The sequence below is a fragment of the Xylocopa sonorina genome, chromosome 11 (assembly GCF_050948175.1).
Source record: "Xylocopa sonorina isolate GNS202 chromosome 11, iyXylSono1_principal, whole genome shotgun sequence".
Lineage (NCBI taxonomy): Eukaryota > Metazoa > Arthropoda > Insecta > Hymenoptera > Apidae > Xylocopa > Xylocopa sonorina.
The window spans coordinates 2,056,380-2,166,523 of record NC_135203.1 but is presented as its reverse complement, the minus strand read 5'-3'; the positions used below and the strand labels follow the sequence as shown (position 1 = coordinate 2,166,523).

At 33.6% G+C, this 110,144-nt stretch overlaps 15 protein-coding genes across 26 annotated transcripts; 7 read left to right on the top strand and 8 right to left on the bottom strand.

The window, feature by feature from the left end:
- Positions 1 to 2,001: 2,001 nt before the first annotated feature.
- LOC143428781 (uncharacterized) lies at positions 2,002 to 11,973 on the bottom strand. The gene is given in 9 exon segments (XM_076903905.1): positions 2,002 to 2,387; positions 2,474 to 2,725; positions 2,832 to 3,101; positions 3,176 to 3,334; positions 3,417 to 3,568; positions 3,647 to 4,360; positions 5,146 to 5,250; positions 5,357 to 5,487; positions 11,737 to 11,973. Coding segments are annotated over 9 exon segments (2,256 nt in total). The 5' UTR covers positions 11,865 to 11,973; the 3' UTR covers positions 2,002 to 2,042.
- Positions 11,974 to 14,509: 2,536 nt separating this feature from the next.
- Positions 14,510 to 16,376, bottom strand: LOC143429021 (odorant receptor 4). Its single transcript, XM_076904376.1, has 5 exons — positions 16,013 to 16,376; positions 15,227 to 15,850; positions 14,931 to 15,035; positions 14,673 to 14,825; positions 14,510 to 14,569 (listed from the first exon to the last, which is right to left on the bottom strand). The coding sequence occupies exons 1-5, from the start codon at positions 16,259 to 16,261 to the stop codon at positions 14,510 to 14,512; spliced, it is 1,191 nt and encodes a 396-aa protein (XP_076760491.1). The 5' UTR covers positions 16,262 to 16,376.
- A 692-nt stretch (positions 16,377 to 17,068) lies between these two features.
- On the bottom strand, positions 17,069 to 18,479 carry Parvin (beta-parvin). Its single transcript, XM_076904377.1, is given in 7 exon segments — positions 17,069 to 17,151; positions 17,213 to 17,398; positions 17,444 to 17,671; positions 17,674 to 17,724; positions 17,727 to 17,849; positions 17,926 to 18,175; positions 18,360 to 18,479. Coding segments are annotated over 7 exon segments (1,041 nt in total).
- A 2,611-nt stretch (positions 18,480 to 21,090) lies between these two features.
- On the top strand, positions 21,091 to 21,458 carry LOC143429263 (uncharacterized). The gene has a single exon (XM_076904792.1). It carries the CDS (start codon positions 21,091 to 21,093, stop codon positions 21,445 to 21,447), a length of 357 nt encoding a protein of 118 aa, XP_076760907.1. The 3' UTR covers positions 21,448 to 21,458.
- Positions 21,459 to 23,696: 2,238 nt separating this feature from the next.
- On the top strand, positions 23,697 to 24,486 carry LOC143429262 (uncharacterized). The gene is made up of 2 exons (XM_076904791.1): positions 23,697 to 23,840; positions 23,893 to 24,486. Exons 1-2 carry the CDS (start codon positions 23,697 to 23,699, stop codon positions 24,484 to 24,486), a joined length of 738 nt encoding a protein of 245 aa, XP_076760906.1.
- A 2,648-nt stretch (positions 24,487 to 27,134) lies between these two features.
- On the bottom strand, positions 27,135 to 29,034 carry LOC143429020 (odorant receptor 4-like). Its single transcript, XM_076904375.1, has 5 exons — positions 28,661 to 29,034; positions 27,876 to 28,499; positions 27,604 to 27,708; positions 27,338 to 27,490; positions 27,135 to 27,228 (listed from the first exon to the last, which is right to left on the bottom strand). Exons 1-5 carry the CDS (start codon positions 29,003 to 29,005, stop codon positions 27,169 to 27,171), a joined length of 1,287 nt encoding a protein of 428 aa, XP_076760490.1. The 5' UTR covers positions 29,006 to 29,034; the 3' UTR covers positions 27,135 to 27,168.
- A 4,345-nt stretch (positions 29,035 to 33,379) lies between these two features.
- On the bottom strand, positions 33,380 to 41,329 carry Ap-1sigma (AP-1 complex subunit sigma-2). Of its 3 annotated transcripts, XM_076904498.1 has the most exons (6): positions 41,212 to 41,329; positions 40,936 to 41,114; positions 40,727 to 40,835; positions 40,301 to 40,438; positions 33,870 to 33,965; positions 33,380 to 33,723 (listed from the first exon to the last, which is right to left on the bottom strand). In XM_076904498.1, exons 1-5 carry the CDS (start codon positions 41,212 to 41,214, stop codon positions 33,870 to 33,872), a joined length of 525 nt encoding a protein of 174 aa, XP_076760613.1. In that variant the 5' UTR covers positions 41,215 to 41,329; the 3' UTR covers positions 33,380 to 33,723. The 3 variants fall into 3 exon arrangements, with proteins under 3 accessions (XP_076760613.1, XP_076760616.1, XP_076760614.1); XM_076904501.1 differs by lacking the exon at positions 33,870 to 33,965 and having other exon boundaries at positions 41,212 to 41,325; XM_076904499.1 differs by lacking the exons at positions 33,380 to 33,723; positions 33,870 to 33,965 and adding an exon at positions 35,403 to 35,813 and having other exon boundaries at positions 41,212 to 41,315.
- An 814-nt stretch (positions 41,330 to 42,143) lies between these two features.
- LOC143429088 (sialin) lies at positions 42,144 to 46,064 on the top strand. 6 transcript variants are annotated; one of them, XM_076904492.1, is made up of 9 exons: positions 42,144 to 42,466; positions 43,626 to 43,786; positions 43,905 to 44,126; positions 44,250 to 44,334; positions 44,499 to 44,665; positions 44,894 to 45,043; positions 45,120 to 45,252; positions 45,376 to 45,629; positions 45,730 to 46,064. In XM_076904492.1, the coding sequence occupies exons 1-9, from the start codon at positions 42,400 to 42,402 to the stop codon at positions 46,021 to 46,023; spliced, it is 1,533 nt and encodes a 510-aa protein (XP_076760607.1). In that variant the 5' UTR covers positions 42,144 to 42,399; the 3' UTR covers positions 46,024 to 46,064. The 6 variants fall into 6 exon arrangements, with proteins under 6 accessions (XP_076760607.1, XP_076760606.1, XP_076760602.1 ...); XM_076904491.1 differs by having other exon boundaries at positions 43,623 to 43,786; XM_076904487.1 differs by having other exon boundaries at positions 43,581 to 43,786.
- Positions 46,065 to 49,047: 2,983 nt separating this feature from the next.
- Positions 49,048 to 51,649, bottom strand: LOC143429261 (uncharacterized). The gene is made up of 2 exons (XM_076904789.1): positions 51,428 to 51,649; positions 49,048 to 51,030 (listed from the first exon to the last, which is right to left on the bottom strand). The coding sequence occupies exons 1-2, from the start codon at positions 51,605 to 51,607 to the stop codon at positions 49,048 to 49,050; spliced, it is 2,163 nt and encodes a 720-aa protein (XP_076760904.1). The 5' UTR covers positions 51,608 to 51,649.
- A 2,534-nt stretch (positions 51,650 to 54,183) lies between these two features.
- On the top strand, positions 54,184 to 60,357 carry Usp16-45 (ubiquitin specific protease 16/45). Of its 3 annotated transcripts, none has more exons than XM_076903931.1 (14): positions 54,184 to 54,202; positions 54,490 to 54,589; positions 55,074 to 55,207; positions 55,294 to 55,484; positions 55,635 to 55,794; positions 55,933 to 56,100; positions 56,373 to 56,594; positions 56,750 to 57,012; positions 57,574 to 57,779; positions 57,955 to 58,525; positions 58,826 to 59,063; positions 59,319 to 59,585; positions 59,786 to 59,967; positions 60,094 to 60,357. In XM_076903931.1, exons 2-14 carry the CDS (start codon positions 54,502 to 54,504, stop codon positions 60,164 to 60,166), a joined length of 2,763 nt encoding a protein of 920 aa, XP_076760046.1. In that variant the 5' UTR covers positions 54,184 to 54,202; positions 54,490 to 54,501; the 3' UTR covers positions 60,167 to 60,357. The 3 variants fall into 3 exon arrangements, with proteins under 3 accessions (XP_076760046.1, XP_076760045.1, XP_076760047.1); XM_076903930.1 differs by lacking the exon at positions 54,184 to 54,202 and adding an exon at positions 54,240 to 54,375; XM_076903932.1 differs by lacking the exon at positions 54,184 to 54,202 and adding an exon at positions 54,251 to 54,269.
- Positions 60,358 to 62,722: 2,365 nt separating this feature from the next.
- Positions 62,723 to 70,263, bottom strand: Regnase-1 (zinc finger CCCH-type containing protein regnase 1). Its single transcript, XM_076904484.1, is given in 10 exon segments — positions 62,723 to 63,095; positions 63,248 to 63,476; positions 63,578 to 63,781; positions 63,784 to 63,898; positions 63,969 to 64,254; positions 64,393 to 64,852; positions 65,959 to 66,067; positions 66,685 to 66,813; positions 69,437 to 69,543; positions 69,887 to 70,263. Coding segments are annotated over 10 exon segments (2,007 nt in total). The 5' UTR covers positions 69,903 to 70,263; the 3' UTR covers positions 62,723 to 62,743.
- Positions 70,264 to 70,625: 362 nt separating this feature from the next.
- Positions 70,626 to 73,950, bottom strand: Morgue (modifier of rpr and grim, ubiquitously expressed). The gene is made up of 5 exons (XM_076904493.1): positions 73,743 to 73,950; positions 73,316 to 73,441; positions 71,989 to 73,022; positions 70,979 to 71,150; positions 70,626 to 70,788 (listed from the first exon to the last, which is right to left on the bottom strand). The coding sequence occupies exons 1-5, from the start codon at positions 73,887 to 73,889 to the stop codon at positions 70,672 to 70,674; spliced, it is 1,596 nt and encodes a 531-aa protein (XP_076760608.1). The 5' UTR covers positions 73,890 to 73,950; the 3' UTR covers positions 70,626 to 70,671.
- A 967-nt stretch (positions 73,951 to 74,917) lies between these two features.
- On the top strand, positions 74,918 to 82,772 carry Reptor (repressed by TOR). 3 transcript variants are annotated; one of them, XR_013102459.1, is made up of 7 exons: positions 74,918 to 75,502; positions 75,606 to 76,250; positions 76,802 to 77,215; positions 77,330 to 77,827; positions 78,129 to 78,251; positions 78,953 to 79,179; positions 82,584 to 82,772. XR_013102459.1 is itself a non-coding variant. In XM_076903741.1 (7 exons), the coding sequence occupies exons 3-7, from the start codon at positions 75,614 to 75,616 to the stop codon at positions 79,045 to 79,047; spliced, it is 1,767 nt and encodes a 588-aa protein (XP_076759856.1). In that variant the 5' UTR covers positions 74,918 to 75,208; positions 75,470 to 75,502; positions 75,606 to 75,613; the 3' UTR covers positions 79,048 to 79,230. The 3 variants fall into 3 exon arrangements, 2 of the variants coding, with proteins under 2 accessions (XP_076759856.1, XP_076759854.1); XM_076903741.1 differs by lacking the exon at positions 82,584 to 82,772 and having other exon boundaries at positions 74,918 to 75,208; positions 75,470 to 75,502; positions 78,953 to 79,230; XM_076903739.1 differs by lacking the exon at positions 82,584 to 82,772 and having other exon boundaries at positions 78,953 to 79,230.
- Positions 82,773 to 85,025: 2,253 nt separating this feature from the next.
- Positions 85,026 to 86,539, top strand: Beg (malonyl-CoA-acyl carrier protein transacylase beg). The gene is made up of 2 exons (XM_076903742.1): positions 85,026 to 85,949; positions 86,042 to 86,539. The coding sequence occupies exons 1-2, from the start codon at positions 85,123 to 85,125 to the stop codon at positions 86,481 to 86,483; spliced, it is 1,269 nt and encodes a 422-aa protein (XP_076759857.1). The 5' UTR covers positions 85,026 to 85,122; the 3' UTR covers positions 86,484 to 86,539.
- Positions 86,540 to 87,406: 867 nt separating this feature from the next.
- Smd1 (small ribonucleoprotein particle protein SmD1) lies at positions 87,407 to 88,667 on the top strand. Its single transcript, XM_076904164.1, has 4 exons — positions 87,407 to 87,561; positions 87,749 to 87,825; positions 87,912 to 88,109; positions 88,545 to 88,667. Exons 1-4 carry the CDS (start codon positions 87,548 to 87,550, stop codon positions 88,625 to 88,627), a joined length of 372 nt encoding a protein of 123 aa, XP_076760279.1. The 5' UTR covers positions 87,407 to 87,547; the 3' UTR covers positions 88,628 to 88,667.
- The last annotated feature ends 21,477 nt before the right edge of the window (positions 88,668 to 110,144 follow it).

The following is a 110,144-nucleotide window of genomic DNA, read 5'->3' as shown; positions in this document are numbered from 1 at the left end:
TCTATATAAAAAATAGAATACAGATACAAAATTAATATAGATTACACATCTATTGTCTTCCTGACTTCGTTTTCAGTTCTCTTTTCTTCTTCTTGCTCTTCTCTCTCATCTCATGTACAGAATTTTAAAGTACTACTGATTAAATAAAGGAATTTCTTAATTTTCATTGAAAGAAAAGAGTAAAATAAATGCTATCTCCCGCTCTGGAGATAAGACAAAGAAACACGCTATAAGAAAGAGTGAGACAGATGATGTTGCCCTTACTCTAGCACCCCTGGCGTCATCTTTGTGAAAAGTGTTCAAACTGGTCGCACACAATTATCGACAGCGAAGTGAACTACTGAAGAACTGGTGGTGTCATCTCTGCGAGAACTGCTGAAACTGGTTGCACACCGTTACCGATGACGATGTGTGACCAGTTTAAACACTTCTAAAAGAGATGGCGCTGCAAGTCATAGAATTAGATTTTAGATAAAGAATTTGAGAAGTTATTCTTTCAATTTCTTCTACATTTTTGCGTCTGGAAATGCTGCTGACCACTACTCCAGGTATCCAAGTCCTTCTTGGAAATTTTGTACATTGTTCGCATTTCAAAAATGTTCAAAGAATTAATTTTCCACCCATTGAAGTGTATTTGCCTTATCTGTTACATGCTTGTATAAAAGGATTCACAAATCGTCTCTCGGAAAGCTCTGCCTGTCTTCCCAGTTTAAAAAATCTATATACACAATTAAACACATCAATAACTAATTATAATACATATATAATATATATATACACTTATTTAATTTCACATATCACTTAGTTTAAGCTTTAACTATCCTGTAAAGCCGCTAAGAAATCCTGTTTTCAGAGAACTTACTAATATATTGATTCAATACATAGATGTATTTTTTTATACCACAGTGTACCATGAAGATTGTAGTATCATGAACTGAAAAACTTCCCTTTTTTGTTATTTATAAGACAGACAGATAGCTAAGATACAATATTTAATAACAAATATAAAAGTAGAGATCTGTTCCTACAAACTTCTGCAACTGGATCAAATGGGATCTTGGAAAGTAATATACTCTGTTTGAAGATTTTTTGAATTCTCTGATTCAAGGAGGCAAAGCCCATGGAAAGAAGATGAAGGGATTGTTCCTTCATTTGATTTTTAACCCTGAAGATGGTTTCCTATAGAAAATTTCTAATGACATATTTTATTACCCTAATTGTCAGTTATCTTCTTGTATAAAAAAATTAGGGAGTCAACTTTTGTTTTGTCTCTGGAGAAGGAGTCTCTTCCTTAGATCGAACCCATTTGAAAATGATTTTGATTTGAATCTAATAATGAACCATTCTAATTGGTTTTCTTTGTTTCTTTCGTGCATTGTACTATTTATTGCAGTCTGCATACATATTTTATTTTTACGGAAAAGCATCCAGGATTTTTCAAGCTTACTGAAAGAAGTAAAAATATCATGAATTACCCTTTCACATTCATTTTCATTTCATGATATCACAATCGCGCTGTACAACAAGTTTGCGATTATCAAATAGATCTTCGACTTTATTAAATATCACTAAAAATCTTGTGTTCCTACTACATAATGTATAATTTGCTGTACTATATTATCTAATGAATCTGAGCCTTTCATCAATCAATTCATTTATTTACATACAATGTGTTGCCAAGAAGACATATTTACTTATAGTACTGAATGCTCTTCAATACTGACAAAATATTAAAGGTTTCATTTCAAGATCCATGTTAATTAAACATTTCAGTTTCAATTTTGAAGTATGACAGTTTGACAGTTTGTACATCGGTACAGGAAATGTGCCTGTGCAATTCGTATCATTGATATTTACACTCAAATTACGTTGATAATGATACACAAAATATATTCAGAGAGTAGGAATTAACGTGTTAAGACTTTAGAATTTTTCGCGTCTTCGTACCTTTTTTCTTGTGCAACTTATACTCGATTACCAAAAGGATCGAGCTGTGGTACGAAACGAAAACACGTTAAGGAGCAAAAAGTCGAATCTATTATCTACGAATAAATGGATTTCGATCTGTATACTTGTTGTAGCTTTACATAAAGTACAACCGCGCTGATAGTGGTGATGAGGACGGTAGTTAGTAAGAATGAGGTCACAGTATAAAAACTAGTGTATGTTATGCAAACGTTCATCGTGCTTTTTTCAATTTCTTCGACTGCGGTTGTTTCGAGCTGTTCCAAGACCTGATTGCTAGCTTTGCTTAAATCATCAACCATAACCACTCTGAAACCACGAGTGACTCGCACCGGATCAGAGAGTAGTACTGCTGAGCCGTTTGATGGCCTGTTTAATGGTGTTTGTATTACTGATCTTCGTCGCCTACCAGGTTCAATTTGCTGAAAAAAGGGAAGTAGAAGAAGACCATTTCAAACTATTATAGGTTTGCGTCATCGATTAGACAGACGCAGTTGTACAGAATTACCTGATTCGCTTCTGAGCATGGTTCGCAATCGGTTTTGCAAAGTTCCACATTGCATTCAATGAACAGATCCATCACGTCGGGGAATTTGAAGGCCTGGAAATAGGCATAAGCGATAATCGATGCCCCCGTATTTCCTGTATTGTTCGTCTTTTGAAATGCTCCGAATAATTTTGGTTTTAATATGCATCCTCTTTTATCTGTTAACTGTATCTTATTAATTGAGGATTCATCACGAGCAAGACAGTCGCGAACCTGCAAGTTTGCAATTTCATTATGAAATGATGACATTTTTTATGGTCTGAGCAAATGAATAAAAATTCAGGAACTTCATATCCATAATATGAATCCATGCGAGTACCTGAAGATCAAAAGCAGGATCTCCTTCCACGGTCACAACTAGGGTCATGGTCTCTCCAATTTTGACAAGTCCATTGGCGGCAGGTGCGAATGGTCCTCTTCCTACTTGTATGTCTAACTTAGCGACCGCCGTATCGCCACTGAACGTTACTATCTCTTGATTTAACATATCTACAGCGAAGTTAACCGTCAAAGCTTTATTAATATTTCCTTCCCAGAGGCAACGTACCCTGCGCACCGTATCCCAAATTTCTTGTATACCCGGTTCGTTCTGCGTGAAAATAAAAATGAAAACAATGCACGAAAGTTAAATAATTTGTATTTGTGTCTTTGAGTTAAGTTTACCTGCAGTACCAACACGTTTTCCAAGTACGCTTGGCCGGCTTCACCCGCGAAGTCATTGATGAATTGAGTACCACAAGAGTTCAAACTCACTGTAAACGAGTACTTTGTCTGTCCGGAATTTTGTTCGACGTACCTACATTCTGGATTCGTAAAGAAACCCTGAAAACGGTTAGATTTCGGTTAATTTCGGCACATGTATAAGTTTTACCATATAGAATTCTTGTTATTTAGATTTGTTTACTTTCGAATAAATAACTCCATCGAAGACACGATTGAATTCGATGTGGATAATCATCATAGTTTTGCTGCATTGAACATCAAGGGCATGAATATGTGGAGGGTGTTTCAAATCGTCTTCAAATATCATGGTATTAGTACCCGTTCCAGAAGAGCCTAAAATAAAATTTAAACTCGTATCAATTTATCGTGCAAATCTTTTACAGATCCGTTGTAAAGATATATCATACGTACCTTCTTCAGCTGACTCAGTAACCCCGGATGATGTTTCAATGATACTAGGTCCGCTGACTTCTTCGACGGTGCCCTGCGAAGGGGTATAGCCAGGTGTAGAAGGAAAAGGAGAGCTGGGCCTTCCAGATGAGTAATCATATGTAGCTGGAGGATATCCGGCGGAAGCGGGTCCTTTCACCGATGGAACATAAGTAGGACTTGGTCTTTCAGTCATATAACCGTAAGTAGTCGAGAATCCGCTGGGTGTAGGAATTGTGCTTACAGCGGGAGGACTACCATAACTACCATAGTTAGTCGAGACTCCGCCGGAAATCTGTCCGGTGGTGGATGGACGGAGTGTCGAGCTATATGGTGGGAAAACGGAAGAAGCAGAATTGGAATAGGACGGTGCTACAGTGGGACGAGAGTCGTAAGAAGGTGACCCATAGGGTAATTGGTTGTTTGGCGGAAGAGTTGAAAGAAATAAAGTTAGTTTCTGAGTTGAAAACGATGGTGGTTGAACGGTTGAAGACTGACCGAATTGTGAACTGCTACTCGATGATGAGAAACCCGACGATGGTCTTTGGTAGGGATAGTTTGTCACCTCGTTCTGGCTAGTGGGTGTGTAGCTTGGCTGTTGGCCGGTTGATGGAGCTTGGAAAGGCCTCGGTCTTTCCGGTGGTCTTTGAGTGCTGTACGGTGGTAGGTATCCTGGAGGGTCTGACTGCTGACGAGCTGTAAGACGAAAGTTTTATATTCTACAAGCTGCGCAATTTGAAGTTCAACGATGGTCATCGTTTGACAACGAGAACATTGCATTCGTTTGCGAAATAGGCGTCTATATCACACCTATATTAGACGTGCGTTTTGTTTTTTTCTTTTTTGTGATATTCTATCAGTAATAAATAGATAGAATTGGCAGAAAGCGTGCATTGGTGCGGATCTATATTAAAGTATTGTTAATTAGGTTCTGGAAAGAATGGTTATCGTTCGAAAAAGATAGTATCACGCCCAACAAAATTTGTGCCCTTGGAAATAGCTATCCGTTGAAAATTGGACCACTGACTCGTCGATATATCAGGGTAGGGTGTGTGTCATTTCCATTTATCTTGAACCTCTTCAGTGTTTCTGTATTTTACAGGTATTATATATGTACGCATGTTGAGTACATGTACGAGATGTGATAATCTAATTTTTGTTAATCTTGGCTTGCGACTATGTCTGGATATGCAAATATTTTAATTATTACATTAGAATTAAAATTGTCACATTTGATAAATATTGCGTTACAGAGTATTTGTCCAATACATGCATCTATTACTTCTGTTAATAAAAGTAACTAATTAAGCAGGAGGCACTAATTTGATCTACTGTTCTTTTTTTCGTAGCATATTGTACGCTGTATAGTTGAAGAGGTCGATAAAGTGTAAATATTGAAATATAATGAAAGATGTATTGCTCTAGAATTTTTATGGTCTAGGGGATAGCTCGGGACAAGAAGGTTCTCCTGGAGAACGTACGTTTACGTGCACCCTGCCGGTAGATCCCCTGAATCCACTCTAGGATATTCTGGGCCATCACGTCTGCAATCGAGACTGGAGCAGCTCGCTGGGTTCTCGAGTGGGCTAATGGATTTTAACGTCGTTATCGTATATTATCGTTCTCTCTACCTGCCGATCGATCGTAATCGGACTAGACTTGATTACTTTTCGTTAATCGGATCTTTCTTACCAGTTGCAGGTAGCGTCCTGACGAACAAGGCATGTCCACCTCCATATTCTTGGCTCGCAGCAATGCTCAGGCCAGCTACAATTAGGAACGTCACGATTTCCTTCATGTTTTCCACCTGCAATAACATTTTCCTTATTTCGTCTTTCATCGTTAGGGATGTGAATCTTTCATGCGCAAGTAGCAAACATGTTACGTCTAACTATTTTAAGAACGATGCAAAAAATTAATTACAAGCGCATCGGTCTTTAGGATTGTGAATTCAGCACAAGATTTCAAGCTTTCTTAGCCGAAAAAATTTGACTCGAAGAGTCCGCCAGTCTTGTTCTATTAGAATTTCGAGAGTTAAAAAGTACAATTGCTAAACAGTTCTCTGGTACCGAGGGAAAGGCCGTTTCCACGATTACTTTCAGCTTTTCACGTACGTCACCGTTAAAATGTTTCGACACATTATAAGATAATGTTTATAATATATATATATTATATTATATTATTATATTATATTAATATATATATATATATATATATATATATATATATATATATGAATAATATATAGGGAATACTTGATCGGAGGTGGGTCGGAATCGGTTGGTTCTCTATCAGCTTTGTAATTCGGAGTGCAGTCGAGATAAAAGCATCACAGAACTCACGGCTAATTAACATCGTGTCAGAGTACAAAAAAAGCGATAACATCCATTTAAATAGTTTTCCTGTGTTCAGCTTGCTTCTTTCGCATCTACATTGTCACGAGTCTACGATTCCTCGCACGTTGGCGTGTCTCACTGGCGTGTATCGCACGAATAAATTCACTACTCCGTAACGTTTCTTTTCTCTTTCCTTTTTCTCCTCTGGCAGAATTGCAAACTTCGCAAGGAAAGTTAAGTAAATTTATTCGACTGTGAATTCGTTTTGCATAGGATCGACATGACATCGGCAACTTTGTACGAGACAACGTTGTGGAATTGGATATCGAGTGGATGGCTAAGTGAGATTGGACCGTAACTGGTTCAGGCGGCAATTGCTGGCCAACAAGAAGCCTCCACAAGTACGCAACACTTGTGAACCGAGTTCGATAAATCTCGATGAGAAATGAAATCGATGGAAAAGTTTATCGTTAAACAGTCTTTAGTCGCGGATTAAATTGCCAGGATAGAAAGTGTTGCGGTATAGGTTCTAAAAGAGGAGACGCGGATCGTGCGAGGTACACCTCTACGGTAAGGAAACTCAGAGGAACTGTCGCTTTCGACGAAGTCGGTGTTACGAGCGGAATACTTAGTTGGATCCAAATGCTTTCGATAGACATCTCGGATTCGGTGTTTTATCGAATAGTGAAACCGTCTTCTTCCTTTGGAAACATTCGAGCGACGCGCGATGTCCCTCGCTTGGACAAAGGTTCGAGAAGGTTCAACTGTCGAATCGTGCTCGGCCGAGGTGAAAGGTGAAAGTCGCGTCGGCCTCGAAGATCGAACGCGCCGCTAGTGTCTTTGAACTCCTTGCGCAAATTGATACGGTGCACGAATTTTTTCCTATTATCATTCGAATAGAGCACGACGTACAGAGATCGAATTGCACAAAGCGTGGACTTAATACGTTCAAAAGAGTTTCCCGCGCTACTGGACTGACAAGAAAGTAATTTCGGCTTGCACAAACGTATAACGTTATGTTTGTTTATTCTTCTGCTGCTAATGGTATAATTTTTCTGTTTTGAGAGTTTTAAGTTACTATAGAAACACAATTGTTAGCTTGTCAATTTTAATATGCAAAAATAAACATTCTCGACGTATTTCACTTTTTTATTTTCATAAAGGCAAGAAAGCTGCTGAGGCTCATAAAGAGATGTGCGAAGTTTAAGATGTTGATTGCTTAACAGAAAGCACGTGTGTCAGAATTGGTTCAAAAAATTTCGTTCTGAAGATTTTTCATTTAAAGATGCACAACGTTCTGATCGAACTTCTGAAATTGATGACATAATTGAAAGACATAATTAAATCATACACAACGCATGAAAATTACGTAAGATGTCTTGGACTTGTTAAATAGCTTAATATTTGGGTTCAGCACAGATTAAAAGAAATTGATTTAACGCAACGAATCAATATTTGCAATAATACGCATTCGACCCTTTTTTTTAAACGGATTACCACTGGTGATGAAAAATGGGTCGTCTACAATAACATTAATCAAAAAAGACCATGATCCAAGTGTGATGAAGCACAAACCATATCAAAAGTTGAATTGCATCAGAAGAAAATCATGCTGTCAATTTGACGGGATTATAAAGATGTTGTGTATTTTATATCTGCTTCCAGGTAACAAAACGATCAACTCAGATGTTTACCGCTAACAACTTATGAAATTGGAAGAAGCAATCAAAGAGAAAAGGCCAGAATTGGCAAATCACAAAGGAATCGTGTTCCATCGATGCGAAGCCTCGGTACACCTTTAACAACACGCACCAAATTACGTCGCATCCCTTATATAGCTCCGACTCTACACCAACGGAGTATCATTTATTTCGAAGTTCATAAAACTTTTTGAATGGTAAAAATTTCAGATGAACAACGATGATCTCAGATCGTACTTGGTTGAGTTTTTTGCTGATAAGGACGAAAGATTCTATGAGCACGGAATAATGAAGTTAGCAGAAAGATGGCAAAAGGCCATAGAACAGAATGGAAGATATTTGACTGATTGAAATTCATTTTTTATCTAGAAAAAACTGAGTTTTGCTTCACACTGAAAAATCAAAATTACTTTCTTGCCAACCTGTATATATCGCGTTCCTTAAAATAGAACACAGGTGGGAAATGTACGATGAGTATCGAGCAACTTGTGCAAGCACAATTCGCATGCAATTAAGATCATTCGCAAGGTTGGTTGAACAATCTTCGGACCGACACAACATAAGATGATAATCATGGGATCGTGTGATAAGAACGAGCGAATACGTATATCTCCGACGAAGTACCACTATTACTGGATGCTTTTTAGAAGCAGTGGTATGTCTGGAGAAGAGGAATTGGAATCAACTGTATCGTCACATGTGTCCATAATTAGGTACGCGATAATGTCACAGTTTGCAAGTATTTATTTAAAAACATGGTTTAAACTTGAGTTTAATAAGTAAGAAAATCTGTGTAACGAGCGATGCGAGAGAAAATATGGAAGCTGACGACCGAAAATTGCCGAGATTAAAAGGAAATGGGCGCGTTGCACAAATGAGATTGCGATTAAATTAGAATGGCGGGAGCTGACTCATCGGTAATGAATACAATGGTGCATAACTGAAAGAACGCGGGCAATTCGATCGAATGTTTCGTTCTAACACAGATAGTTATCCAAGTATAAGTGTACTCGTATCACATCAGATATTTCCTCGTGCTTGGATGCCATAGAAAATTTCATTGAATAATGCAACATTCGTTTCCTGATCTTTGTATACTGATTTCCGAGTTACGAATCCGCGTTACAAGTGACATACATTTCCCCAATTCATCTGAATCGTACGAAGGAAGAAAAGTTACTAAGCAGGTATTCAATTTTGATTTTGTTTAACTAGCAGGTAGTTGATAAACAATGGAGCGTCGCAGGGGAACGTGACCGCATGATTATAATAGGAAATTCGTGGAGTTCATCAAGAAATCGTTTACGGCGGTCAGAATTGAGAAAGTGCAATGTGCACTTGAGCTGTTGCCGCATACAGCAGCCTAATAAAAAGAAACAGTAGTATTTGTTCGTAACTTGAATTTTGTAATAAGTAGCATGCCCGGAGGCTGTGCGGGACGACCTCAGCGCAACGTACTTTACGTACTAACGATCGAGTTGGCCAAGAGATTTCTAACATTCGTTGTCTCTTTCTGGAAAAGTTTATCCAACCTCTCACTTTTCACCCTCGTTTTCAATTCTCGAACCAACGAAACAGTCGGTGAAAGTGAGTTGGGACATTTTGATGACTGGACATTCTTTTTCGAAGGTATACGAGCCGTGTTAGAGGAAAAATGGTTACGACGTAACCCAATATTAATCGAGCCACCGAGAGAAGAGATGAGCGTTCGGAGGTGGTTGCGAGAGATCTGCCAGTTTTCACTGGCAGTTACGTCCGATAGGTCTGGGTTACGAGGACATCGATTGCCTTACGTATCGTGAAACGCTATTCGCGCTTGAATGCTATCTCCCGGTTTCTATTTCGCAATGTCGGTCGGAGGCAGTGTAGATGGTGGAATCTCTTCCGAAAATCAAGTCGTCAGCTGTTACGTTTGGTCATCGAAAGTTAAAAAAAGTTTCTTTAAATTACATTCAGGGATACCGGTATGGAGAGTTGCCGGATCGAATTTTTGCAAGGAAATAATAGAAAATATCCGAACTTTATTAACTATCAGAACGCTAGGATGAAGAATGCCGCATCACTGTATAGGGTGGCTCTGCTTTAAGGGAGCGCAAAGGCGTACGGTACCATGATAGATTGTGAAAAGGAACTGCTATAAAATCGCGATGCGATTGTTTCCGAAAAGATGCCTGGCATGAAAAATCGTGTCATTAAAGATTGTGTGAGTATGCAATTAGAAATTACATCATAACAGCATCTATTATCTAGGCATTTCGTTGGGAAGTTTTCAAGAGAGATTCGAGTCATCAAAAGTATTTGGTGATATTAGTTCTATCGCACTGAAACCACAAACGAAATAATATATACATATATAATTGCGAAATGTTTTCTCTTCTTCTGGTTTCCTTTGTGCATCTCCTCTCTACCTTCTACTTTAGAGTATCTCATCTTCTGTTTTATTTTTAGGAAACTTTCCCTTTCATCGTTCCCGTATTGATATACGGCTTTCTCTGTAGATGCGAACATTTGAGTACGCCATAGGCAAAAAACAATGTTAAGCAAAGATTGCGACACTCTAGTGGCTAGAATTTTTTTAACGTTGAAATTACGCCATTTTGTTGTACCGAACGCGCCAACTAATATTCCCTCGCCTACTTCGCAACGGCCTACACGTTTAACAGAAATATGTATGTCAGGAGTCTTGGCGAGCGAAGAAAAGTTTAAAGATGCGTACAGCAGAGATGTGTGTTCAACGTGTACGTATTAGCGAGTACATATTTAGCAACTTTGTACAATTTTTGCAATAGCTGGAAGCAATATGATGTTACTGCATTAATGTTCAGAATATCTAAATCTGACTGAGAAAGGCGAAAGACATCACTATATTGTACTTCGTGTCTAATAAAAGAAATATTCGGCGGCTTAAACAGTAATGAACGTGTAATATTTATTTAATTAAACTTTCCCGTGGTTTTGCTTATTCCGAGGCTACAGTGATACCACATTATTGGTTGCAATTGCAAAATTATGGACGATATGACGGATTGAAAAATGAACACAGATAGGCTATTTGTTTAACTGGAAGTGTAGGTACTTGGAGTTGGAGGTACATGCGTATCTGTACAACGTTAGTCACAATCCAAGCGTGGTTTTCCATGGCGAGCAAAGTCGAGGAGTCTTCCGTGTGAGTGTCACCGACCTAACGATTAGTGTAAAAGCGCACGTGTGTACGGATTCACTCGACGCGCTTTCTTCGGGATGCGGTCACAAAAATGAGCCACCTTCGCTTTGTTTCTTCCTCACGCTTACGCTCTCACTCTCGTTCTCGATCTCGCTCTACCGTCCTGCTATTACAGCCATTCACACGCCTGTTTACCATTGTTATCACTATCGAATTCTGCTCACCTTCATCTAATCGCATCGCGATCCAAATAGCAAATTGTTTAAGGAAGGATGGATCGAGGAATATAAATTAATCGAACCGGTCGTTCCCCCCTTTAATTTGCTTTATTTTATATGATTTGACGAGAGCTTTTTCCCTCCTCTTTTTATCGCACCAGCGTAACACGATGCTCGCAGGTTCATCGCGTGAATATTAGCTGTTAAGGAACAAAGTCAGATTTTAGCAGTTCGAGTCTTTGATGAAAGACGAAGGCTCAGCGAAGTTCAGCCCAGGTGACAACTTCTACACCGGCAATTCTTCTTTGCAGTACGATAACACACCGTAGCATATCGGTGTGTATGAATTTGTATCTCTTCAAGATCGCCGGCGTCAGTTAGAAATTGCGAGCACCAAGTTTCTATCGTTCGGAAATTCGACAAGCGTTTTCACAAGTTTACCACGATTATTAGTACGATAATGACCACAGGTTTTCGCGTCAAACAAAATTGCTCGGTTCGAACAATTCCTGTCGAGCGGAATTAGGAAATGCACAAAGTACCGTATACAATGCGCGAATGCATTTGTCGAAGCCGCTTTCTCTCAGGAATTTCGTCGCTGCCGCAGTACGTGAACGTACGAGTTCGAAATGACGATCAAAGTTGAGACACTCACCTTAGAGCGAAATCCTTCTGTCAGGAGACGAACACGAACCCGATCTTCCCTCGTGATTCGTCCGGAAGATTTGCGTTGTGCACAGTCTTGTGAGAAAGGTGAGAGTGAATAGCTGGGAGCATCTTCATTCAAGCTTTATATAGGTATTGTACCTCCTTTCCTAGCCTGCACGTAGAACGAGTATGCCATCGTCATAGCCCGTTGTAATTGTACCATCAACGGGACCAGTACAACCGACCAGAGAAACTAATCATTATAAATTGCGTTACGCAAAAATTCGTCCGATTTTGAGGGTTCCTCCTTTGAGCATTCAACGTTCCTAAGCAGGCTCACGGTAACGACGCTTTTCAGTCATCGATCCTCGAGAATACTACCTGCAATCATAAAAAAAGTTCTTATTAGATCCCTTAAATGAGTTGATTTCAAGAGGAAAACATCTTTGAAAGTGAAACGAATAATGTAACAATTAGGTAAAGAATTTGCGTACAAGCACGTGGAACGTTTGAAGCTGTTAAAAACGAGTCGAGATAAATTATCGAATGATCTATCGCAGGATCAGTATCTTGGTTCGCGTGCCTTGTGTATTGTGCAACGAACGATTAAGCCGACGATTGCTCGCGTGCAAATTGGAAAATGTTTCTCGTTTCGTTTTCATTGATTCGGCAGATAAATTAAAGTGGTCCAAGCATCACGTTTATTCATATTGAATTTTTCAAGACACGCTCGGTTTGATATGTTCATTGTTGCGACCTTGGAAAGCACGGAAGCATAGATGCACTTCCGGTGAAGTTGAAAATCGTTAAATTAATTTACAAAATGGTGACTAATTCCGTACGAGTAGAAAATTGCGACGAAATTATAGGAACATGATAATGTTTTACACTTGTTGAAAATTGAACGTGACCATTTCGTTTAAATTACTTTCTTTGCAGCTAAGAACTCGCTGCAATCGGTATTACTTTTATTGCGGCTTTTTACTCGTGTTCTTACGGTTTTAACGCGTTTGAGCGCTTCTAAGATTTATTAAGGCAGTTACGTATTACGGCTGTAATGTTTCTTCGTATTTAATGATCCAACGTAAGGAACGGTTTGACCTGTACCAAGATATAATAGCTTCGAAGAAGGTGAAATTGTTAAGCGTAACATTCCATTTGGGTACAATTTAAAAGATCGATGCGGTCGACCAATGAAATTCTCCCGTGCATTTAGAAACTAAGATGTTCATTTGAGTTTCGAAACTTGGTGGAAGCCCGACGCTTCCATCGGTACCAGCTATTGTATACATCCTCTAAGGGCCAACAGCGTCTTGCTTTACCAGGCCTGACGCTTCCACAGACACTTTCTAGTTTATATTTTCCAAGTGCCTGCGGCGTATTGCTTTACCAATAAGTTATTTTTAAATTCTATACCTGGTTCCCACTCCCAATCTCTCTTCTTTCGTTCCACGTTCAACTCCGCTTTTTTTTCGGTTTTCGGTTTCAATCCAGTCTCGTCGATACCATCGTACCATTATTAGGATAAACTTCTGATAAGCTCCCACACTCGGTTTTCTTGACCTTGACATGTTATCAAGGTCAGCCTCCTGAGTAACATTTAACAGGTTTAAGTCGTCGATTATTGTTTATTCAGTAGTTATTAACAAAGAAAGATCGATATATGCATTGCAATTTTCCCGGAAATCTGAACATTTCTATGTATATAACGCTTGTTTCGTAAAGGCCAGGGAGGGGTAAAACCATCCCAAAAATACCTCAACTTAATCCCGAGACTTATCTAACGTCATTGTCCATTTAGGAATTGTGCAATACAGTGAATTAGGTAAAAGTTAGATAAAAGTTAATGCTGTACCTCATAACGGCTGAGTGCCACAGACTTTTGGAGAAATCCAATCGAAAAATGCCATGGAGCGCGATAGCGCTTCCGAATTTCTTTCTCTTCTCTTCAAAAGTGCTAGGGAGGGTGTGATGGTGCTTCTCAATTTCTATGAGTCAAAATTTCAAGCTGTGCGTTGACGCTGTTTGCAATTATTAAATAGATCTTTGAATTTATTAATACCACTAAAGATCTTGTGTTGCTGTTATACAACGTATAACTTTACGCTATCCAATATTATTTGATGAAAGTGAGCTTTCAAATCAATACGTCTGCTTACATTTAATTTACTTAAAATTACTTAAAATACAGAATGCTCTTAAATACTGATAAAATATTGAAGGTTTTATTTCCAATCAATACCCATGCTAATTAAAACACGTTTTACTCCTTTTTGCGAGTATTGCAAGAATGCAAAGTCTAACATCTTTCTTTGTAACTCTCAAGCGTTCTCTGACGATATATAAATTTCATACTGGTACAAATCTAAGCATCTGTACGGAGATAAGATATACGCCAAGATTGATCAAATTTGTTATCGCTATAAAAAAAAAGAGAACAAGAGGAATAAACGAGGAAGGAAGAGCGAAGAGCTGAAAATATTTTTACGTAAACGTATTATACTTAACTTCGAAGCGGGTGGTATATATTATACATGCTATCGCTTTGGTTTACGCAGAATACAGGGATAGGAATATTGTTCACGGATCCTTTGTATTATTTTGCGATTTAGATAGATGTGCACAATTCGTAAGCACGTTTCGTCGCTTAAAAACCATTAAACATCATTATTTTGTATGAAAGTTATTAGACTTTTTCTCTTCAATTTTTTGCTTGGTATTACTAATATTATCGTTACCATCATCATAATCACTAACACTATCATTATTACCACTAATATCTATTTACCGCTAGTAAGAGTTTCTAATAAAAAGTAATAAGATATAGCAGTATTCAAAATCTGAAAATAAATACATGGTGTATTGATGTGCATTTAGTCAAGTTCTGTTCAACTGTGTGATCATAGAACAGCAAACAACTAGTATGCGACAAGAGCAATTTACCTTAACAAAAAGGTCCAATGAAACTTGCATTATGTCACATGCCTTAAAAATAATCGGTCTTTGTGCCAAATTTAACAAAAATTGTTTCGCAAAACTAGTATTCTTCTCCTCGTACCAGCCACTGAAATAGACATTGCGGCGAAAAAGCTCACTCTGCAAAATGAAGTGATATTAAAAAAGCCAATACGAACATTGACTGTATATTGAGCAACGATCATGTTCATAGAATGTAAGAAAAATTATGGAAATGAGTCGGACCTCGCTGAGAACTACATCGCCCGGCCAAGTGTACAAGAATGTCTGTATTAATTTCATGATAAAATAACATATCGTCACAGCTTTTTCGATACCCATTCCACTACCCTGTCAAACAAAAAATTCATATAGAGTGGACGTCATTTACTACTGAAGTATGTACACACATATACATGTATATGTGCACATCTGTAGAAGCAAGACGGAATAAAAATGAACGGAACTGAAATCTACGTAAGTATTATCAGCTGGTATGGGCCATATAAACATTTTTTAATCGTTTTGATCGTGACTCTTACCTGTACTGTCTGGAATACTAAAGTACACATGCCTATTGCGTTTGTTACCATCACCAATAGAATTGGAGCTCCATAAGCCTCTTGAACGATGTCTCGACATTGTAACAATAAAACATGTCTGTCGACGCACTTTTCGAAGATTCGTCGGCGATATTCCTCATTCTCTTTATTCTCTCCATCACTTGAAAGTTTAATTTCGAAATCGAAAGCCAATATGCGTAATATTGCTGACATACGAAACATACAATAGCCGAAAAACGCATCTGCACCAATGGATGTAGAAGCTATAAACCAACTAACATTCGTGTGGAAGAGATAATGTAACTGCCACATTAATGTTGAATCGATACTCCAAGGATAGGCTCCAGGATAGGGTAACGGATACTGAACTTTTCCTGTACTATTTTCGTGATTAAATATTATTCCAATCATCGGCTTTGTCACATAAAGCGTGGCAACGATGGTCATAAATATGGATTGAACGTAAATCGGTCGATAAAACGCCTGAAGATTCGAAAAAGCCACCGATCTGACGCGTGTATTACTCACTGCTTCTTCCAATAGGGAATCGAGTATATTGTTTGCTTGTCGGAGTTTCTTTTGATAGATGGAAAAACAGCAAACCTAAACAAGTATCTTGGTAATAATATATTGTCACAAAATACTAACGCTTAAATGCTAAATCCGTAGTAACTAATATCGATATGACACAGACACATTAATGATGCGAGTTCGGTTCTACAACAGAAAAAAACAGTATCTTCAAAATATTGGTAAACTCCGTACCTTCACGATCACATTTAATACAGTAGAAAATAAGGCAAGTGAAGCGATAAGCAAACTGATATTCCCAACGTTCTGTAGGCAAAAGTTTCCTATGGCGCAGAGGAAAAGGAAACAAGAAAGTACGGACCACAATGATATATACGTATAAATGACATTTCGGTTCTTCCTAATCGGGTTCATTCCACTGATCAGAAGGAAACGTTTTACGAAATTAGAGTACTTTCGATATATTCGTAATTCCTTCGACATTGTTGGAAATGCAAGAACGATTTACGGTTTCGAAGACAAATCGCATCTGAATAATGATGAGCGGATACTGTTCTTTTCTACTCTACAATTGTACATTGATCGATCGCTTGATAACAGTGGAAGCATGGAACCCTTGATGACAGTGGACGCAAGGATCGATCGCTTGATAACAGTGGACAGATTAATCCTATAAGTAGGTAAATTACTTGAAATCTTAAAGTATTTATGACATGCGGAGTAGAACGTATAGTTTTCAACCATTTTCGCATTTAGTTAGATATAACATTAAAAGGCAGATTAACTTCGGATATATGTAAAATTTACAATGCAATTTTAGCAGCCTTCTATCCATCTGAAAACAAAAAATAAAATCAGATTTTACAATAAACTGAAATTTATATCGCATAGTTGCTAAAAGAAAAAGTTGTGGTTACAGACAAAAGATATAAAATATATATGTTTAAATAGTTAAATCTTTTACATTTGTTATCATCTTCCTACAAAATACAAAATTTTAAGCATTCCTTAACATTAAATTTTGGCATCACAAAATTAAGCAATGTAAGAGACCTGTAATATAATAAATTTTTATCTTAGAAAGCCTTTTTATGTCACTTCTTTCCAACTGTTTCTTTTTACCGTCACCATCAACGTATTTTTCTAGCATGTTCCATTACTGTCACATGCACAAAAACACTTGGTTGTATTTCAATCATAAAAAACAATTTCTTTGTTTAATTTATTAATTGACTATTATCATTGATATGCCGGATCTTATGTCTATTTGTTTTTTACTTATTTATTATTTTAGTTCATGGTTTTATACTTTGTGAACAAATTATATAACACCTGCAGAGTTGATTTTAAGTCCAAATTTAGAATATCTGTTGAAAAAGATCAAATAAAATTTATAGTTGTTAAAGTTATAAACATTACCAACCCTTGAAACATGCCTTAGACCATGCCTTGATAGACCAATACCTTGTATAATATTGAATGCAAATAAAACATTGTGTACTTTTTGATCATGCGCCTTAGGTGTCAAGTGAAAACTACCTCATAACATGAAAAATCCCTCAAGAAGTCAGAGAAGAAACGTTATAGCAAAAAATGGATTTTAAGTGTTTGTTGACGAGACTAATCAATAACTAGAAAATATAATGTTCTACATTAATTATGTGCTACAAATTTTGAATAAGTTTGCATTATTGAAAGTGATAACATATTTTTGTAACAATAGCTGATTGATCAGCTGGATAATCAAAAAGAGCATCAAAGCATCCTGTTTGCAATGCATTCATAAATCATTGTACATTGATGTAATTTCTTCACTTTTGCATACTAATATAACTCATACAGCTACTGTTTCTGACCATCTAACAGTTGCTCAAAATTTCCATGCCAACCCACCAATAAGTGTAAAATAGCAACAATATTTTTGGAATGAACAAATTCACATTTCACTTATATGAAGAATAATGATCTAAAACTCGATTAGCAATTGACAAAACAATTACTATCTTCTGTTTCTGACCTTTATCTGACTGAGTCACTTCAGGGACATCCAATTTTTCTCCTGTCAACTTTTCTATAATTAGTAGAAAAAGATGTTTATTATTCCAGGTGCTACAACAAATTTTTCCAACTTTATTGTTGTAACTTACCTCACAGTTTCTGTAGTATTTGTCCGTCATATAAATCTTCAACAATATCTTTTACAATAATCTGCTGATCAGATAATTCATAATTGATCCAATCAATCAAAATAAGTATCAGCTCCTTGAGTTTTGGGTCTTCAAGGGATTTAAATTCTATCATTGAATGTTCCTCATTTTCATCTAATTCGAATTTCTTTGATGGCATTTCTGGATTAGCTGTATATCCTGGTGAATCAATTGCATACTTCCCTTCTTCCTATACTCCGTGCACTACACCAAATGAAGTACAAAAAAAAACGTCAAAAATCATTATTATCAATCAGTTTTGGAATGTTAAATGAAAGCTTGAAGCAACAAACGCTACTCGCACCATATAAGGTAATACATTTTAGATTTTAAAAAAAGAAGAACGAGCTAAGTTAGTCTGATGCATATTAAACGCAATCCACCTTCTTAATGCGAATTTTTCGGCCCAATGTGCTAACTTTGTCCGAAGAACTCTCCTTTTTATCCTTTCGTGCAAATATAGGTGGTCGCGGTGATTTTGAACGAGAAGCCATCGTTCAATAGTACTGAATTATCGAATAATCAACAAACGCGAAGAACGTCACCTCTTAAAATATATATATTTTAAGTTATATATAACTTCATCATATTATATTATGAATACTCTGGAATTAGACAGACACCGCTTAAGAAGTGATTCCTGACATAAATTTAACTCTTTTAGTGCCAGGCATTTTAGAGAGTATATACGAAGAATGCCACGAGCCGATATGCGCATCAGCAGTTTTCGCATAAGGACCAGGGACCGATAGATCAGTCCGCTGGTATTAAAAGGATTAACCAATCTTTTCTCTTATGAAAATGTTCGTTTCTGTTCCTTTTAAGAAGTAATTAATAAAAAATAGTAGTAAATCAATGATTGCGTATAGAACAGAAACTGTTACGTTTTCGGTGGGAAAGTTTATGAAAAAAGGGCAAGTATATAAATTGATCCCCATGGAACTATAAAATGCTTGCCACGGCCGTCTCTGATAAATGCTGAAACATGTGATATCGCTAGTAATTCCACTTGATATTGATGTAATGAGTTCTTTTTTCTTTAATTCTTTCTTTATACTTGTACAATATATAAACTTTAAGTTTAATTATCAGCCATTCTCCAGTTCATGAAGAAGATGCAAAAATCTTTGTATGGAACTATGTGCTTCACAGTTCGAGCGGTGTGATGCTTAGCTATTGTGCGCATGCGCATGTAGGAATTGACATTTTATTGGTCCTAACTCATGGTTTAATTGTTTTATTGTAATTTATTGCATATTTTCTGCTTTAGAGGTAAAAGAGAACCAGATGCTATAAGAAAGAGTGAGACAGATAATGCTGACCCTAATCTAACACCTCTGGCGCTATCTTTGTGAAAAGTGCTGAAACTGGTCGAACATAATTATCGACAGCGAAATAAACTGCTGAAGAACTACTAGCGCCATCTCTTGAAGGAGCGCTGTAACTGGTCGGGCATTAGTTTCAGTATTGTATGCAGAGATGGCGCTAGTAGTTTTTCAATAGTTTACTTGGCTGTCGGTCGAGTAGTTTACTTCGCTGTCGAAAAAATCGGCTTCGTTGTCGCGCTGTGAATTTTGAAAAAAAGAAGATTGTAGTGAGTGGTGTGATAAACAAATATATCATACCTGTTTTCCAAAGGCGAAGAAGATATTCTGTTTTATCAGCAAGCAGAGAAACAATATACAAAGCGTAGGAGCAACAACTAACCTCTCCACTGCAGACCATGTGGCCTGTAGTGTAGAAAAAGAAACCATGGAGGTGGTTTCCCCAGGGGAAATAGCATGGACCATGGTTACAAACCGAGAAAATGGCAATTCCAAGCAAGAAGGAAGCTTGGAAAGAAGAATGAGCACCGAATCTGAAAGCTCGGAATACGATAAAAAAACTGAAAAAAAGAGGCCAATGGAGGAAAAACAATCTAAGTAGATTGCAAAGACTGCAGACCTCCAATTGTATCCAATAAGCCATACCGGGTCAGCATATGTGGCAATTAAATGCCAAAACACAAAAAGTGCACAATCCAGAAATCAATTTTTGTTGGCCATGGCAAAAATTATAAGTGAAGCTAAATGTGGAGCAGAAGAATTGATACCCTGCAGCAAAAATCTTGCAGAAGTAAAATTCAAATCCGGAGAAAAAGCAAATGATTTCCTCCAGAAAGACATCCTGGGTAAGAACAATATACAGGCATTTATACTAAACTATTGAAAAGAAAGAAAAGATATCATCAAGGGATATGATACCGAATACCCTCTGAAGGATATTCTAAGATTCGGAGAATCTCCATGTCCGATTAAGTTTGCCAGAAGGTTAAATAGAAAGATCCTGAACCACAAGACTGGCAAGCTTAAATGGGTTCCAAGAAACTTGGTAGTTCTTAGTTTCAAAGGAACGATCCTACCAAATTCTATTAAAATTTATGGATTACACAACATCAGAGTTGAAGCATATGTTGAACCTATAAGGATATGCTTCAACTGCTACAGATTTGAACATATAGCCAAAAGCTGTAGAAGCCTAAAAATTTGTAGAGAATGTGGAAATAGAGAAGATACTGATAACGCAACAGGGTGCAACAAGCCTTTGCAGGGTAATTGTCTACACTGCAAAGATAGGTCATAAGACCATGGACCCTAAATGTCCGATTATTATTAGAGAAAAAGAAATTCAATCTATTATGGCTTTAAAAAATGTGAACTTGGAAAGCAAGAAGAATTTATCAACAAACACACAAGAAAACAGGCACAAGCCCGATACCAGGACATACTAGGGAAAACTATCTGGCTCTGAGAAATGTCAACTCTCAAAAAATACTAAATATGAAAAAGATAGGTGAGCAAGAAACCCCAACCATGAGCAAAGGCAAATGGGAGAATCCACTACCAAACACCTTGAGTAGAGTCAAACTAAGCAGAATACCAACTCAAACTAGAGTGAAACTACAAAAAGCCACACATGCAATATATGTTAACAAGGTAAACAGGGGAACACCCAAAAGGGCAAGCAAAACAAACAAAGAAGCTATTAACTCCCTTCAAGAAAAAAAATCCATTAGTAACAACCTCAACATCAGGCAATACAAGCCAAAATTAAAAAACAAATAATATGGATAACAAATTAAAAATTATCCTCTGGAACTGTAGAAGTATAAATAACAAAATATCAGAAGTCAAACTTCTGGCAAATACAACTGATATATTTATAATAACAGAAACCTGGCTCAAACCTGAACAACCACTACACATAAAAGGATTTCAAACAGTACGCAGTAATAGAATTTCTGCCAGAGGAGGGGGTATTGCCTTCCTGCTCAGAAACCATATAAGATACAACATACTAGACAATCATCTTCAAGACACAGAAACAAATACCATAATAGTAGAAATAACAAGTCTACCTCAGCTTCTTGTTATAGCAGGCTGCTATAGACCACCAGACCACATACTAAGATACCAAACGTAGGATGTATTTATTAAGAAGCTCTGCAAGCACACAAACGTTCTGATAGCAGGGGACTTCAACACTAAGCATATAGAATGGAACTGCAACATAACAGACTATTCAAGAGTCAACCTATATAGAATAATAGAACAGAATAACCTAATTATCCACAACACAGATACCAAAACAAAAGAAGGCACACATGCGCATTCAGATAACAACCTTGACCTTGCTTTGTCCACAATGAGCATATCACACCTCATAGACATCAAGCAACAAGTAGACCCTCTGGGCTCGAACCACCATCCATTAAACATAGCAATTCAAACTAAGAAAAATAAGCAAACAAGAGAATCCAATAAAATTTCCACTAAAAAAACAAACTGGGAGCTATACAGTACCCTGCTAGAACAAAAGTGGGAATACTTCCTCTCAGAAGAATTCTCAAAGCAATCTACTGGAGAGCAATACAACACACTGATAAAAATACTAAAAATAAAAACAACAGAGGAGAACAAGGCTCTGCACCATGGTGGGATGGCGAATGTACCAGGGCAACTCGTCTACGAAGGGCAAACCTACTTAAATGGAAACACTCACAACATTTTAAAGACTGGGAAATACTACAAAATAAGAAAAAGCAGGCATTTAGAAATTTTGTATCCACACTAAACTTACACACAAATATAAGCTACACATGGAAAAAAATCAGCATATTCAAGTCCAAATGGGTAAATAAACAAAGTGTACACATCAGTGCCAGTGAACAGGAAGCAGCGGTAAATGATTATATAAACAAACTATGCCCTCTCTTGGTGAGCAACAAATACAAAATTGAAGAAAACATCTCAACAGACAGTTTTCTGGACAATCCTTTTAGTCTCCTAGAGCTTAACTATGCCATAGATAAGATAAAACCCAAATCAGCCCCAGGATTAGATAAAATAGAATACACAATGCTAAAATATATGGATGTCAAGATTAGGCTAATTTTACTGGACATCCTAAATGAAATATATTCCATACACAGAATCCCAAATAGCTGGAAACAATCACAAGTGTTACTCATTCCAAAGAGTAATAGAAAGAACTACAGGCCGATCACATTAACTTCCTACCTATGTAAACTGTTGGAGGGGCTAATAAAACATAGACTCAATTGGTGGTGCGAACACAACGAAAAAATAAATAAATCCCAAGCAGGATTTAGAAACGGAAGATCATGCTCAGACAACATAGGGAAGATCATACTACAAACACAAAAAGCAATAGAAAACAACCAATACAATATAGTAGCATTCCTGGATATTAAAAGTGAATTTGACAACGTGAATACCTCCACCCTGATAAAGAAACTGATTAAAATAGGCGTTTCAACCAATATACTACATTTCATCTCAAACCGGATGCAGGATAGAACAGTCAAAATAATAGGACAATCCACCTCACAGAAAAGGGAATACAGAACAATACACAAAGGAGTCCCACAAGGAGGAGTTCTCAGTCCCCTCCTTTTCAACCTATATACAGCCAAGATAGAAGAAGGATTAAGAGATGCTTCTATCCTCACACAATATGCTGATGACATTACTGTATCTACTACAAAAAATAGCATTACTTCTGCCAAAGCATCATTGGAAACGTCAATAGCACACATAATGTATAATCTGTAGAAACTGAATCTGGAACTCCCACCTAAAAAAAACAGAAATTCTAGTGTTTAGTAAACATACAGCCCAACCACGATCCATACTATTCAACATTAGCAGAGAAAAAATCCCCAACAAAGAAATAGCAAAATTTTTAGGTATATATATATAATCGACTACGTTTTGAACACCACATACATCACCTCCAGACCGTCTCAAGCAAGGTCACAAACATTATCGGATTACTTCGAGGTATTTGGTGGGGGTGTGACCCAGTAACTTCATTACACCTGTACAAAACACTAATAAAATCAAGAATCGAATACTGCTGCTCATGGTACTTTCCAGTCACCAAGAAATTAACAAATGCAATAGAGCAAATCCAAAACAACGCAATAAAACTGGCACTAGGTTTGAGAAAATCAACACCAAATAATGTTGCTCTAGCAAAGCAAAAATACCTAAAATAAAGGACAGATTTGCATACTTAACAAGCAAATACACATTGAAAACCCTCAGCAATAGATCAAACCCAGTAGAAGGACAAACCAGAAAATACATGAGCAGACATCGAGACAATCCTATTGATATTCCAAGATGCAATACAAAAAAACCCTGATAATGGTCTGCTGGGACAAGCTAAGACCTTTGGTAGAAGAACTGAAGTGTCATCCCAAGCTACCAGTTTACGAACCAGAATACGTAATTCTACTTACAAGGATAATAGTGAACACGGAAATAGGAATAAAAATACAAAATTCAATGGCACCTCGAATTCAGCAATATCATCAGAACAGCACTCCAAACATACACCCAGATATATATGGATGGTTTAAAAAGCAAGCAGGCAATCTCTACTGAAGCAGCTTGCATCTGCCCTCAACTGAATACATACATAACTTCAAGCCTAAACAAGAAAGCTTCCATATACACAGCAGAAACAACAGCCATCATAATGGCCATCAATCTAGCAATCCAGAATCTGACACAACATTATATAATCTGGACAGACTCACTCAGTACAGTACAGGCTCTCAATAGCAATGACCACAAGACAAACTTCGACCATAGAATAATTAAAATCAAAACGCTTATCCACAAATACCACAGGCTCATAAATATAGGCTCTATACAAATATACTGGCTACCATCCCACTTAGGCATTGAGGGTAACGAAATGGCAGACAGTGCAGCGAGAAAGGCAGCAAAGCAGCATCCAGATCAACATGTCAAAATAAATCACTCAGATCTATATCCGCAACTTCGCAAATGTGGCAAGACTCAGGAAACACCTGGATTAAGGAATCAACAACCAAAGGAAAGGAATACTTTCAAAAATACTATGAGACTGGAAGAAGGTCTTGTACCATGGTATACATATGCCAAGACAACATATAACCTGGATATCTAGGTATCGGACTAATCATTATAACCTTGCAGAATCCTTTAGTAGAGTAAGGATTATAAAAAATAGTAAATGCTTCTACGACCACCCAAAAGAGGATCTAAACCATGTACTATGGCAATGTCCATTATACCAAAAAGAGCAAAAAGACATAATGGAAAAACTAGAAAGAAAAGGTTTCAAAGGAGTAAACAGGGTAAAGCCATTAATACTAACACAAAACATACCGGCACTTAACATCATCACAAACTTCTAAAAGAAAAACGACTTAAAAATATAAAACAAAACCACAGAACACAGACACATAGTCATGAAACTACATATCGACCAGAAATAGAAGACAATAACAAGATTAAACAATGTATAAGTAAGATAGATAAGATTAGGTAAGATAGTAGCTAAAATTAGGTAGATAGTTTAGGAAATTAAAAATACCAAAGGTACAAGAAAAAAAAACTAACTAAAAATAAGTAGAGTAGGTGCAATGGACAGTGATAAGTCTAAATATAGAAATAGGAAATAATGTAAGCTTAAAAGTGCATACAAGCAGAGAGTAAAAGAACCCTATAGGGACCAAAATGTATGGTTTTCTTTAATAAAAAAAATATTACTTCTCTGTCGATAATTGTGTGCGATCAGTTTCACCATTTTTTACAGAAATGGTGCCAGGGGTTTTAGAGTAGTCTGTATCATTTTTCTCACTCTTTCTTATAGAATCTTTCTCTCTTGCCTCTAAAGCAAAAAATATATAACAAATTACAAAAAAACTAGTGAGATACAAGAAAAAACAATAAAATTACTAAAATATACAATAAATTATAATAAAACTACTGAAGCATACAATAAATGACAATTGTGTTGTCGGGATTGTTTGTAAATTCTATACCTGGTTCTCACTCCCAATCTCTCTTCTCTTGTACCACGTTCAATTCCGCTTCTTTTTTAGTTTTCAGTTCCAATCTAGCCTCATCGATACCGTCGTACCATTATTAGGATAAATTTCTGATAAGCTCCCATACCCAGATTTCTTGACCTTGACATATGCTAGCAAGGACAGCCTCCTGAGTAACATTCAATAGGTTCAAGTGGCTGATTATTGTTTGCTCAGTAGTTATTAATCAAGAAAAATCGATATATGCATTGCAATATTACCGGAAATCTGAATATTTCTATGGATATAGTGTTTGTTTCGTAAAGACGAGAGAGGGGTAAAGCCATCCCAAAAATATCTCAACTTATTGTCGAGACTCATCTAACGTCATTGCCCTTTTAGGAATTTTATAATACAGTGAATTAGGTATAAGTTAGATATAAGCTAATACTGTTTTGAAGAAAGCCAATCGAAAAATGCCAGCCATGGAGTGCGATAGTACTTTTGAATGTCTTACTTTTTTCTTTAAAAGTGTTACGGAGTGTGATGGTGCTTCTTAATTCCTATGTTATGTGTAAAATAGATCTTTGAATTTATTAATACAAATTTGTTATGGCTGTAAAAAAGAGAACAAGAGGAAGAAACGAGCGAGGAAAAGGGAAGAAATGAATATATTTTCACGTAAATGTGTTATACTTAACTTCGAAGCGGGTGTTATACAGAGTGATCTGTAACTGGTGTAAAGTAGAAGAATAATAATTTTTCATTTGAGGCTTTCTTTTCGAGAAAATCGACTTTGCATTTTCGCTGGATATGGGTGCACTTGATCACGTCTCGTCGTAATGGGTCTCACTGTAAATCGCTAAAATATATAAATAAATAAAAACTAATATCGATATAACACAGACACATTAATGATGTAAGTTTGGTTTTACAATAGAAAAAAACAGTACCTTCAAAATATTTGTAAATTGCTGTCTCGATGGGACACGTAAATTACGAACAGGAAATGAAACAGAATGTTTCAAACAAAGTTTATTCTTACAGAAATTGCTGAAAATGTTGCCCATTTTGTTAAAAACATAATTCTACTCTTCTAATCAAATTTCTATGTGCGCTTTCTAAGATACTCAGTTGTTTTAATGTATAAAGGCTGCAATAAGCTTTTCTTTCAATTGTTCGCAATTTGTGATTTCTTCGTAATACAAAAATGATTTAATATATAGTCCATAAGTAAAAGTCAAGCGGAGTTAAGCTATTGTTCCAGCACGACCAATCCAATCTTGGTAATGTGGATTAAAAAATCTCTCACAGCTAGAAAAACATTTCCGTGATATTGGAAGTGTTTATCAACGTAACTTCAATCAAAACAATGATCTACAGTGAGATCCACTATATCGAGACATAGTCAAGTGCACCCGTATCCAGCTAAAATTCAAAGTTAATTTTCTCGAAAACAAAGCCTCAAATGAAAAATTGTTATTCTATATTTTAGAAACGTGAAACTTATTTTTTCACGTAGAATCACTTCCCTTTCGGTTGTACCAGCAGTTACGTATCACACTGTATAATATACAAGTTATCGCTTTGATTTACAGAAAATATAAGGATAGGAATATCGGATCCTGTGTATTATTTTGCGATTTAGATAGATGTACACAATTCGTAAGTATCGTTTCGCCGCGTGAAAATCATTAAATATCGTTATTTTGTAAGAAAATTATTAGACTTTTTCTCTTCAATTTTTTGCTTGGTATTACTAATATTATCGTTACCATCATCATAATTACTAACACTATCATTATTACTACTAATATCTATTTACCGCTACTAAGAGTTTCTAATAAAAAGTAATAAGATATAGTAGTATTCAAAATCTGAAAATAAATACATGTGTGTATTGGAGCACATTGAAATTTGTCAAGTTTCGATGAACTATGTAATCACAGAATAGTAATTAATTGGTACCTGACAAGAACAATTTACCTTAACAAAAAGGTCTAATGAAACTTGCATTATGTCACACGCCTTTAGAATAATCGGTCTTTGTACCAAATTTAAAGAAAATTGTTTCGCAAAACTAGTATTCTTCTCCTCGTACCAACCACTAAAGTAGACATTGCGGCGAAGAAGCTCGCTCTGCAAATAGAAGTGCTATTAAAAAGGCAAATACGAACATTGACCGTGCGTTGGGTAACGATCATGTTCATGAAATGAAAGTAAAATAATTGAAGAGAATATACGAGTCAGACCTCGCTGAGAACTACATCGCCGGGCCAAGTGTACAAGAATGTCTGTATTAATTTCATGACAAAATAACATAACGACACAGCCTTTTCGATACCCATTCCACTACCCTGTTAAACAGAAGATTCATATAGAGTGGATGACATTTACTACTGAAGTATATACACATATGTACATGTACATATGTAGAAGCAAGGCTGAATAAAAATTGGCGGAACTGAAATTTACTAAAGTATTATCAATTGGTATTGACCGTCGTTTTGATTGTGGCTCTCACCTGTACTGTTTGGAATATTAAAGTACACATGCCTATTGCGCTTGTTACCATCACCAATAGAATTGGAGCTCCATAAGCCTCTTGAACGATGTCTCGACATTGAAACAATAACACATGTCTGTCGACGCACTTTTTGAAGACTCGTCGGCGAAATTCCTCGTTCTTCTTATTCTCTCCGTCACTTGAAAGTTTCGTTTCGAAATCGAAAGCTAATATGCGTAACATTGCTGACATGCGAAACATACAATAGCCAAAAAACGCATCTGCACCAGTGGATACAGAAATTAAAAACCAACTAACATTTGTGTAGAAGAGATAATGTAATTGCCATATTAATGTTGAATCGATTCTCCAAGGATAGGCTGCAGGATAGGGTAACGGATACTGGACTTTTCCTGTACTATTTTCGTGGCGAAATATTATTCCAATCATTGGTTTTGCCATATAAAGCGTGGCAATAATGGTTGTAAATATGGCCTGAGCGTAAATCAATCGATAAAACGCCCGAAGACTAGAAAAAGCCACCGATCTTACGCGTGTATTGCTCACCGCTTCTTCCAATAGGGAATCGAGTATATTGTTTGCTCGTTGGAGTTTCTTTTGATAGATGGAAAAACAGCAAACCTAAACAAGTATCTTGGTAATAATATATTGTCACAAAATACTAACGGTTAAATGCTAATCCGTAATAACTAATATCGATATGACATAGGCACATTAATGATGCGAGTTTGGTTCTACAACAGAAAAAAACAGTATCATCAAAATATTGGTAAACTCCGTACCTTCACGACCACATTTAGTACAGTAGAAAATAAAGCAAGTGAAGCGATAAGCAAACTGATATTCCCAACGTTCTGTAGGCAAAAGTTTCCTATGGCACAGAGGAAAGCGAAACAAGAAAGTACCGACCACAATGATATGTACCTATAAATGACACTTCGATTTCTCCTAATCGGGCTTATTCCACTGACCAGAAGGAAACGTTTTACGAAATTAGAGTACTTTCGATATATTCGTAATTCCTTCGACATTGTTGAAAATGCAAGAACGATTTGCAGTTTCCAAGACAAATCGCATCTGAATAATGATCGGCGAATGCTGTTCTTCTCTGCTGTACAATTGTACATTGATCGATCGCTTGATAACAGTGGAAGCATGGATCCCTTGATGATAGTGGACGCACGGATCGATGGCTTGGTAACAGTAGATAGATTAATCCTATAAGCAGGTAAATTACTTGGAACCTTAAAGTATTTATGACGTGTGGAGTACGCGTATAGTTTTCAACATTTTCGCATCTAGTTAGACATAACATTGAAGGACTGATAACTGCGGATATATGTAAAATTTGCAATGCAAGTTTAGCAGTCTTCTATCTGTCTGAAAACAAAGTACTCTGAATACTGTAAGTATTCTGAAAATAAGTAAATTCAAATTTCATAATAAATTAAAATTTATATCGCATAGTTGCTAATAGAAAAAGTTATGGTTACAGACAAAAAATATAAAATATATGTTTAAATAGTTAAATCTTTTACATTTGTTAACATCCTCCTATAAATATACAAAATTTTAATAATTCCTTAACATTAAATTTTGGGTTCACAACAAGCAACGTAAGAGACCTGTAACACAACAAATTTTTATCTTAGAAAGCCTTTTTATGTCACTTCTTTTTCTACTGTTTTTTGTATTTGTGTATGTATGTATGTATTTTTCAACCATGTCCATTACTGTCACATACTCAAGAATGCTTGATTATATTTCAATTATAAAAATCATTTTCTTTATTTAATTTATTAATTGACCATTATCATTGATGTGCTGGATCCTGTGTTTATTTGTTTTTCACTTATTTATTATTTTAGTTTACACTTTTATACTTTGTGAACAAATTATATAACACCTGCAGAGTTAATTTTAAATCCAAATTTACAGTATCTGTGAAAAACATCAAATAAAATGTAATATAATCAATTAATTCAATTTTTTTATAATAGTTGAAGTTACAAACAATACCAACCCTCAGAACATGTCTTAGTCTTTGGTAGACTGATATCTTGCATAATGTTGAATGCAAATGAAACATTGTGCACTTTTTTATCATGCACCTTAGACGTCACCTCAGGGACATTCAATTTTTCTCCTGTCAACTTTTCTATAATTAGTAGAAAAAAATGTTCATTATTCCAAGTACTGCAACAAATTAGTATCAGCTGCGAATTTATTCTATGGTAGTAACTACATATATCAGCTCCTTGAGTTTTGGATCTTCCAATGATTTAGGTTCTATCATTGAACGTTTCTCATTTTCATTTAATTCGTACTCCTTTGATGGCATTTCTGGATTAGCTGCATATCCAGGTGAATCAACTACATAGTTCCCCTCTCCCTGTACTTCTTACACCATACCAAACGAAATACAAAAGAAATATCAAAGATCATTATTATCAATTAATTTTAGAACATTAAATGAAAGCTTGAAACAGCAAACATAATTCAAACCATACAAGGTAATACATTTTAGATTTTCAAAAAAGAACGAGCTAAGTTAGTCTGGTGTATATTAAATGCAATCCAGCTACTTAATGTGCTTTTTTCAGCTCAATGTGCCAACTTTGCCCAAAAAACTGCTCTCCTTTTTATCCTTTTGTGCAGATATAGGTGGTCGCAATGATTCTGAACAAGGAGAAGTCATTATATATTTAGTAGTACTGTACTTTTTCTTTTGTGAAAATGTTCGTTTCTGTTTTTTTTTAAGCAATAGTTACTGAAAAATAGCAGCCAATCAATGATTGCGTACAGGACAGAGGAGAGAAGCGCCGGGTTGAAACTGTTACATTTTTAATGGCAAATTTTATGAAAAAAGGGCAAGTGAATTAGTGTTCATAGAACCGCAAATGCTGAGTCTATTCCTCTTTAATTCTTTCTTTATAGTTGTACAATATATAATCCTTAAGCTTAATTAACAGCCATTCCCCAGTTTATGAATAAGATGCAAAAATCTTTGTATGGAACTATACGCTTCACAGTTCCAGCGGCGTGGTAGTTGGTTGTTGCGCGCATACGCACGGAGAATGTTGCACATAGGAAGTTGAGCGCAACGCTGCGAGGGCGAGAGAATACTATCGCTCTCGCAGTGCCGATTCTGGCGTGCTAGTCAAAGGTGGTTTTTCTTTCATTCCGCGTGCATTGTGCTTCACAATTTAAACTTCTCAAAGAAATGTCTAAAATAAATTACTAATGAAAGGAAAGATTGCACGAGTCATATCTCATCACCTTTGTTTAATTAAAAGCTCATGAAAATTGCAATTATTTTGTACAATCGAACATTCGGGATATATCCCTGTAACATAAATGTATTCGTAACTAATGTACCTGTTTAATTATCACCATAGTCACTCATAACTTAATAACTAATTAGTAGATCGATTGCTTTATTTATGTCATGGTGGCGTTATCTTTCGTAAAAGTGCTCAAAATGGATGCACATCATTATCGACAGCGAAGTAAACTGCTGATATGCTTGCTGTGCCATCTCTTGAAACACGACTGAAATTGAAGTACGAACAGTTTGAGTACTTTCTATAAAGATGGCATCACTGGTTTCTCAGCAAGTTTTTTTAATGTAAAATTCGATAGACGTGAATAATTATCAAACATTTATTGTAATAACTGTTAGTCATTTAACACAAATTTGTTATCATCATACGGCTAATAATGTAGAGGCAATATTTTTCTAATTTGTATAAAAAAGATGGTGCTTGAGTGGTTGTTATGTTGTTGATGTTATCATAACTCATTGCAAGTAATTATCATATAGCTGTGCTAGTAGAGAAGAGATGCGATCGGTAATATTATGATCGGTCGGTTAATGGTAATTCGGAATTATACACAATGTACGCCTCATCTTAACTTTATTTATACACTAAATTGAAACATGTTACATAAGTAAAAGTAATGATACATGTATGACTTGGTAAAAAGTTTCATCAAACTTTTAACAAAAATCTGTGCTTTTGTTACAAAGAAATCGAATATTTATATAATCTGTAACGTGAATAATTAAAATAAAATGCTATAAACAGCATACATATTTAAGCTAAATAGAGACACTGAGTAATTCTTATATTAGTAATAAGGTTGAACAATTAATTATGAATTATAACAAGAAAATTTTCTATCTTCTCTAATAACAACTTTTCAAAAGTTGACAACAAATAGGACATTTTGTCATCTCGTCAGACTTCAATGGTATAAAAATGTACTGTTTTTCATTAATTTTAGATATTTACTTCAACTGATGTTTCGTAAGATTTATAAATTTTCTGTATGTATTGTATCTACTTTGCAAAAAAATAATTCATCGAATAGAAAGTGTATTTCGTCTGATCACAATTAATATTTTTATATAAATAATCGTTGAGACATTTAAAATAGCAAAGTTGATGAAATGAATTTTAATTATTATTCTTGTGAAAATATTTAATATACTTTGATTTCATTGACTGCTATTTATTTGTAATACGTAACAATATCACTAATAACTGAAGATCAGTAAACCATTATGATACTATTAATATTTATGTGTACTTTAATTAAATGAATTAATAGAAATGAAATTTTGATAAGCACCTTGCGAACTATATAGTGATACATTTATAATGATAATATTATAGAATATTTATTAATCGTTTAACCATTTATGCATCAACAGCGCTTATAAACTGAATGTATAAAAAAATATATAAAATATATTTATTAAAAATATATACGTCGCTAAGAGAAAGTACAAGTAATTTTTAATTTTTAACATATGTTATCTCAATGTCACTCTCAATTATATATGCATGTTATATCAATTATTTATGCTTCACTTAAAATCTTGTGTATTTATCATATTCTATTCAATTGATACGTATTTGTTACGATATATTATCAAAGTTTAAAGATTATTTTCATATGTTTAAAATTCATTACTTGTTTCTTATATATTCCTTATATACTATAAATGCAGTTTTTATCTATCTTTCCATCACACTACAAATTAAATTTCCAGAACAGTCATTAGTTAATGAAAAGAAGACCAAACAGATTATCTAATATCGTGTAGAACCTTATCTTCTTATTAAGTTTTTCAGATAATATTAAAATAATTTTTTTTAGCAATATTTTAAAAGACAATTTGACTCTCATCAAGAAAAGGACATTAAGCATATTATATGTACTTTTTTCTAAATGAAAGTAATTCATTTCCAAATAATATTGCATCATATTTAAATATGATAAAATACTGATCATAAATGCTAACAAAGAAGAAGTAAGTCATGCGATAAGGATAAATGCAGTATTATATTAGAAAACGCACGAAACACAAATGGTTAAACAATATGTCATCTTGGAAAACATATGTGTATATATATAAGCAGTACTATATTATATATATATATGTATAATACAGTACTGCCAAGAGGATCAATCAATCCTATATCAATTATTCTAACGCGTATAGAATAACTACATTTCATTGACTTTTCAAACAGTAATTATAATCATGTGTTTATCCATGTATTATCATTTGTAACTCTCTCTCTTCTCCTTTCATATAATTATATTTTAATTTATAACAAAAAACATGATTTCATTTGAAAAGCCTAACTTCAATTCATTTTCTACAGTACCATACTCTTAATGCAATTACTTTTAATAAAGTTCATCGGTAAATAGGATTCTGGAATATTGAAGCACTGTTGTAAAAGTACACTGCTTACTTTAAGTTGGATATGTTGTTTAGAAAGTATTATCCTAGACCATGATCCTCGAAGAAACCTTGTGGAGTTTCCTCCTGAAACATACAAGCAGCATTGTTAGATTCTAAAATTTATGTAAAGTTGAATTTTACGATATGAAGAGGGATCAATTTCTTTGATGCTGCACTTTATATAATAATGCAAGATATATAATAAGGAAAATATATAAACAAACACGTACCTAGTTTGCAATTAAGTTATCTCCTTGATGCAGCTTCAAATGGTGAACTGAACCCTTTTCATATAACTGAGTATATACTTGTATGGATACACAAAGCTGCACAAAGCACATGTTCATTTATCGCTTCATTTAAAATGCTTAAGCATTGTTCAAAGAAATATCTGTATTGCATGCTGCATACAGAGTATCGCTGCATTTATGATTAAATAGTGTACATTTCGTAAACTTAATGAAGTTTAATGAGATACCTTCCTAACGAATAATGAATAAATAAGAATACTAGTAGTATATTTATTTCATGTAGAAATAATTGAAGGGAATATCTTATTGAAACCTGAAAAAGTAATATACAATAATGGTACAAATGAGTTAATTACATGGAAAAGGTAGTGTATAATTTTGTATACAATTATGTATACTTTTTCTGTATACATTTATTACAAGCATTATTATTGTGTTAGGATTAGGACATTAAAAATTGACACTGTTTATGTATATACACATGTACACATACAAAAGTGACACCTCCAAATGTTCATCTCTAATTAAATACTAAAAATAAATATTTTCAAGTAGACAAAAATAACGAATACTATACAATATCTAAGTAGAAAATTTCTTATGTAATTAAAAAAAGGTTGTAAACGTTATTTAAACATTTGTCTATGTTTGCACACAAAGAAATAGATCAGTTACTAACTATACTAATTTTATTGCCATACTACTGTACTAGCTATATTATTCGTTTAAGCTATCTGACCATGTATATATATATATATGTATGTGTTTCTGAGAGAGAGTATAGTATTGTATAATATACATAAATATACATGTTACTGTCAAAGTATAAATTTCAGACAACATACCAAGTTATTTGGAAATCTCATTTCATACTTTGCTTAGGCAGTGCTTTATACTTTGCCAGTAATACATATATTGAATGTTTCATAATATGTTAGATACAGGAGTTGATTTAGCACTGGAAAATGATGAAAAATATTACTATAAATACAATATTATACCGAAATATACACTCGACTCGGTACATAAATAACCGGAAACGTAATTTAGAGCAGACCATCTGACTTTTTTAGAAAACAAACTTTGATTTATCTGTCCCAAAATACGTTCTTGATTCGGCTCGAGGCATGTGCAAATTTCAATATAACGTAGTATATGTTGTTCCAACTTGTTTGCGAGATATAGTGAGTTTTCTGATCTATCATTCACTACTTATTTTCTTTCACAAAGTGATTATCTTTAATTTTAAATCATTATTCTTGATATTTTACGTACTTAGTGTTACTCAAATTTATTGAAAACCTTGCTCAATTTTGCAATGCAATACAACATTATTTTCAATAGATGCTGTATTTACAATACATTTGATGTGTTCTTGAGTTTGCAGAAGAATAAAATAATTATACAAAAACCATTGAAATATTATTTCAAAACAATTAATTGGAAAGGGCAGTACCAGCTTCTCTTACTGGAGAATCTATTACAATATAAAATCTGCACAAAGCATACACACACACATGTTGTACACAACTATATCTTGTAAACAAGTTCCATATGAACAGTTTCGATTGTTCTTAAGTGCTGAATCGATCCCTAAAGCGGATTTTACATGTCATGGGGAACCCTGTATGTATGCGTATAATTTATATACGTTACTATTAAATCTATTTATGTTATAGCATTCGCCTATATAAAAATATACTAATGTCCGTATAGTAAATTTGTAAGAGTTGTCAATGGTACGTAAAAAATTGATGCTCAATAACTATGGAAAAAGTAGAGATGTATGATGGCATCATGCAGCGGGTGAGCCTGCTCCAGATCTTGATTCATGAGGGCTGTTGGATTGGCCATGGAGGGCATGCAAGAACGCAGCACCTACAAAAGCCCTATCTCCCGCAAGGCACCTTCCACAGCTTCATCCTTCCACAAACAAACAAATATTCTAACTAATCTTTAGTGTATTTCTAGGCATGTCCTTAGTAATGGAACAACATTTTGACGAGCTAAATCTTACTATTAAATTTATCATATAAAATATAAACGAATATAAAAAAATATATATATATTGTAATTATTCTGAAAACAAAAATTGAATTAAAATTTTGTTTACGCAGAATAGTTTATTATCCCATTTGAATTAATCATGTGCTCTCATGGACAAAGCAACATTACCATGTTCATATATGAGAAATCAGAGAAATATTGCTATACTATTGTGTGATTATTTGAATATTAAACATTATTGTAACATGGTAATTGCAAGTGGATTTCCGAACGCAACCCAAACAATTCTAAGCATCCGTGAATGGGTTAAAATAATTAATTCAAATAAAATCAATAAAAGCGATAACAAGAAGCATGTTGGGGGATTAAACTAAACATGCATTTTGATATTATTCACTACAACTTAACTAGTATTTACTATTTTTCACTTAACTTTTTATTACATTCACTTAAATTCTAATTTCTTAAAATCCTTTATGTAACATTATGTTTTGTGACATTGTTAATTTAGAAATTTCGATTATAGGTACAGCTATAATGTTACACAATTGGCACTTAGGAAATTCTCACATCTGGGTAAACCAAACTCACTTAAATTAAAACTTTAGTCATGCTAACATAAAACCTTTTCTCTTAATGAACATGTCACAAAATATAATATTTACTTTGTGTAACAAGTATCGTTGTATTTCAAATTAAGAACTATGTCGCTATGTAAACGTAATCTAAATGCATCCTTCGGGTAATTCGGAAGCGAAGCTAAAACATACTGCAAAATATCGTCAAATATCATTGACATGGTAAATTATTTATTCGTTCAAACATACGTTTGAGATTGAAATGGAACATAATTTAAAAGTTACCTCATAGTAATTGTCAAATCAATGTACCCATTGATTCTTCAATTATTCTTATATTTCTTAATGTCTTATTAAAATGAAATAAAAATAATTGCTAGAAATATATAGGGACATTGTTTTCGTATAATTAAATTAGTCAAAAAAAATAATAAACATGTAAAAACATACTTCCGCATTACAGGAACATATTACATATACTATTTTGAGTATCATATGGATCACAATCAATAACATTACATAAAATCATACCATCGGTACAATTGGCCACGATTAATATTTATTGTAATTTAAAAATATATATACATACATTTCAATAACTACTTAAAAACAACAGCATTTCCATAGTATTATACCCCTGAAGGTAAAACGACTAACCTCATCAATGATGAACAATTAAAAATTGCATTATTATTTTTAATAAAACAAAAAGAAAGAAATTCAATATATTAGTTATATAATGTGTATTTTATTATGTCGTTTTGTAAATGCATAGTACTAAAAAATGACAATAATAAAATATTTCTTATATGCAAAAAATATGGTGGACGTTTGAAATAGATCAAAACGTAGAAATATATTTTAATTGCACTAATATTATTTGAATACAGTCTTTCTTAATCTGCAAATGTAATCAACTGTTTCTTTTTATCTAACTAAAGAGACATTATATTTTCTTTCGAGTGTTCGACAATTGTTGAAACGGAAGTCAAGAATAAGGAGATTTTAAAATATCAAAATTCCACATTGTCCTGGTCAAAAAAGAGACATTTATATCACTTTTAGAAGTGTACTTAATGGATTTTTTAAGTCATTTCTTTTAAAAAGGAATTCTTAGAAACGTAATTCTTTATTCTTAATTTCTATCTTACTTTAGATTACCAAATTATCTCCCAAAATTTTCTATAAAGAGTTGCCAAATATTATATAAAATTATAATATGAAAGTACATGTTTCTACATTACTACGTTAATTCTGGTAATTTTTGTTTTATATATTATACAATTTTTAAATTATACTAAATTGAGAGAATTTTTCTATCCTTTTATAATATTGCATCAATGAAATAACAAATAACATAATATTACACTTATAAAATACAATGAGTGAATGTACTTTTTTCCTCAATAAATTAACTTTATATATTACTAAGAAATAAAAGATATACTGAACTTTTCCCCTTAAATATGACCAGAAAGCGCTAAGTAGTAATGTGTAATATAAATATGACATTATTTTAACATATACTTTGTTACTATAATATTATGCATTAATTTTATCATAAATAATCACAAGGTACTTGTGTGTATGCTCGTGTATATGTGTGTGTATGACAGTCTTGTGATGTTTAGCTGAAAGATACAAATATATTCTCATAAAAATTGTTAATTGCTACTTTCTGATGTGATCAATTGACTTATTTCAATTTAAAAAATACTATTATAAAGGCACTTTCATATAGAAATAATATTACTTTTTCTTTAAAATATTGTGGCCTCAGATAGAATATTAAATGCACTGTTCTATTGTAACATGCAATAATAAAATAATATAGCAATAGTTTTTTTACAAGTTTGATTTTATCACTATAGATATGCTGTTGCGTACAATATAAATAAAAGTTCACAACACATGTAAGCCCACTTACATTAATGAAAGAATAAGCGTATAAGCATACTATGCACACAGCATTAGCTACAAGAAAAATAAAAGATTACAATATTTTGAGAACATAAATTATATCTATAATCAGCTATGTACTTATTATTATCACAAAAAAAAAAAGAAAAAAATGAATTGATACTTTTTTATACTTTCTAACTGTACATACATAACTATAACAATTATATGTCACATTATATTAAAAAAAAAAAAAAAAAAAAAGTGGATCACATTTGAGTTTTATAATAATGAAAAGTACTACCAATGATTGCATATATGTACATATTAATTATAATAGAATTTATAATGTTTTAAAATCAAACATATAATAATAATTATGTATTACGTACATTGTATATCGATACAAATTTTAAATACTTTTCAACAAACTACATAAAAGAACAATGCTATTATTAGAATATATAATATTTTGTATATATAGCACATGAAATTCTTACGAAAAAAATATATATAAATATCATGAAAAAAAATTAAACATCAGAAACAGAACATATTAACGTTTAAAATTAAAAGTTACATTCCATCATGCAATTTAGATATTACATTGTTAATAGACATTAAAATATCATTACAACCCATTTTCATCAGGTATTAAAACAATGCGGTGATCATTTTTACATTACAAAAAATATTGTTTGTATCATGTCACTTTATAAAATTATACTTGTATTAATACACGTGTTACAACCCAAATTTGTAATCTGTCAAAACCCAATCTAACTATTTAATACTATTTTTATTCAAGACTTTTCCTTAAAATAATACGTATTAAATCTATTTTCATTCTAATTTCGTTTAGTACAAACGAAAAGTTATATTCTGTTTTCAAATAGTCAAGCATATATTTTTATAGACTACATTATGAATATATATTTATAAAATATTATTTAACTTCGTATAAATTTATATATTAAGTACCCACGTATAATTTTAAAAATCCTGAAAACTTTGTATATAAATTATAGTTGATATATGTGTAATAATATATTATTACCTATTAACTTTTCATTAACTATGTATCACCACATCGTTTGAACCCAAAACAAACAGGCTACAAAACATGCCACACGTACACATCATCCAACAAGTTTTAATATTTTTCACGTATACCTCTTGATTGGTATAGAATTTGATTATTTTTTTATAAGGAAATTTTGTTACAACACCAACTATTGATAATATATATAAAAGGAGAATCGTTTTAACAAACTATAAAAAAATATCATTGTACTTGTTAAAATGCGACTTTCTTGATGAAATACAGTAAAACTTCACTTATATGAATCTGTTGAAAGATAAAGATAATTTAGACAACAGAAATTCAATATGGTAAACCATTTATAAATCTCAGCAATATATTTACTACTAGAACCCTGTATGCACGTATATACAGTACTTATTTCTTTCCATAAAAACAAAATCTAATTGCGATAAATTTTGTCCAAACTATACAAGTACAAACAGTACATTAATTCTATTTAATTTCCAAGTCGGTATATGTGTATGTAAAATTATCAACAAGTTTTTATTTAAATTGATAAAAAAACCAAAGATAAATTTTAAGCTTTAAAATACAGAATACAATATGTACAAATATTTATTTTGGTGTTCATATATTGAACAGGTACGAATTCATATAAGTGGTACATTCCATGGCACAGATTCAGACAATAGGAACTCAACTCGGTGATATATTCTTAGTAAATCAGTCATTATGACAAAATTAATTGGGATAAATGAAGTTCTACTATATCGCTTATGTTAAAACGATTCATTGATTTTACTAGGAAGTAATGGAGAAAAGTTATAGTATCATTAAAAAAAGACAAGTCACAACTCAATGGGTACATCCCCATAACTAACCTCCTGTAGTAAATCCTGAGCTGCAATGGCTTTTAGAACATTTTTCTTGCTGGTCTCTTGAATTTCACCACCAACTAATAATTCGTCTAGGATGAAATATGCTTTTTCAAAATTGAAAATTATGTCTAGTTCACAAACCTATAATGATACATTTAAATTAGCAAATTTATATAAATCAAATTACTCATATAATCTCTTTATGTACATAATTTTATATTAATTTTTATAGTTATAATTTCACTCCTATGATTGAAATTACTGGGTAATACCAAGACTACAGCTGCAAAGAATTAAGATATTTTCCTCATATTTTTAACAATAATTACCAATTTAACAGAAATATGTATACAGAAGATAAAATATTACATTTAAATATACTCTGATTAGATTATTCTACGATAAGCAATCAATCAAGTTTATACTTACACTTCCAAAGTATTTATCCAATAATTCAACATAACGATGTATGATTTCCAATGTCAATAATTCGTTGTCATTCTGTTCAATTGCGCAACAGAAGTATAAGCTGGCATATCTAAGAATTATAATTAATTGTGAGCTGTGTTATTGAAAAACTACATATAAATAAAAATATAGGTGTAATAATAATATAGAACAATAATTACGTGATATACCTTTTATAGACAACTTTCACATCCTTCCATTCTAAAAAACTTGACATTTTAGGCTTTCGTGCTAATATTGTAGTTATCAGTTCACGTGTAATTTTCTTCTTCAATTTATCAGGATGTGCCACGTACCATTTTTGTAAACGTAATTTTCCTTGGCGACTGAATAATAACATAAACTGCATCTAAAAAGTTTCACCATTTTTATAAATATAACACAAGTACCACTTGAAATCACGTAAACGGAATTTTGCTCAATCCTTCTCGCGTTTGATGTATTACCATTTTTTTTAAATTTCGTTCAATAAGATAGTTATGCAAGAGTATTGACACTTTTCAATAGTTAATTATACAAACAATCTGTTACAATTTTTAAACAAGTAATTTATAGATACAACATGTCTTCGAAGAGTAACTGAAAATAACGATGCCTATTAGAGATAGCCATCTATTCCTCTACGGTGGTGTCATCTCTCCAAAGAGTCCTTAAACTTATCGCACATCGTTATCGACAGCGAAGTAAATCTATGAGTGACCTATGGTACTATTTCTCCGAAGAGCCAATAAACTGGTCGTACATCATTAACGACAGTCAAGTAAATTGTTTTTACCTGTAAAATTTTAGATCAAGCACGGTATATTATATACAAACAAATATGGTTTACACAGATAAATGATGTATCATGAGCGAACGTGCTCTAAATTATTTCCTGCTTCACAGTGCAATTCTGCACTTTCGCACTTACGTACCAAAATATTTATATCTAAGTATACTTAGCGTTATACATGTATACGAAAATTGGAAAGATATAAGACTGATAAACCATATCATTACTTTTACACTCGATAATGTGTTTCCATTGCCAGCACAATTAGTAAGTAATTACGAACATTATTTATAAACAAATGAGGCAATTATCGGAAAGTATACGATTTATATACAACTTCTTAATCAGCTTAATTAATTATTATTGACATGTCTCAACGTTGGACGTTTTACAAATGACGAAATGAAAAATGGTACTGCAGCCATCTATACGCTTAATAGCTGTTATCGTGAAAAATAAAATGATCGAAGATTCCAGTGTTATTTGATGTCTTGCAGAATCCTGATAACACAGACGAAATTGGATGTTCGAAGGCGGTGCGTTATCTTACAGAATTGGTGCAGAAAATGCGTAGACGATACCATTTTCTGATGCCGATGTGAAAATATCACGAGGTAAGCCTCAAACGGTGCTTCAAGGCTGATCTGGCATAGGTACTTATTGTATCAAGGCTTGTTAACGGAGATGTTTATTCACTCGTGGTGCGAGATGACCAGTACGATTGGTGCAACTCGTTCTGGATCATCGTGCAAAGGAGGTTTTCGTGAAAAACCAGGGTGCATCGCTGTAAAATGTGTCTATATGTGTGCCAGAGCCGTGTAATGAAAACTTCGCGAACTGTGTATAGGTACTTGTGATAGAAATGGCCGCGCTGGTTCGTCTCAAACGTGGAAGTGTCCAGTTGAGACATGCAGCGCTGGAAATGAAAGGTAAAACAGTATTTATTGTTCGTCTAAACTATCTACCTTGAAAAATTATAGCCTTATTGTAAAACGAAGGTAGTTTATATCTAGTATTATATATACATACAACGTACAATGAGCGCGTCGAAATGAAAGATCTAGAGAAAGATAAAGAGACCCATCGTCAATCTCTTGTTTCAAGAACCGCTATTTGTATTACGTTTTGAGGGAATCAAAGTCAAGGTCGTTCTATGTATTCTCATTAAATCGGGGTAGGAAGGAGATGATAGTCGTAGATTCAAACGGCAGATACGATAAGAGTGGCATGCGTTCGTTGATTTTGCTTATTTCGAGTTTCGCGAAATGGCAGAGTTTGTTAAACGAGGTAGCGTGCAACTTGTGAAACAAGGCGGTGTTCAGATAAAGCATGCCGCAAAAGAAGTTCAAGGTTCGTTCAACTACACATGATACGAGCAGCGTAGTTTTAGCGGGTGCGAAATCGTACAATTGGGAGTACACTGCGCTAAATATGTGATAGATATACGTATATCATAAATATGTAAATAATTAAGTTATCCGCTAATGTCTTGGTTCACTTTGTTTCGTCTATAATAAAAATTGCTAAGCAATAGATGTGTAGTTCATTTCGCTTTCCGGATCGTTAAACTTACAGCGAATATCAATGAAATTTTAACAGAAGTAATTCGAGTGATAATTAGAATTACAAGTAATCGGAAGTTGCAACATTTACTGCGGATTGGAGATGTTAAATTACGACATCTATTGTTTAATCAACTTATCAAAATCAAACACAAAGTTCTACTAGAGTTGACGCCGATAGATATGAGTGTAACGTAACATGTATAACAAAAGTTTATCGCATCATCACTCGACGAGCGTGATGAAGCATTAAAATCAAACTGAGCGAACAATTTTTGTACGTATACTTCCACATCTTCAAAACTAATAGGAATTTTGAATTTTCTTTTTACGATATAGATAAGGGTCTGAAATGTTTAATGACTGATTGAATTGAATAGAAAATAAAATGGTACGAAGAGGGAATTACCGATACAAATCTTCCACGTAGTGGACAGTATGTTCGAATTTATTAATGTCACTGTTTAATAACTTACATTAGCGGCTGTACGAGCTCGACACATAGTTGCTGCACTTGTTGCAGTAGGATTTGCACTTTGCGGCGCAGTGGAAGTAAGTTCTTCGGTAGCGTTGCTTGCCAACCAAAAAGACAATCATGCCATCATCGATACATCGTGGCATTGCGAGTTACTGGTCAACGTCAGTAGTCGTAATCGAACTGAAGATTTCGAAGTTATACTTATGGAGGTAAATGCGAAATAAATGCGAAAAAGCTGGAAACAAATGAGATAAACTAGACGTGTTTGATTTTTTTTTTATTAGAGAGATTGATTCTTTTTTAAATAATTGGTAATAATAATTTCAGCTGCCACCAGAGGAACGCGCGGAATCCATAATGCGAGAAGCGTTTCTATGGGGTCAAGTAGCGGGGCCAATTTTAGGGGGATGTTTAGTGTGGGGAAGATCAGGTCCGTCCATGGTGTTCTCGCGTGCTGTTCTTAGCGCTTGTTTGGCATCTTTATTGGTACCAGCCGCATGGAGAGGTCCGTCGCATGTAGCACTTCGTCTGTTACAGGGATTGTGTACAGTAAGAACTAGATGCGAATATTATTCCTTTTCCTCGTTTGTTATTCGTGTTATCACAAATTCCAGCGGAAAATATTCCATCGCCAATGCCATCACTATCACTGTGCGATATCCCGTGTTTTAGGGTGCAACTATGCCTGCCGCCCATATGCTTGCTATGACTTGGTTTAAGAGCACTCACAGAAGTTGGTACTTTAGTTGTTACGCTGGTAAATATTATTTGGAAATTAAATGAAAAATTAGACTGAGAAATAAGTTTTATAATTGTTAGTCAAAGAATAGAATGTAATCGTGAATGAAACTCAAGTTAAAAATATAAATTCTCATATATAACAGAAACAATATTAATGAATATTAATGAACTGTACAATAGCTGTCAGCGTTGGATACTGCCTTACAGGATGGATAGGTACGGCTGTTGTTCGAAGTTTTGGTCGAGATTCTCTTTGTTATGGTCTCGTTATCATCGCACTATGCTGGTATTTCGCTTTTGGCCGGTTTGTCAAAGATACACCAAAGTCTTACCAACACGATACAAATGTAAGGCGACTTCTTTTTCCCAGAAATATGTATTTGCAATTGTAACACGCGCGCATTTATTTTAAATCGCCCGCTTTTAGTTTCTCATAGTTTAATTTTCTGTAACCCTCGCCGTCATAATTGTGGCACAGTTTGACATACAATCAATCTATCGTTTAATACCAGAAATAACAGAGACAACGAGAAGATAATAATAAAAACTAAAGCATAAAATCAATGACGAAATAGGCAGCTGTGATTCCATGGGGGAAGTTACTACGATCGGTTCCTGTTTGGGCATCTGCTGTAGCAACGATGGGAAATCAATGGGGGGATGCAACACTCGCCCTCGGTATGACAAAGTACCTAAAACTCATCTATGGATTCTCAACAGCTAATGTGAGTCTTCTGTTTTATTCAAAATGATATCCGATTAATGGATAGACTTTCTCCAATTCGTACGTATCTATTTTAGGATTCCGTTTTGACGACGTTACCTCACATTGGTCATTTCATGGCTGCGTTGACGTGTGGCCTACTCGTAGATCATGTTCGTGAATCAAAAATAGTTTCAACGACCACAGCCAGAAAGCTAGTTGTTTATACTGGTACGCATTTCGATTACAATTACTCAAACCCAAGAAAATAAAAGCATAGAAGACTTATATATCATAGTAAAATATAGTAGAGACACTGCGGGTATTGTAATTTTATTTTCAATTACTTTGTAGCTCATTTCATTCCTGCTGCGCTTCTGTTTGTTGCTGGTTACGCCGGTTGTCAAGCTCTAGGGGCAGCCTGGTTAGGCATCGCGGCTCTCCTTGTCTCCGGAACTGCGCCCGCGGGTGCACTAGCAGCCATAGCGGATCTTGCGCCTGTGGAATCTCCAGCCTGCGCGGCGGCTGCGTGTGCATTATGCTCTACTTTAGGCGCAGCGGGTCTGCTAGCCGCTAACTATTTTGTTACTCAGGCTCTTCACGGTTCTGTATGTCACATTTTGTATTCTTTTCCCCCGATTATAACTTGCTACGTGCGCTGACATACATTGCAATGATAATTTGTCTCGTACTAAATCTCTGATTCAGATTGCCGGCTCGTGGCGATTAGTTTTCGGTGTCGCTTCCGTCGTTTTGTTAACGACTGCTGCGGTTTTCTTAGCACTCGGAAAAGGTGTTCCACAGCCGTGGATTCCCTCCGTAGCTCGGCCGCGAAGTCATGATGCAATTTACGAACAAGACTCTATCGAACTCGATTACGAGGATGTGGGCGTACAAACGGAACCTTTCAGCCCTTACCCGGTGGAGGAGGATGTGGAGAGCGCGAGAAACGTGCCTCGTTCTGCTTCGATTCACTCGAAAATTTCGCAGTCATCCAGCTGAATAAACACTCATCGCGAGAAACATTTTTCTAAGTGTCTTGCATTAGAACACATTAATTACACTTATTCTAACGAAAGGATTAGTGTCAATTTTGATAATTATAACTGTATATAGATATTATATATTTACCGAGTTACTTGGAGTTATTGCTACATACTGTTATATTAATATTTGTAATCTTACATGTTATAGAAAATTGCATGTAGATAGAAAAGTAGTTTGCTGTTAAATGCAAAAAGAAATTATATACTTCTCGTTTAAATCGTTATTTCCCTTTATAAATGAAGAACAAACTTTTTGAGAACATTCTTTATTATTTATTAATTCGTTTAGTTTATTTCGCGTACAAATTCCACAAGTGATAGAAATAAATTACAGTTTTGGCATTCTCATTACATTATCGACTATGTAATTAATTTAGAATTCACGCCATTACATTAATTGTAACTATCATAATTGAAAACATATTTTGTTCAATTCAAATATATATGTCTATCAAATTTAGATCAAGTTGTCTAACTTTTTAATACAACTTGCAGCAGTGTACAACAGCAAGATACTTAATAACAACTAAATGTAACAATCTTCTTCTGTGCGTGAACATACTTTAAACATATCTTTAAATAGGAAATAAATAAAAACGCTTTCGCATTTCGTGGAAATAATTCCTTCTACACGTATAGTGTGCATTCGTCGGTAGAATAAGTCTCAGAATACATTTCGTGCAGCTCTATCTCTCTCTTCCTCTCTTTGAATATTTTACTACACCATTGTTAGCTCAGCTCGAGAACATGCCAAGATCCTATCCGATTCCTGCGAAATCTACTTTCTTTCCCTTTCTTCCTCACTTTTCCGCGGATCGTGCATACATCTCTCTAGTGAATGTAATATGTATATACAGGTATGAACATCAAGACGATTAATTGTCCTACTGTTTTGCAACAGTTTTCTACCAACGATGGGAAGAAAAGTAAGTGAAATGAACGGTTGGTCTATAATTAGGTAGTTCGAAGGCTTCAGCTACACCGCCGTTATAATACGTGCTAAAATGTACGCGTGGCATTCGTGCACGTTCACAGGATACCGGAAGTTACAAATTCCAGAGCAAAAAATCGCCGTCCAGTTGGGAAACACTTCTGTCTTTTAACGACAACTGTTCACGTATGCATTCACTGTCCAGAGAAAAATTCATAGGTCACCTACGGTTCTAAGAGGAAATTGTCTCGTATATTACTGCAATACTATTTCATTCTGTTCTATATAAATATCCTATTATTCTATGAATCGTAAAAATATCAATTTTATATTATCTTATCGAACGCTTATATAGTTGGGATGGATAGCACGAAATTTTATCGAATTCGTACACCAAAATATCTCTTCAACGAGGAAAGAACTCGTCGAATTCATTCTTATGAAATAACATTGCATCGTTAACGCAATAGCAAGAAAAGTAGTGTACTCGGTAACCGTATAAAACTAAAATTGAAACCTTGGAACCTTATCCTGAACAAGGGTCAAGTTTGCACGAGGAAAAAACGCTACCTAAAGGTTTAGCAAGGTACTACGCGACTTCTAAATACTTGAACAGTGTATGCGAAGTCCCATGATTTACGTTTGGGTTCTATAGCCATCGTGGAAGCCATGTGTAGTCAACAAGTATGAGTTCTCGTATGTCGCGGTTGAAATGTCGCAACCCACGATGCTAATTACCAAACGGTAAACACATTATTATTCTTTCCTGACACGGCGGCTCTCAGACACTTGTGAAATGAATTCTCACGCCTTACAGTCTACGATCTGTGTCTCATTCTGCCTAGATACCTGTACGATACTTGTACGATAACGTAGGTACATGATACTAGACTAATTTTTTTATGACATTATATTTACAATGAAAGAAAGGCTAAAGGAAGATATCGTCAAGTGACTTGACTACGATTTATATGTAGTACATGTTATAAATATCCTTGCAATGAATTTCTGTCGAATACTAACAATATAATGTAGATACAGTGACACTGTATTATATTATATTCGTAGGTATTATTGGTAGTGCAATTTACTCGTTAATAGAAAAAAAAGGCTACTGAAATCTTCCTTTGTTTTACTGTACGTATATATATTTTAAACGAATGTAAATTATAGGCAGTTTATTTATTTAAATAATGTTGTTGATCGGATTTTACTGATACGTTGCTTTATATTTAATATATTTCACCGTGCCACAAAATTGAAATGATTCGTATCGTTATTGCAATTTTGAGGCTAGCAGATACGGAACAAAAGGTACAATATGATTGTATTACGTGTATGTGATGCTCGACTAATACTATAACGCTATATTGTAATCGAACGCGATGATACGTAACGCAGGATGAAATATAATGCAACTATATGTAGTAAGTGTAATGCAACTTATGTATATGCAAGATCGACGTAATCATAGCATATATAGGTTCCTTTAATTGCGTTCGCATCCGAAGTAATCTAAAGACAGCGACTATCTGATTCGAGAGTGAAAACGGCCGTTGCAAGACACTTGAAAGTTGTTGCGGTGAAAATCGATGGACAAACTCACGCGAGACATTTCCCTTTCTGAGAAACGGATTCGTTTCGCTGACAGTTCCAGTCTCTTCCGTGAAAACTGCATTAGAGCATATTGGCTTTGCTTCTCTCCTTTATTCGCACGCTGTTCTGTACAAAGTGCTTCGCATTAAAGGATAAACTAAACATTTCAAAGGACAGTTGAATTAAAAAGGAAAGCAAGCATTTTTTAATTCAAGAAAATTTTGCACGACAGCAGCTATAATAATAATTAACTTCTGGGCGAAATCGTATGGTTTCCTTCCTGTGAGAAATTTAACTTCTTCATTCTCTAAATGTATAATCGTACACGCGATGTAGACAAAGAAAGTGAATATATTATTTACGAAAAGGAATTAACTAAGATTAATTCGTTGATATTAATCTAAACATTCTTTGATTCCAAGATTGAAATCACTTCGAAAAGACATATGAACGTCATTCAAGTTTCTTCTTCGTCGCATCCTTTTCTTCTTCCTCTTCTTCATCTTCTTCGGTGATTACCTGCACGTTTCTAACTGGCCCAGTTTTCCGATAGCTTGATGTTGTCGTTGTTGTCGTAGTCATAACCGGAGTAGAAACTATACGAGGTTGTCCGGCATTAATCGCCAATTGCAACATCCTCAGCAACAAAGCTTCTCTGATAGGAGCTGGCAATACTTCGTCTCCATCGTCGGCGATCTCTTGCGTATAGAACTTCTGTCTGTAGACTCTCTTTGAGTATCTCCCGTCACTGTAATCATCGTACTCTTGAGGTTGATAGACAGGATTCAAGGCTTTGGTATAAACAGGGCGTCTTATAGGAACACGATCTCCGTACTGAAGAGGTACCTGTTGATCGTAGCTGACTGCATCTGGACGAGGTGCGGTAGTCTGATAACCTGGCTGATAAGAGGGATACGGTTGCTGATCATATAGAGCATCGTCTAGATAACTTTTCGGATAAGAGAGAGCCTGGATACCGTACTGGCTGACGAGCAATTTTTTTAATAACAATTGGAAGTCACGCCTACTCAACGGTGGACTGATTGGATTCGCTGGTTCTGGAGGCAAGGCAATGGTGTTGCCCCTGTAGGTATATTCTGGCGTTGTTGGGTACTCTCTATCATCCATTGGATGATGAATAGCTGCCGCGACAGGCTTTTGAATGGGTCTAGGTCTTGTCTCTGGTTCCTGAAAAATCACAGGTCGTGGGAAAAGTCTTGGGCGCATGTAACCTGGTGCTGTCATGACTCTTGGGTCTTCATCCTGCTCTGGTAGGGGGTTTTCAGTGAGATAATGAATATTCGCATCTGTGGTTGTCGAGTAAAGTGGTTGTTGATTGGGTAAAGGACGTAGTAGAATTCTGTCGATTGGAATTGGTCTATATGCGGACCCTTCTTCGAGACTAGCCTGTCGAGAGGGGACCAAAATTCTCCCCTCTGGCAATTCTCGTAGAAACAAATCAGGCTGCTGTCTGACGAAGATCGGTTCCGTCGTGCTTTGTCGTATATACTCCCGATTTTCAGGCACCCGTGTCTGACCACGAATTAAAACCGGTTGAGGTTCAGTCCGTTCCTCTTGAGGCGCCTTTGTTTCCGTTTCATATACTCTTGAATTGTCGTACTTGACGTTTTCGTATCTTCCCGAGGCAAGGTTCTCTCGATTTACGTAAACTTTAGGTCTTGGAACTCGACTGGCCGGTCCACGTTGAAGAAACCTTGGAGGAGTGGACATAGTGAACAGAGGTCGAGACGTAGATAAAGAACCGCCATAAACGTCGGAATGATCATCACTGCTACTTTGTAGGAGCGGAGTAGCTTTCGTAGTCTCTTCGTGCAATTGTCTCCTCAAATCGTTCCCAGTGGCCACCTTGCTATTATCTTCTTTCCCTTCGAAATCCTCAGAAATCGGCCCGAGTGTCTGATCGATCGGTCGTTTAGTAAAAATGACTCTTCTATACGTGGAAGTCTTGTCATCAGTGGTTGGCCGATTTATTTGGGAATCTTCATCTTCTCCGCTTTCTTCTTCTATTATCAACGGTCTTTGTTGACCATTGATAATGAAACGCGACCTATTTTTACCAATTTCTTTCAAATAATGTCCGATTATCGCCTTTGGTTGTTCCGTGGTAGTTGTTGTAGTTGTGGTCGTTGAAGTTGTCGTGGTCTTTCTGTTTCGTGGTATCGATTGGACCACCGATGATTTCGTGGACGCTTCGGTGGAAGAAGGATAAATGGTGGTTGGCTTTTTGGTAGCGATGGTACGATTCACGCGCGGAACGCTCTGCACGACGGACACGTGTTCCTGTAATGGCGACACGGTGGTTGCTTTAAATCCTGTCCCGTTAGAGGAAGAGTACGACACTCTTTTTATCTCGCCGTCTGCGTCAACGAAACCGAATGTACCCTTGATGTTGCCTAGAACGTCACGACTCTCGACCTGACAATAATTTCTTGCGTTCAGGAAACTATCGTGAGCTGAATTGATTTGAAACTGTTCCACGAATAAATTACACAGCCATATTAATTTTAATCATTCTCGGCTGAGTATTCTTTCTTCAATTACTTTATATTATATTATGTTTATTGTATTATTTATTAAGAAATTGTGTAAAATTGAATAAAACGCGAACAGATAGAATTTTTTATCCGGTATTTATTACGTATTGGGCATTTTTTGGTATGCTCTACTAGACACACCTAAAATCCTCTCTAAAGTTGTAACGCGTGTTAAAATCAATAGAAAGTCGTATATATAATAGAAATTGTATAAAGAAACGCAAAATGCGCCTCCTACGTATATTTCAAATTAAAATAGATAGCTGTATAGTTCTTACCTTGAAAGATCCATCGCCTGCTTCGTAACCATACGTATAAGAACCGTCCTCGTTCACTTTTCTGATCTGTTTCAAGATCGCTACCTGCTGATCGTGATGCGTCTCGGATGTTTGTTGATCTGTGACGTTAGAGCAACCCGCGGTAGCCAGACAGAAAATTGTCATTAGCCATGGCGACATCTTAACGGCAGGAGGTGATAATTTCTGTATATAAATAGTAAAATACAATTAATCATTTTTAAATTTATCTCTTTCGCTCATTTTATTTCAAATTGAAATTTTATGTTTAAATTCAAACAAATTCGGAGACAGACAACGGAATATGTTGAAATCAACGAAATATTTTTCTATTGTTGTATATAATATTTATTAGCTGTTGATCAATTGCGAAATAACATCCATTATGTGTATCATGTATCATTTTAGATGGGACAGTTTTTGAAGTGACTGCATGCATGCAACGGAAACAAAAGATACGCGAATTAAACAAATAGAGACACTTCGGAGAGACACTTTTCACTGAACGTAGACGTCTCGAATGAAATTAATTTACACCGATGCCAGCACTTGCGAAAACTGTAAAAACTCTGCACCACAGACGATACGATGCACTGTAATATTCACGATAACCGAGGATGCACAGAGTAAATATATCCCACGAATGTCGGATATCGTATTATAAATTTTGTTGCTTTATAATTAAGATATTATATATGTAATTATCGGCTACTGATTAGTATTCGAAACGATGAGCACGTTGTTACACTGATCGGTGAATCGTAAATGCTTTGAGGAGCAAGTATACCTTGTAACTGGAAACCATGTTACCGCAGATGCGGTGAACGTTCTTAATACACCTCGTGGGGTGCTACCTGCCGTTATATATAGAGCGAAACGGTGGACAATCGCCACCTTTTCCATTTCCACCATGTGTGCTCTCTAACTGCACATTCAACCTTGATTACCTCTAAAATTAACAACGGGAAGGTGTGATATTGAACAGTCCATGCTAATCGAGCATTTCTACCTCTCGATCTGGAAAAGTTCATGAAAATAATCAGTTTGTAAGGAATTTTTAAATATGCTTTTAACGATCAGAAATACCTGATATCACTATTGAACTGTAGCAGCCCCTGTTTTCACTTAATATCATCGATATATGATATCGATATACACTTGATAACATTTGATATAATAAGTCTTTTTTTTCCTTAATTCTTTCTTTATACTTGTATAGTATATAATTCTTAAGCTTAATGTCAGTAGCCGTCCCAAAGTTTATGAAATAGATACAAAAATCTTTGTACGGAATTGTGCAGCATCCCCATTAATTTTAGTCAAGAGCCACCATTGCCTGATATACACATTTAACAAGACTTACATTATAATAGTATCTATGGTACTATGTATGTATGTATACTACAATACAAAGGTACACGCATACGTACGTACTACGTTTAGGATACTATCTATTTTCCTTATTATACATATTTACACGTATATATTTACGATTTTCGATTACTTTATCGGAAAGGTTGAAACTCTCGTCTGAGTATAGACGCAAACAAAAAAAAGGAAAAAGGGAATGAAACAGATAGGTACAAGCGTCGACTACGATGAAAGTGCACGCAGGGCATCGACAAGAAAGAACGGAAGTCTCCTCGCAGGTGTCAACGCAAAGACGAGAAGAGGAAGTAGCGACGACAGAATAGAACACGAAAGACTTTGAAATCGCGGAGACATAAGTGAAAGTCACGTGGGAGTTCTCAGTGAGGCAAAAACAGTAATAGATTGCAAAATCTGTAACAATAGTTCCCATAATGTGCAACATTGGTATTGTAGTATTCGAGTGCTATTCTAGACACTCCCACAGGACAATTATTACATCATGCAATTTCCTTCAAGTTTCGTACAAAGTCCCCCTGTATTTTTTGATACCACATTAATGATACGCTACCTCGTGGATCTATCAGCTGTATATCTCCTTCTTGGCCTTTAGTCATTCGATCCGCCGCGGATTATTGTTGTACGTTTTCCTTTTAATGCCAAGAAATCACTAGGTACTCTGTGATAAATGCATTACTTTCAATCAAGTATTCGTGTTTCTGATAATAAGTACAAATCTTTTTATTACATTTCTTTTCACCTTCGAGATACGTATGTTTTCTTGCCACGGAAAACATTTTATCTGCTAATAAGTTTTTATTTACCTTTAATTATCAACAATGCATATTTTTTAATATATCCTCGAATGTAATGTGGAGCTTTCTCATTTTAATATTCCTCTTTCTCTCTCTCTCTCTCTCTCTCTCTCTCCCTCTCTCTCTCTCTACAAAGAGTAAGATATTATAGCGCAAGTTTTAAAAGCATACAAAATATTTTGAATGTGTTACGATAAAAATGATCGATTATAGGAAATTTCATTTTGCTCGTTACTGCCTATTTATATCATAACGGTGGACGAGAACACGTAATGCTTAATGCTTATGCAGTGTTTATCATTATTAAATTTAATTGATTAGAATAATTGCATACTTACATAAAGTAGACAAATTTCAAACGTTCCATAATAATGGAGAAATCTTATCTGGAAGAACACTCTTAGTTATCTATACTGTATATCTAACTTCTTAGAAAGAAAATGCCTGGAAATCTTTTAGGCTAGTATTTACTAAATTCGTTAGGTTGTCGACCCTACTTCTTCATGTTCGACAGTTTGCAAATGTATTAGAATGTGTTACCGACACTGAGAACGATGGTGTGTACGTGAATTGTGTAAGAAGAAATAATTGTGATAGCAATATTTTTATGTAAAATAGTTCGCATCTATAGTTTGTTTCCAGTATGTAATATAATTAAATGTTGTAATGTTGCCTAGAAATAATTTAACGAATTGAAAGAGAAATATAAATAGCAACGTTTATCAATCAAAAGTCATTGTGGTTAATGTAAGCAGTTCCTAGGATATTTCGTGTATCCAAATTTCCACATGCTTTTTTTGTTTACTAAACTACTAAACTGTAAAAATCGAGATCCATAACAATAGATACGGTCCAATTTAGAAATAAATCAAGATGACGAAAAAGCGTAATCGTCAGCCAGATGCGAATGGAGAATTAAGCGAAGGTTCTACTGATTCTTCTAGCGAATGCAATAGTGCAGGTTAGAATTCTCATAATCCTATATATTCTATGTATCCTATAATCCTATATACGTAGAAAAAAAACATATATATATATATATGTATACGTACATGTTTTTCTATTAAAAGGACACTTTTTAAAACAATTAATCTAGAATAGGTACAATTGGTACAATTCTAGGTACAATTGGAATGTAATTCAGAAAGCAAATTAGTAACTAACATTATATGTATATTATATAGTAATTTGGTAACAGATACTATGTTTCATTTCATCAAAGTTTGAATCCTGTATAAAAAAATTATTAATATCAATAAAGTAATTAAAAGAAATAGAAATTGAAAATTAAGCAGTATATATAACACAAAAGAATTCATGAATTGTTTCGAATTGTATATTATTATTTCTTACTTAATGTTGCAATTAAATAAACATTCAATTATATTACAAGCGATCTAAAAATAATAGAAAATTATATATGTGTAACGTTAATATGTTTACAGGTAGCAAATGTCCACATATTACAAAAGCATTGAGCTTTAATAAAGTTAAGAAATGTATCAATAAAATAGGAATTAGTTCAAAATGTCCATTATGTAAACAGTGCGAAAATAATTCAGCGAATGTTAATGAGACGGTATGTTTACAAAACGTTAGATTTATTTTAAATTTGTTTGGTAAATAATGTATATATCTCTTGAATGAAAACATTAAAAATTTCAGGCATCTATAGTAAATTCAACAATATCGATCTGTTTACAATGTGGACATCAAGGCTGCGGGAAAGAGGAAGGTGGACATGCTTTAGAACATTACAAAAAACCACACAGTGACTGTCATGTCATGGTTGTAGAAACTCGTTATTGGACAGTTTGGTGTTTCCAATGCGAAGCAAAAGTTAACGCTGATTCTCGGTATGTATAGAAATAAATTATCAATTACAGATAAGCTTGCAAAAGGCATAGGAAACACAATTTAATTCTTTCTATGAAATACAAGATTACTTTACACTTTCTTTACTTTTCAATTTTTTTTACATATAAAACTCATTTCCAATTGTTTAGAAAACAGCTCCAAGAAATAGTAGAATTTATGAAAAGATCTGCAGCAAATAGGAATTCGCAACAGACTAAAATGACAATAGTTCAAAATCCAAAGGAAACCATAATAGATATAGATAAAAAAGGAAAAGAGAAAGAATTACATAATCTACCAAAAGTAGGGGTATGTATATTAAATGTATTAAACGATTACTTTTTTGAATTTGTATGAATTAGAAACATGTTCATCAATAAATATAACAAAATCTAAAGTATAACAATATATATAACATTTAAAGAAATATGCATACTTATATTTCAGGGTTTAATGAATTTGGGAAACACTTGTTTTTTTAATGCAGTTCTACAATGTTTAGCACAAACATCTTTCTTAGTAAAAGTTCTCCAAGATCTACGTCTTCCTGGGCAAAAATTTGTTTTACCAGGCGGCAAACATAAACTAAGCAATACCTCTGAAGAAGTTGATTTAGTGAGTTTATTTTAAAAAACCATGTATAACAGTTTGATTAGTATTACTGATTTTTACAAAAAATTTAATGTCTTTAGATAATTATAATTTATGTAACATGTTAATATATTTGTATAATTCATTTACTTACGTTATAATTATTTATGAAATATTATTGCTATAAATATGTAGTGCTATACATGGAGTATAGCTTTACCTAATAGTCACTAATGTAATTCAATGTTACACCTTACAAAATCTACATTTACTTACATTACTTTTTATTTTTTTAGCCACCTATAGAGGGTACCTTAGAAGGTTGGGGTAGTTTCACTTCTATTCTGTGCAAGACACTGGTAGACATGCAAAATTCTGATGGACGTTTACCCTATAGCCCATCTGAGTTATTAAATTCTTTTAAAAACAAAACAATGCAATGTATGGATGGAGGACAACATGATTCACACGAGCTTCTTAGACATCTACTAGAAATAGTACGAAATGAAGATCTTAGAGTGAGTATTCTGAGATCAATTAATTTCTAATAACATTTGCAGTATATAGTTCATTATCAGTTTGCTAGTTAGTACCAGAAAAATTAATATTTATCATTTTACTCTAGAAGTAATAAAAATTTGTTTTACTGAAAGTGGAAATGTAATTTTTTTAGAGGTATCAGAGTATAATTCTGAAAGAATTGGGTTTAAATGAAAAAACTAATCCGGAAGGTGTTGAAGAGAATCTTAAATCTCGTGTAAAGTTTTATGGGAATCAGGCTAGTACAAGATTACTTGGAGCAGAACTTGTTTTTCGTGGGGTTTTAGTTTCTACGGTACAGTGTCTTGAGTGTCATCATTCTTCGCAAAGTACCGAACCGTTTCTAGATCTCAGTCTACCAGTTATGGCAGATAAACCACAGCCACCAGTTTTAAAGTAAGAGCCATTCTCTGAAATATGTAATATTGTTTAAATAATCAGTAATCACCATAGTAACAAAGAAGGAAATTTATAAAAATATTAAGTAGAAATGTATGTGCATCTTATTTTACTACGATAAATAACGTGAAAGTTAACAAAACCATTACTTTTTGGTAACTTATTAACTATACAATCATAATTATAAGATATTCATTTAAATGGATTTGCATATTGAGTACAAGAATTAATTGGGTATATTATTCTTTCATAACCCCAGTACTTAAATAAAAAATTGTATAAAGTTTTAAAAAAGTTTCATGTCATTTAAGAATATTTTCGTTTAATTGGAAGAAATGTGTAAATATACTTTGTGTCCACGGTATAAAAATATTATTTCTTTTTATTTTTAATGTAACTATGTATTATTATTATTTTACATTAAAAATAATAAGAGAGACTCATATTGTAGCATATGATTTTTGCATGATTTGATTTCTGAAATAATAATAATAATAATAATAATAATAATAATAATAATAATAATAATAATAATAATAATGCTTGTATTTATTTAAGAAGGAAGAACAATGGTACTGAAGATACATTTGATATAATGGGAAATAGTATTTCGCATACAGCTTCAAAATGTCAATTAAAAAAGGAAAAAAAAGCTGCCCGAAAAAATCGAAAAAATAAGAAACAAGAAATTCGTAACTGTGGCGATAATTTCAGATCGAATAAAAACAGCATTGTTGAAGAAAGTAATGGTGTGCTTGAATCAGGTAAAATACTCCAAGTTTGCAAAATATTATTTTGAATTACATTTTGAAAACTATAGTATTTATTTTACTTAAACGTTGAATTCCTTTGAATGCTAATGAAATTTGGATTCCCAATATTATAACACTTTATATTAGTTTTAAATACATGTCGATTAAAGGAAACATTGCTTTGTAGCAGAAAGTGATGCGGATGTGGAAGATGCAGATGTAGAAGACGCAGAGGTAGAAGGTCTTCTTCCAGAGATTGGTGAATCAGGTTATAGTTCGGAAAAACAGTCTACTTTGGTCAGTCCTGCTTCTCCTTCGACTGATTCAGTGAAAAAATGTGATGCTATGAATGAAGTACCATTAGAGAATTGCTTACAACTTAATACAACAGAGAATGTTTCTTTAGTACAACTTCTGAATCGTTTTGATACAAACACATTATCCAGGTATATAACAAATTTGTCACAAACGGAAACTCTGACTAGATTAGATAGTTCAGAAAGTTTGGATAATGAAAGTGGGATCCAAGCTGGATTTTCTGCAACTACTTCTTTAGCAATAACATCAGATTTAACGAGCCCAGAAGTTCCGACTTCTAGTCTAAGCTCGATTGCATTAAAAGAAAACCCAATTAGTAATTCTATAACTACTTTAACAAATAGTAAAGCTACAGAGACTACCAAGTTATCAACATCTAACCTCGACGTTACGGAGTCAGTTAACAATGTTGAACAAGAAAAAGCTACATGTAATCAATGGTATGATTAAAATTTACTCTTTTAAATTAGAAAAGACGAACAATTACAAACAAACATATTTTTGGCGTTTATAGCTATTAGCTTAGACATTAAATAAAATTTTGTTAATAAATATATAAAAGGTATAGCATATTTTACCTTTTTCATTTACTTGAATCGTCTACAAAACTATAGCATATTAGAAAACACTATTTCAGAAAAATATTTTCAATTTGTGACTATAAAGTGTTAGTATGTTAATATATAATAAGTTTGAATAACTTAAGGGATTTAATCTTATTCAATTTATTTTAACAATAGGAAAACACGAAGAAGAATGGAAGAATGTTCAAGTAACATCACTAATGGAATCAATAATATCATTTTTGGAATTTCAAAGTTAGGAATTAGCGGCAATCTTCAGCAATCACCTACCAGATATCCAACTAAAGAAGGAGAATGTTCAATACAATCGTGTTTGAACCAATTTACAGCTTTAGAATTGATGAGCGGTAGTAATAAAGTTAGTTGCGAAGCTTGTACTGCTAGAGAAAAGAAGGTATATACTGCATACATTACGTATAAAACATTTGTTTAGGTGAATTTAATAATAATAATAATTTTATTCTTGATTTTCATCCTATATTAGTCTATTATGTCTTAAATTTTGTACCAATTATTATTGGATATTGTGTAAAACTTATCAATTTAGGCTTTAATATTAAATATTAAATATGGAAATATTAGTAACATTATATGAAAAATATACTTTTAAATTTAATGATAAGGTAAAATGATTTTCTCATGATATTAGGTGAGAGAGAATTGCAAGATGGTATGTACTCCAAGTACGAAGCAGTACTTAATTTCTCGAGTACCAGCGGTTTTAATCTTTCATCTGAAACGATTTCAAGCACAACGAGTTGATTTTCGAAAAGTAACAAGGCATGTTTCATTCCCAATACTGCTTGATCTAGCACCTATTTGTAAAAATCACAAAAAGGCTAGAATTTATGCATTATATGGTGTTGTTGAACATAGTGGAACTATTCATGGTGGTCATTATGTTGCTTATGTAAAGGTAACTATTGAAATATTAAACATTTGTTTCAAGTAAATGAATATAATATATTGTTAATGCATATTGCAATATTACATATACGATAATGGTGTAATATTATTATAAATAGTTTCTTCACCATCAATCATATCACTTTTTACAAAGAGGAATGTCAAGCATATCTAGTGTATTTAATATGCGAAATAATACATTTTTTTCAGTCACGATTACCATTAACATCGGACGATCCCCGATGGGCATTTTTGCCTTCGAAGGATGTTAGGAATGTCCATGAAAATTCGTCTTCATCGAGTTCTGAGTCTGAGACAGAAGAAGCAACTGCAACTGTGTCATCTACAGTGGAACCACCACCTGGTAAATGGTATTACGTTTCAGATTGTAGGTACGTATCCAGATATTTATTCTTATTTCGTTATTATTATTATATAATCGTTACAATTAATTTGAATTCAAATTTATATGTACAGATATATTTAAATTATATCCACGATCTAATTGCATATTTTAGAGTGTCGGAAGTCGACGAAACAACTGTATTACAAAGTCAAGCCTACCTTCTCTTTTATGAGAGAATTCTCTGAGTATAATCGCAAGTCGCTGATTAAGAACATAGGGAATTTTAATTTTGCAAGGAAGGAATATAGTAAAGCAGCTAAAAGTAATAGAAAAAATTTTGAAATACTGTAAGACTACAATTATTTAAATTAATTAAGATCAATTTCAAAATTGATGTCCCGAGTTAACGATTTTAATATAAAATGTTACAATAGGACTATTCTTGTTTTTCAATTTCTTTTGGTTTCACCCCTTGGAATGATGATTTCATTGCATGAAAAATTAATCACTGAAAATGTTTATATCGTTTGGGCAACAGGAAAGCATGCCGCCTTAAGGTATTAGCCATGGAACTTTTAAAGAATTTCTAAAATAATAGGTATGCCTCATCGAAATTTTCTTTTATTCAAACAATATTCGAAAATACTTATAATTTCAGGGTAAGTCATGTAAGCCTGAAATCGGAAATACCTTTGAAGCTAATAATTATACTGAAAAATCTTTCACACAAACTTTTTCTTTACGGAATTATGTTTTTTAATGCATCGATAAATCCAAAGAGAGAAAGAGAGGGAGAGAAGGGTCATTATTTCTTATATAAAAAAAAATATATCAAATAATTATGTCAAAAAGACTAATAATTTCAATTACATTTTAATTTCAATATTTTTAGATGAAAAATATATTAGTAGACCTACATAAGGGTATATTAATATACTTTCACTTATACTCTATAATCTGCCCTGTTTTATAAACTATAAGTAATGTAGAACAGATTGATTTCTTATAGTATTTTTTAACTATATTAAATTATATAAAAAAAAACAACAATAACAATGCAAATTTGCAACATTTAATGTACTTTTCACAGTCACACAAACAAATATATATTTTATATCCAATGCCGTGGAACATTCTTATTAATAAATTGTAGTTCGTTTGATAAGTTATTACGAATCATTTATTCGATTATGCAAAATATAAATTATACAACATAAAAATCAAAAATTATATACAAGTTTTATATTATATAATAGCCTACTTAAATTATAACGAAAAATCTTTTTTTTTGTTGCTACCTGAGCAAAGAAAATTATATATTTTTTTTTATAATATTGTATTTATCATGACATGTATCCCTTAGATAGTTCACCTGGTTTTATGCAAAATGAAAAAGAGACGTCAGTTTTTCTTAATATCTAACATTAAGAACTAAAAATAAAAATATATGTTCCATATATGAAATAAAAAGGGAAAAATATAATTATAATAAGAAATTAATACTTTTATCTGAAATAAATATGCTTTGTTTTTTCTCTAAAGTAAAGACAGTTATATAATACATAAAGCAATTTATTTTATAAATCTATTAAAGAATTATGTTTCTTTTTTGTGGAGGAGAGGGCTTGTATGGAGAGATTAATATTGTAAATAAAATTTCTTCACTATTACACGATAGATACCGAGCTACGAAATGTTTTAAATTAATTATTTAATTTTCAAATTGTGGATTATATCTTTTTAGAAAAAAAGAAATTAGAATTTATCTTTTAAATTTTTTAAAAAGCTAATATTATAGTTTCGGTTTAATTTGTGAGAAATCAAATAAAAGTTTAAACATTTGGTAATTAAAAAAGTAGCAGAAATGGATATTCAGAAAGTAAAAATATAAAATTACAGTTGTAAATTGCAGACGTTGCCAAGTGTATCAACTTGACAATGAGAAAATGAATAGTAATCTAAACTGCTGTTTGGTTTTTTGGTTATAACTTATTACTTTAAATCTGCATTGCTGAAACGTGCTATGGAAATATCTCTAAAATACTTCAATACTGCGTGTATGACCTATATTATAAAATGTAAAAGTTTCAGTATTCTAGTTAAATGTTTCTAATGATTAGTATGATTTAAAACTATAAATCTCAATGAAATTTGAAAATTTCTTTCTTCTATCGCGTCCTACTAGATATCAAATATCTATAGCGTATCCTATAAGACAAATCACATCAATGATAAATGTAAAGCATCAGCTCGCCAGCAGATTCTAAATTCGGACTTGCGTTGATAATGTACTTTTCATTCATTCGCTGTAATTCGATTCATTAAATATACTGCCGTTTTGTTGTTCTGACAGTAGTAGTACTTATTTTTATTAATTATGTTGAAGTCTATTCGGACGAAAAAATTAGAAGCAAAAAACGCTTCGTTTAGAGAATAAAGCAATGTCCCATCATTTGGCAACAGTAACAATATCAAAGTTAAATGCTCGTCAATCGTTCATTGTTTATATTCTAACATTGAAAATATGTATAATTAATTTCAGTATTTCAAACCCTATCACCATGTAAAAGTCCATTAAGATATGAATGAAATATTTCATACTTCCATATTTCCAAAGAGACTATTATAATATTGATTATGTACAATATTTGTAGCATAAAAACTTTTACACCAAGTACTAGCTTATTTTCTTCATTGTTTGTTCCAATGAATATTACAATATTTCCAAATATTTTAAATATCTTTATCTATTCATATGACGTACCGTGTTAACGAACCGCAGTTTGTTAAATTAAAAAATATCGTATGAAATGACACTTATTTCATTGTTGGGGATACATTTTGAGAATAGCAACGCAAATTTCTATTGGATCGGTTTCAAATGGGTGAATTAGCATAGCAGTTCTTACATGTTCTTCAGGAAAAATATTTGCCAAGTGGTAATGTATTTTTGTTCTGGTATCGAGAAATTCTCGTAACATGTCTGAGGACATGCTCGGGAATAGTGGGGACGTAACAACATTTAATTGTGGATCTGAAGCTCCTAGTCGTTGATTCGATCCTGATGGTAAACTTATATTCGAATTATTAGATAACCAAGCTTGATAAGAATCCGGCGCTGAAGCAATACGTGTAATATGCTGATGACATTGTCCTCTTTCCGAATGGTCCCAACTAAATAATCAAACATTTTTTAAAACAATTCTTCGTCTAATTACAACACTTGTAATAACACTTGTCTATAACTAGACTGTTTCCATATTCTTTTTACGTTTGTTTAAAATTAATAATTCAATGTAAACATGATAGGAGAAATAGATACTCACTTCATGCCAAGATTGTAATGTGACTCGTTACTAGAATGTCTAGTAAGAGGTCTATGTTGTACTGTAGATGTTCCTCCGGTTTGTTGTGATAACGAATTTGTTTGGGATGCTTGTTGGTACTGTCTCAGTTGGCGAAGTCGGGGATCATAGACAGGATTCAAAGTTAACTGCCTTTGTAGTTTTCTATGCATATTTGATGACTCTACCTCTGGTTTACACAACCTTCCTGCTAAAAACGAGATAAATCAAAGTGGAAGTAGTATAAACATCCTGTGTGTATATATATGTATTACATTTAAATAAAAATAAGAATAATTCAAAAATTGTCACCTTGAGAACTTGTAGTGGGAAGTGCTTGTCCTTGAATTGTAGAATTTACTGATTGATCGCTTGTGACATTTTCTGCAGATCTACTTTTTGTAACTAAAGATAATGGTTCGATGCTAGTAGTTACTGCCGATTTAGTTTTACAAAGTGGTTGATGCTGAAATATATTTGTAAATATAATACTCGAGAAAAATATACTCGTGTTGGATCACTTACTTGAAGATGTTTTTGTACATGTTCAACTAGCTTCTCTGTAACTGATTTTTGAGGATGAGGACCTCTTTCCGGATGTCGAAATTTACATTTATTCCCATAAGTGCATTTCTATAATCAAAGAAAAATTTTTCATTAGAACATTTATTGCCTGCAAAAACTGATGTTTTAACTAACATACTTTTGCATATGGACAAGGCGGCGCTGGATCAGAGCTTTTGGGAAAAACTCTTAAAAAATTGTCTAAAGTGGGACCACTTCTACCTAATGGATCATCTGGTGGCATGAACCTATCATTTACAAAAGTATACATTAAAATTCTTTCTTCTATGACTTTCCGGAACTCTGGATTTTCCTGTGCCAAATCCCTATAATTATCATTACTGACAACGATACCATCAATTTCTGCTGCTAGTTTCAGAATATAACGATCATCATAACAAACCATCCTTTTGCCTCCAACTAATCTGAAATACAGAATTCAAAACTAATCTCCTGGATAATAATAACAATCAAGTCTGTAACATGAGTCTATTAATTCATTTTATTTCTCAGAAATAGCGGATAGGACTTAATAAGATCCTTGTAACGAATGCATTACAAACCTAGATGGTGTAAACACCAATAGACGATCCTTTTCTAATTCTCCTAAAATCTCTTGGTCGGCGATTGGATTGTCAATTCTAGAAGTCTCCTTTCTCCATTTTGGCACAAATACAGTGATTTCTTTATGGCCCCGAGCTCTAAACCAGTCTACACAGATTTTGATACCTCGACAAGAAAATATTTCTTTGTTCCCATGACTCATCGCTACATTACTTCCGTCAATTACGACGGATCTCAGACGACATCCACTGTTTTCATGAGGTGTTAAATCTGTGTCTACATTATTATCCGACTCATCTGGAGTGTCAACTGATTTTTGGGAACAACTAGCACCAAGTTTGATCAACTCGGCTAGAAGCTCGTTTTGTTCTGGATCTGGACCCAATTTCTCCAACGCTGTTTGTACTAAACGTTCGGTATAGCCAAGTTTAAGAGCAAACTCTAATCGAGCTGTGTATCCTAGAAAAGAAAAGAAAATATTATAAACAAAGTATTTCATAGCTAACCGATGCAAGATGGTGTACTGCATGCAAAAATTACAAATTCACTAATCCAACAATTTCAATGAAACTCGGGAAGGGCGAACATAATATTCGATGTTTTATGATATACTTACCTACGTGGAGATTAAACTTTTATCAATGCACACATGAGTTGTATACACTTTTCATTAACTTATTAGCTTGTTAATAACAAAGTTATAGAATAGAATTAATAAATTGCATATGTTAGTAATGAATAATATATAAAAAAATATGACAGAGGAATAAATCAAAGATATTGTAACTGCTGATATTAATTAATTGAATCGTTTACGCTCGAAGGCTGAAACAGGGGGAAGATTATCAATCAGTTAAAAATACACTGAATGAAAACTATCCAAATACATATAATGCGATAGTTGATGTTTAAAGGTATTAGCGTATGTAACAAAAAGGTTGAAAGATTAATAGTTAGCGGGAGACCAGTCGATTTTTATGAGTTGGAAAAATTGTGCTTAAAAGGAGAAGCAGTAAATAAAAGAAGCAGGTGAACGGGAACAACTCACCGAGGAGAGTAGTAAGAAACCCGATCTCTGTCGCATAAAGAAGCTTAGGATCTTCGGTCGCAATCGCACACGAAGCATCAGTGCCAGGAGGGGAGGAATTCCTAAAATGTTAGAGAAATTTGTGATAGGTATGTGCGCACGATGTTATGATAATAGTTTAAAGATTATTGTGCATGAAATTTGAAATTGTATGTAAAGAGAGGTTTAAGGAGAAGTGATGATAATATTATATTTTTCCAAGGGAAAGCGACTATTTTTAAGTTTCGACAAATTAGCATACATTACGCAAATTTGATCTCCACATAGATACGTATACAGTTTTTCAAGGCAAGCTTATCTTTAAAGAGTTTACAATTGTACGTACAACACGCTAATCATTCAAATCATTAATATTAACAATTGATCATAAATATTATTGCGAATAATTGAAAACATATGAAATTGAAAAATATTTATTATATGTACACTTACAGATACCTAAAGATAAATGTTTTTTAATTTTAAAGAAATCTTGTACCTGGGTTTTGAGCAGGTGAACTTTCTTGAACTGTGACATATTCCGCAAATTCAGCAGCCAAGGTATCCGAGGTGGTCCTGGACACATCTGAATGACTTGAAGTAGATACCTGTAATTTGAAACCAAAGTATTGCATCAATATTGATTAGGTGTGCGATGAATTAATGAAATTACAAATCGCGTATACACGTTAATTTAAATGGATTTAACAATAGAATATAACGTGTAACAATAAGATCCGAAGCTACCATAATATTGAAATCACGTAATTCCCGACTCGTGCAGAATATACACGGTCTCGTTAGGTCAACTATCGGCAATGTTACGATAATTTTACCAATACATCGATAGTATAGCTGGGTTTACCTCGTTTGCAGGTTTTCTGTCTTACCGTTGATTACATATGTATGTCGCCCGCGGAGTCAATTTCTAAACATAAAGTAGTTCAAGCAGAGCAGTTAAATAATGATCTCGATGCGTTACCGAGTCCATTTCAAAGATCTCACTTAAATCCAATTAAATATTTGTGTCGCACTTAAGAAATCGATGAAAAATTATGTACGTGGAAAGAATAAAGTAACATCTAAATACTTTGTTCCATTTTTTGCATATACGGTAATACTTTAATGTAATAAATGTTGTGCAATTTTTATACATATATATCATTTAATTATTCTATATGTATAAAAATGCGGATTGTTAATAGTTATTTAAATAAGTAGGTACCTGCAATTCCTCTTGTGAATTAATACTAGTTGATCCAACTGGATCTTCACCTTCGTAATCGCTATCGTAAGAAGAATCTTCTGCATCGGCGATACTTTCAAATTCCAAAACGGTACAATTCACGTATTTCTAAAAAAAAGAAAAAAAACAGAACGAAACAATTAGTTGAGAATAAATTATGTCGAAAAAAGTCTTCTCGCTTTAAGTAGTTTCTTTTTTTGACAAAATAAATTATGAATTTGGACGTGTACGAAAATTCGGAATTCCAAAAATTTTGCACACAAAGATACCTTTACGATATAACAATGTCATAAGTTAATAACAGTTCTCAGACGATGGTACTATTTTCACAATAAACTGTTCTTAATCGATAAGTAGTGATACCGATTGGTGTTCATTTTAAAGTTTTTTAATTAGCTAATCTGCGGCTAATATATACATGTATCAGAGATACTTGATGGGATTCTATTTAAAATTTGTGACATTGTCTTCTTAAATAAGGATAAAAATCGGCCGTTCGTCAACAATGACTTGATGAATAGAATAGTCCTTTCCTTCTTTTCTTTCATACATCCTGGTAATACTTCTACGATTTGGAGTAGCAATAAATCGTGCGGGTCGTTTGTGATTTATACAGCGGAAACAGTAAGAACATCTCTTGCTACCGATGCTAACGAGAGAAATCTAGTGTAATTATATACCACTGAATATTTGCAGTATTCTTCATGAAATCTTTCTTTCTTCGATTTAACTGTCCTCTCTATCCTGCATTACTATTACTCGTCTTACTGTAAAAAGCTGGCGCTGAGATTTTCGAGTATAAAGAATTAATATTTTCCGCACAGCACAAACCTATCCATACAAAGTGACATTATATTAAGCACGTACACACTAAATGCATGCAGAAAAAGTTCGGCATTCGGTACGAATATCCATGGAAAAGTCGGCACATATCTACCACAAACAGACACGGAGGAATGTACATGCGTACATTCCGCCCTCGGTTAAATTCACACACATTACAAACGCCTACAGAAAAATCTGCAAATGTTATAAAAATGTCCACAGAAAAATTTATCGCACCATAAATGTATATGGTAAAATTTCCTACGTAGACGACGTGCGTCTACACAGTAATGCACGTGTAGATGATGATCGATCGTGACGTATAATCTAAACGCATTAGGCTCGATACGCCTAATGTACACCCGATGAAAATCACCTAAAATATGTTAAAATAAAAGATGGAATCTCGTTGAGAAATACGGTATACGCATCTCGGCATAATATGTTGCAGATTGATATGTTATGATGGGTTCTATCACTTGTGCGTGCGCAAATTTCAGGTCTGTTGTCCTTTGTAACGTATGCGAACTTTCCTACAGATATTTGCAATATACCTTATGAACTTCTCCATGGATACATACGAGGATACATTCGTACCATACGTAGAATTTTTCTGTGAATTTTTCACTTCCTATTGCTTCTCACTCCAAGAATCTAGCAAGTCGGACTCTTTTGTATGTGGTTTTTGTAAATTTTGGCCGACAGCTGAGTTTAGTGTATTTCTACGATTTCTTCTTAGAAAGTGTCACAGGATTATTTGTGAATCGTTAGAACTTTTTTCTGTAGCTGTTCCGTAGTATACTGTTAACTGCGCGCTCTTGTATTTGAAGATGACTGTACGCACCGCCGTTTTACCCGCTGGTAGCTTGTTTGCCTAACGTCAGATGCAAAAAAGACGATCTTTTAATTGCTTGTAACTAAAAAGTGGCTCGTCAAATACGAATTCATTATACGTTTTACATTTCGGCTTCTCTAATGTTGTTTCATGATTTCTCGAAAACTGATGTGCATAGCCGCTCCAAGTTATTCGTTACACCAATATAAATCACGCTCGTATTATATATCCTTTATACATTTAATACTCGACCATATATTCCACTGCTATTCTCAAAACATATGCTTGCGATTTACAAATATTACTATAACAATATATACGATATACAGATCGGTCAGTTTTCCGAGCTATACAAATTCAATCTTCAATTTACTACTGCAAAAACACAATTACCATTTGTAAAAATGTATCATGTAAAAAAGATGTACGTACAACGAATTAAATAGTTGTACAGCATAAAAACCAACGAGATGTATAAATTGTACTGGCGTTGTTTTTAAACAATGCTTTATAATACAATTGTGAAGATATGTAATTACAAATTAAAATAATCTTGCCTTCTAAGAGAGGTGTGCGAAACAAGTATACGATACATTATTGTACAATTTAATTATATAAATATTATAATCATGAGGTATGGGTTTAGAAAGACCCGGCGACGGCCGTTTGTATAACTATTTTGGCGACGGTCGTGCGAGTGTTAAGGGAACAACCAAGTCGAAGTTACGCAATGTATACTCAAAGAAACGACAGTGCCGAATACAATGAAGTTTTCCTTAGGCCGTAATTTGGCACGGCGTACGCGGTCAGGATCACCGACCTAAGCAGTGTCAAAGTTCTCTAACGCGTGGTACATTTTAGAGAATTTTTAAGATCAATAAAAATGCATAAAACAAGATATAGACCTTACGATATATTCTTGACATTATAAACGACATATTTTTAACACTAAACTTTCTATCTCTTAGATACAAAATCTTCCCAACTACACCTAACTCGAGAATTTAAAATCTGAAAAGTCGAGAGTATTTATATAAAAAAAAGAAAAAAAAGAAAGAAAAAAAACCTTACCTTTCCGGCGACGGTCATATCTTCGACGAATCGTAATCGATCCTTTCTTACAATTGTAATCTCTTCTATTTTTTCACGTTCAAAGATCTTGAATATCTGAACAAACACTGCTATGTACACAAATCACACACGATTTGTGTACGGGAACACAATGCAAAGATACGAAAGGAAGAAAGATGGAAAGAAGTAGCTTTCACAAATAAATTCCAGGTTTCGATTAAAAAGTGTTAATTAAAGTTGATACTTTTAATGGGGGTAATGTGAATTTGTAACGATCTATAGAAAAGAACTTAAACAGAAGAAAATAAGAAGGTCTTAAACACGCTTCCGGGATATTCCGTTAGATCCTGGAACGGTATCGATGTGCAGAAGAAAGCAGGACAAACTCAAGACTACTCGCGGCGACGGCCGGTCAGTGAATGGAGTGAGCGAGAGCTACGACGTCATTACCCCCACTATTAGCCATCGTCTCCAAGCAATGTCGTCACATGTAGCGATGGCCACGAACGAGGTGAACTTCCAATTTTTGTTATGAATAATTAAATAATATTCGCGTATTGCGAAGCAGCGCATACTTCTAAATATAAGGTTAAAATAAACAATTTAGTAATTACTTAGAAATACATATCTTCAAAGTACGTATCTAATTATACAAATAGTATTGCAGTTTCCATTTGTAACCTTCGACGTACGCTTTATTGTCAATGTTAATTATAATAAAATATTTACGCGAAACGTTTAAAATTTAAATGTAGCAATTATGTAAGAATATGACATAAAAGTAAAGAAATAATATAAATATTAAATTAACATTAACAGGTGTTTACATGCTGATTAGTGTTTACTGCTTTAACAGAATCATATTGCAGGTTTTATACAATAAAATAGGAATAAAACAGACTCGTGTAACATGAAAAGTAGTTTTACATAAAAAATAGTGAGTCTAATATATATAAATAACTTATAAGATGGTAAAATACGTGAACAAGAATGATGTATTGAGATATATTTATGAAAACCAGATGTATTGATATTCGTAAAGAATTAATAAATTCAACATACTGTTTTTTATAAGACAGAGAAGATGCATCTCATAGCGATATGTATATATATCAGTCATAGAAATTACTAGTTTGATCTATGCGATAGTATGTACTAATACTTTGTATACCTTCCAGATTTGTAACTCTTTTTTGGATATCTTGCACATATGAAATAATTTATTTATAAATTCTTTACAATGGAGTTACAACATCATGCATAGCGTATCTCCATGTCCATGCCCTCGCAATTTCATCAAATTTTTCACGATCATTGATATACATTTCCCCCAATTCTGGTTCCATACAGACCTGTATATTTACATTTATTATTATTTATTACAATTTTTGACATTATATCTTTTTAATTGATTTATATAATTAGAAATTCATTATCATAGTTAATCAGAAATGTACAATCATTAATAATACAATTTATTTGAGTACATTTTTAAAAGCAAATAAATATAAGAATAATTATTAACTGAAAATTACTATTTACCTGACAATATGGATCCGTAAGTAAACTTTGAACACTGATTAAAACCTTTGAAATTGTTAACGCTAATGACCAATTATGATGTATTGAATCTATACCCACATCACCGTGTCTAGAAACATTTGGATGAAGTATTTTTGTAAGAAATCTTACTATTGGTGGATACAGAGGATAACTGCAACAGTTTTTAGCAACAGAATTTCAAATAAGAGATTTGAAATGAAATAAAAATATTTAAATGCAATAGTAAGTATACAGCATGTAAACAATACATCCAAGTAACATATTCAGATTTATAGACTGTGATTACAATAAGGTATACATATTTTAACATGTAACACTTATTTGTGGATGAGATTCTATAGAAATGTAATGCTTAGAATGCTAAGGGTGCAGCAACCCAATTAAGAATATAGACAGAACCTAGATTAAATCCAACTCAAACTAACTTAAATCTAAATATTATAAATATAATGTATGCAATCAAAAATACTTTTGTACATAACTCAGAAAATGTAGTCTAGTAATAGCTATATCTAATAACAAATTATTCAAGCTGATTGCCCTAGAAATATATTTCAAATGATGCACTTATTTGTTGAGAACTTTTATGTGAGATTATAGCATAATTTTATATTTATTGCAACATTGATGAAGTTCTTTTTCTGATTGTAATATCAAGAACAATAAATAAAGTAGTTGACAATAATAATGATAATACCATAGTAGTAATAGTAATTGTATTACAACTAGAGATCATATTTATTTAGATATTATTTTCTCAATACAGGTCAAATTGACCCAAGCAATTACTCAAGAATTAAGAAATATTAAATAGTACCATATATTACTAAATAAAATCATATTTAATTGTTGACAACAACAATTGACAACGATAAATTGAAAACTACGAGTTATACACAAACTTTTATATATATAGTTATTAATGTGCATAGCCTATCTTAATTATTGTCTGATCACTTTTCTTAATAGTAAGAAAAATATTTACATACCTGCATGGTACTTGTAGATAAAGATAAAACAGACCTCCCTCATATGGACTTCCTACAGGACCAGTTATTGTAGCTTGCCAATGACAACACATTTGATCTAAGGGTGTTGCTTCAATACCTTCAGGAGGATCTATTCTTAAGCTTTTGAGTTCACTATGCAATCGATTTTTTCTCCAAGAGTTTTCTTGGATTCTCGGTGACCGTGATCGCAAACATGTTTGTGCTAAACATGTTCTGCAGGGTGCAGAAGAAGCCAAGGAATCGTAAACTTTATACCAATTTTTAACATATCCAATAGGTTTATATAAAGGCCATCGTAATTTAACATTTTGTTGCCATTGTTGTGACGTTACATGTGTCGATAACAAGCCACACCATCTGCGGCAAACATTTGCAGCTGACCACAGACTAACATCATCTAAATGAGAAAAGACAACTAGCAACACTTCTGGTGGTAATCTTTCCATTAATCCTGGTTCAGAAATAGATTCATATTCCACTTGCTTGTAATTAGTTAACATTTCTAAACGTTCTGACAAGTTGTAGGATCTTGATGTTTCTCCAATATTGTTTTGTACTTTGTAATTCCATTGGCAATGACGATGATTTTCTAGTTCTTTAACATTTTGAAATGGAACTGCACTATGAAGTTCTCCATTTGCATTACAATCAGAATTGGAAGTGGACACTTCTTCATAATTTTCAGTACGAGTATCTTGGTTTTCATTATTTATATTCCGCATAGCATCTGAATGTACGTCATGTGGAAATTGCACATTTTGAGATACAACTTTTGTACTCTTAGAACCATTTATATTTATACCATAATGTACTTTCTGCATGGCTGTAATATCTTCATTTTTCAAAGCGAAACATTGAACAATATCAGAGTTAAGTGTGGCAATATTTGGTACATTTGGTACATTTGAAATTGCATTTTGTGGAGAATTTTGTTGTTGCTGACTGGCCCTCCTTTCATGATTGTAATAAAGTTCTGTTGGCTCATCGTTACCTGAATCTTCATCATCTGTTTTCTATGTACACAATTAAGAAACATTACATTACATTGCGTTAGCAGCAGATTAGCAAAGAAATACTTAGCACAATAGCTTTGATTGTTGTAACCTGATGATAAAATTTTACAACAATATTACAATCAATCAAACATATACAAATCTGTTAGACTATGCATGAATCTATTGATTTACCATCAAATTACTTAAAAAATAAATATGAAGATTATACATTACTATTCTTTATGTAACTATATAAAATACAAATAAGTTAAGTTTTATTATACAGATATATGTAAAAATAAGAAACATACTTCACTGAAAATGGGAACTTGTAAAAGACCAATATCATTTGGAAACAAAAATGCATGACACGTTGAACAAACTGGTTCTTCAAAGCATGGTCCATAGTATCCATTGCAAAAACAGCAAGTTATTGTCTATGCAAATAAATTTACAAATAAAAATTTACATATGTAATGGTAATATGGGACGTTGAATTAACATTATTTCACTGTATCAAATCATTTTTCAACTAATAAAACATAAAAATTATCATAAATGCACTTTTTGCTTCTAAAACATTTCTGTAAATAATAATGATACTGTTGCTATTTATAGTAAACAAACCAATATATATATATATATATATATATATATATATATGTCAAAGAATTTTAATATTATACAACTAATTGAAAAGTATAGATATCTATTTTGGTTAACGTTTAATAAACTTACCGAAAAATTAAATTCTAGGCAAGGTACATATTCAATGTTCTCAACAAAGTCATCCTCTAAATTCAAGTTCTCATTATAAGCACTTTCTTGCTGTATTTTTTCTCTGCTTACATGCGAAGAACCACTTATTACTTTGTCACCAGCCATTTTTAAAACATAGCAAACACAATATTTTTCTATAACAATGCACACCAATATACAGGTTAACCAAAGTGAAATTATATATTACATACTTAGATTGTACATTTTTAACATCTATAGCTATACATTCGTTGTTTATATATAAATAATCAAATATAACTGCACCAAATATAATTTTTTTAATGCAACACAACTTTTATTGGAAATATAAAAATTGTATACTATATGAACAGCTCTATGTAATTGTGGCTCCAGCTATCATTGACGTCTAGATTCTAGATTTTAGGAGAATAAGAAATGACAAATTTAACAAAAATATTTCTAAAAATTTATAATTTGTTTATACTTACACAAAATTTATATTATTTTGTTCCTTTTATTATTATTTATTTTACATATAATGTTGAAATAAATTTCAGATTGTTTCATGATCAGCATTTTTAATATTTTTACTTTCTGTAAAAAAGGAGTAAATTTTTATCGTCAGAGATCTATAATATTTGGTTTTATTAGTAAAAGCATAGAGCTTTCCGCTCTCTGATATAAATAATGATGATTTCATTGACAGAATCTGTGTGATTTCTGACACCAATTGATTCTAAAATGATGCACAAGTCTGTAGCAAAATTGCAGTTAGTTTGCTTACCGAGTAGGTACATGTACTTGTAATGTTCATTGCGCTGGATATTAATGTATGTGTACATTCATTTAAATGTAATTGTAAAAAAGGTTACGAACAATGAGCAGCTTATTTTGCTGTGATTTTGATTTCACTATAATTTTACGTCGATTAAAAAAAAAAGGAAAAGAGAACTACTTTTTATACCTTTTCATATTTCATAATAGTGATTTCATAAAATCAGATTTAGTTACAACGTTTACGTTAAATACTTAGTGAATTATTTATTTGATCATATTCTAATCAAGATTAATTTTGCGAATCATAAGTGATTGACAACTTAAAGGTTTATTCGTGATTGGTGTAAAGTTTTCATTGGTTGAATACTCGACTTTTGTCATGTGATCGTTCCTTATTTATGTTAATACCAGTGATATTGTCTCGAAATTCTGTGGCTAAACAATAACAAACTGTGTTTTGCGATTGAATCGTACGAATTTTTGGTTTGTAAATAATATAAAGAGCGTGATGCAAGAATAGACAGTAACTCTGTAATATTTCTGTAGTAATTTTTACTACGTGGAAGAAATCGAATTTGTCAGAGATCAAATTCAGAAAATCTTTTGAGCCAATGTTGTTAGCTAGGAAAAATATTTGCTAACGAAAGTCATGGTCGTTTCATATGAGGGTGGTGTGAATGTACTTTGTAAGCTTATAGACTAATGTTTTTTTTTTTTTTTATAAGAAATCTATACTAGCACGAAATATGCAAACTAATGAATATTAAATTTTTTTTATTTACCTAAACTATAAATTGAATCCATAAACATATATGAGTTTTAATTCATTTTTGTCTTTTCTTTGGCTATATGTAAATTCAATTTAACCGTCAAGTGTACAAGTTTAGTTTAGTATATTTTATTTAAAAATTCAAGATTCGACATTTGTATTTTAATGTATTATACAGAGTAGTTGACTTTCTGAAAAAAAAGGAGAATTGGTAAGATTCTAATATTAAGTATTAAATGATTAGAATTGCATTTTCTATCTTTTTTCTTTTTCATGACAATAACAAATCAATTTTTAATGTAATTAATTTTAAGATTTCTTGATGGGAGAGTCCAGATACTTTGAACTATTCTCTGAGATTAAAACTAGCTCAATGGATGGAATAATAAAGCAAGAACCCAATCAAGAAATGGGTCCATCTTCAGCATCGGTACCAATACCAGGAGGACATAGGAGCACTAGGGGTGTATACGAACAATTTTCCCCATCTCCATTGACTTCGATGTGGCCTAATAGATCCGACCACATAGAATCGCCATTTAAAGTAGATTCTGACCAAATAGATGACTTTTTTAAAACAGAAAAATGGGAAGACGATGACATACTTCAAGTGAATAAAGAAGATCTTATTCAAGGGCCTACACTTGCCGAATTAAATGCAAATGATGATACACTTCTTGGTGATTTAAATTTCGATGATTTACTTTTACCAGAAGAAAGAATTCAACCATTTAAAATAGATGCTAATGTAACACAATCAGTTGGACCATTATTTAATGACAACAATACTGGGTTTGCTCCAAGTAGTTTTCCACAGTCTGGATCAATGTATCGTAACATTTGTCCCACATATATAAATGCACATGGATTTAATCTCAACATAAATATCAATGTTGCTGACAATTTGGAAACAGTTAGTCCCAATACCTTCCCAAGTCCAGGAACCAGTAACATTGCAGGTTTATACATAACTTGTACTTTCTACTTTAAAGAAATTTATTATTGGCATATTCTCTCCTCTGCTAACTTTTAACTATATTTAATTTACATAATAATCACAACATTTATGAAACTGCAAAAGTTACTAACAGAAATATTAATAGCTGGAACATGATACGTGACAGGAAACATATTAAACTGAAACCAAACTGATTATAAATAATTAATTTTTCTCAAAGTAAATAGTCCTTGATTACTAATGATTAAATTCCTTTTATAATTTTACTAGGATATGACATCATTACAAACAAGATCAAAATATCTTCACAGTATTTATAAAGTACTATACATGATAATAAAATAATATACTCTAATGCTATATTAAAGATACTAAAGCTATTAAGAGAGAGAATTAAAAGGTCATTTTTGAAAAATATTTTTATAACTATTTTTGCTTCTTTTAAAATTATTCTTATTTTTTGTCCTCATTTTTTATAAATTAATGTTTTTGTATACCAAATAGATGAATCTTATTTTCAAAATAGGAATAATTTTTATAATTTTTTTAAAGGTAGTTCAACTGCGAGTTCTTCAACGTCTCCTTATCCAACAAATAAACCTAACGGACACTCTGCTCTTCATGAATTGTTAATGAGGCGAAGTGAAAACTCTTTTGACAATTCCACACATGGACAGACGGATCTGGGATGTGCGAATAGTAAGCCTAAAGTCTCTAGGCTCTCAATGTCTGCGCCAACTCGGACAATGGGATTAGAACAAATTTGGGCTCGCAGAGAACCACGTCCTCATTTACTTAGTACTGGTAGTCTTGGCGTTGTTGAAGCGAGTTCAACAAGTAGTTTAAGTACTGGAGGTGCACTTAGTCCAGATCCACTTTGCCATATTGATCATCTTAGTCACGATGAAGGTTATGAAGATAGTGATGATGATAGCGACCACTATGATGATTATAGCAGCGATAATGGTACTTTCACGTTTTCCAAATGAGCCTTAATAGTTTAACCATAAAAATTCTTAACTCTACATCTCTAAGTAAAAGCAACATACAAAATACAATAGAGCATGTATACTTTTGTAGATACAGGTGGTAGTGATGGTGAAGATCAAAATAGTGGGACTAGAGTAGCAGGTGGAAATATGGATTCAAATAGAGATAGCAAACATAGTAAGAAAGAACGATATTTTTGGCAATATAATGTTCAAGCGAAAGGACCCAAAGGACAAAGACTTGTCGCGAGAACGCGTCTTGAAGACCCGCATATTTTAAATGAAGCTACAGATCCTGTTTTTAGTCCTCATTGTGCACTTCGTGGAATTAAGCATAGTGGAAAGGCTCGAAAAGGAGATGGAAATGACCTTACGCCGAATCCACGAAAATTGTATAGTATTGGTCGCGAATTGGATAAATTGTCTCGTATTATTAATGATATGACACCAGTTTCTGAGTTACCTTTTACAGCAAGACCTAAAACGCGTAAAGAAAAGAATAAACTTGCTTCTCGAGCGTGTCGTTTAAAGAAAAAAGCTCAACACGAGGCAAATAAAATAAAACTACATGGCTTGGAACAGGAACACAGTTGAGTACTTGAAATTATGTTTGTAAATTAACTAACAAACATTAATTAACTTTTGTTTTTATAAAACATATTGAAATAAAAGTATTACGAGGTAAAACAGGCCTTAACTTGATATTTATGCATATAAACTTTTTTAATAATTTTTATTTCTTGAAGTCATAATATTTTATTGAATATTTAATAGCTTTTTAATTATTTTTATAACGTTTATTATATAAATTACCTTTGTATCCTAACAATGTATGGTTTCAAAATCGTTTACAATAAATTGAAATGATGAATACATAATTATTGTTGCAGGACGGTTAATTCAGGGTATATCTCAAGCTAAGCAAACACTTGCTGCGAAATTAACAGAACCCAATCCTGAAAATCAAGAAGAGTTAACACGTCAGATGGAAAAGTGCTGTAAACTAGCAACCAGTTAGTACTTTCTAAATTTTTATATACAAATTTCTAAAAAATCGCATGGTTTTAAAACGGCAAAAGAATTTTTAATGATCATTGTGTAATTGAATGATAATATTAAATTGGTGATAAAATTACTTATTATTTCATTAATAACTTTATCGCTATATATTTTGTAAGTAAATATGGTTTCACTGTTTTTAATTATGCATGATAACAAATTCTGTATTACCTATTGATTCATTTAACTTATATTAAACTCTGACTTGCATCAATTAATTTCTACGACATACTAGTGAAGAATAATATTTCATAATTGTATACTTACACGTGTCGTACATGTTCGGTATGGAATACCGCTTTTCACTTATGAATGCTGTAAGTATACAACAGAATATAAATATTATATTACTTTTCTGAAACCTGTTTAAGCGTTCATTCAGCATTTTAATACCTTTGTTGGTTTAAGTAAATATTAAAAGTGTTTATTTTAGTAATGGATGTATGCAACTGTCTTTAGTGCAGTTTCTGTAATATTACGTTATAGTTAATAACATGTACAATACATATAATAGGACTTAAATATATAAATGTATCAAAGAAAACATATGTATAACTATAACAAAACATTTTACTTAAGTTTTTTTATTCAATTATACGATATAAATCAAAGGAAGTGATATACAATTATTTAATTATTTTCTTTCTTGTTACAGAAATACGAATAGCAAATCATTCGACAGAATTTGTTAATAGAGTATTGGATAAAGTACGTGCTGGTGTCCCTGATGGTGGCATCGATGACTTCTAATATATAACAGCTGTTTACTAGAAATGTTCATATGTGCAAAATGCGACGAGGAAACGATGTGCATAAAACATTAAATTATTGTAAATCATAAATTGAATGCTTCACATGGAAATCAAAAACCAAAAATAGAAAGTAAGAATATTAATAATTTGATTTTAAATATATTCAACTGGTTTAAAGACAGTTAATAAGTAATAGACAATTATTACCAATATTTTGCAATATTTGTTGCAAATGACTTTTTTAGTATAGGTGATGTTTATATTTGGCGTAATAGAATGTCATTTTATGATACATATACTATATATACTATATATATAGTGTTTCATGTAAGTGTTGTCACGAAATTTCAGAATTTTCTTAGGATATTGCAAAAGTTTGTGTTAAGTAAAAGTTAAACTATATTTAAATCTGCATAACTTTTGTGAATGGAAAATTTCTTTGTCTGTTTCTCATTGAAAAATATGGATATTATATTTAGTTTTTTAAAAGAAAACTAGCGCTTTTTAAATATTTGTTGTCGAAATGAATCATGTAAACTGATAGCTGTACGTTTATGATAACAAAAATACATGAATATTACATATAAAATATTGACGGAAGTGTAGTTGTGGAATATCACAACACTTTTTAAGTACATTAAATTCTCGTATAATACAGTTTCGTTCCAATACGGTTAGAGAAATGAGTAAATTCTTACAAAGTATAGAATTTGTACAATATAGTTTTGATCAAATATGGTAAGAGAATAGCAAAAACTCTCAATGAAATTGAGACATCTACACATAAGATGAGTTGATAAAATATTCTTTCATTTATTAACTGTTTAATATTAATGTGTGATTCATCAATTATTGATACATTTGATTAATAAATTTTTAGTAGATACGAAAGTAAACTAGTATAATCCTATAATATATTTTTTGTTAATTGTTTAATTCTTTTTCTTTCTTTCTTTCTTTTTTGTTTTTGTTTAATTCCTAGTTTTATACAAGGAATTATGCAATTTATTAGAATTTATCCACCGTGTTGTACTGGAATTAAATTGCTTCTGTTGATTTTTATAAATTTTTATAAATTCTTACAATTTAGATATTGGATTTATCATGAGTTTCGTTTAAAAAAAAAATTACCAAACATAATATTCATATCTAAAAAATGTAAGAGGAAAATCTTGAATTTTGAAAAATCATAATTGGTTAAGTATAATTCAGAGTTTTGCAATTTTGTAGCAACACTTACGCACGCGCACGTGGGCGTGTAAATGTAATTCTTCTGATCAGAAATATTTTTATTATATGTATTATATTACAATATTATTTTACCAAGGGTACAGTTTTTGATTACATATTTCTTTTATATAAAGTTATGTACATTGAATATCATTATTGTTTGATTACATCTGTGATAATTCTGTTAAATAGTTATCAATGAAGTTTTAGTAGGATTTATATGGGTCATGTCAATAGAATATAAAAGTTTTCAAATTTTTAGTATGTTCCTTGAATTTGAACATACCATTTTAAAATGTACCATCGATTCTCTCTCGCTGATACCGCATTCCCACTTCTATTTTTTTCTTTTGTTATTTATATGAGGTATTCTACATAATTAAGACAAACTGTATAGTTAAAATAACTAGAAATACATGAAGATATCATTAGATAAAATTAAATTAAACAAAATTAATTTTGTAAAATATTTTTCAGACATGTGTACTAACGCATAAATATGCATTTAATTAATTTCTACATTTCATAGTGTGTCGTTCAATTTTGTTTCATTACATTTTTTGTCCATTTCTCATGATTCTAAAAATACAGTTTATCCCAATTATGTAGGATATACCGAATGTATCTTTCTTTGTGTGTATGTTTTATATTTACATTGTGTGTACACATATGTACATATGATATAACAAATAATGGGCCGAATATCGCAGTATTATTCCATATAATGGTATAATGAGATAAAAAAGCTAGAAAAGTAACATCAATATAAAATATAATAACTTAAGACAAAACTTTGATATTACATCAATTAAAAGTTCTAATTTCTTCATTATTTATTATAGTATGAATGATATTTACTAGTGGAAGCCTATCGTTTGTAATTATACAAAGCTTTTTGTGTTTAAAATTATAATTTATAAGTATGCCTATTTTTCCTATGTAAGCATATGTTACTTTTAAGTATATTACACGTAGAATATATGTTGTTAGTTGAAAGTTGGGTTTGTAAGTTTAATAAGTTTTAAGATACATTAATATGTTTTTTCTTAATTTATATACATACATCTTGTGTTTATGTACGTTTTCCAATGTTTCAATATGGGATAATATTGCGAATTAAAGGTAATTTTCTTTTTACTTTATATGTGTTACTTTGTACATACATTCTTTATCATGATACATACGATATTTATTATGTTTACGATCAAAATGAAATAACATTATTGCATTCTGTGCAAATGCAAAAGTACACATATTTTAGAAAAAAGGGTATTGTATAATAGAGAGATTATTGTTTTTTATTTAAGAGACAATTGGAATGTGAATTTTTATTTGTACTAGAGGCCAAGTGTACTGTAGGAATCATGAATATTCTTCTTTCATCGTTTTTCAAGATCTATAAGCTTTATATATATATACATACATATACATATATAGTTATTTATAATTTTTTAAATATAGTAATATGCTTTTTTCGTCTTGTTCCATGAAAATACTGTGTTACATATACACAAATTATGCTATACCATGAAAATTTATCCATGCTGGTACATATAGATTTATTTCTTCATAAACTTGATTTATTCACTATATTTGCCCTCTAGTATCATATCAAACAGAATGGAATTCAATTTATTTTTATTTACAGGTTTACATTATTTTGTTGGGTATTATACATAGTATGATTTATAAAATATAAAAAATATATATATTTATTATATATAAGAATGTTTCATAACATTATATATGTTATATATATATATATATATATACATACATTATACATTACTTAATATGATTTTGTTTTGTAGTTTTCGATAACTTATACATGTGATTATTTTACATAGTACAGTGTGCATTCTGCAAGATTGTTATTCATTTAAAATACTGTTTTAATGTTTTTGTATATTTCTAAATATATATGCAAGGAAACGAATATTAATTCAACATATGAAAGCAGTGGAATAAGTTCAAATGAATACATAATCTGTTTGATCTTATTTTCAATTTATAAAAGTTGTTTTTACACACTAAAAGTAAAACTAGCTCTATATGTGGTTCTTAAAAAGACTATAAGTTGCATTAATATCTCTATAGTGATCAGTGTATTACAACTGATTTTACCTGTTTATTTATAAATAATACTTGTGACATTTTATATATGCGCAACATTGATAATTATATTAAGAGCACTATCTAATAGCTCAATGGAATTTATTATCATAATAGAAGTTAAAAGAATAACGAGGTCAATGATCAGACCATCTACAAAGTTCAGATCGTTATAAGATATATTCATTTTAGACATCTCTTACGAGATTAATAAATGGATGCAATGTAGTATTAATAAGAAGTGTCCTTAAATGATTGTAACAACGTTTTATATGACAAAAAGGCTTGAAGCACTAGAAATAATTAATATATAGCTTTGAGCATAAGTGATTAATGGTTTATGAAATATTTGACATTAAAGTTTTGAAATACCTCTAGATATCTGTTACAAGATTATTCATTTGTAAAGTGAGTTGTGTAGTCAATAATTCTAAACTTAATTCTGAACACTTTATTAGTAAGTTGTACTTTACAAATCATTTATTGTCTAGATTCATTTTATGAGGATGGATAAAGTGAAGATGCAGAGGAGGGAAAAAGTAAGAGTTAAAGGGCAAGGGTAAGTTAATTTATATGGTTTTTCTAAGTTTATGTTTTGGTATCAATATTAATTTATCATCAACACATATATATGAATTAAATATAAATTTTCCTATTTCGTTTTATGTTAACATTACTAATATTACAATTACATAAATATTGCGTATTGTAAATCTAAAATACGTTAATGCTTATTCATTAAACGAGCCAATGTATACAATATACAGCACATCAGAGAGCCAATAAAAGTAAACAACAATCAAAAGTATGAATAATAAATTTCGAACTGCCCCCTATTGACTAATTGCTATGCAATTGAATAAAAGATGCTCGTGTGCATTAGCAGAATGTAGTAGAACGTATTACGTGAATCTAACCTATACTGTTTATTTTGAGTAGTAACACCGAATAAAAGTATATAATTAATTATTACGTAGATAATAAACCATAAGAAGACTAACAATCTTAATAGAAAATAACTCATCTGCGATTGATATATTAACTTTGTAAAGCAGTACGCATTGTCTAAGTTAAGATGTTGGATATAACAATTTCGTGCAATAGTAAATTATTGCATGTGTTTTCTATAAATAATATTATATATATATACACACGTGTCTATACATATGCGTATGCTGTTACACTATTAATTTAAAAGGCATTTCAAACATTTAATTTACATAATTTTAATGTTTACACACATGTGTACCCACTGACGCTAAAAAATATGTCTAGTCAAAGATAATGTTTTATTTCTCTTAAAGTACAAGAAAGGAATACTTTTGGTGTTTAACGATAACATTTTTTTGTTATATTTTCAGATATTGTAGAAAAAACGTTATTTTGAAGAAATCGAATATTGGGCTGATTAAGTGCAAAGTGTTTTGAAAATTTGATTGTTAATCGATTTCAAACGTATGGTTACTTACACATATATTCTGAAGCTATGTTAGTCTTATAAATATTTTTTGTAAATATAGGTTTTGTTTTTCTAAAATATATCAGTTGTTTAAATTCCCAGACAACGCAAGATAAGATGGTGGCGACACCATACCAACACTGTGGCGACACTTCCGAGGAGTGTCAGCAAATCTGTAGCCATTTGTGTCCGCATTTGTTAGCTAAAACAACTGTACGCAGTGCCAGCACGTTCTAGTCACCAGCGTAATACGCGTACGAATGACACTACGCTAGCACCAGCGTGACACGCGTGTCATCGTTCCATTCAAAAATTTTTTCTGCATTGGCGTAGGCGTCACATTTGTTAATGGGGAACCTGCTTTTCCGTACAAATTAAATACATCAGAGTTTAGATATCCACACATACGAGTACTGAAAGACGTTTTGGTAGTTCTTTGCCAACATTTATACCCAGACAACCAGCGATTGTAGCGCCAATGGCACCGGGTGGAACTCTAAGCACTGTGCTAGCACGGTGCTGCCTCTCAGTTCTCGTAACAGCACAGGGCTAGCACTGGAGCGACACTGCGTGTCACGGCACTATCAAAGCACGGCGATATAGCACAGGGGCGACACGGCGTGCCAATGACACTATCAGCTCACCATAGTGACACGCGTGGCAGTGGCGTAGGCTAATATATACCAATGAAGAAGCTGTTTGCATAAAAATTATAAACGAATATTAAAAATGACTAAACTAAGCAATTTATTTATTTCGATTCGAAAATAGATACACTGACACGAAAGAAAGATAGAAAAATTTCTTTTTATTATTTTCTATAAACTATAACTTAATACAGCGATTTTTTCAGTTTTTTTATAATTTTTATGCAAACAGCTTCTTCATTGGTATATATTAGCCTACGCCAGTGCCACGCGTGTCACTATGGTGAGCTGATAGTGTCATTGGCACTGCCGTGTCGCCCCTGTGCTATATCGCGGTGCTTTGATAGTGCCGTGACACGCGTGTCGCCCCAGTGCTAGCCCTGTGCCGTTACGAAAAATGAGTGGCAGCAGCGTGCTAGCACAGTACTTAGTTCCACCCGGTGTCACTGGCGTGCCAATCGCTGGTTGTCTGGGTTATGTTTAGAAAAGTGTTTAGAAAAGTGAGAATAAATAGTTGTAATTTATGAGTATTATGGCCTTATAATATGTATTGTTTTACATGAAAATTGATGTTATATAAGTAATTATTTTCTGAATCGTATAAAATTCCTTTGATGTTTAACAAATGCTGAATTCTAATATAAATAAAATGTTGAAGCGATTATCATTTAGGAATACATTTGCTTTATTACCAAAAGGTTATCAGTTAAATCAAGGCAGTCAGTTTTCAAATATTTCAATAACAGATAATAATGGCAAATGTGAAGCATTAGATGCTGATCAACATTTGGAAAATTCTTCTCAACATTCGTATAAGACAAAAGAGGTATCACAACTGCTGAATGAAGCTGCAACTTTCAAGGATGTTAATAATAAAGATTGGATGACAACTCCTTATTGTAAAGATATTCCTCTTAATAAGAAAGAAGAAACACAATTAAAAATTAATCCAGAAAATACTTCTATATTATTATTTCCTGGTCAGGGTACCATTAAAGTTGGTATGATCAAAAAATATATGCAGTATCCTGGTGTAATGGAACTTTTTGATATAGCTAATGAAATAACTGGTTACAATTTATTAAAACTTTGTTTGTATGGTCCACAAGAGAAATTAAACAAAACTGAGTTTAATCAAGCTGCTACAGTGGTATCATCGTTGGTTGCATTAGAAAAAATTAAAGCAGAGAGTTCTAAAGTATTTGAAACTTGTGTTGCTGCAGCAGGATATAGCGTAGGAGAAATAAGTAGCTTAATTTTTTCTAGTGCTATAAGTTTTGAAGATGGTATTCGATTAGTGTGGACGAGAGGAAAAGCTATGCAACTGGCCGCAGATAAAGTACCTCAAGGGATGTTATCTGTACTTAATACTCCAAGAGAAAAAGTTACAAAAGCTTGCACTGAGGCAGAGAAGTGGGCAATGGACATGGGTATTGAAAATCCAATATGCAGGTAATATATTATGCATAAATTTTAATCAAAATCAAAAATATGAGTGTATACAATTTTATATGAAATTGTGTAATTAAATTAATTATTTTTAGAATTGCTATTTTTCTATGCACTGACAGTAAAATATTAGCAGGACATATGGAAGCATTGGAGTATATCAAAGAGCATAAAACACAATTAGGTTTAAATAAAGTGTCTAGAGTACCTGTGTCAGGTGCATTCCATACACCATTGATGAATCCTGCTGTAAAGCCAGTTTTTAAATTGTTAAATTCGATAGAAATAAATGAGCCTAGATGTCAAGTATATTCCAATTATATGGGTGCACCGTACAAGAATTTTAAATATATGAAAAAATACATATTGAAACAAATGGTTTCACCAGTCAAATGGGAACAATGTCTACAATCTATATATCAAAGACCAGAAGGAACACCTTTTCCACAGACATACGATATAGGCTCAGAAGGAAGAATGAAAACTATTTTAAAATTAGTCAATTTGAAAGCATGTAGGTCTTGCACTATAATTTAATTTATGATTGTTGTTACCATACGAATAAGGTACTAATATATAATCTAATTAAAAAATTTATAGTTTTATTTCTATATTGAAAGTTTGTTAAAACATTTCACCTTTTTATTAAAACCATTTCCCAAAAAAAAAGAAAAATTATTCCATCACATTAAAAATCTTTTCAGATAACCGAGAACATTTAGATATAATATAATACAAACATTTTTAGTAATATCATAATAGAATTTTTTTCATTGTGGTATAAATGATTGAAAATATCAATACATTCATATCATAAATGGAACAATTTAAAAACTAAGTAACTGAAACAATCTAACCCATACCTTTTTGTTAAAGTTTAAGTAAGCTGGAGATATTTAGATAATTTACAAACAGGTTGCAAATAAATATTTTAAATTATCATTCATATTTTTTTGATCGAAGAAAACAAATAATTTCTTCTTTAATAATAGGTATTTGTAACAATTCTAACACTTAATTTCAATTATAATTACAAGTTTTATGGACTAATGTAATTTTGATGTAAAAGTATCAAGTATCGAGTGAGATTTTATCGTAAGGAAAGAGAAATAAGGTGCAAAATTCTAAAACAGAAAATTGAAAGCTGTAAAACGATAAGTATATATGTAGCACAATTTATTTAATTACAAAATAGCGGTATAAAACTCTGCATTATAAATTGAAATGCCGTTTATTAAAGTATTCTTGGAGGCAGAAATGGAATTGGCACTGATTACTGTGCAACAATATTACAGATAATTCTAGTGTTATTAGCTAATTAAAATAAGCACTTGACGGTGAATGACCAATGAAAAATGGCAACATCAGATAAAATCACTTTTAATTGGACAATTCCATGCGTTTGGTCAGTCTGAAATAGTGGCGTTAGAATGATCGTTTCATCTACATACGATTTGTATAGTAAACAATTCAGAACATAAATGTAAAGCTTTTGGAACACTAACTCATATGTAGCGTTTTGTTTGGTTATAGTTAAGAAAGAGCGGTATAAAACTGAAAATATAATTTTAAGCTGATATAAACTAAAATTAAGCCACATTATGAAGTTAGTAAGGTATGTAGATCGATATTAATTGTAATACAATAAACTGGATAAAATTAAGTTTATGTATTATGTGAAAAAATGAACTAATTTTGTAAAGATTATTATTGATATTACATTGTATGATACTCACAGTCTTTTAACCTCCCATCAATATGAATTAAGTGTTTCTCTAATGTAATTATTATAATGATTTTAGGTTTTTAATGAAACTCAGTCACGAGACTGTAACGATAGAATTAAAAAATGGTACTCAAGTATATGGTACCATTACTGGTATGTTAACATAACCTGTAAAAATGTTATATCTTGTAGTTTTGTGTAAAAAAATGTAATATTTTACATTCAATATTTGTTTACAGGTGTAGATGTGGCAATGAACACACATTTGAAGACAGTAAAAATGACAATAAAGAACAGAGATCCTGTACAGTTAGATACACTAAGTTTACGAGGGAATAATATACGATATTATATATTACCAGATTCGTTACCACTCGAAACATTACTTATAGATGATACGCCAAAAGCCAAAGCAAAGAAAAAAGAAGCTGCACGAGGTTTGTAAATTAAATAGATATAAAGAATAATATACGCTAAGTTCAAGGAGAATGAATTTAAACATAAGATTATCGTAACATTATGAAATCTTACTTGTCAGTACCTAAATGGCCATATGCTATGCATAGTTAAAATCATGAATAGAAAATAATGTCCTTGTATGGAACCTCCAAAATTTTTAATCTATTTTTGCATATTCTTCGAATAAGGTCTTTCTATGAAGAACTACAGTTTTTCCAGAAAAATCAACATACAAAATTTGAGATTAAAACATATCTGAAAAACATAAGCAAAGTAGCAAATTTTTTCTATATTTTTTAAATTATTAGTCGCAGTGTAACTTATTGTTTATGGAAAAGTATTAAGTCACTCATATAACAAGAAATTATTAATTTAGAGGATATTTTAGTTTCTACTTTTTTTGTAAAATTTAGGAGCAGCGCGTGGCCGAGGACGAGGTGGTCGTGGTACTCGAGGAGGTCGGGGAGGACGAGGAAGAGGGAGGGGTAGACGATAACATAAATACATTATTATGATATATTCAATTGAAATAAATAATCTAACTTTTTTGCAATTTGAGGTAAAATATTTACACGACGTATTATTATATATTGTGTGAAAATAAGTGAATAAATTGTATTAGACTTTCTAACTTGATAAAACTTTTAATTTTTATGTGAGTAATATCTGAGAATAGAGTATGAAGATACTCTAGAAGATACAAGATACTCTGTGAAAATGCAAATTCTTAGTTCTAATTGTATTTATTCTATGCTAAATTTGTAACATTATCAATGATCTTAAAATCTTAAAGAGGCTCTAGAGCCCTTGAATGAAGTGACAAAAATTCATTGAGCAATAAGGCTATCGCATACTTTGTCGATACCTAAATCTTGTCTAGGACAATATGTATTTCCTATACCACTGAATGAATTTTGTATCTTATTTTATTAATTTACGCCTCCTGATAAAAATTAGCTTATAGAACTCATGAAGTGTCATTGATGGCACTTGGTTACGTTAAACTGCAGTAGTAACTTCCTGTAGGTTTGCTTTAATTATTTCTGATATCACGTGTATGGAGGGTTTACTTCAAGAGTACCGAAATATTCTAGAGGATATCGGTAGGAACAATCCCCGATTTTGTTTGCATCACATTTTTTCATTCCATTCCATTCCATATATTATAATGTTACAATGATTTATCGTAAAAGTTCCTTTTTCGTTTTGTCGATCAATCGTTCTACGTAATGTTTACACAGGCTTTTTTCAGAGCAATATAAACTATATAAATTATTATAAATTATATATTATTACATGTTTAACATAATATAAGATAAACATAAAATTAACGGAAAAATAAACTTGTTTCTTTCATTTTAAACATAATAGATCATGTAATATTGTTTAAACATGTATTCTCTTGTAAAATTATATAAATTTATTAAGAGAAAAAAAGAGAGAGAATATATTTTTAATACTTTATAAAATTTATATCGTCAAATATAATTACAATATTATTACAATATATATTTACAATGTTATTTACAATATAATTACAGTATTATTACAATATACTTACAATATAATTACAATATAATTATAATTATATTACTTATTTCACTACATATAGATTCAGTTTAAAGTTTCTCAGTCTTGAAAAGGAAAGAGAAGAGAGAAGGAAAGGAAAGAGGTTTAAACTGAATTACATATTACTTAACACTAAGACTACCCACAATAAAAGTATTCAATGTCTCTTCTTTCCCAAATAAAATATGATAATTAAAATGTGATAATTAAATCAATAATGAAAAGTACTTCAGATTTAAAATATGTGTGAAAGTAATTGGAAAATAATTTTAATTTGTGGGAAACTGGAAAATTCGTAAAAATTAATTAATAAAATCTCTACTAGAACTTAACTACAAAAATTTAGATATTTCTAGTGTTAGTTCTAGCGTTAAGTTTACAAATATACTTAAATCTCTGTGTATAGTCCTTAGCTTGATATCGTTTTCGAAAGAAAGCAGTCTCTCAAAAACGTTACCAAGGGCTCAGGCCCACCAACGGGGAGGTAACTAATCCTATCCACCCTCCATTACATTTATGCGTTCTCGGTATAGAAGATATCGAGGACTGATTCTACTTGTGAATTTAAAACCGGAGTCCATAATGTATTTTTCAAAATCTAATATAGATTTTAGAAATTGCAGTATCGACTTTGGGAAAGGGATAACAAGAAATGCCACTATCTTACCAGAAGTGAAATTTGTAAAGTGACTCTACTAACACTTTAAAAAAGTTAAAGTATTTTGCAAAAAGGAATACGATATTATAAGAAAAATTGATAAGAATCTTGATAAAAATGGAAATAAAGTTAAGTTAAACTAAAATTAAGAAATTAATCGAAATTGAAGCAAAAATAGATAAAATTTACGACACGACCGGAACGAACAAATACCAATAAACCTGCGTTACAATTCCGCGAGAGCATTCGAATCCGATGGTTTGGCACTAGTCACTAAGCGAACCGTACCCAGCGCAAATCGCGAACAAGTTATGCCATGTCTTACGTTGAGACGATCGAAACCACGCTCTCCCTGATGATGAATGCGGGTACCATCGAGATCTCAGCGAGGCTTAGCATTAGGACGCATTGCTCGTCGACGAAGGCGAACCGCATAGACCATCCGAATCCGTCTTACAGCAGGTCCGAAGACCCCAGCGCATCGGGATAGGAGCTACACGGCGCGACAACACCACGAGTGCGTCCATTGTGCTAAGCCTATACCTAGGTCGAGTAGGGCAATCGACTAGGGCTGCGAAATCTCGATGGGCACCAAAAACTACATCAGTTTGATTGCGATTTCACGCAGCACAAAATAAGAATGCTCAAGCGAGTATGTAATGCATTTTCATCAGTATTGACTAAATGCGAACCGACTGAAGTAAGATTAATTTGTTCCATTTTGATAGACGAGCGGTAACGGATTGAAGAAGTAGCTATTTCTCACTTCGGATAAGAAAATGTATTCCTCTACAATTTTATTATGAAGGTGAATAAGGGAATGGGGAAATTACATACATATAAAACAAATAAAACAATCTGTAACTAACTAATCTATAACTGAAAGTTTAGAAGTTCTGAAAAGGATTTGGAAAATTTCGACTGAATTGCAAATGGCTTAAATCTACGCACGTAGTCCTTAGCTTGATATTGCTTTCGAGAGACCGGTCTCTTGAAGACGTTACCAAGGATCCAGGCCCACCCCGTGGAAGTGACTACGCAGGGACCCAATATTGAAATTTCAATTCTAGTATAGTTCAACACCGAATTAATTTTATAAAATTGAATAACCCATTTTAAGGTAACTATTTAGAGCTAGATATACTTGAAATTAATGATAGCAAAGTTCTAAGTGTTGGAATTGTAATATTTAGAATTTGAAATAATTAAAATTTATTGCGTATTTGTAAGTATAATAGCCCTTACGCCATTCATCTCCTAGAATTACAATTACACCCACAACAAACTAGTTAAATCTTAAAATGGTTCACTCACCAACCTCCAGTTCCACTACCCTAGGCGCCTCCACCATATGCTCCACCACCCTTGGCTTGTTCACCAAAAGCACCTCCACCAGTAGTGATTCCTTCACATTTAATCACAGACTCCCCACCCAACCATAGACCCTTCCGTTCGACGTTTAGGCACACAAAAGGTTTGTGTTAGGCCCTGTGCGACCTTTCGTATCCTCTCTTAGTCTATGCTCCCCACCCTCTATCCATTAATGCAATCACATTACTATACTATAATAGTTTACAATTGATTAATTTTTATATATTTTTTTTAATTTATGCTCTTAGCAATTTATTGCAGTAGTATATATATTATATACAACTACTCATATATTTTACACATATTAAGGTTACATATTTACTATTCTAAACAATATTCTAATTGGGAACTACCTATAGAATCTTAATTTCATCCATCTTTTATTACATCTATGTATTCTCTATGCGTCCTCATAAGCTGTCGTTAAGATATTTTGGATGGTCCTCCACTACCGCGAAGATCAATAATCGCAGAATGATTCTTCACCATCCAGAAAATCAGCAATCGTGACATGGTCCTGCACCATCAGTCAATTTCTGCATTTATGCAGTAAATACATGCTTAGCTATATACTTTAGAGTATATAATATTCTACATAATTTTTATATAAATTAAATGTATATATATGCTCTTATAACATAATTATTCGTCGAAAAAGATCGAATTAATAGTACTTATTGAGTTTTTTTTAAGCGAAAAATTGCTGTTTGACTTAATTGTTGTTAAAATTAAATAAATATCGAATATTTTTAATTTATTTAACATTGAGCTAAGTATATATATATACTTCGCTAAGTATATATATATGTTTCGTCTCTGGCATCTTGCTGCGGATGCATCTTCTGTAAGTCGGTGAATAATAATCTTTTATATAAAAAAAAATAAAAATTGTACGTACATAAATATAGATATTAATTTTGTATCGGTATTCATTATTTTTAGGGGAATTGTTATATTTTTTACGTAAATGTATCTTAGACTATTTAATTGATCCATAAATAGAAGAAATACTATATTATAACTATTTGCATTACATAAAACTTAAGCTTTATTGTAATTTATTGTATATTTCAGCAGTTTTATTGTAATTCATTGTATATTTCATTAGTTTTATTGTAATTTCTTGTATATTTCAATAGTTTTATTGTATTTTCTTCTATATCTCATTAGTTTTATTGCAATATTATGTATACTTCCCGCCTTAAAGGTAAGAGAGAGAACGATGTTATAAGAAAGAGCGAGACAGATGATAGCGACCTTACTGTGTGGAGGTCCTTGCTACTATGATTTCTTCTAATTAACTTTCACGTTGCTTACTTTTATATAACAATGTTTATTTAACAACTAACAAGTCTTTAACAAATTAAATAAACTGAAGTAGAAGCCTAGAAATATACATCTAGATTTTATAATGAAAAATTATGATGTGTTATCTTTTATTGCGCAGAAATAAGCGAATAATAAATTTGAAAAACGTAGCGAACGAGAGACTCTTTTTTACAGATGGCGATGGGATTAATTTTGAAACAATTTCCTATTGAAAATGTACTTTCCGAGGAGCGGAAGTAGATGGCAGTGAATGTGTTTGCTGAGACGTGGAAGTCGATAACGCCACAACTGTGCAATCAGTGGCACCATCTCTGTGAAAAGTGCTCAAACTGGTCGCACATAATTATCGACAGTGGAGTAAACTACTAAAGAACTACTAGCGCTATCTCTTGGACAAATGTTGAAACTGGTCAGACATTAGTTTCAGTACTCTCCACAGAGATGGCGTCAGGGGTTGTAGAGTGGGGTCGGTATCAGCTTTCTCACTCTTTCTTACGACATCGTTCTCTCTGTCTTACTAAAAAATTGCAATAAAACTAGTGAGATATATACTATAAATTACAATAAGACTATCGAAGTATACAATAAATTACAATAAAACTTAAGTTCTATATAATACTAATAGTTATAGCATAATATTTCTTCCATTTATCGATGCAATTAAATAGTCTGAGGTATATTCACAAAAAAATATAACAATTCCACTAAAAATAATAAATACCGAACAAAATTTATATGCAGAGTGATTCACTACTCGTGTGATAAATATTTGCAGCTGATATTATACCTCAAAAGCAACAAAAAGTTCATATAAACCTATGTCCGATTTGTAAAAATGGCAGAGAAAATTGGAATTTTTATTTTTTTCAGAGAAATGGCAATTTCACTTATATTATTGATTGTATCTTCCAAACCGTTAGTCCTAGAAGAAAATGATAAACAATATTGGACTGAGCAATAAATTTGCTATTATAATAGTCCCTATTTTATTCTGAAACTCGATAACAGGTGGAGTAATAAAAGTTTAAACTTATATCAGGAGGCAAAATTTATAAATTACGAAAACTTTAATCTCCTATTTAGGTAATTATTTTTAGACGTGGAGGGATTATGCACTAAGCTTTCTGATGATATAATCAGTTTTTTATTCCGCCGCACGGAAGAAAAGAAATTTTGTATGAAGTGGTGAAAATTGCAGATGAATTGTATATGCGTTCATAGCACTGAAAGGGTTAATTTCATTTTTAACCCTAAAGGCGGCTATCCACAGCAAATTTGTAACGACCAATTTTACTACCATGTTTTTGCTAAACCATACATTTTATAGTACGTAATATTTCATTTTTAATGGGTAAAATTATTTAAATCTTATTATATTATTATAATAATATGTATACATTCTGATCTATACATGGAATTTTTTTATATATAATCGATTATTTTTCTTTGGAAGTGAAAAATAATTTTATTTGGTTAATTTGTAATAATCTTTATGGTAATATAAGCATAATCATATTCAAGGTTTCAAAGCTCTTGTGGATTAATCTAAGGTTACGTGCTGGTGGCGTCTCTTTTCGTCCTCCTTTTTCCTTTTATTATGCGTTTCATCGTTCATAGCAGTCCATAGACTTTGTTTAAATTTTGAAAATATAATTTATGAACTGGTTTATTATAAAATCTTAATATAACTAATTATACCTTTGTATATTTATTCTAATTGTTTTATTTTGTTCTGTTACAGATTTTTAAGCAATTGTATCTTCTAAATGATGGATATATTGAGTAATGAAATTCATAATCATTAATTCAACAATGGCCAATGATATTTTCTATGGAGATATGGTAATATTACACTTACTATTGAAAGAGGTGTGAGGCAAAGACTGTAAGAATGCTTAACGTATAGTATAAATTTATATTACCCTTTTATTGATCATTTAATAACATTTGGTATATATAATTCATGATGAGCACATGATGTATGTAACGAGTAATGATTTATATAAGCATATTAAGTATGCTTCAAATTTTGATAACAAATAATCGTAATAGAATTTTTATACATCATTTATGAATTCTTTATGTGTTCGTAAATAGTTTATAATATTTGAATATATTTTGTAATATATTCAAACTTTATAATCAATTTTATTTATACATACATATAAACTCACTAATTAGGAATATCGAACATGCTTTAAATTTTGGTAATAAATAATTATAATAGAATGTTTATAGATTAATCATAAATTCTTCGTGTGTTCATAAATAGTTTATAACATTTGAATATATTTTACAATATAATCAAATTTTATAATCTATTTTATTTATGTAGACATATTTTTGCATAATTTAATAATTTAAAAGGAACGTAATATTTTCGTGGACAAACGCTCGATCAAGAAAAGATGAGAAATAATACGAAAGTAACATATGTGTTGTTTTTATTTACCCTGTGGTCCCCATATTAATAATGTTTTTATTCCAGAATATTTTGGTAACCGCGCGCAATGCTGTCGGTAGAATCAGTAGTTGTTGCGATAAATAGTTTTAATATTCTTTAGAGCACAGCTGCTCCTATTTTACTTACATTTTCTTTATAATATTCATACGCAAAGGAGTAGAGTCAGTATTTGCTTTGTAAATGGCAATAACATTGTAGTCTTTTATTTATATATTTTTTTATTCTTATCTTTTTTTTTAATATCTGCTGTCTCGGTATCAGAGTCAAATTGCTGTCCACCTAAAGGATCTAGCTGTGTTTCAAAAGCCAAAAATCTATATATCTTTCGTACTTCATTATAATTCCGAATTTGATAAACTTTTAATCTTTTTTAATTATTAAATTAATATATTTGTAATTGATTTATTGTAATCAATCACAAAATTAATTACAATAAAGTAAATTGATGATAAAAAATATTAACAAGAACTATATAATGCTAAATTATAGTAATGTGATTTCTGCTTAAGCTTTTCCACTTCTATCTTGATGACAATGTTCATGATATCCTCCTAGAGGTAAGCAACATTACTTAATATTTTCTCTTAACTGATTCATTGTGTGGTAACATGAATTTTTATTTATAATATCACTTTCTTTAGGCATTTGCCATATCTTCGACGACTTTACTGAGGCAGCAGCAGCAGCAGTTCCTCCAGACATCAGCAGCATCCCCGATGACTTCCTCCAGACATCAGCAGCATCATCGATCTACGGTCGGTGAGTCGCATGCCTTTAAGTTCCTCTGGTCACTCAATCATGTCGTAGGACGAAAGGTCTAAATCGACACGAGTGACTGGCTGTAATTGCGTAGAATTTTTTTCACGAGCATAGTGACCATGGATATAATACTACATCCATGAGCAGTAACATTTATTTTGTGTATTATTTACTAGCTCAGGATAGGTTTTATTGCACTTCGCGTTTTTAAATGTCATAATATAATAGTAATAATATTGATAATTGTTAAAGAAGTAAATACGGTAATTTATAATATTTGACACACATAGCATAAATAACTAGAAAGTTTTAAATAAAAGTAATATATTCGATGTGAATATATAACAGAGTTAAATATTATGAATATTAATAATTAAAGATACATGTATATATATGGATATAATATATTCTTATGAATAAATAGGTAATATATATTACAACTGCATTGTTGTAGCAGTATGTAGTGGTGAAGTCGGATACCTTCCGACTTCGTTTCTGTGATAATTATAATTATTGTATCACGATGTTGATGGAGTGTATCAAATGCTTCAGTCATTTAATTGAATTTGTATTTATTGGAAATTGAACATATGAAATATATGATAAATATATATGATAAATATCGTATATATGAAATATATTATAACTTTATAGTATAGCTATTTGCTTGATTACCGAAACTATGTCATATTATATATGTAAGAAAACATTTTGCGTTTAGTAGATTTTGAAATCGAAGCATCGGGCTTGAATACTATTTTTATATTTTAGAATGATTGCTTCGATGACGAGATCGCTCGAAATTAGTACACTTATAATAGAATTCGATTTCATTCTATAATTAGATTAGATTGAATATCGATCGAGACAATGAGAGATAACGTGCCAATTCCTTCTATTATTGTAATGTACCGAATGTAAAATATTAATTTCCAATTTAACTTTGATCTTAAATTAAATTGTAATTTGAAGTTTAAGTTTAACTTTAAAGTTACTTTTAATTTAAAATTTAACTTGAATTTGAATTTAAATTTAATTATTCTTGTAAATCAATAAATGAACTTTACGTTCATTGTCGACTAGCGGTGTTACCACTATAACGTCCTAGTATTGGCCTCTGCTCCGTTGCGTAAGACGGCAGACGGGGTAGTCCGCCACCCTCACCAAGGGCATTGGTAGTGATGGACTGCATACTGAGATTACTACACTGGGTTCATTGCCGACTGATTGGGCGTATCCCAATCCCTGCTTCAAGGAGAGGTCGTGCCTGGGTGTCACCGACGGCACCTGGTCATGTTAAACATCTAGCAGACGTGAAAATACCTCAACCGGTACTGGTGGCTGTAGTAGTAACTTATGGGTTTACTTTGATTCTTTTTGAGATCAGATTGAGGGAGGGTTCGCTTCGAAGGAAGGGATACATCCCAAAGGATGTCGATCATTTTTTAGGGTGAGTAATCCTTCATTTTGTTCGCGTCGCGTCGCGCTTTTTCACTCTATTCTGTATGTTATAATATTAAAATGAATTGACAAGCTCCTTTTTCATATCTCGATCAATATTTAATAATTGATAATTAATTTTACACTGCATAGAGTAAGCTGAATTAGTTTGTCGTTGCCCCAGTATGGGCCCTCTGTCCCCTCCATAAGGCTCTCGGCTATTCCAAAGGGCAAACGGGGCAGCCCGTCACCCTCACCAAGGGTTTTGGTAGCTTCGAATTTCGCTTACAGATTCGCGACGCTCTAATTGAGCGTATCTCAATTCCTGCCTCAAGGGAGATCGTGTCTGGAATGTTACTCGATGACATTCTGGTCACGTTAACCATTTTCGCGGACGCGAAAATCCATCAACTGGTGGCTGTAGCGGCAGTCTCGTGTATTTTTCACTTGATTATTTCTAAGATCATGTACAGATCATGTTTAAGTTAGGATTGAGTGAAACAACTATCAATGAATAGTTTATCAATTCAATTCAAAGAATAGTAGAAATCATTAATCATTATATTTAGATCAGGATTTTCAGGTTTAACTCCTTCCGTGTTCATTTCCAAGGACTCCATCCACGTACCCAGGTGCTACTTGGTTGGGATAAAGGCTACGGGCACGATGATTGACTGTATAATAATATGTCTTTTTTCGCGACTGACATGCTAGTGTATCGTGTACGACGTATTTTCCACGTTGTGTGTATGTGTGGTTAGGCTGTGGAATTGCGTCGTTTCCATAGAATTTATTATTACGTACGAATGGTACCAAATTTATTTTTAACCAAATCGAGCAATGACGAGAATACGCGTCAAGCGCAGGGAAATATTCCTATTATACATTTCACGAGAAAAGTAAAACGAGGAAGGCTTTTACATTTTTATTTGACAAGAATTATACTCACCAATCGCAACAAAATAAAGTTTTGGTTCGACGTGTATACACGTCGAACGCAGTTAACTGGTTAATCACAGTAGAGGTACCAATTTCAATACCATCCTGTATTGCTAATTGAACTTCGGTATTTTATGGAAAATGCAGATTTGTTCGTTGTCTCAAATTTCACATTAAACAGGAAAATATAGATAGAAACGCTTTACTGGCGTTGTACGCAATGATCACTAGTTTTCGTTAGTCGATTCAAGTTCCGGGACGTTGTCTCTAGTGTAGGATTATTGCGCTCGGGTTTTTAAGTGAGAATTTCCGGGGGTGAATGAATGTGTTGGTGTGAATCTTTTGCTATTTTTAAATATAGCGTCAGTTTACTTCTGGTATGTTTGTCTGTTAGTAATAAGTAGGTATGGCCGGGCAGGTTGACCACAGTCACTGATCGGGCAGGCGCGTTTTTTTCTCGCGTGGTTCAACTTATTTGAGGGAATCAGATTTGAATAATCGATGGTATAGTTGGTGCGAATGGGGGATGCCATTCACCACTGGCTTTACTCGATCGATTTTTCGAATCGACCTGCAGTCGCGGTCGCGATTTGCATGAAAGGAACGTTTTCTGCTCGAGATTCAGCACGCTTGCGTGTGTTTAGAAGTTTCTTGTTTCACGTTTTCATTCATTTTTTGAGTCATTCGTTGGTTTGTGATTAGGGAATTTCGAGCTTAGGTATAAGTTTCAGGATCCTGGGCTTCATGCCCGAAGAAAGAAGAGGCCCGGAGAAGAGGGCAACTACTAATGACTATACAGAGGCAGAGAACGCTCTCAATGCAAAGTCATTTTTTTGTTACTACTTTGTCATTATGCTTGTATTTGTGTAGTGTAGTGTAGTATGTTCTAACCAGCAGAATGCTGGCCCATCGAATGCTGGGCGAATTGCGGTTTCAATTGTCATGTTGCCAATATTTAATTACGGTTCCAATTAGAGTTGCGAGTAAATCCAAATCGTAATTTTTATAAGCGTTGCGAGTAACTCCAGGTTGCGATTTTTATTAGAGTTGTGATTATCTCCAGATCGCGATTGTTATTAGAGTTGTGATTAACTCCAGGTCACGATTTTTATTAGAGTTGCGTATTAATTAATATATCGCGCTTTGAATTAGAGTTGCGTTAAAATGATGATCGTGATTGCCCTTTTAGTGTTGCGAATCATCGGATCACGATTGTTTGCTGAATTTATAGTTATTGTTTGCTAGTATTTGCTTCGCGAATCAGATTAAATTGTATTTACTATTTTAGTATGTAATAGTGTTCAATTAGTTTTGTTGTTTCTTGTAGAAGTAATAGTTTTCAATTGTTTAGTTTCTAATTCCATTTAGTGTTGCGAGAACGAATAATGACGGTTCTCACGATAGTGTTGCGATTATTGAAATGCCCAAATCTTCCACTAACACTGTGGAAACATCACCCTGTGCATCATGCTTTGATGATCACTGTGCCTATCAGGGTGATATCGCATTTATAAATTCTTCCACTTGCGTTGTGGAAGTGTGATCTTGCATATAGGGTCACCACAGTAGCCAAAGAGCTACATTGCACTATGGTGACATTGCACTTATGCAGATCACTGTTCTAAAATCTTTTTATTAGTGTTGCGTACTTAAGTTATGGGTGTATAAATTAGCGTTGCGAATTAAGAAAAGCGCTCTGTGGTGGCTGCTCGCGCATTGCCTTTTCATGACACACCTCGCGATTAGATTTTTCAGATGGTCTTTATTTGATATTTAATGAATTAGTGTTGCGAATATGGCTGCTGTCGCAACTAATTTTACTAATTTCTGTTTCAATATATTATTATTGAAAATACATGTGTTGAAACACATTTACCGCGATTGATTATGAAGTATTCTTTGTTTCACGTTTACCTCATTCACGATATGTAATAATTATAATAATGAGAGATGGTATGCTTTCGTCTTCTCCACTTCATATTTTTGCTTATCGAGTATTTGTCATGAAATATTAGAAAACAATACAATTATTTTCTACGAATAGATATTTTCTGGTTTTTACAACTTTTCATTTAATATTGATTTATGATTGATATTTAAACATTCGACTTTGTGTTTTGTGTATCAGAATGCATAAGCTTTAAAAATCGCAAAACATATTAGATGCAATTACTTGTAGAATTAAAGTTGATGTAGTTTAATAATACTTCTTAATAGTATTATTTCATATTCGTAACGATTCTTTTCAAGCGAATCAAAATTTAATTAATTTAACTAAAAGTAACAAGAAACAAGATAGAATGGTATATAAATTTCTATTTTTAGTACATCAATGTACATTATAAACAAACACATCGCTCTTATTATATCACATTACATACATCATTTTTATAATGCTATTTCAATAAAATAATGTTTTTCTTTGTCTAATTTATGTGTACTGTTTATTCCTCAAATTCTTGTAAGTTGTTACTAATCCAGTGCATAAATTTGTTGCAGCTTATAATTTTACAGAGACGTCCATTTGATGGAAGTAACATAACATCAGAATGTACATATATTAAATGATGCTACGAAGATGAAGGTATGCTACATGTAATGAATCAAAAAAGATGAACAACGAAAAGGATATACAAAAAAGAGGTATAAGTATTATAAAATAATATTTGAGTGATAAACATTATGTTTCTTGTGTAAATGTTTTTCTATGTCATTTTTTAATTTGTCTTTGTGTGTGTATATGTGTATATTTTGCCTGTTGTACATTTCTGTTTTAGATATTGCAATGCTTTCAGTTTTATTTTAGGTGTTTCATAGTTTCCAGTGCTTCCAATTTTGTCGTCTTTTGTCGTCAATCATATGTTGTCTCGCATCTTGTAAATTCGATCATTTCTGTTCATCTGTGCAAAATCTTTCATTATATTCTTCCTTTGTTGCTTCAGAGCTCCTTTTCTGTTGCTTGCTTCTGCAAACACTTCGAGTTCATGAATACAAAGCACTTCATGTACTGTGTACTCTTAGATCTTTACATACGTAGGATGAAACATCGTCAGACCCATTGATAGGTATAAATCACTTCTTTTAAGTTGATATATACTCCTAGTTAGGTTGATTGGTCTGAAATTAAAATCAATTATTAGCTAGACAGGATATTTGTGTTTCTTTCCATTTGTAACAATTCTTTCTCGCGAAAATTCTTTATGAAATTCCTTCCATTGTGTGTTTGAATAGGGATCAAACATCGAACTTGTTGCAAAACTTGTTGAAAAGAAATTTTATTTATATAATAATATCTTGTATAAAAGGAGGGTGGATGGGACGTGGTTAGGGTAGGTCTCCATTCGCAGCAACCTCCACGTGGTGGGACCCGGACACTGTGCGTTTGATATATGATTTTTAATTATATCATATAATGCTATGATACGATTAAAAATTATATAGCAAATAATATAAGCAAATGGCTGCCATAGGGAAATTTCTTTAAATTGATTTAGAATAGAATATTTTCGAGTTTAATTATAATAGATGATAGAGTTTTTGTTAGACAGTTCTGTGTGTAATCACAGTCTAGAGATATTTCCAAAATTATCGGCAAATTTTTGACAGTGTGTTAGGTATGTTAAGCCCCAAATCGCGATTTGGTGCAATTACGCTTGGTGTAGCCTAAAGATCTTTCATTTTAGTGACCGCATTGAATGTAATTCGTAAACTCTCTAGTTCTAAATGGTAAAGGGTATAACTATAATAAAATCTTGCCTTTTTTTGCACACGGGTTGCCACTATAGCTAAAAGAGTTACACTGCACTGTGTTGACATTACAAACACATAAAGTTTTTCACCAATTGCATCATATGGTGGTATACCGCAGATTAGTTTGGTTTACATTGGTTTAGAATAGAAATTCTACAGCACTATTTGCAATAGGTGATTAAGGTACTTTCTTTCAAATTTACTGATTAATCCTGTGGTTTCTTACATTAATTTTCTTGATGCAATTATTGACGAGTTTAACTGTTATTCTATGATCGATTTTATGATTTAGTGTAACTGATAAATTACCGACTAGTCGGTAATAGTTCAGTCAGCCGACTTATAAAGTCGATAAGTACGGTAACTGTCTTATATGTGGTATCCGTATTCAGGTTGTTTCAACCCTTTCACAGATGTCTCCTTTCATATTTGAAGATACAATACCCATGTACAAGTTACATACACAAGAAGTTGTTAAAAGGATATCATTTACATTAATACATTTTCACACCTTATTACTTATGGGATCGGTAAACGATTAATTTCTCGGTTAAAATTCTTCAACGTTTATTTACATTTATATAATAATATATACATAAATATCATCTTCGATAAAAAATTTTTTTGTTAAATACGATCTCTGCTATCTCAAGAGTACTTGTATCGTTCTCTCTCAATTCCGCTCACTTTTTTCTAACGTTCACTTCCTACGAAGCCACACGCACGCTCACGCTCACACGGAAAAGAAGACAGGGACAGACGTCAGTTTAATTCGTATTACTTTCCTCGTAAATCCGTCGGGATTCGCAAGCGTGGAAGGGATAGGGTAGCACGGTCCACGAGAGTAAGCGATATAATGTCGCGTATAACGCAAAAGGTCTGCGTATATACCGTCTATATAGAGACGGTTAGCTTTAGCCCACGGAAGGCAGGGGTAGGTAAAGGGCAGAGGTAGACACGACAAAGAGAACTCTCTGCCCCTTTTCCTCGATTCTCCTTGAGCCGTGGCTGTACCGATTCCAGACAGTTTTTGCTGAAACATCGCGCCGTTGATCCGGCATTTTCCAGGCCGCTTGGTTTATCGCTCGGCGTGATCCCTCTGTTCGTACCGCGGTGTTACAAGCCCTTGCAATCGATGTTTTCATCCCATCTTCCTTACTCGACCCGGTCTCTGCCCTGTTCTTCCCCTAGCTCGTTCACCTATATAGCGGACCTCTTCTCTCCCCGTATTTCTCTTTATCTTCCTCTTTGCTACGTCGGTCCTTCCGAGATAACCGACGCCATTTGTCTCCCAGCGGCGGCGTGTACCGAAGCTACACGCTGCGGATGTAAAGCTACCTACGATCTCCTGACCGTACACCGGAGACCTCGATTCGCCACTGGCTCCGGAAGAGGGTTCGATTTTCCGTAAAAATATCGCCGCTGTAAAAATAACAGAGTCGAGATTATCCGTTTCTTCGTATCGGGTAAATTTCACAGGGGAGGGCTGAATTCTCTGTGTAGCGGTCAATCGGGCGGATCGATGTCTTGCTACGTGGTCATTTGTAGCGATTACTCTAGTGCAGAATGTTAACTTACTTTATCATACGGTGTTACTTTTTCACAAAAGATACCAAGACTTATTTGCGTTATTATGTATTATCGAAGTAAGCAAAATGAATCGATTACGAATTATGAATGGAACTTAGTTTGATTCACAGAATCGGTCTAAGAATCTGCGAGCTGATTCTGGGATATTTATATGAACGAAGTATAAAGATCTCACGAAAGAAAGACCAAATTGATTCCTTCGTAGATATGTTCCAATGGTCACACATTTCGAAATACCGGCGAAATAATCGCTCTTGCTGTCAGCTTCGGTAGAAGCAAGTAGAATATTCCTGTCATGCGAAGACAATGAAAGCTAGTGGAGCAGGGCGGTCCCTCGGTTGCCGCGGAGGGTGCCGAAAAACAGGCGTCGACTTTATACACCTATTTTCAATCACGTTCAGTCACGATAAAAGACTTTGGCGCGCGCTATCGTGTACTACCCTTCGGGTACAGGATTTTGTTTCCTGTAACGCCGCGCGGGTTCGCCGCCGCGCGAATAAACACACCAGGGACACGCGATCTGATATTCAATATCCTCGGCTTTCCCCTCGGGAGAGTTTGTCGGGATTTCGAACTAGCATACGTCGTATCCAGTTTCTGCGTGTCTCCAGTCGGGTATAGTAGATACATTTTTCGTACTTTCAATATTATCGACTATATAGAACAACACTTTAAAGTTCTATTCGTCGATCGTTAGGGTCAAGGTACACCTAACCCTCGATTTTTTTCTCTTTCCTATACTTTCGATTAAAAAATGCGAGATATCGAAACTCTAGCTTCGAATGCAAAATTTAAGCAGATCGGAGTCCCAAAGACACGTTTTTCTCTTTTTAAATCGATTCTCTATAACGCAATCTCTGGTTGGTCGAAAAAAGCTCCCTCGTGTTTCACCGCTGCGCTGTTCAGATCGCTTTCTTCCATACGGCATCGCGAGTAGAGCGTCCATCATCGTCGTTCCAGCTCCGCGATGTATCGCGGCAATTCCTTCGGGAACGCCGGGTGTAGAGAGAAAACGGCCGATCCGGTGGATCCCAGTTGTCCATTAACTCGTCGTCCTTTAATGCATCGTCCAGACTGGCGGCGAACGTCCACGGTGTTTTGACGCTCGTCGATGCGTGACGCTGTACGTCGCCTGATCCATTTTGCAGCGCGATTTATTCGCATCGCCTCCCGCATTCGCTCCACCCTCCCTGTACGTTCCACACCGACTCGTATTTCATCGACGAGACAGTGGAAGGACCAACGGTCCCGGAAACGGACGAAGTGCTGCGATGCCGCAAGATGCGCGGCTGGCGCCGGAAACGCGCGGCCAGAGGGTATAAATTGAATTGGGGTGGCGCATCCGACGCGTAAATGCGACCTCGCGCACGCCCTTTAAATTCTCGATGCTCCGCGATCCTTTCCCGTCGTTTACCGCAGCGTTGGACAACCATTACCGACCGGAAAATGCCAATAATTTCGCCTGTCGGACGAGAATTTTCTACAGTCACCCCGTCTGAACCTTCCGCGCTTTATGGTTTCTAATTCGATGGCTCTGGTCATCGAGGTTGTTCGACTTTCCGACGATCGCTTATAATTCTAGATACCTTAACGTTTGTTTCTCTTTCCGAAGGAATACTCCGCTATTACATTATTGCGACTTACTCTGATCAACATAGCTTTGGCATGGGTGAAACACTACAGGCGTTGAGGACAGGGAAAGTCTAAACGTCCATAAGGATGAGGGACGGTCTTAAGAGTTTTTCGGTTTTGTTGTTATACGATTATCGCGTTCTTAATTTTCCTTCCCAAGAGAGAATCTCAACAAGAAATACAAGGATCTTAACCAAACGTTATGAATCAATCAAAGTGCAATTTACAACATAAATTTCAAAGAAGATGGTGTACAAGAAGAGAAATGAATTGCAATGTACCAAGTCTCTTTTACGTTTTTCATTGCGAATCCTATATCGTGCACAGACCAGCGACACGATTACGAGAATTTCCTCGGCAAACCCATAACAGGGACATGGTTAAGGATGACCCAGAAAAGCATGGAAAGGATGGTCCGCGTTCGTACGTTTATCGGACACGGTGGTCCATGGGATCAAGCCTCAAATATTCTCGTCCCGGTTGCGGTAACCTGTGGCTAGCTCTCGGCTTAGATACACGGAGCTTAGATCCGCCTTGGCTTTGCTTCGGGACCCTCGCGAAGGCGATACGTCAACGTCATAACGGGGGCCATAAATCCGGCTCGCACGCGCCCAAAGCTCGCTCACGAAGACCGCACGCGGACCACCGTCCGCAACCGTTCATAATCCGTCCGCGTGTCTCCGGCCGCGACTGCCTCCTCTCTATGTGCCTCCAAGTTAGTTTCCACGCTGACTTTGTTAGATATTGCCGCGTTCATCCATCACCGTCGTCGCTGATCGGCTTGGATATCCACGGACCCCGACACGTCGTAACGTGGGAATATTCCGAATTCTTCCTGTTTCCGTGCAGTTTTTACGTTCGCGATTGATAACGATTACCTACTTTGTTCTCACGTGGTTAGTAGAAAACGACTATGAGAAATTTCTCGTAAACTTTTTGGATATTATACGAAACTCCGAAGAGGTCATTCGTGCTTCAATGTTTATCATTAATGAACCATAGTTGTTTCGAACTCGCGATCTTTTCTGACATTTTTGTTGAGATTTGGAGTCTGCAGAGACTGCAACCGAGACAAAATGGAAAAGCTAAATGACTCGAGACTACCCTCATCCTTGACATCCGCGGTACTTTACCCGGGTCCACGTTATGTTGATAAGGGAAAGGTTTAAAACGTCGGGTGCTTAAAAATACCAGATATTTGAAAGATGTAGAGTTTTGCCTTGGGAAGCTCGACGACTTCGACAATTTTACCTCTTCTGCTTTATCACCTTCGTTTCCCTCGACGTAGTTAATAATCGACACGAGAATCCTTTCGCGTAGCTCGTAAGATCTCACGGTGCGCGAGCACGCACGAACGTGTCGTATATTTCACGACGTGCTCGTATCGTGGTTCATTACACTGTGTTTAGATAATTAATAAAGCGCGGTCTACGTAAATAACGTGGCCGGTATCGTGCCTGGATCGGGCAAGCAGAGGAGGAGTAATTTCGTCCGGCGCGACGTTTCGTTGCCAGTTTTATCGCCCGACGAACGCGGGGCACCCCCGAGCGGTGTTCCGTGTTTCATTCGCAATCAGCGACAGTAGCCAGCGGGTCCGTACTACGGTGTGTCGTTGATGGCGGAGCGTAAGCGGTGGCAGTAACCTGAAAGTTATCGCGCGGCCAACAGGGTCGTAACGAGCGCACCACGTAGAATGCAGTTTACCGGTCGAAGGGACGACATTCTGCCGCGCTGTTATGGCTACTAAGGCTTGTTTACACTGACGTTGTCCACCGTGATAATGCCGGCGCCGGCGTTGCGATCGCGACCGGATACTGTTCTCACCCGCCCTCCAACTTATATAGGTACCACGCTTTTCTCGTATTTCTTTATTTTTTTTTCCCTCCATTTTCTTACTCTTTTTCTTCTCTCCGCACCTCTTCGCGTTTTCATTTCGCAATAATCGCCGGCCAACAGGTGCAAATTAAGAAGCGTGCACGGTTTGGTCGCGCTCTTATCTTACGACTTCTCTCGTTTTAACGACTCTTTGGGAGAGTGTTGGTCGCTGGTTTGGTAATTTGTGATTCAGATACCTTGGCGCAACGAGATATTTGTAAACTAATTGAATTCGGCCCGGAGTTATCGGGATTTAAGGAGTTAAGTGATTCTTTATTCGGGCAGAATTTATTTGATGCTCGCGTCGTGTAATCTACAATCGATTTACTCCGAATAAGCGGCGAGAACGCGCTTTCCTGTTTGACACTCTTTCCTCTTGCACGATGTCACCCCTCTTGCTCACTGTACGCATCTTTTCCCTCCTGAAGAATAACAGTAACGTTTTATTAAATTACCCGATAAAATCGTATCGAAGATCTTCATTCGCTAATGGAAAAGCAACTCTGTTCGCGTTACGTAATAATTTGGTGTTATAAGTTATTAGGAGAACAAGATTGGAATCGAGTAATGTCCCCACGCGCAAAGAACGGCGCATTAGAGCGAAGCGTATTTTAAAACGACGTGCAACCACTGGCTGATACGTCGGCTCGGAACGATCAGGGATGCCGTAGGCGTCGCTCGTAACCGTGCGAATATTATTTCTGTCCCGGGAGTTTTAAACCTTTTTAGTATGCAAACAGACGGTTCTCGAGGCAATATAACAGCGACGTTAAGGGTTGAAAGTCGCGGAGAATGTAGATGCGGACCGGCCGTGTACACAGTTACACGGCGCGGTGCTTTTTACACGCGGCCGTTTAAATAAAATCGCATTAGTTACGACGCCCACAATTTCCAGCTGTTCGCACGATCTCTCCGTTTCCCCTTCCAGCCGTGCGAATGGTGTAATTATTCGAACTAGATTTCAACGACTTGTCCGTTTATTCTTCGCGAACGAGTTATTATCGCTTACCGATGGAAGCAAGTTTCCTTTAATGGACGAAGGGAGCCGAATAATGAATGTTTCTGGGGTATTTCTAGATCTATTCAATTTATATGCGATATCGAGGATGGTATTTGTGTTAAATAATTCTAGGAATTCCTTGAGACGAAATTAGATGTCGTTTGTTTTAATCGAACCAGATGGTTGACGCGATCAATCGATAATAAAACGAACGATATAAATTACAATTTGTTCTAATATTTACCAATCGAGGGCTAATTTACATCGTTTATTTTACTTTAAACCTCGTTGTATTGCGTTGTAGAACTAGAACAACCGGTGAAGTTGAAATAGTGTTTTACGTTTATAATATTAAAATATTTCTTTTGTCGGAAAGAGGGGAGAAAATAATTGGCTGTGTGTATACTTTTGGAACATGAATATCTATAGTGATATTTAAAAACAACTTTATCCCCTACGGTCTTCGATTAATTAATTTAGCTGCCGCTTTAGTCGCCCACAAAAGCAGTAAAATGTAGCCAGTATATCGGAAAGAGGAAGCAAATTCGATTCCGCAGATTTTTCGTTACCATTACCATCGTGTCGCCGGATCGTAGCGTCGCCACGTCGTCGCTGACAGATGCATAGAATTTTTCTCGACTCCTTCCAAGTCACCGGGACGCGAGTAACGGATGCCATGATTTCCCAGGGGTCGAGGGATTCCCATATATTTTCATACGAATGCGCGGCGGTCACCCATCTCACTGTCGTAGAACAGTGTAACTAGGCGACTGACCGTGGAATTTAAATGCCATTATGAATATTTTTTCGCCTGGGTTCGGTGATGGTGTCTTGCAAACGAGAACCTAGGAAACGGCGGGGTCTCAATTTTCATACAAATACTTTTTACGTTCGAAGATGTCGTTCGTTAATAAATATACACTCTATGTACGCGGAGACCTGTAATTGGTCGTTTCTCGCGAAGATACAAGTGTTCGCAGAGAATGAAATTGTTATTCGAATACCTTGTACAAGTCGGCAAAGAATAGAAAGTTGGAAAATCGGTATAAGTGGAAAAATAAAATTATATCTTGACATTGTAATCTCGACGGAAAATCTTTGTACAATGCCCCATGGGGTTCAATCATTCCCAATTACCCCGGAAGCTGAGCGAATAAACAGCCGATCGCGCTGGTCGAAATCAATCAGAAGGCGTAAGAGAGAGTAGCAAGCGTTAGAGGGACGAAGGGTAGGCAAGGAGAGCGTGCAGGGGAGTGTCGTCTCCTCAAAGACGGCGACAACGTCGACGACGAGGACGACACTTGCTGGTCGCCAAGAGCAACGTAGCAACAACCCCATTTAGTACTCTCGGCGTGTCTGCGCCGTAGAGAGTAGAGAAACGCCGAGATGGTAACGACGACGACGGCGTTGGTAACAGTGGTGGTGACGGTGGCAGTGGTGGAACAGAAACGTCGACGCTCCGTCGACGACGAAGGCTGTGGTGACGGTGGTGGTGGTCGCGATGGTGGTGGACAGAGGAGATCCAAGCGAGAGACGCGCGAGTGAGGGTGGAAGGAGGGTGGTTGAAAGTTGAAGAGTGGGGTGGCAGGATGCGGGACGGCTGGTTACGGTGGTGTTGCGGGGTGTCGAGGGGTGGC

Excerpts from the sequence above, each read along its gene's own strand:
- LOC143429262 (XM_076904791.1), top strand. The coding sequence starts at position 23,697 with ATGGTCTGCTGGGACAAGCTAAGACCTTTGGTAGAAGAACTGAAGTGT. Across the intron at positions 23,841-23,892 it reads TAAAAATACAAAATTCAATG|ATATATATGGATGGTTTAAA; the intron begins GCACCTCGAATT and ends ACATACACCCAG.
- Beg (XM_076903742.1), top strand. The coding sequence starts at position 85,123 with ATGCTGAATTCTAATATAAATAAAATGTTGAAGCGATTATCATTTAGG. Across the intron at positions 85,950-86,041 it reads ATTGAAAATCCAATATGCAG|AATTGCTATTTTTCTATGCA; the intron begins GTAATATATTAT and ends AATTATTTTTAG.
- Usp16-45 (XM_076903931.1), top strand. The coding sequence starts at position 54,502 with ATGACGAAAAAGCGTAATCGTCAGCCAGATGCGAATGGAGAATTAAGC. Across the intron at positions 57,013-57,573 it reads CCACAGCCACCAGTTTTAAA|AAGGAAGAACAATGGTACTG; the intron begins GTAAGAGCCATT and ends TATTTATTTAAG. Across the intron at positions 59,968-60,093 it reads TATTACGTTTCAGATTGTAG|AGTGTCGGAAGTCGACGAAA; the intron begins GTACGTATCCAG and ends TGCATATTTTAG.
- LOC143429088 (XM_076904486.1), top strand. The coding sequence starts at position 42,803 with ATGGCAGAGTTTGTTAAACGAGGTAGCGTGCAACTTGTGAAACAAGGC. Across the intron at positions 44,666-44,893 it reads CTTACCAACACGATACAAAT|GCAGCTGTGATTCCATGGGG; the intron begins GTAAGGCGACTT and ends ATGACGAAATAG. Across the intron at positions 45,630-45,729 it reads CTCAGGCTCTTCACGGTTCT|ATTGCCGGCTCGTGGCGATT; the intron begins GTATGTCACATT and ends TCTCTGATTCAG.
- Reptor (XM_076903741.1), top strand. The coding sequence starts at position 75,614 with ATGGGAGAGTCCAGATACTTTGAACTATTCTCTGAGATTAAAACTAGC. Across the intron at positions 76,251-76,801 it reads AGGAACCAGTAACATTGCAG|GTAGTTCAACTGCGAGTTCT; the intron begins GTTTATACATAA and ends ATTTTTTTAAAG. Across the intron at positions 77,216-77,329 it reads TGATTATAGCAGCGATAATG|ATACAGGTGGTAGTGATGGT; the intron begins GTACTTTCACGT and ends ATACTTTTGTAG.
- Ap-1sigma (XM_076904498.1), bottom strand. Across the intron at positions 40,836-40,935 it reads GTGAAAGTTGTCTATAAAAG|ATATGCCAGCTTATACTTCT; the intron begins GTATATCACGTA and ends TATAATTCTTAG. Across the intron at positions 33,966-40,300 it reads CTCAGGATTTACTACAGGAG|CTTTGTGTATCCATACAAGT; the intron begins GTTAGTTATGGG and ends TGCTTTGTGCAG.
- Morgue (XM_076904493.1), bottom strand. The coding sequence starts at position 73,889 with ATGGCTGGTGACAAAGTAATAAGTGGTTCTTCGCATGTAAGCAGAGAA. Across the intron at positions 71,151-71,988 it reads TATCTACAAGTACCATGCAG|TTATCCTCTGTATCCACCAA; the intron begins GTATGTAAATAT and ends AAACTGTTGCAG. Across the intron at positions 70,789-70,978 it reads TTACGGATCCATATTGTCAG|GTCTGTATGGAACCAGAATT; the intron begins GTAAATAGTAAT and ends GTAAATATACAG.
- LOC143429020 (XM_076904375.1), bottom strand. The coding sequence starts at position 29,005 with ATGTACAATTGTACAGCAGAGAAGAACAGCATTCGCCGATCATTATTC. Across the intron at positions 27,491-27,603 it reads GCGATGTAGTTCTCAGCGAG|AGCGAGCTTCTTCGCCGCAA; the intron begins GTCTGACTCGTA and ends TTCTATTTGCAG. Across the intron at positions 27,229-27,337 it reads CATTAGACCTTTTTGTTAAG|ATTTTGAATACTACTATATC; the intron begins GTAAATTGTTCT and ends ATTTATTTTCAG.
- LOC143429261 (XM_076904789.1), bottom strand. The coding sequence starts at position 51,607 with ATGTCGCCATGGCTAATGACAATTTTCTGTCTGGCTACCGCGGGTTGC. Across the intron at positions 51,031-51,427 it reads CAGGCGATGGATCTTTCAAG|GTCGAGAGTCGTGACGTTCT; the intron begins GTAAGAACTATA and ends AATTATTGTCAG.
- LOC143429021 (XM_076904376.1), bottom strand. The coding sequence starts at position 16,261 with ATGTCGAAGGAATTACGAATATATCGAAAGTACTCTAATTTCGTAAAA. Across the intron at positions 15,036-15,226 it reads TAGTATTCCAGACAGTACAG|GGTAGTGGAATGGGTATCGA; the intron begins GTAAGAGTCACG and ends TTTGTTTGACAG. Across the intron at positions 14,826-14,930 it reads GCGATGTAGTTCTCAGCGAG|AGTGAGCTTTTTCGCCGCAA; the intron begins GTCCGACTCATT and ends TTCATTTTGCAG.
- Smd1 (XM_076904164.1), top strand. Across the intron at positions 87,826-87,911 it reads AGTATATGGTACCATTACTG|GTGTAGATGTGGCAATGAAC; the intron begins GTATGTTAACAT and ends ATTTGTTTACAG. Across the intron at positions 88,110-88,544 it reads GAAAAAAGAAGCTGCACGAG|GAGCAGCGCGTGGCCGAGGA; the intron begins GTTTGTAAATTA and ends TGTAAAATTTAG.
- LOC143429263 (XM_076904792.1), top strand. The coding sequence starts at position 21,091 with ATGGATAACAAATTAAAAATTATCCTCTGGAACTGTAGAAGTATAAAT.